This window comes from Myotis lucifugus, unplaced genomic scaffold (genome assembly GCF_000147115.1).
Source record: "Myotis lucifugus unplaced genomic scaffold, Myoluc2.0 scaffold_58, whole genome shotgun sequence".
NCBI lineage: Eukaryota > Metazoa > Chordata > Mammalia > Chiroptera > Vespertilionidae > Myotis > Myotis lucifugus.
The window spans coordinates 1,866,515-1,989,970 of NW_005871106.1; the positions used below are offsets into that span (position 1 = coordinate 1,866,515).

The window sequence follows — 123,456 nt, forward strand, 5'->3', positions numbered from 1 at the left end:
GACTACAAGTTTGAAGGCACAGGCTATGGCTGCTAAGGGGCAGTTCTGTTTCAGAAAGATGATTAGGGAGAGTCTTAGGGATTGGTAAATGTTAATATCTTCTTTCAAATATTTTGCACAGTAATAGAACATATCCATTTCCTTATTTTTTAAAGGTCTGCAATGAATATACATTTTATTTATTATTAAAAAGGTATCATATATATATATATATATGTGTGTGTGTGTGTGTGTGTGTATGAATATACATATACATACACTTATTAGAGTATTTTAAGAATCATCTTCTTGGTAGTGACTTGGTGCTAGTATCATAACCATATAGCAGGCAGAGTAAAAGACAGGGAGAAGGGGTGGGGGACTCATGAAATTATTTTCTTAGACATATGAGATCTGCAGTCCCCAGGAGACAGTCTTGAATAATCCAATTGTTGTGGGCGGCAGGAAAGGTGCTGGGTGTCTGACAGGTGGGGTCAGACCAAACCTGGGTTCAACCACTTCGGTTCTTAAGTTCTGGCTGGGAAAGGATCCAGAGTCAAGACTCCATGAAATCACAGAGGTGGAAGGCAAAGGAAGGGCCCTAGGAGCTTGGGAGTGAGGAAGGGGGAGGGAAGGGGAGGGAAATAGAGAAAGGGAAGGTGCAGGCATGCTCCAGGGAGGGAGAGTACACTGGGTCCTCCGTCCTAAGGGTTTTAAAGGTGGAGATTTTAGTGGCGGCCCCAGGGGAAGATCTCCATTCAGTAGTTTTCCATGTGTGTCCTTTCAGGGTCTAGGTCCCCACTGATTGATTGGTCGGCGCCAGGGCAGGGGTCATTATCCAATGCAGCTGGTCTTTGCTGGGCCTGGAGCTGAAATACAACTGGGGCCTAGATATTCTCTCTAGGGAGGCAAGGTCAGGGGTCCAAACTGCCTGAGAAGAAACATGCTAGGGGAGGAAGTCACTTCATCCCACCCACCATTGTCCTCTGCTAGGCACCTGGGGCTTTCCACCCTGGTCACCTTCTGTCCCTGGCCCATCATCCTTGCTCCGCTCATGGCTGTCTAACTGCCTACCACAAAATGACCTCAGGGTGTTATTTAAGATGGGATAGGGGGAAAATCAGGGCTCCAGTAGAAAGCCACTGTTCCCCATACCCCACTCCCAGTCCCATGGATTCTACCCACAAACATTAAAGTTTGAGGAAAACACCACTAGCTTCATTCTGCTACCGGATAACTTACTTTACAACATCCTGACCAACCCCTACCCACCAACCTCCACTTGCAAGAAAAAAAAAAAGAAAGAAAACACACAGAGTTTAAAGGTATTTGCTTCCACTCCAGAAATGTGAAACATAGACGGAGGCGGGTGGGAGAGGCTAGGAACTATCCTTAATGCACATGTGTTCATACTCGTCAGGAATACATTTAGATTAAAGCGCTGTGTGCTGACTGGAAGGAGAATGTTCGTCCAAGGAGTATTAAAAGGCTATTATACTTTGGTGAAATCGTAACAGTCCGGGGTTTTGTAGAGGACAAGTAGCACTCTGAGGGCCTAGAGCTTTTTCCTTCAGAACTGTCTCCGCTTCCCACGCTACAGCTTCCCAGCCACTCTCCACAGGTCCTTACTCTGTGGAAAGTGTCGCACCCACTCCCTTCCACCCGTGTAGCAGACACGGGCCCACGGATAATCCCATATGAGCTCTGAGACATGGGGACAGGGACGGGGAGGTCCTTGAGACATGTGTGCTGAGAATCCACGATGTTTTTACACCATGTAGAGTTACTCGGATCCTGAAGAGGGTTGCCAGGATGAAATACAGGACAGCCCTGTGAATTTGAATTTCCAAAAACAATGCATAGATTTGTATGTAAAGTGTGCATTCTCATACTAGAAATCATTCATGGTTTATCTGAAATTCAAATTTAACTGAGCATCCTGCATTTTTATTTGCTGAACTTGGTCACTAATTCTGAGTAAGGTGATGATGTCCAACAAAATAAAATGTTATTTCAATTTAAGCATTTAAGCACTGTTGTAAGTCCAATTCTTATTGTCAATTTCTTATTTTGGAGGTCTGTATTTTATAGTACTCCCAATTCATATTATTTAGGGATCTGTAACAGCAATGATAGCTTTTATTTGTTGGGATGGAGATGATGACTTTATACATGAGCTGAGATCATTTATGTGATTGTAATTAAGTTTAAGTAAAGTACTTGAAATATGTATTCTCTATATTTAAGAATAATTCTAATTGGTAGCAGGTCCTTTTCCTTTTCAGATTAGCCTGCTCACCATTGAGAGCGATTGTGACTACATCCAATTTGGAAAATGACAGAGTCAGAGATACAATGATACATTTTCAGTGTGTCATCTATTGAGAAGATGGTGATTGAAATCTCTGTGACAGCCAGGAGTCAGTCCCTTGCTTTTTCATAAAGGCCATAATCCCAATGATAACTATTTCTTCTTATAACAAAGATGACAATAAAATCAAAGGGGAAATATTCAAAGTAGGATGAAAGGAATTGGCAGTAGAAAAGACTAGAGAAAAACTGGAAATGATTTTAAAAGTTTTCCATCATGGGGCACACTATAACCACTTGCTTTGACTCTTAAAAAGTTTTCTTTTCTATTGTACTAACCCTGTGTTTCCCAGATGTCTGCTGAAAACCAGCAGAAAGAGACAGGTTTCCAAATGCAGAAAGGTTACCATGACTGCATGCAGCAACCAGTTACTTAATAAGGCTCAAAAGCAAGGTCAGAGGCAAAGCAAACTTGCCTTCTTCCAAATGCTTGATGACTCTGTGCTGATAATTTACCAAGGAAGTTAGTGCCTACGGGCAAGTATAGAGCAAAACCAGCCGGGACAGAAACACCTCAGTCAGTGCAGTGGGAAAGACATAGGATCCGAAGTTTTGAATTTTGGACACGACTCAGCCAGCAACTAGCTGTGACTTGGGATGAGTTCTTCAGTCACTCCCTTTATAGAATGAAGAAGTTGAACAAGACCAAGCTTGTAAGCACCCTGTCTGATGAAACTCAAAAGAAGCTTAATTCAATTATGTGTTCCCCTAAACCAGGGGTGGGGAACCTATTTTCTGCCAAGGGCCATTTGGATATTTATAACATCATTTGCGGGCCATACAAGATTATCAACTTAAAAGTTAGCTGCTATATTTGGTCAAACATTTAATTAACTCACCCCGAATGCTTTGGTCGGGCCAGACCAAATGATTTCTCAGGCCTATATGGCCTGAGGGCCAGATGTTCCCTACCCCTACCCTAAACCCTTACTTCCTTTGCCCATCTTTCCCCCATAGCTATTCTAATCTGTATGTCACCACCCCCCATGCAGTTGAGAAGCACGGAGAAAGTGGCACAACTGAGAAGGTTCCTGCCACCCCAGACCCAGAGCCAGCAGCCGTCACCCGCACCGAACAAAGGTCCTCCCTCGGTTTAGAGAAAATAGAAAACTCTCCCAAAAGCCTGCCTCCTGTCTGCTGTACAGACTCACTGCCATCACACCCATTGCTTTCCTCTTCCTGTCTCAGTGGCAGAAGGATCTTGTCCTAGATGATGCTCCACTGATGATCATTTCTCTGGGGTATACCTTTCTTCTATTTTACCGGAGGATTTTCTCAGCATAAAATGTTTCTATAATCTATTAAAAAACAAAACCCACCCTTGTCTGTCCAGATTGTTGTTTCCATTCTTAAGAATTAAGCTCTTCAAGCAGCTGATCTGTAATTATCGCGGCCACTTTCTTATTCCAATCCCTTCCTTCACTCACTTCTCCCTGACTTCTGCTCCTGCCATTGAACAACACCTCAACATTATCACCTTCCTCATTGCTAAAGCCAGAGGACACCTTCCAGCCCTCAGGCCTGAGTGCATTTACACTGAATGTCCTTTCCCTTGCTCCGCTCTTATTCCCTCCCTCCCTTTCTTTCCCCCTCTTCCTGTCCCTCTCTCTCTTCCTCTCACTCTTCCTCTCATTCTCTTCCCCAGTCCCTTCTCTCCACTCTTCTTTTTTTTAAAAAAATATTTTTATTGATTTCAGAGAGGATAGGAGAGAGAGAGAGAAACATCAATAATAAGAGAATCATTGATTGGCTGCCTCCTGAAGGCCCCCCTATTGGGGATCGAGCCTGCAACCCAGGCATGTGCCCTGACCAGGAATTAAACTGACCTCCTATTTCATAGGTTGATGCTCAACCACTGAGATACACTTGCCGGGCTCCACTCTTCCTTCTTAATCTATCCCTTGGGTGTGGCTATCCCCAAGGTAGTATCTCAGGCTCTTCTTCCTTGCTTGGATTCACTTACTAATTTACTAACGTCTTCAATTTCCAAAACTGAACTAGTGATCCTGCCCTGTAAACCCTCTACGTCCCTTTCAATTTGGGGGACCAGCAGTCACCTAATCACCGATATCAAAAACCTTAGACCTATCCTTACATTCATCATTTCTCTCACCTTCATTATAATTGGTCACCGAATCCTATCAAGTCCATCTCTGCAGTGTTATACAGCATTCATTATCAGGCAGGTCTGGTCTTGTCCTCACCGCCAGCCACCTCTGCGACACCACATTGAAAGTCCTTTGAGGTTCTAGAGCACCATTGACGGGAAACAGCACAGCTCTTCTTTCAAAAGCCATTCCTTCCAGGCCTCCCCACTCTCATCTCCAGCCATTCTCTTCTGCTGTACTCTATACTCTAGTCAAAACAGATGCCTGTGGTTTCTAAAATGCCTCGTGCTGGTACTGTTCCAGGGCCTTTGCACATGCTGTTCTGCTGCTGCAATGCGCTCACTACTCTTCTGCTGCCATGTCGGCGGACTTATTTCTACACTTGCTTCAAGGCTCAGTTTGGGTGTCTTCTCCACCAACAGTCTTTCTTGGTACCGTAGTTTAGGTTGGTCTAGTTCTGAGTATCTGGAATATAGCAAAAATTTTAAATGTTTTTGAAAGTTTATTGATTTGCTAAGATCAATTTCTCTTTTAATAATTAAATTGATCCTAATTTGAAATTCCTGATTCTTTCCACATATGGAAAAAGGTATGGAAAAGATGTACAAAGCTATTAATTCTGGGTCCCCAGAAATTTCACTTCTGGATATTTATCCCAATAAAATAAAAACACTAATTCAAAAAGACATATGCACCCCTAGGTCCATTGTGGCATTTTTTATAATAACTAAGATATGGAAACAACTTAGGTGCCCATCAATAGATGAATGGATAAAGAAGATGTGGTACATATATACAATGGAATATTACTCAGCAATAAAAAAGAATGAAATCTTGTCATTTGTGACAACCTGGATGGACCTAGAGGGTGTTATGCTACATGAAATGTCACACAGAGAAAGACAAGTGCCATATGGTTTCACTTACATGTGGAATCTAAAAGAAACAAATAAAACAAAAACAGAAACAGAGACTAAAGGGATGGTTTCCCAAGTGAGGGGTCTGGTGAAAAAGGTGAAGAAGAATATAGTCAGGAATATTGTGATAAGTTTGCATAGTGACAGATGAGCACTAGAATTAGTGGGTGATCACACTGTAAGGTATAAAAATACAGAATCACTAGGTTGTACACCTGACACTAATATAACCAATATAATATTGTGTATCAATTATACTTAAATAAAAAAATACAGGTCCCCCAGGGCAGGTGGGTGGAAAAAATGGGGGGCAGGACTTACCAGGGTTTCCTTGTTTTTGCATTGTTTCACTGCATACTTTTGTATTTTTTTGAAGCAGAATTTACCAGGAAGATTAAAACTAAGTCATCAATCTAGTAAATTAGAAACTAAGACATCAGGAATGGGGAAATTTCATAAAGCAGAGTGAGGATGAGAATAAGTAGACAAAAATTTCTCTTCTGCTCTTGCTTTCTCACTAGGAGAAGCACTACTTTAGCTGGTTGCCCCTGTATAAGGTGCAGAGACAGACGGTATGGCTCTAAGTGCTTTGGTTCCTCAGGACCAGTTCTAAAGTAAAGTTTGAAGACCGTTAGGGCATAGCATCTTGGGAAGTAGAATGCTCAGCAGGATTCAATTTCTTTCTGTGACTTCAGTATTAAAATTGGTGGAGAAGGGGAAAGTGGGGAAAAGTCCATTTTGCCTGGCCACACCCACCTGCCAGAGACTGCTGTTGAGTGGTGGAGGAAAGGCACCAGCATTCTGAACAAAACGAGTGTCATTCTGAACAGTCACCTGATCCTTCACAATGAAGACTTTCCATTAGCTATTTGTCATTAGCACTTCATCTAATAAATCTGAATTAACATTGACACTGCAGTGTCAAGTTCACCTGTGGGACTTTTCCTCTCTTATTGAGGTAGCCTTAACTTTTTCTCAGGTATGAAACAAATAGCAGTAAAAAAGATAAATTGTATCATTTATTTAATACCAAAGTACTCATTTTTGCATTCTTTCTTGACTATGAATTTTATATTAGCAATTCAGAAAACAGCTATCAAAATCAAATTAAGGCATCATTTTGAATGGTTCATATTTCCTAAGTATTTTTTAAAAGAAATGTTACCAGAAATATTGGCTTTTGGTTTCTCAAATTAGAGTTAAACTCTTTTTTAAGTGGGTAGGTAATACTGGTATGAACCCAATTAAGTTTAGGCTTCTGTTTAACTCTGAGGATCAAAAATAGATTCTATATGTATTGTATATTGGTACAAAATAACCAAAAGAAGAAGGACAACAACAAAAATAAGAGCACTAATAAGATGTGGTAGATGGAGGAGAGACTTAGAGTTCATGAAAAATGAGCCATCCATTTATTACCTAGCTGTCAGTCATCTGGATGCATTTATTTAACCTCTCTCCTCATATTGGCATTTAGGTTGTCCCCAACGCTTTTTTCTTTTAAACGATAGGGCAATAAAAATATCATACATATGTTATTTTGAATATATGTAACCATACCCGTAGAGTTACCAAAAGTGAATGTTTTTACTTTTTATTTTGGTATAATAGTTTTTTCTATATTAAGAAAGTATATACTTAACTATTTTTTTTAAAAGTAAGATGAGAAGAAGCAGAAAATCATTCAGCACACAGATGGCAAGCACTGTTTCACTCTATTTCTTTCTAATTTTTTTCCTTCTGTGGGCTTTGGAGTCAATAGTCCAAACTTTTGTTCTACTGATAATTAGCTGTGTGACCTTAGGCAAATTACTTATTATCTCCGAGCCTTAGTTTCTTCACTGTAAGATATGGAGCATCTACTTATATTTGTTATAAGTGGACTAGAACATAGTAAAGAATAGATAGTAATCTCTTTTATAAACTCAAGCTTATTACATATAATTTACATTCTATAAAATTCACAATTTTTGGTACTGTGTTTTATACGTTTTGACAAACATATAAGTGACAGAACCACTAATGTAGCCAAGATATAGAGAAATTCTGGCACTAGGCAATAACTAATCTAATTTCTATCTCCAGGAATTTCTCTAATATGGACTTTTCATATAAATAGCACTGTACAATATGTGGTCTTTTGTGATACTTCTTTCACTTAGCATAATGTTTTCAAGGTTCATCCATGTTGTAACATGTACCAACACTTCATTCTTTTTTTGCCTAATAATAAACTTCATTTATAAATATCATATTTCATCTGTCCATCAGTTGATGGACATTTGGGTTGTTTCCACATTTTGGCTATTATGAAGAATGCTCCTATGTTTTCTGTGGGGATATATGATTTCAGTACTCTTGAGTATAGCTAGGAATAAAATTGCTGGGCCAAATGGTAATTCTATGTTTATCATTTTAAGGAACTGACAAATTGTTTTCCAAGGCTCGTGGAACCATTTACATTCCCACCAGCAATATGTTCTTTGTCCTCAGCAAACACCTCAGCTGCTTTTGGCTTTTTGCCTGATTGGGTGAACCAAGTCCTTATTCTGGAAGGGTCTGTGCCATTAGTAGTCCTGATTGTGTTGGGTTGATGTATGCAGAGAGGCGTCTATGCCAGTAGGAACATAATGCTGCCCTTTCCATGATGGAAATGGTCCAGTGTAATCAACCTGCCATCAGGTAGCTGGCTGGTCATCCCTCGGAATGGTGCCACATGAGGGGCTCGGTCTTGGTTTCTGCTGCTGGCCGACGGGGCACTCAGCAGTGGCTGGAGCTAAGTTGGCATTGGGAATGGAAGTCCATGTTGCTGTCCCTGTGTCTACACTCATACCTGCTGCCATGGCCACTTTGTGCATGAGCCCATCAGTGGGTAACAGGAGTATCTGGGGAAAGAAACCGATGGTATCCACAGAATGTGTCTTCCTATCTGCTTGATGTTGAAAATCCTCTTCTGCTGAAGTCACCCTTTGATAAACAGTCACATGGGAAGCAAGTATCTTCACGTTTTTCACTCATTCAGAGAGGTGTACCTCCATACATCTCTCTTAAATCTCCTTGCCACCAATTTTTCTATTATGATTTTTCCATCTCTGATCATTCAGCCTAACAATTGGCCACAGTCCATGAATACATAATATTCAGTACAGAATATTCAGTTGTACATCTGGTCATGTCTCCTTTTAAGCAAAATGAACAACCTGGTACACCATTCAAAGTTCTGCCTATTGGGAGGATTTCGCTTCACCACTGTTCTTTCGGGATGTCCTAAAAGGGGGTTGCAGTATGCAGCTGTCCTCTTTTGGGTGGTTTCTGCACATTGTGTAGAACCATCTGTAAACCAGGCTCAAGTTTGCTCTTCCTCTTCCAACTGATTGTAGGGAGCTCCTCATGAGGCCATAGGTACAGGCTGGGAGGAAGAAAGCAGTGTAACGGGAGTGGAGACCATTTAGGCCACTGCTTCAGGTAACTTACTTCTGCTGTCAGGGCCTGCATGAGACCAATCTCGTATCTACCACCTCTGCTTGATGAGGGGGTGCTGCTGTTCACACTCAGCCTCATGGCTGGGTGGGTCAGACAACACCCAGTTCACGATGGGTAGCACAGGTTGCACAATAACTTGGTGGCCCCTGGTTAAACTGTTCAGCCTTTACTAAGGCCCAGCCGCAAGTCAAAAGGTGTTTCTCAAAATGACAGTAGTTATCTGCAGAAGATGCCAGAGCTTTGCTACAAAATCCAAAGAGTCTGCACTGAGACTCATCTCCTGGGGACTGCTGAAGGCTCTAAACAGCATCTCTATCTGCCAGGGTCACTACAAACACCATTGGATCTGCTGGATCACATGGACCAAGTGGCAGAGCAGCTTGCACAGCAGCCTGGACCTGTTGCAGTGCCGTCTCTTGTTTTGGGTCTCACTCAAAACTAGCACTTTCAAGCTACTTGGTAAATGAGCCAGAGTATCACACTTAAATGAGAACTATGTTGCCTCCAAAATCCAAAGAAGCCCACTAGGCATTGTGTCTCCTTTTTGTTGTAGGAGGAGCCAGATGCAACAACTTCTCCTTTACTTTAGGAGGGATATCTTGACATGTCCCTCATCACTGGACCCTTAGGAATTTCACTGAGGTAGAAAGCTCCTGACTTTTTCTTAGATTTACTTCCCAACCTCTAACAAACAACTGTCTTTTCAATAAATCTAGAGTAGTTGGCTACTTATTGCTCACTAAGTCCAACAGTATAATGTCATCAAAGAAATAGAGCAGTGCGATATCTTTTAAAGAAGGCAATTAAGATCCCTGCAAAGTAAATTATGACCTAGGGCTGGAGAATTGATTTACCCCCGAGGTAAGACAATTAAGGTGCATATCTGGCCTTGCCAGCTGAAAGCAAGTTTCTGTGATGGTATTTATGAAAGGTATGGAGAAAAAAACATTTTTCAGATAAATAGCTGAATACCAGGTACTAGGGAATGCATTAATTTACTCAAACAATGAAACCACGACTGGTATAGCAGCTGTAATTGGAGTCACCACCTGGTTAAGGTTATAATAATCCATTGTTCTTCTCCCAGATCCATCTGTTTTTTGCACAAGGCAGATAATACGTTCAGTGGGAATGTAGTGGAACTACTATCCCTGCATCCTTCAAGGCCTTGATGGTGACTAGAGTCTGCAATCTTTCCAGGAATTCTGCTTTGGGTTTACTATTTTCCTAGGTAGACGCAGTTCTACAGGCTTCCATTTTGCCTTTCCCACCATAATAGCCCATATTTCACAGTTCAAGGAACCAATATGGGGATTGTGCAAGCTGCTGAGAATATCTACTGCAATTATGCATTCTGGAACCAGGGAGATTACCACAGGATGGTGCACTTGGTGTGGCTCACATGTTATTTATCCATTCATTTGTTAAGCTGGCTATTGTCAATAGTGCAGCAGTGAACATGGTTTATATCTCTTCAAGATAGTGATTTGATTTCCTTCCGATATGTAATCAGAAGCCACTGTCGTATCTGACCTACAGAGAAGGGCAATTACAGAGCTCTTCAAAGATGCTGGGGCTCCTCTCACAAATTTATGTCTCACAGTTAGAATAAAAGGTGTGTCTTCTGGACCCTTCCTGGTAGGAGAGCAGGTACCAAATGATAAATCCACTTTAGCATTCCAATCATTCAAAGCCTTTGGATTTTTTCCAAGTTAGTTCTGGCATTTCAACTTCATTTAGAGCAGACCAATTTTCAGTTCTTGTTTCAGTAAACCAACCAGAGTCCTTTGTAACCCCCCAAGCTGCAACATTAAATACAGGATTTCTGCTTGGTGGATCCTATTAATAAATTTGGCCTGATCCAATGTTTCTGCCTCAATTATCCCACACTCTTAGCGTTCATTACCACACATATTCCCTGGTTTTCTGTCTGTATAGATTAGAAAAATCATGGAGTTTTTTTAGAGTGCAGTGCACCTCCTCATGGGTCATACTCTGCACCTCACCTTTTGGGGTCTGCTGGGACTTGTCTCTATTTACAGGTCTAGAATTTGTAATTCATAATCCCTTCAACTTTTTCACCCAACAACCTAACCTCCCTTCCACCTGGAAACCATCAATTTATTCTCTGTATTTATGAGTTTGTTTCTGTTTTGATGGTACATTTATTTTGCTTTTTAGATTCTATACATATAAGTAAAGTCATATGGTATTTGTCTTTTTTGTGTCTAACTTATTTAATTTAGCATATTATCCTCTAGGTCCATTCATGTTGTTCAAATGGTAAGATTTTATTTATTTATTTTTTTATGGCTGAGATATATTCCATTGTATATATGTACCACCTCTTTTTTATCCAATTGTTTAGTGATGGACACATAGGTTGTTTCTATACTATACCTTGGCTATTATATACAAAATGTCCTTTTTTTGTCTCTTGTTACAGCCTTTTTTTTAAAAAGTCTATTTTGTCTGGTATAAATAATGCTATCCCAGCTATTTTTTTCATTTCCATTTCCATGAAATATTTTTTTCCCATTCTTATATTTTCAGTTTGTATGTGTTTTTCAATTTGAAGTGGGTCTTGTTTTCTTATCCATTAAGCCAATCTATGTCTTTTGATTGAAGCATTTACATTTAGAGTAATTATTATTACTGTTATTTTAAATCCTCACTTGAGGATATGTTTTTATTGATTTTTTTAGAGAGGTGAAGAGAGAGAGGGAGAGAGAGAAACATCTATGTAAAAGAGAAGCGTTGATTGGTTGCCTATTGTACATGCTTCTGGGAAATATTGAAAGCTGAAAGTAACAAAAACTGCTGTAGCACTGAGGCCAATTTAAGTAAAACCAAAATACAAGAATTATTTCAAAGTCACTTATATTTAACTCTTGTTCCATTTAATTATATTTTTCTGCTTTTCTCTTACATCTGCTTTAGAAAAACTCTCAATTGGTACAAACCTACTTTTTTTATTGGTTACTTTAAGTAAATCACATTTTTAGTTGGTCTGGGTTGCTTTAAAAGTTCCCCTATTACTTATTGTTATAGTTTAGTTATTGACATCTGAAAGCACAGAAGAAAAGAACTCTACACGAATGTTCTCCTTTGGATGGTTAAATTCCTGTTGACTAAATCAGTTCTAATATGAGTCACTAAAGACAGTTCTTAATAGACCAGCTTGTAGTAATTGTTCTTGCTAAAAAGTGATTTTCACTTAATTTGTATAGTACTGAACTTTTAAATGTGTTTTGAGGAATAATCTGTCAGAGTCTAATTTGATAATTTCTATAGAACAATTACTTTGAAGACAGTAACTTGCCTTATAACATGATTGAAGTTATTACCTCCATGTGGGTTTCTTAAAATTGCACTTTTTGAATGAACCAGGGACATTTTTATGTACATGATTCACATACTCCATATTTTTGTGCTTTTCTTCCCTGAGGGCAGATGAGGCTTGGGAAGAAGAGGGTAGGAAAACCACAAGCAACCACCACGGAGGGTCCAGGGCCAGTTACCTGAGACCAGACCCCTTCTCACCTAGCAGCCAAACTGGAGTAAATGTCACTGGCCCACTGTGTCTAGCAACTGGGGTTCTCCCCACCACTGTGCGTGAGGATTAAATATGTGGGGGTAGGGTCAAACTCTGATGATGTAAACAGGTGGCAATCAGCTTATTTACCTGGCCAAATTCCCCCCTTGTGTGGTGTAGGGCTCAGATGAGCTGTTATTTACCTGTCTGCAAGTTCACCTTGTCATCCCCTGGTTTCCTACATTCCAGTCTGATTCTGGCAAAGTCATGCTTCAACGTCAAAGTTGTTATTTACTGAATTGCTTAGTAGCTCCCAAATGACTTTTGTTAGTCATACTCCTTTCCTGAGCAGTAATAATAAAATTTGACATAAAAGATGTTACCTCCTAAGCCATGTGCTAGTCAGGAGCTCAAGAGCCCCTTTACCGTGGCCATGGGACACAAAAGGTCTTGGGGACTGTGATACCTACACAGACCCAGGCCATCTGCAGACGTGGACAAATCATCTCTCAGAGAAATATTGCTCTAGGACCTTGGAGTTTTCAAGTTTACTTTAGAAAATTCTCATTCAAGCTCTCAGAACTAATGACGTGTGAGATTTGAGAAAACAAAGATAATGTAATGGAGATTTGCAAATCTATCTAAAGCAAGTTAAGCAAGTGTTTTATTACTTCAGAAAAAGGTATGACCATGTTCTTGGGAAATCTAATTTGTTCAATAACAAATCATATCAGAAAAATGACAACTCATGCTCAAATGTCACAAGACTAGTTGTGCAATATTTCTGTATTGAATTATTTATTCAATAACATCGACAACTACCAGGGGATTATATCCAAAGGAAAATATTAAATTACACATTTTATCTATAGTACATATGTCAAGCTCCAAAGGAAATCATATTAAAGAAAAAAAAAGAGTGTCTTTCTGGACCTTTGAAAATAGCAGACTGCTTCCTATATTCAGGTTAGCAGCCCCAGATGTCTTTGAGCTTAATATCAGAAAGGATGCCACAACGACTTCATTCAAAGACTTGTGTAGTTTTTGGAAAAACAATTGGTACTTTCCAATGACAGGTGAAATGAAAAATGTCATGTCATGTTAAAGTTTCCAGTTAAGTGGAAACTATACTCAGCTTGACCTTTGGCTTCCACCCAAAGAATAAGAACATTATTGATAGGTAAAGGGTCTAGCACAGAGAATGAAAATGATTTAGTAGAGCCCAAACCTATTTAAGAAATACTGTTGAATAGTCATTTTTATGTAGTCTAAGTATTAGGTAAAGAAGGCATACAGATGTATTTTTATGTCTTTGTCTTTCTTTCTTTCTTTCTTTCTTTCTTTCTTTCTTTCTTTCTTTCTTTCTTTCTTTCTTTCATTAAATGTTTTTATTTATTTTGGAGAGAAAGGGAGAGGGAGAGAGAAATGGAAACATCAATGATGAGAGAGAATCTTTGATCAGTTGCCTCCTGCACACCTCCACTGGGGATCAAGCCCACAACCCAGGCATGTGTCCTGACTGGGAATCAAACTGTTATCTCCTGGTTCATAGGTTGACACTCAACCACAGAGCCATGCCAGCTGGGCTGTCCTCATTTCTTTCAATAGCATAAAAGAAAAACATGACTTGAAGTGGGGGTTGGTAAAAGGAAATAGTCTGTAAAATATGACATGATTACATTAGAAACCACTTTATCTTAAGGGCCTTTGCTGGTGGTCTTGATCCAGCATCTAGAAGGGTTCAGAAACCAGGAGAAGGCACTGTGCATAAATTAAATAAGAGTTCAGAGATGAAACATAATTTTGAAAGGCATATTGGGGAGTCAGAGAAGACTTAGCTAAAGAAACTAAGTTCTCCTCATCTCAGGACCCCTTGTTTTTTATTAACACAATTTGTCCTAAAGAGAGGTAGATATACACATCAAAGGGTAGTGTTTCATATACACAATCCATTGTCAGATTGGAAGAATTTGCCTATTGGCTGTTCAGGTGTTTGTCCAGTAGGAGGCAATAACATGTAGATTAAGATGCCCTGAGCTGTCTGGAAGCAAGCAATGATTTAATACATCCTTTTCAGGTTTGGGGAAATGCCCTCAGCCATCTCCAGGTGATTCAGCCCTGCTGACATGCTGGAAGTGGCTTCCGGCAGGCCTTTTCAACTATATGCTTTCTTTAGGGCATACCATGTCAGGAGGCATGGAAGGGAAAAAAGGAGAGGGTGAATTAACCTACTGAAGAGAATTCCTTTAAAAATCATGGGCAAATTGGTTGCATCTCTATACACTAAAATGAACAATCCCAAAAGAAAAGTAAAAACAAAAATTTTTTTTGATGCTATTTGCAATAGCATAAGAAATAATAAAATACTTAGGAATAAACTTAACCAAGGAGGCAGAAGACTTTACTTAACCTAGTATTTTAGCTATAAATCAAGAAACTGATGCCCTTACAGTTTGTGATTAGCCCAGCATCATATAGCTAGTGGTAGAGCCAGGACAAGTATTACTGAGAACCGCTATATGCTACGCACAGACCAATGCTTTTCCTGCACTATCTCCCGGAGCCCTCACCTCAGGTATCCTTCTATAAAAAAGGAATCTTAAGGTCCAGAGAGGTGAAGTGATTTTCCCAAGTAAAGTGAATTGTTTGTTCAATGGCAGAGCCCAGGTCAGAGCTGGGTCTGGCTTCAAAGCCTTAGGTCCCTGCATTATACAACATTCCACAGGTTTTAAAACTCTCCCACATGCCTTACAACAATTTATAAAATATCAAATTAAAACCAGGTCATTCCCTGCAATATGAATTGAAACTCATAGAATGAAATTAGAATTAAAAAAATGTAATTGTGCCTTTAGGCCTCATATCCTTTTAGCCTCAACAGAAAGTACTATTCATAAATCATGTGAGTGATACAGGAATATTCATGTATTCATATAAATATTGAAATTAACTTACCATTTCTATTGTCATTGCAATCATCACAGATATGGATAAGATTTATTTCTCTTTCAAATTTTAGGGGAAGAAAAAGCTAATAAAAATTACTATTGCACATTGATATGCAGAGTAGTTCTGATACTATTTATTCCCATGAATATACCGAAACAAATTTATTTCAAATACAATTTGATGGCCTTAGAATTCATATATATGTACAATTTATATAGATCAAGAAGAACTCTAAATTATTCACCAAATATTGCGATCCAAGGGTGGGGTCATCTCTTGAAGTTTAAAGAAGCAAACTGAGGACAAATGAAAGCAATTCTACTTTACACAAGAACAGCAAATTTATAGATTCACTGTCTCAGGAAGTAAAAATAGTTGACACTAAAATTTATATGCTGTCACCACATTCTGGGACTATTTATCCTGTGGTCCTTCATTAGAAACAGGGCTGGATGTTTACCAAGGTCTTGTGAAAGCCATTGGGGAGCTATAGAGAAATCTGACACTGAAACGTCTGTCTTAGTAAATCTTAGTAGATCCAGATTATGCATCTTTAGTTGGTGGCTTCCTTCAGACCTTCTTGAGTCTATTAACTGAGCCCACCTTAGTTTCTCCCAAACATGGCTCACTTCAAAGACATCTACACAATTGGAATCTATTGCCAAGGGTAGAAAACCTCAAAAAAAAAATAAATAAAGAGTTTCTTTTCTGATTTCCCTGAGGTCTACTACCTTTCTGAACTTCAGTCTCTGAAGAGTAACCTCTTTCCTGTCCTTGACTCTAGGGAAGAATCATACTTTCCGGGGTGAATTAAAACTTTCCCACAGGGCTAAGATTTTCTTCCAGGAGGCATCCATGGGCATTCATTATATTCTACAGGGATACAATGCAAAAATCCCACATTTACATAAAAAAACCACACAGCAACTATGCCTGCGGCGGAGGGAGTGACACTGCAATGAGGGTCAGATTTTCACAACTTTTAATTGTTCAACAGAATCAAGAACTGAGGAAAGTCAATGTGGCTCTTCTTAGGTGGCACTTAAGAGTTTCAGGTCATACAATTGCCCATAAATGTGTATTAACTCTCATGGAAAATGTAAATAGTAGGTATATTATTTGACTACAAAAAACATAATAGAAAACAACTTCTTTACTTTAAGTTGTACCACATAAAGTGCAACTAGTTCTCTTATAGAAGGATTTTCCTAATCTACCATTCATCTAATGACTTTATGCTATCTCTTCTCAACAAAGGTTTTAAATTTTCTAAAGTCTTTCTTTTATTTTTATTTATTATTATTATTTTTTGTCTTTTTAAAAAAAAATAGCTTCTGGGTTCCCAGCCTTGAATAATGTCTTCCTTGCTGCTAGATAGTATAGATCAAGTTTCATAGAATTTCTTGTGATATTTTAATTATTTATTAATTATAGTTAAGTCTTTTGTATATCTGTAGTAAATTTTCACCCATGCTTAAGTTGGAGGCTGAGTTTTATTTTTTTGCCAGAAAAATAGCCATTTATGCCAGCATCATTCATTAAATAAATCATTTCTCCCATTGAATTAAACATTTTTCATGTACTAATTCTCACTTATTGATGTCATTTTTTGCTCCTTAATCTATCTCACTGACCTCTTTTCCATTCTTACACCAACACCATCTTGTTCTGATGGCAGTGGCTTAGGTGCTGATACCTGGTCTGCTGCAGCCACAGGTGTACTCTCCAAGCGCTGGCAGGAAGACCTTGCCAGTTGACTGAGGAGCACAGCCCGCTGACAGCAGTGGGGTTAGACCAGGCAGCCCCCAGCTAATGACCGGCTCAGCAGAAGCACGAGGGCCTGGCCCTTTGGGCCTGTGAGCTACACCTCCAACGTCCAAGCTTTCGTTCCAAGCTCTCCACCGCGTTGGCTGAAACTCAGTCCCATCTGCATGGCAATCAGAGGGTCTTCCTGCCTCTGTCCTTAAACAGGTGTCAGATCTCATCAGGGGCTGAAGGTTTCCCAGCCCAACCTTGCTTCCTCCCCTTTCCTGGCTTCCTCACTCCCCCTTCCCCGTCCCAAATTAATGTCATGTGCTCCTAATTCTGTCTCAGTGTTGGCTCTCCAAGAACTCACACGGACACCTAAGGTAACTTTCCTCTCCCCCGCTGCCACTCATTTACCTCCTTCTTCTCTTGGCCAGCCTTGGTCTTTCATTCTTTCATGTAAATATTGCCAGTACATCAGAGAATTATCTCCCTCACCAAAAAGAGTTGGGATTATAAATTGAATTGCTTTACATTTATGCATTAATGTTGAGGAAATGGATATAACTTGTAATATGTACTGTATTTATTTACGTAAAAACTGTATTTGCTCAAGATGTTTATATCTCCCGTTAAACTAAGCTTCATAAGGACAGGTATTTTATTCTGTTCACCCCTCTGTACCAATGCATATCATAGTGCCTGGTATATAACAGATACCCCATTGGTATTTGCTGAACAAATGAAATAACCAACATCCAAGACTGTCACTTTAAAAGCTAAGTAATGATATTTTAAGGCAGACAGGACATGGTCAGTACAGTTGCTGTTACTAATAACATTCTTTGTTAGTCAAGTAGCATACAATGCAATTCTACTTTCCATAACCAATTATCCAATACAAATGATTTTTTTTAATTTTAAAAAGTAATTATTTACTAGTATACTAATTATTCAAACTTGAAATACATTTACTTATTTAAACAATACTTATAAACAGAAGTTAGATTCCTAGCCTTTTCCATAGCCTGTGCAACTGTCAGAACTATATTTTGGGTGAACGGGCTTCTGTGAAACTGATTGCTCTTTGCAAAAGTACTATAATAAGGATAAAATATCAACACATTTAATGTGGAAGCCAGGGTATATCTCTCCCACCATCCCTGCCACTTTTAACAAGAGGAAAAAGAAGCATAGCATTAGGAGAGAGTAAGTTCAAATTACGTCTCCTCACTTAGTAGTCAAGTGACTTTGCAAAATTTACCTTTATATTTCTAAGTCTCACTTCTGTAGTATCTGTAGTAACAACAATGTTACTTTCAGCGTTGATTCTTAACCAGGTGAGCATGCATGCATGTCATCTGGAGAGGTTTTTTATTTTGTTCTGCCTTGTTTTAAGCCACAGATACAAGTGCCCAGATCCCAAGCTGGGATGGGACCCAGGTATGTGAATTTAAAACTTTGCTCAGGTGATTCTCTTATCAGTCAGAACAGTCTAGGTTATGCTGCAGTGACAAAGGAATCCTAAGTTCTCTGTGGCATAACACGCCCACTGTGGCTTGTAATGGAAAGAGGAGCTCTGCTCCACAGTCAGAATCACCAGGACTCCACTGTGAAATATTCCCATCATCACATCAGGGCAAGAGGAATATTGTGGCCAAAACTAGTCACATGACCCTGCCCATCTGCAAGAGAGCTAGGACCTGTGCTCCTGTGTGCACAGGAAATAGAGAAGAACCCTGTACTGTTGAACAATAGTAATGCCTATGCACAACATTGTTAAAAACGAGCTCATTGCCCTAGCTGGTTTGGCTCAGTGGATAGAGCATCGGCCTGCGGACTGAAGGGTCCTGGGTTCCATTCCGGTCAAGGGCACATGCCTGGGTTGCAGGCTCAAACCCCAGGGTGGGGCGTGCAGGAGGCAGCAGATCAATGATTCTCTCTCATCATTGATGTTTCTATCTCTCCCTCTTCCTTCCTCTCTGAAATCAATAAAAATATTTTTTAAAAAATGAGCTCATTAAATTCTCTAATTAAATGATATACTATAAGTAAGGTGTATTACTTTGATGTCCATCCAGTATGATAACCACTGCACATATATGGCTATTTCGATCACTCTATCCCTCTCCAGTCTTATCTCTGAAATCAATAAAAAATATTTAAAGCTGTGATTCTATATGGGGGTCCCTTGCATATTCAGTGACCTATGACTAATTGCTTAGGATACTTCTTAAAGTGTAGCCCACAGACTCCAAGAGGTCCCCAAGAACTTTAAGGTCATACAACTTTTACTAATAATACTGAGATGTTATTTACCCTTTTCAAAGTGTTGATATTTGCACTAAAGGTGCAAAAGCAATAGTAGGTAAAACTGTTGACCCTTTAGAACTAATCCAGGTAGTGGGACAAAACTCTTCTAGTAGTCTTTGTGTTCTTCAACAACACAATGCATTTACAGTAAAAAAAAGAAATGTCAGTTTCACCAAGAATACCCTTATTGAAGCAGTAAAAATTACTAATTTTATTTTATCGTGACCCTTGACATGTCTTTACAAATTCTGATGATGTAACTGGAAATAAATATGTAAATAATAATTCCACTGCATGCTAGTGTACGATGGTTGTCTTGAGGAAAAGCACCTGTGTAGTTGGTGATTTTCAGTTGCCAAATACTGAACTAGCTGGTTTATTTTATGGGAAATGGTTGAGAAACAAACCAGTTACTCAGACCTAAGTGTTTGGCAGAAATTTCTCAAAAATAAATGAAAAGAGCTTGCCTTTTTAAGGAAAGATACTTCAACTAAAATTATTTTTGACAATGATGAAATTCAACTTTCAAGTGAAAATAGAATAATGAAAAATTTGTCTTTGCCACTGTAAGCTTTTTAGCTTTCTAACCATTAAGGATGTTAAGTATTATAATATTAATTATACTAATGAATGACATTTTTGTACTGTATAATGAAATATGTCAATCCTTACAAGATCTGTGTAACCCAGTAAAACAATATTTTTCAAATGACCAATGCATAATGTTACAAAATGTAAGTAGACGATACAAGCCAGTGTACTATAATGTAATCGAGCATGAGAAGTATGTTCATCTGGTTTCAGATTCCACATCACTTGTGGAGTTTATCAAAGAAGAATGTCCAAAATTCTGTAAAAAGGCTATTAAAATACGCCTTCCTTTTCTAACCACCTATCTGTGTGGGATTTGATTTTCTTGATATATTTCAACCAAAATAACATATTGCAGCAGATATAAAAATTCAGCTTTTTAAAAATTAAAGAAAATTAAAGAAAATTAAAAAAATAAAACAATGCCATTGTTCTCACTAAAACTTTTGGTTTTGGAAAGCAGAATTACTTTTAATTAAAATATGCTCTTTGTGCTAACATAATCCTATCTAATAATAGACAAACATGGTAATTGACCATACCTCTGCTATGCTTCCCATTGGCTAATCAGCAGGATATGCAAATTAACTGCCAACAAAGATGGCAGCTACGCAGCTGAAGCGAACATGAGGCTTGCTTGCTCCAGTGATGGAGGAAGCCAAGGTTCCCCACCTGCCGTGGCCCGGCTCTGAGCTCTGGAAGCAACAATGTTTCAATTATAGAAGCTAAACAAACCCCAGATACCTGCTTTCAGCCAGCCGTGGCCTCAGAGCTGGAGCGAGCAGGACAGTAACAATGTTTCAATTATAGAAGCTAAACAAACCCGAGGTACCTGTTTTCAGCCAGCCTCGGCCTCAGAGCTGGAGCCGGCTCTCAGCTCCAGTGACAGCTATAGAAGGTAAATAAATCCCAGAACTAAAAAAAAAAAAAAAAGAAAAAAAGGAGAGGCTGGTAGCTTCAGTCGCCCGCCAGCCCGAAAACGGCCCTCAGCCCCTCACCCAGACTGGCCAGGCACCCCATTGGGGACCCCCCACCCTGAAGGGGGTGTGACCAGCTGCAAACAGCCATCAGCCCCTCACCCAGGCTGGCCAGGCACCCAAGCAGGACCCCCACCCTGATCCGGGACACCCTTCAGGGCAAACCAGCCGGCCCCCACCCATGCACCAGGCCTCTATCCTATATAGTAAAAGGGTAATATGCAAACTGACCCTAACAGCAGAAAGACTGGGAATGACTGGTCACTATGACACACACTGACCACCAGGGGGCAGACGCTCAATGCAGGAGCTGCCCTCTGGTGGTCAGTGCACTCCCACATGGGGGAGCTCTGCTCAGCCACAAGCCAGGCTGATGGCTGCCAGCACAGCAGTGGTGGTAGGAGCTTCTCCTGCCTCCTCAGCAGCACTAAAGATGTCTGACTGCAGCTTAGGTCTGCTTTCCGCTGGTAAGTGGACATCCCCCGAGGGCTGCCGGGCTGCCAGAGGGATGTCTGATTGCCATCTTAGGCCCAATCCCCCGGGGAGAGGGCCTAAGCCAGCAAGTGGTCATCCCCGAGGGGTCCCAGACTGTGAGAGAGCACAGGCCGGGCTGAGGGACCCCCTCCCCCCGAGTGCACAAATTTTTGTGAACCAGGCCTCTAGTTGATTTATAATTTCTAAATGAATAAATATTTTTTAAAAATATATTTTTATTGATTTCAGATAGGAAGGGAGAGGGAGAGATAAAAACATCAATGATGAGAGAGAATCATTGATCGGCTGCCTCCTGCATGCCCCCTACTGGGGATCGAGCCTACAACCAGGCATGTGCCCTTGACCAGAATCAAACCTGGGATCCTTTAATCCTCAGGCCGACACTCTATTCCAGTGATTCCCAAAGTGGGCGCTACCGCCCCCCGGTGGGCGCTGCAGCGATCCAGGGGGGCGGTGATGGCCACAGGTGCATTTGGGGGCGATGAGTAACTGCTATTAACATTTAAAAAAATTAATTTCCAGGGGCTGAGTAATATTTTTTCTGGAAAGGGGGCGGTAGGCCAAATAAGTTTGGGAACCACTGCTCTATTCAATGAGCCAAACCGGCTAGGGCATGAATATTTTTAACATTTCTCCACTTAAATTTCTAATAACATAAATATTGGTAGGTATAATTAATATAAAACACCTCTCTTTGGATGCAAATCAAAACAACAATGAGGTACCATCTCACACCTGTCAGAATGGCTATCATCAACAAATCAACAAATGACAAGTGCTGGTGAGGATGTGGAGAAAAAGGAACCCTCGTGCACTGCTGGTGGGAATGCAGACTGGTGCAGTCATTGTGGAAAACAGTATGGAGTTTCCTCAAAAAGTTAAAAATGGAATTCCCATTTGACCCAATAATCCCACTCCTAGGAATATATCCCAAGAAATCAGAAACACCAATCAGAAAGGACATATGCACCCCTACATTCATAGCAGCACGGTTTACCATAGCTAAGATTTGGAAGCAACCTAAGTGCCCATCAGCAAATGAGTGGATTAAAAAACTGTGGTACATCTACACAATGGAATACTATACTGCTGTAAAAAAGAAAAAACTCTTACTATTTGCAACAGCATGGATAGACATGGACAGCATTATGCTAAGTGAAATAAGCCAGTTAGAGAAAGATAAATATCACATGATCTCACTCATTTGTGGAATATAATGAACAACATAAACTGATGAACAAAAAAAGATCCAGAGACAGAAACAATGAACAGACCATCAAACCTCAGAGGGAAGGCAGGGGAGGGTGGGAAGGGGAGATAAGATATCAACCAAAGGACTTGTATACATGCACATTAGCATAACCAAAGGACAAAGACACTGGGGTGGTGGGGGCTTGTCCTGGGGGGTGGGAGTGGCTGGGGAGTGGTCAATGGGGGAAAAGGAGACATGTGTAATGTTTTAAACAACAAAAAATAAAAATATAAAAATAAACAAAACACCTCTCTTTGGGTCCCCAGTTATTTATTTTTTGTTAATCCTCACCTGAGGATATTTTTCCCATTTGACTTTTTAGAGAGAGAGGAAGGGAGAGGGAGAGACAGAGAGAGAAACATCGGTGTGAGAGAGACACATCAACGGGGTGGAGCCTGCAACTGAGGTACATGCCCTTGACCTGAATCGAACCTGTGAGCCTTCAGTCCACGGGCCAATGCTGTACCCACTGAGCCAAACTGGCTAGGCAGGTCCTCAATTATTTTTAAGAGTGAGGAGTACCTGAAACCAAAACATTTGAGAGCCTCTTAGGATGACTCTCAACTTCGTAAAGCAGAACAGCACTAACAGCAGCTTCAACAGCATTCGAAATACCTACGATCTGGTACAGCATATAGAATTGTAGAATTCCATGTGTTCACTCGACAGATTTTAAACCTTTGTAGGTCATGAAAAAAAAATTTCCAAAGCATTTCAGAAAAATATTTCAGAACTGAACTTAAGGAAATATTTATTGCTATTGATCTGTTCCCTAAGAGTATTATAAAAAATTGTTCTTTAAAATATCTCATTAAAATATTCTAAAATAAATGTTCAGAATGACACATACTATGTGATAACATACTATGTTGCTCATAAATATGAATAAACATAAGAACATCTTGTTCTAAAGGCATAGTCATTTGGAAGAACAGTTTTACAAAAAAATGTACCAGAATGATATGCGATCACTAATTGCTCCTTAGCGGCTATAAAAGTGTTTCCAAGGTAAGTTTTCTTGTTATATGAACTCTTCTATTCTACTACCTGTAGTAGGTGCTTATTCTGAAAAGTCTAAAGTCCCTGCCACTTTGTAAGCATGTGCATGAAATGAAACAACACACACAGTGATTTGACAGGACATTTGTTAAATAGAAAGTCAGGCACAACAATTAAGCCTCTAAAAATAACTGCCTAAGGGAGCTTTGTTCCAAACTCTTCAGGCTGCTGAGCGTTCGCAGTTACATCTAGATTAAAAAATGGCTGGTGATCATTCTGTTTTTTTAAAAAGCAACACTATCCCATTTCAATAAAGTTACTGTATAATATTTTAAGCATTCACCTCCATAGTATTAAATAAGATGTATATGGCAAATTTCCAAGTGTTGATACATAATTTTATCCAAAAAATTGTATCTACTTCTCTTCTTTGAATTTCTAATCAACCTTATCCATTATGGCCCAAATAAACATGATAAAAAAATGAAATATGAATAATATTAAGCAATTGTATTGTGTATGAATTTTTCATATGTTGATATCTTTGTTAACTTTTTGGGATTGTAATAGCCATCAACTTATATTTGCATGTGAGTGAATAGAATGATGTTAATGTGGAACATGTAAATATCTAAATTTTGGCTTTTATGATAATTCTAGTATTGAAGCTTGAAAGCTACACAGTCTTTGGTAAAGAATGACCAAATATACTGCTGTCATTTCCTTTTGGATTTACTCTATATATCTTTAAGGATTTCTCTTTAGTCATTGGAAAGAACATGAACATAAAATGTTACCTAAAGGTTTTCACAATGAGATTTTGTAATCACATTTCTTTCAAAGAATCAAATCTAATATTAAATGTTTGCTAAACAATTTTTATAATCATTCTCTGAAGCAGAGAAGCTAGTCAACTATTCTCATTTAGTAGAGTGAAAACTGGAGTTCATAAAAACAATCTGTAAGTATTTCACATTTATAATAGGTACTTATTAATGTGCTAGGTATCATGGTGAATACATGATCCCAATGTGCATGAAACTTAGATCTAGCTGAGTTGTAGATGAAAAACATAGAATTAAAGAATAGAGGCAACTTACATTTTAAGTCATTTGGTTCTGATTAGAATTCAGACAAGGAAGAAATCAATTTGGACTATTTGAAATTATTAAATAAGCTTTGCAGAGAAGCAATCCTGAGTTCTATAGATGTTTATTAAGTGTAGCAGGACATGGGAATTTAGAGGTAGACAGGATATCATTTTTGACCACTAAAACCTTAGAGTCTGGTAGGAAAGGAAGACACAAAGCAATACCTTCAATATAATGTATGTTCAACAGCAGAGGACTGCAAAGGGGCACTTTGCCTGGAGTGTTTGCCATGGACAGTTGGTCATGATGCCTGGGTTGAGCCTAAAGAATGAGTAAAAGTAATGTTAATTGCGTATAAATGGCTAGTTATGTTGTATCTACAATCTGGTAATAGATTTATATATTGTAAAAAAAAAAGAATGAGTACAAGTTAACCCATCAAAAAAAAAAAAAATGGGACTGAGGCTCCAGGCAAAGGGAACAGCATGAATGAAGTCACAAATATATAAGATTATAATCAGTATGTAGAGAACAATACATTATTTCTTACAGAATAAATGCAGGCAAACTGTGGGGTTAGGTTTAAAACTTAATGTACAGATAGTTGGCCAGGGGCAATGGGTCAATGAAGAGCTGGGGTCAAGCTGAAGGTGAATCTGAGTCAGAGTTGGCCAACCAAACCTTTGGAGGCTGGGGGACTCTTGGTGTCCTGATGGCACACACTGTGCTCACATGCACACAACATTCTATTTCTTTCAGGATCCGGGTTGAGAAAAGCCCAGACTAAAGGATCTGTTGGTATGAGCAGGGAGGACCACACAGAGGAGGATCTAGGAGCAATTTCTCTAGGTGGGACATGTGCAAATGCAGGGAGTGCAGATCAAACTGCCTAAGTCTAGATTTCCCCAGGGATGAGGACATAGCTGTGCCTCTGTCATTTGCACTTGAGAATAAGCAGATGAAATTAAGGCTATGACACAAGAAAAGAACTGGATTTCAATAATGTTGAGGCTCAAGAATTCTGGTTTGGGATACATATACATTAAAATCTAGAACTGAAACATTTATACGTCCATGTACCTACTCTTGGCTCAGTCTCTGGGGGCTGCAGAGCAGAACTTCCCAGCTGATGCATTTTGGCACCAGTGTGTGACAAATGGGCCAAAGGGTGTGTTGTGAAATGTTCATTCTCCTAGTCTATCGCTTCAGCACTGAATTATTGCAAAGGCCTCCTAATTGTCCTCTCTATTTCAGTCCTTGTCCTTTTTGTACGCAAAGTCTGGAATGGTTATTGTTATGTGTCAACTTGGGATGCCCAGTTAGCTGGTAAATCATTATTTCTGGGTGTGTTTTGGGGCCTGATCTGGGAAGAGATTACCATTTGATTCACTAAACTGAATAAGGAGCATTTGATTCAGTAAACTGAGTAAGGAGATCCGCCCTAATCAATGTGGGTGGACATCACCCAATCCATTGGTGACCCGATTGGAACAAAAGGCACATTATCTCTCTTCTTGAGCTGGGGCAGCTATCTTCTCCTGCCCTTAGACATTGGAGCTCCTGGTTCCCAGGTCTTTAGACTCTGGAACTTATACCATCAGCTCTCCCAGTTCTCAGACCTTTGGACTTTGACTTAGAGCATCGGTTCTCAGGTCTTTGGACTCAGACTGGGACTACACCACCGGCTTTCTTGAGTCTCCATCTTACAGATGGCAGATTGTGTGACTTCTTGGCCTCCATAGCTGCATGAGCCAATTCCTATAATAAATCTCCTGTTAGTTAGATCTCTATATATTTCATTGTTTCTGTATCCCTGGGGAACCCTGACAAATATGTAGTGTATTCTCAATATAGCAGAGAATGTCATCTTTTAAAATAAATGTTTTATCCTCCTCTGCTATCAACCCTGCATCGGCTTCCCATCTCACTTAGAAAGTCTTCACAGAGGTCTATGGAATTCTCCACCATCTGATCGCTATTATTTCTCTGGTTTCATACCATACTATTGCCTGCCATAGTAGTTCTGCTCAATTTACAACAGCTGTCATCATTGTTACTTTAACTAGTTGGACACACTCTTGTCTAGGGCTTTGCATATGCTTCTTACGTGTGCCTGCAATGCTCTCCCGTAGAGCCACTTGGTTCATTCCCTCATCTTTTCTAGGTCTTTGTCAAATATCACATTCTTGGTGAGGTCTTCCCTGACCACTGTATTCAAAATTGGCCATCACTGCCACTGCTAAATATCCCCCATTTTTCACTTTCATTTTCTCCATATCACCACATAAACATACTAAATATTTCATTTATTTATTTTGTTTATTATTCGCCTCACCTGAGTAGGTTGTAATCTCCATAAGGGCAGAGATTTGTCATTGTTGTTGTTCACTGCTGAATCACACTAGTAACTAGACTAGAACTTGACAATAATAAAATAAAATGTTAATAACTTTTTTTTTTTTACAAATGAATAAGTAAATTTAAGTTTTGGCATGAATTATATAAAAAGTTCAATTGGACTTAAAAACAAATTAGCATTATTATAAGAATTTAAAAAATGCATTTGTCAATAAGAGAGCTGTTGTGGTATTTAAATATATCAATTGCCTTATAAATTTTGAATTATTTAAAATCAATAGTTTATAAAGTTTTATTACCTATTGTGTAAGGAAAGTTTCTTATCAATGGAGACTTAGGATTTGAAAAAAATCATCATTACATTTTTTTTTAAATTAAATCTTTATTGTTCAGATTATTACATTTGTTCCTCTTTTTTCCCCCCATAACTCCCCTCCTTCCAGCTCCCACTCCACCCTCCGCCCTCACTCCCCACCCACTGTCCTCATCCATAGGTGCACGATTTTTGTCCAGTCTCTTCCCGCATCTCCCACTCCCCTTTCCCCCCCAAGAATAGTCAGTCCATTCCCTTTCTATGTCCCTGATTCATTATAATCACCAGTTCATTCTGTACATCAGATTATTTATTCACTTGATTCTTAGATTCACTTGTTGATAGATGCATGTTTGTTGTTCACAATTTGTATCTTTACCTTTTTCTTCTTCCTCTTCTTAAAGGATACCGTTCAGCATTTCGTATAATACTGGTTTAGTGGTGATGAACTCCTTTAGCTTTTCCTTATCTGTGAAGCTCTTTATCTGACCTTCAATTCTGAATGATAGCTTTGCTGGATAAAGTAATCTTGGTTGTAGGTTCTTGGTATTCAGCACTTTGAATATTTCTTGCCATTCCCTTCTGGCCTGCAAAGTTTCTGTTGAGAAATCAGCTGACAGTCGTATGGGTATTCCCTTGTAGGTAATTGAGTCTCTTTCTCTTGCTGCTTTTAAGATTCTCTCTTTGACTTTTGCTCTTGGCATTTTAATTATGATGTGTCTTGGTGTGGTCCTCTTTGGATTCCTTTTGTTTGGGGTTCTCTGCGCTTGTTGGACCTGTAAGTCCATTTCTTTCACCAGGTGGGGGAAGTTTTCTGTCATTATTTCTTCAAATAGGTTTTCAATATCTTGCTGTCTCTCATCTTCTGGTACCCCTATAATTCTGATGTTGGTGCATTTGAAACTGTCCCAGAGGCTCCTTACACTATCTTCGTATTTTCGGATTCTTTTTTAATTTTGCTTTTCCGCTTGGGTGTTTTTTGCTTCTTCACATTTCAAATCTTTGACTTGATTCTTGCGCTCCTCTGGTCTGCTGTTGGGTGTCTGTATAATATTCTTTATTTCAGTCAGTGAATGCTTAATTTCTAGTTGGTTCTTTATCACAACATCGAGGGTCTCATTAGATTTCTTGAGGCTCTCATCAAGTTTATTGGCAGTTTCTAGCAAATTATTGAAAGCCCTCAAAAGTGCGTTTTTTAGCTCTATATCCTTCATTTCTGTCATGTTTTTTTGTCTCCGCATTTTTTTATGCTTTCTTGGTGCACCCCCTTGTGGTCTTTGTGCGCAGTCTTGTTGTAGTTAAGCCTTAATTGTTGTCGGCAATACTAGGGGTGAATTGACTTCCAGGCTAACTGGCTATGAGAGTCAGCTGTGTCTGCAGTGGGAGAACTTCTGTGCTGAATCTCTAGGGTGGTGCTAATCTAGCCTTTGCCTGAGGCTATCCGGCAAATGCTTCTGTGCAGGGCTTGGGCGGGGCGGGTCCCTGGGGATCTACAGGACGGGCGGAGGGAGCAGTTATGGCTGCTCTCAGTTCCGTCCCCAGCGGCTCTGCAACCGCTGCAAACCTCGGAGAGAAAGCTGCCCTCCCGCTTCTCCGGTCTGAGTCTGGGTCCCTAGAGACTCGCCCGGATCTGGAGTTCAGAGTCTGAAACTCCCTCCCAATTGAAACCAACAACCACGCCCTCCGCCGCCGGGCCCGCTCCACGCGCACCTCCGCACCTTAGTATTTCACTTCAGCACTGCGCCTCCTCTGAGTCTGGGTATGGATTTCTCTTTACTTCTAGTTGTAGAATCTCTCCTCAGCCAGCCTTCCTGTGGTTCTGGGTGATGTCCGTTCCGTCTTTTAGTTGTATTTTTGAATTGGTTGTTCGAGGTGGCAAACTCTGGCGTTAACCTGTGCCGCCATCTTGGTTCCTCCCCCATCATTACATTTTTTTTTTGCTCAGGGGTAACATGGGAACATTTTAAGCATTACAAACAGATATTTAAGAAATACATTAATAGAAAGACTATGTAAAGTTTATCATTAACATTAAAGTATTTTATTTAAAAATATTTAAAATTCAGAATTATTTTCCCTAATATACACTTTATATTTGATAATTACATAAAGAAAAAGTAAATTTTTAACAAAACCCCACAGATATCACCAAATCCTTCTATTTTACGTATTTGCCATGCAAAATTATTATATTCTATGTGTGCTATTAGGTAAATAAGGTTGGGAAGCACAAATAAAGAGGGCTTACCATCAGAAATTTCCCAAAGTGTGAACATGGGCTTGAGGGGTGGTGACTCAATGTGTCTACACACTCCAGGGGTGGGGAACCATTTTTCTGCTAAGGGCCATTTGGATATTTATCACATCATTCGCAGGCTATATAAAATTATCAACTTAAAAATTAGCCTGCTATATTTGGTCAAACATTTAACTCACCCCTAATGCCTTGGCAGGGCCAGACCAAGTGATTTCTCGGGCCTCGTATGGACTATGGGCCAGACGTTCCTCACTCCTGCCTAGGCTAGGGGTGAGCGGGGAGGTCTCCAGGGATGAAGTTGATAAGATGGGTAGGTTCTGACTGTGAATGGCCTCCAATGCCACAATGAAGAGTTTGGATTTTATTTTGTGGGGATAGAGCCAATTTTAGCAAATGCTGTTCATAAAATATTAGACCACATCTATAGCATTTCAAAGGCCAAATGATATATCAACATATTTATAGTGGTCATTATTTACATAGAGTATAATTTTCTCCTCTGTCATCTCACCTTTTCAGATGCAGTTTCAAAGCCACTCCCTGCCCCATCAATGTGATAGAGATGGTTGTCTTAGAATTTTTCCAGTGGGCCTTGATCACAACCTGTTTAATTTGGAGGGCCAGAAATACAGAAAGCCAGAACTACTTTTTCTTTTTGATAACTGTGCAAAGATTCTATTTGCGGGGGAAAGGTGCTCATATAAGTTCTGCTGTGATTATCAAATTTTCTAGGATTTTGTTTCTGACAGGGTTCAAATGACCACTTTATAGACTCACCCACTTTATAGATGTATGTAAGAAAGACATACATAATTTGCCCAAATGTCACAAAGCTAATGAGTGGCTATACAGGTCAAATGTTTTTGCAAGAACAAATGGTACTCAAAAGGGGATGATTTAAGACACTTAATGGAAGATGAGGTTAAGGAAAACCAACAAGGACAGAGAAGCTCCCTGAAAAGCCACCTTAGAGAGTGGTGGTGGGCATCTGGAGATGTTGGAGCTGTAAGCAAAGGGTTGAGTTGAGCAAAATAGCCAAAGTGTGTGTATGTGTGTGTACACATGGTAGTAGTAGGGCTAAAAGTTGAGCATGGCCTTATAAATGGTGTTAACATTTTTCTTTTTCATATCTAAAAGGGCTGAAGTCAGGTGTTCATTCTTTCTAATATATAGTGCTAGTCAAAAACCTCTGAAAGAGTCATTCTGGGCATAGTAGGGGCACTTCATGGACCATTGCAATGGAATGACAGCTAGATATTTATCATGAGTTCTTAAATCACATGCATTTTTTAAAAATAGATTTTTTAAAATATATTTTAATTGATTTTAGAGGGGAAGGGAGAGGGAGCGATAGAAACATCAATGATGAGAGAGAATCATTGACCGGCTGCCTCCTGTACACTGCCCCCCCCCCCGCCTCCACTGGGGATTGAGCCTGCAACCCGGGCATGTGCCCTGACCAGGAATCAAACCATGACCTCCTGGTTCATAGCTCAACGCTCAACCACTGAGCCACACCAACCGGGCTTAAATCACATGCATTTATTGTCAACACTTAATTAATGGAAATCCAACTGACCGACACACAACTAGACTTCTGTTTCCCCTTCATTTCCTGCTCTCTGCCAGCTCATGTTTAGGAGGAAAGGGGAATGAACAAGCAAATATGTCATAACAGAGTTCTCAAAAGCCTTCTGTTCCCCAGAGAAGCAAGTTCTTGGTAAGTCTGTGGACTTTGCCAGTCAAGCCCGACTTCTCTCTCAATCCTGTCCTCATTTCTGTTTGTTGCCTACCCTTTGTGCTGTTCTGACCTGCAGTGTTTGTGTGCGACTGTCATCTGGCCCTGGGCTCTTTGCAGACTCTGTGGTTCCTGCCAGGTAACTCCAGGCGCAGACCCAGGCTGTGCTGAATTGTCCTTCCTGTTCCGGTTGCTCCTGGATCCCAATGTGCCCAACTTCCTCCACCCACTCCCACTCCTGATGGTGAGAGGTGGAAAACTGCCTTTCCCAGAAATGTCTAGAACAGTGGCTCTCAACCTTCCTAATGCCGCGACCCTTTAATACAGTTCCTCATGTTGTGGTGACCCCCAACCATAAAATTATTTTTGTTGCTACTTCATAACTGTAATGTTGCTACTGTTATGAATAGGAATGTAAATATCTGATATGCAGGATGTATTTTGGCGACCCCTGTGAAAGGGTCATTCGACCTCCAAAGGGGTCGCGACCCACAGGTTGAGAACCACTGGTCTAGAAGAAACCTGAGAAATGATTCGTACAGAGGGAAGCAAGGCTACCCTGAATATCCAAGGATGTCTTCAATCTTAAGGATAATTTCAATTTTAAAACCCAAGAGCATCGTAATCAATACGGTGATACCCAAGGCCAGCCAGATTTCCCCAGATGCTCCTAATAACCTAGTACTCTCCCAACTTGCAATATGAGCGGTGAGGTCATGCTTCATGCTTAAAATGAATCATTTCTTTCTTTTTGTAGGAAACCCCTCTTCACCTTAAACCCATGTTTTCAAAACTTTCAAAGTACCTAATGCTTGCACATAAAGTCATTTTATATTACATTTCATGTTCCTGTGAACCACTCCACTTTATCTCATGGGCTCTCAAGACGTGGGGAGATAACAGTATTGCCTTGGGCTTGTATAGCATTATTAACATTCTGTACACGACTTTCAAAATATTGTCTCTATCCATGTCTACAATAAGATGTATGTGAATGAGTTAATTTCCTTTTGTAGAAGATGATTCACAGGTCAAGAATCTCATCAGTTCTTCTCAAACCTAAATTACTGGTCTTTCCACTAGGCCAGTAGTTCTGACCAGCAGTGACAGAAGCACCTGAGAACTTGATGGAAGTGCTAACCTTGGGTCTCGCCCCAGACCTGCGGAATCAGAAACCCTGAGGGCAAGGCCCAGGGTTTCAACAAGCTCTCCGTGTATTCTGATGCATTTCACCAGGCCAGGGACTGTTCACACTGGCTGTATATTGGTCTAATCTGCAAAATTTTAAAAAAATAGTAATGCCTGGCCCCCAGCCCCAGACCAATTAGTTTAGAATCTCTGAAGGCTCAGACTTCAGTATCTTTAAAAAAACATCCCCAGCCCAGGCGGTGTGGTTTAGTGGTTGAGCATTGACCCATGAACCAATTCGATTCCTGGTCAGGGCACATGCCTGGATTGCAGGCTCTATCCCCAGTAGGAGGCGGACAGGAGGCAGCCTATCAATGATGTTTCTCAAGGATGCTTCTATCTCTCTATCCCTCTCCCTTCCTCTATCTCTAAAATCAATAAAAACGTATTTAAAAAACAACAAAAAAGATCCCCAGGTAATTCTAATAGTGCCTAGGCTTAAAAGACTGACTGCTCTGGAAGATGAAGAACCTGTGTAGCCTGTGAATTCCTTCTGATTTAGTCTTCAATAGGCATTCCCATAAAAGGTAACTTATATGAACCTGACTAAGCACTCATATGTTCTATGGACTCTTGGCATGCTATTTATTAATCAATTTTCTACATGTATCCATATAAAAAGTGTCCATGCAAATCTAAAACCCCTATGAGAAAATCATTATAGCTAACCCCAAAATATGTGCATGACACACCTTACCCAGAAAGCAATGCAACAATCACAGGAGCTTGCACATGAACTGCATTACTGCTAGGCATTGTGCTAGCTAGCTGCTTCGTAGTCAATAGTCCTTGACAATATTAGCCATAGAAAGGCATGGAACACATACATAAGGGTAATCATGCTTATGCATTACTTCTTTGCCCCTCTGAAGGTGAAAGTTGACCCTTGAGCAGAAAAAGATCCTAGTTATCTATGGACACTCGCATCACTTGAATCATACCATGAAAACGATTTTGCAGCTTCTGAACACTTCCCCCAAGCCTGGGGGTGATTTTTCTCAAACAGGGACAATTAGCTGTGCCTGAGATTAAACCAGTTTGGGTTCTCATATACAGAACAAGTGATGCACAGTGCTGAGGAGAGAAGGAAGGGGGAATATTAGTCCTTACATTAAGCTGCCATTTCATAGTTTACAAAGAACTTTCTCCTACGTTCCTATTTGGTCATATGCTTTCTCATAGAAGCAAAGGATTTCCACCAGCACCACCTGCAGCAGCTGGCTATCATTCTTTCTTTTCACTATGAGTAAACGGAGGCCCCAAGTGTCTAAGTTACTGGCACCAGGTGACTAAACTTTACGTGGCGTGGCCCAGGATGGCCGAGTTCACAATCTATGTTTTTATTTATTTATTTTTAGGCTACGCTTGCTTTAAAAAACAGGGCTAGTGACATAGTGACAGCTTCATGCAGAGGGAAGTGAGAGTTAAGCAAACCCAGAGAAACACTACCTTTCAGATCTACAGTGGTAAAGCTAACGCTTTGCAGCCCACTAACCACCCCGACCAAGCAAATGCACTGCCTGAGGTGCTGATGCTCATCCAAGACACCGCTTATTCCTCTGGAAGGTCTAGCATCAGGGTTCCTATAAATACCTTCACTGTCTGTAATAGAAACTCATCGATCACCATTCTAATTGGAATATGACTACACAAGTCAGTCTTTAACAAGGCGTTTGTAATATTTGTGGTTATCATAATGGCTTTGAAAAGTCAATTTTTCAAATTTCTTCTCATTTACTTATCTCTTACTCTCCATTATTCTCAGTTGCCAGATAAAATTACTGGTATTATTTCCTATTGTTTTTTTAAAAAATATAATGATGGCGATAAACATGGAAAGAAACGTTTTAAGACAGAACAGCAGCAAGAAGAAAGAAGTCATATGCTCTTCTGCCAGAGAGAAGATCACTGCTCCCACGTGGGTATACATCCTCCCAGGCATTTTCCCTGCAGATAAGCATTTTCACTAGTTCGTATCACAGTGGACATTTTCTCCAGTTTTGCACCTAAAATATTAGGATTTCCTCCATTTTTAACTTTCAGTGATTGCATAGTATTCTATCTTATATACGTACCATAAGTGATTTAAAAATTTCCCACTTTGCTGAATAATTACCATTTAAACCTTTTGTTTTCATGAGTAACACAGAGCAAAACATCCTTGTATATTAATTCCTATAGATTTATGTGTCTTTTTAAGGAACAATTCCCACAAGTGGATTTGTTGAGTCAAAAGGATTATAGAAAGTTTAAGAATATGTCTTTATCAATCTACTTATCTATTTATCAATTACCAATTTACACTCCCATCAGAAGTGTGTTTGAGTGGCTTCTACTTTGTACCCTCACCAAAGCTTTCAATTCAAATGATGTTCTTGCCAATTGATTGTTGGTAACTACTGCTGCCTCAAAATGTGCATTTCTTTATCATCACTTGTCTTCAGGGACTGGATGTCAGTATTATTTAAGGAGAATGAGTAAGCCTGAAATTCAGCCAAAAAATATCTGGTGCCTCCGCATTGCATGGGGTACCCTAAAATGCATATATTATCTTGGCTGATAAGCTTTTTCTTAAGCTTGCAATACAAGAACCTGGCCAATCTCTAAACATTACATTTATCTGAAAGAATCGCGAGAGGCATGTGTGTGTGTGTTTGTGTGTGTGTGTGTGTGTGTCTACATGTGTTAGTAACCACACTCAAGGGGGTCCTTACTGCCTTCTGTCAACTTTCCTAGGAGTTAAACAGCTCTGATAAGAAACTGTCAAAATGAAATGTCATTTCTGAGAACACAATGGCCTGCCACAAAAATATACTTTTAATAAAATGGAATAATCCAATTTTACTTAGTAAAATGCCTATTAAAACACAAGGCCACCTCTATGGCGATTGAAGGCTGACACTTCTTATATGGTAGCGAGAGAGGTAAAAAAGCATTTAATTATTTATTTTTAAAATATATTTTATTGATTTTTTACAGAGAGGAAGGGAGAAGGATAGTTAGAAACACCGATAAGCGAGAAACATCGATCAGCTGCCTCCCGCACGCCCCTACTGGGGAATTGCCCACAGCCAAGGTACATGCCCTTCACCAGAATCGAACCTGGGACCCTTGAGTCCACAGGCCAATGCTCTATCCACTGAGCCAAACTGGTTAGGGCTAAAAAAGCATTTAAAAGGGAAGACATAACCATGCTTTATAAGCAATTTTGGATCCATGTTCTAGACTCCATGTTATTTTTTAAAATATATTTTTATTGATTTCAGAGAGGGAGAGGTAGAAACATAATGATGAATCATTAATTGGCTGCCTCCTGAACGTCCCACACTGGGGATCGAGCCTGCAACCTGGGCCTGTGCCCTGACTGGGAATCAAATCATGATCTCCTGGTACATAGGATGAGACACACTGGCCAGACTCCATGTTGATTTTTTAGGGTTGACAAATTGTGCAATAAATGTGCTAGAAAGTTGACATAATGAAGTAAATGGATTATAGCAGTTTTTAAAGAAAAATGGGCTGAGCAGTCCCCAAGGTGCACGCTCTCACTCACTGTACCCAAGAAGGCTGTGACATTTCAAAGAAATAGAGTAGGCGGGGGTGGAAGATTGTTCCAGGCAAGTCAAACTGTATGAAATTCCCACATTCTGTGTCCTCATTTCTCTCTCTGGGTGATGGGTGTCTCAGCCTCACTGCGATTCTGCCCATTAATCCCAATGCTGCAGAAGGAGCAGGATGTGACCACCCGGGCTGAGCTCTCGGCGCCTTCGAGCAGGCAGCATTTACCTGGAGGAAGGCTAGATTTTTTAAGGCTTGACAACTCCACAGCTAATGTTTTTCAGATCCCTCTGTGATTAGTAGGAACTGCAGGTTAGCAATAGGCTGGACCATATGCCTTTAGATCTGCAATTTGCTTTTCTGCTCATTGAGAGAAGCCTAAATTCTTGTTTTCTTATGGCCCTGGGCCTGAATCTCAGAGCCAATCAAGAAGCATTGAGGCAAATAGCTAAGTGAAGTGGAATCCTTCAGTTTCTTAAAGTGTAACATCCAGGCTCTTTTTTCCACACCGAACACAATGTTACATTTTTCTGTATTAGTAAAAGCTAAAAAACGTTCAGTAGTATCGGCTAAAAAATGTTCTGAGATGACCTGAGTTTAGCAATAAGCATAAGCCAGTTTTATTTACGAGTGGAATTCATCTTTAAAACTGTTGAACTAGGGAATGCTAGATAGGGCTTGACTACCCTCCAAATGTAACATTTGAATTTGTCGATGCTGTGAGCAGAACCCATGACTTGCTTCTGAGCAGTAGAATATGGCAAAGGTGGTAGGAAGCCGCTCCCCTGATTATGTTGTCTGAGACTGTCTGGCTGGGAGATCCCCCTGTCTCCCTCTGTTGTTGGCTTTCAAGAAGCAAGCTGTCCAGGGTCTTATGACCATGAGGACACGCCTTTTCGAAGGGCTGGAAAAAGCTCTGACGCAAGATCTTCCCCAGTTGCAACCCCAACCTCAGCCTGACAGAGGACCCAGAAAAACCATGTGGACACTGACCTGCAGGAACCTAGACAATAAATGTGTTGTTTTAAGCTGCTACTTCTGTAGTAATTGGTTACACAGGAACAGAAAGCAGCTGCAGGTTTTGGTATTAGACGCGGGGCTCTGCTGTCACAAATGCACAAACACCTGGGAGAGGCTTTCACAGCAGCGAGTGGAGGCTGGGAAATTCTGAAGAGCAGTAACAGAGAAGGAAAGAAAGCTGAAAATGTACAACTTCCTTGATAATGTGTAAGTTTATAAAAAGGAACACTTACCACCGAGGACAGAAAAACATGCACACACTAGTATTGTTTTAAAATAGTGAACATGGTACAACCTGAAGGACACAAACTAAGCAGATTGGGTGCAGGGTCCTTGGGATACCATTTCATATCAATAAAGTGTTAGTTTTTCTCAACACATTTTTTGATTGGCTTCAAACACAATGGAAATGATGCTTTGGTTCCTAAAATGAACACTCAGTGTTGACAGTAAGGACAAGCTGATAACACCTTCAGAGATAAATGATAAGAATTTGGTAACTTCAATAGGACCAAAGTATGTGATCAAACCTAACAATTTCATGGGAAATTTTTTTTTGTTGAAGTTTAGAGTTAAAAAAAATCAGAAAGTTAGGTAAAGCAAGACATGGTAGGAAATGCCAGCAAGTACTAGGTTGGCAGTTGGTAACCAAAAGTCTTATTCTTAGTCCCTGACATGCGAGGAGTTTGATGCGGATGAGCTTCGGGAACACACTGCATGGGCCTTCGTAGAATGCACGCGGGTAACCTGTTCAGCCATGGAGCCGACATCAGCAAGAGGTGGCTCTCTGGTAGGTTAAAGGCAGTCAGAAACCTGGTTATGTAACAGAGCTTCTTTTCTTATAAAAAAGTCAAAACTTTGAAATTGAGATTCTGTACTTTTTAAAAAGGCCTTTGTAGGCAACCATTTATATATGTAGTAGGGGCCCGGTGCACGATATTCATGCACGTGGTGGGGGGAGGGGTCCCTCAGCCCGGCCTGTGACCTCTCACAGTCCAGGAGCCCCATGATTGATCGCCCCAAAAGGTAGGCCCTGTCCACCCAGCTGGGGCATTGCCCCTGCAGAGGCAGGCCCAGGCTATTCACTGCAGCCTGCCAGTCAGTGGTCTGGGCCTCCCTCTTTGGGGCAATTGTGGAAGCCTCCGATTGATCGATCACCCCACTGGCCGGTGGCCTGGGCCTCCCTCTGCAGGGCGATCATGGGGTGATGGCTGGGCCCCCAACCAATCGCATCACACCCGCTTTGGCTGGCCTGGCACCAGTGCGTGTCATAGCGTGGTCATCTGGAAGGTCATTCTGCTGTTTGATTGATTTGCATATTATGCTTTTATTATTATAGATTTTGTTCCCCATCTCCAATACCTGAAATAGTCCACACACTATGTCATCATATGTACACTTTTTTATCATACAAAGACAGGCTAGCTCTACAATGCAGATGAATAAAGCCTCTGATGTTGTGCAAATGTTACCTCTGGGCTAAACACATACAATACTGAAACTGGTACAGAGAATGCATTTACCATTTTTATTTCACTATGCAGAAACATACATTCACCATGGGCTGAGTGATGCAATAGACAGTGTAATGGAGAATATATCTTTTTGAAGTCTATTTATAACTGAACAGTAAATAGCTTAATTACAGTGGAAATTCTGTACAGTTTAAGGCTTGGCTCTGAACTAGGTTGTAAATATGGACCAGATTTGGAAATAAAACAGTTTTTTAAATAAAAGAAGAAAAATCAATTAAAAAATATAAGAAAGCAGAAATGAAGATAGAAAAAAAAACAACAAACCACTCCAACAGTGAAATTTCAGAATATTGTGAACTAACAAAAATACATATTTTTCCCCAAATAATGACAATTTACATATTTAGGATCTGATAGGGAACTCTGGAAATCTTTTAAGATTGAACGCAGAGCAAAGTGGACGACAAGGAAGAAATCACATTAATATGCTAAAATCAGTACTACCTTATAATGAATTAAATTAGATACACAAAGCAGGACTGGAAGCATTAACTATCTCCAGAGGATCAGAGAGTCGTCACTGTTTATGGGTTAAGAGTAATAAAACCAGGTGAAACAAGTACAAGATTCAAGTGTTTACTGAGTGGACTCGGTTATTGGCACATCTAATCTGGGATAAACCTGACACAACGGACCTAGACAGCTTCTAGCGTTTTAGGGTAATCTTCATTTATCTGTAAACAAAAGATCTGTCACCTAGGAAACTGCAATTGTGTTTAGACTTTAATGATAATAAACTATAAAAGGCATGGATTGGTTATGTGTTACATGAGATCACGGTTTATATTGTTGGTTATGAACGTGCAGGTATAGCTGAAAACTTAGACACTTTGTGAAAATTAAAAATGCTGCTCTTTTGTAATTTTATCGTTGCTTCATGCAATTATCAGTTTAGTGCTGCTGATTCGGATTGCTTTATTATGGGGAGATCTCTCTGCCAGTGTCTTTAATTAACGGTCAAGGTTTGTTCTTCTGGATTGAAAGTTTCCACGGGCAGATACAAGTCAGTGGGGTTAGAAGAAAGAACTCCATATAGGCTCTGGTTTTCCTAATGGTTTGCATGACTGGATTCCTGTGCAGGCTAAGTTATTCCTGTAGAAAAGAGAGTTGGTCAGTTATGCATTTGAAAACACCTGAGATCAAGGTCAGAAGAAAAGTATCTTACAGGTTATTCAATGCTCTTTTTTTTAAAAGTATATTTTTATTGATCTTTAGAGAGAGAGGAAGAGAGATAGAAATATTGATGAGAGAGAAACATCATTGATTGGTTGCCTCCTGCATGCCCCACACTGGGGGTTGAGCTCGAAACACGGGCATGTGCCCTGACCATGAATTGAACCAGTGACCGCTTGGTTCCTGGGTTGATGCTCAACCATTGAGCCACACTAGCCAGGCTATTCAATGCTCTTTTTGATAAGATGTTGTAAAATACCAGTGTAAGTCACTGATATGCTTTGTCTTGAATAACTACAGCATCATCCAAGTGGCTAAAGCTCTGCGGAGAATCATTTTTTGCTTTCTATCTTCCAAATTACTATCTTTCAAGTTACTTAGTAACTTGAATCTGCGTGGTTTTTATGTTTTTCTTTAAGAGAGGCCTCTTGTCAATCTATGTTTCTTAAACCAAAGTCAGAGAACTAACTTCTTTCATTTATACATGTAAAACATTTAAGAGACTTTTATCACATAGCCAAGTGTGCAAGTAGCTCATCAGTTGCATTCAGCATTCAAAGCCCCCTAGGGTGCTGAGAGCCCCACAAATGCTTGCATGGCAGGTTAGTATGCATGACAAGTCTGCGCACACACAGAGGATGCTGTCTGCTTGTGAGGCCGGCCCGACAGCAGCTGGGAAGGCATGCGCTTCCTGGAGGAAAGCGGGACCACAGGACTGAATTTTCCTCCTCCTGAGACGCAATGCTCCACCAGGGGGCAAATCAACACAGAATACAGGAGACAGAAGACATCCAAAATGAAAGTCAGTGCTCAGGCTTCCAATGAAAAATAAACCAAAGCAAACAAAAGCATACACAGGCTATAACCAAACACAGTTGAAGAAAAAGCTTACAATGGGATAATGTTGCCATCAAAAGGACTAGGGAGTATATTTTATTTCCCTAGTATTTGGAACACACATATTGCACCTTTCAGAACAAAACTACCTTAGTTCTGAGCAGGTCACATGGCAAGTAAAATCAAACTTGGCCTTGCAGATTGGCTAATGAAACGAGTATAGGACAAGGACTAAAAGCAAACGCCAGCGAGATCTCGCAAGCAAGGACCCTGCTTTTCCTTTGTCCTCTAGCTGGCACTGTCTGCAAAGTCCTCTGGATGGAACCTCCAAATCTGAAACAAGCAGGCACCTGCCAAGCAGGTCTCCATCCTTTGGGTAACCAGCCAGCCCTGCAAATGCCAGTGAGAGAAAAAAGGAAAGGGTGGAGTCAGGCGAAGGATGAGGGGAAAGTGCCTCATGCCACATGCCAGCCGAGGCCAAGCCAAGTGAATCAGTGTCACCTCTTACCTGGGGTCAATCCTCTCCATCTTCCGGTGTGATCTCTGTCTCTTTATGGACCACTACTTTGGTTACTGACATGTCAGGGTGCTGCTCTTTGGCCTCTTTAATTGCCTGAGCCAGCGCCTATCCCCAAGAAATCACAGAAGGGCAAAGACAAAAAGGAGGTGGAACATGCATGATCAGTAGCAAGGTGGAGACTCATGAGCTAGATCTTTATACACAATTTACAAATGAGGTACAATGATTGCAAAAAGAATCGTACATTGTATATTGGAAAGTTAATTGAGAAAATTGTTTAGATTACATGCTGGACTGGAAGAATAGCACTGGGAAGAACAGGGCCAACCAGTGTTTTTCTGCCCTGCTGACAGGTATTGACCATCTTACACACACTACCTGGTCATGGTCGATGTCCGCATCGCCCGTGATGACTATTCGCTTCTCAATTCTCGTCTCTGAAATGCCTCCTTTCACAGTCTGGAAGGAAGAGACAACTGTTATGAATTTTCCTGCTTGGAGGAATAATCATTGTTCAATGGAGGAAATGGCAGAAGATGCTGACCCAGTTTTAAGTAACATCATCCTTTTTCCCCCTAATTTTCAATTACAGTTGACACAGGATGCTATGTCAGTTCCAGGTGTACAACATAGTGATTAGACATTTATATAGCTTATGAAGTTATGACCCCGATATGTCTAGTACCCATGTGGCACCATGCATAGTTATTACAGTATCGTCCGTTAAGAATTGAAAACAGAATTCTATGGCAGTTATTGTAAATTGTTAATTTCAGAAACAAGGATGGAATGGAATCCTTTGGATGTGGCTGGCCAGTGTTTCTGGAGCACCTATCATGTGCCAAGCATTAGTGTCAGGTAAGCAAAGATTACCAGACTGTATATTCCTGAACAGAACTAGCCCAGGAGGACAGATATACCATAAATATAGTAGTTGAGAAAGCTCCAATGCAGCTTTCCTGGCATACTGAGAGTCACATAACTATTTGCATATGCAGCCAAACCTAGAAAAAGTTCTGAGGGAAGGTCTTACTTTGGTGATGTGGGTGGTGGTCGTGGAACAGGTGGTTTCAGATGTGATCGTCTGTGCACTCATTAGCACGCCGGGCTCCAAATCAGCACTAGGATCAACCTAAGCAAGCAGAGAATAAGATATCACACTCAAATATTTACATTACCTCTCCAGATGTTTGCTTAGTTTAGAGCATTATGGTGACTTAGTCGTCTCCCATAATCACTGTGCACCTCAATCAGCAACTGGCAGCTGCCACTATGGGTAAAGACTGACCCAGACATGGCCAGAGTTCACCATCCTATATAATAAAAGCATAGTATGCAAACTGTCCCCTCGACTGGGAGTTGTACGGGAGTTCGACCAGGGTGCAGGGCCGGCAGGGGGAAGGGAGGGAGGCCCCGGCTGGCAGCTGCTAGGGACCCTACCAGTGTATAGTGCATTGGGCCTCTAGTCATTAATAAAACTGGGGCTTTAGAAATGAGAGCAGTGGCTGGTTGGGTTAATATTTTTCCTTATCGGTGGCTATAGAAATAGATGTCTGGGCCTTTTTCTACTATTTGAGATGTAGGAAGACTTATTTAAGGCGCCTGCTACCCCACAATCAGTACTAAAACAACATTATTGCATCACTCTTGACAGAGACAGTCTGGCTGCTGGTCCTCTGAGTCTCACAAATGGACAATCATGCAGTTGCACTTAAACACACTCAGCCATGAAAGGGATAAAACAGTGCCAGGGCTCCGATCTTCCCAGACTCTTACCTCTGAGGATTCGTATGTTATGGTTTTGGTTTCTGTGTGAACGACTGGCAGTTCCTTGGTAGAAATTTCGAGCGTTGCTCCTCCTGGCGACACACTGCCAAAACTGATGGTTTCTGTCTTCACGGTGGATGACTGCGCCAACAGGAAGTAGGGGAGTGGCCATTAGTTTGTACAAACACAGTTTTGGTTTTTTCCCTCCCCGCTTGGTGGATATATACAAGCACAGGTTATTGTGAAATAAATGTTTTCATAGTCCACCAGGTTAGGGAAGTTGGGAAGTGAGGCACACCACAGACACATGTCCAACAGTCTCCCAGAATTCCATGGCATCTTTATGTGGAATGTTCCAGGTAAAGGAAAACATTTTGAAGGAAATAAACTATTTTTCGTCCCCCTTCCTTGATCTCATAAACTAATCTTAATAAAAAAATCATAAAGTAGCCTTTTAAAAAATATGATCTTCTTAGAAAGAAGGAACAAGTAATAAGACATAACTCCCCTACTCCCAATACTTTAAGAATTACAAGGAAACAGGATAAAGAACCAAGTTCTGGTATTTGGCACCTGGACAAGCATGGTTTGTGGTCCTTCAGGATTACATTGATCAGAAATCAATTTATCAAATTTTCTAATATCCTGGCTGGACAGGCACTTCCCAGGTTTACTGCCAATTATAATAATTGCAGTGAGAGCAGAAACCACTTCCTGGAACTATATATTATTAAGAATCGTTACATATGTTTGCACGAGACCCATAATTGCCATGCATGACAGAAATAAGAGGAGAAAGAAAATGCACTTGAAAAAGAAAATTAAACTTAGCTTCATCTTTATGCTTAACTAAATTTCAAGGACTCAAATCAGTTTACTTTAGTGTTAAAAGTAAATGAACTACTAGTTACCTCAAAATGAGGTTTTTGTTCCAAAGTTTCAGAAACGTGGATTGTTGCACTCTGCTCCTCCTCTGGCTCATGGGAAGCAGTGGCCATTTCTTCCTGTTCCAGGACAGCTTTATCGGCAACCTCCCCTTTCTCCTCTTTAGCCCCCTCCGTCAGAGCAGAGCCCTCCTTCCCTTTAACGCTAGAAGCACCAGCAGATGCTGCCTGTGCTGCAGCATCTGCGTCATCTCCAGCCGCGTAAGAAGCATCCCCACTTGCATGCACATTCATCACACGTCTTTCCTCCACCACCACCGTTTCCTGAACAACCTTCTCCATGCTAAGTGGCTGTGGGGGCTGGGTTGTTTCTGTCTCGGTTTCGCTGGACTCTGTCTTGGTTTCTGTTTTCTGTATGGGGAAAGATTGTGTCAGTGCGACTTTCCATAAACCAAAGGTAAAACAACAACAACAAAAACCGACGCCACTCACCAAGATGCCTAAAGCCAGTGTGAAGTGCTTATAACCATAAACACTTTAGGAAATATAAATTAGCTTCATTCCTCCCACCAGAATCTTTGATGCCTGCCCTCTGCCCTGTCATACACATTAGAATCTGTGCTGCTACTTTGGGATACCCGCAAAAGAAAGAAAATGCAGTGCAAAACAAATTTAAATAATAAACCACCACCACCACCACCAAAACCCAAACAGAATAAAAAAGCTTTGCAGCAGCACATTCACATTGTTTTGGGTTGCTTTCTTGGACCTCATAGGAGACATAAAATGTTTTAAAAAAATGAATGCCATTAAAATTTCTCATCACCATTGCCTTTTGAGTATCTGAAGTATGTTCTTGTAATGGAACTAAATGCATATGACAGGCACGCCATGCAGGCACGACGGAGAAGAACTGAGGGCACCTCTGAGGTGTTTGAGGCAAAGCCCACTTGGATGCAACACACACACACACACACACACACAGCAAACAGGCATAAAGAAAGCAAGCAAGGCAAACAGGCAGAGTCAGAACACCAAGGAAGGAAGCAAAAGGCCACCTGAACCCAGCTCTGAGAAGAGGAGGTAACCCCTCCTATGAATTCTGTCGGCTTTCTCGCAGACTCTAATAAACTGAAGATTTCAGAGCCATCCATGAGCTTTTCACCAGAAGACTGCTTAGTCTGAGTGAACAAAGAAATGGAGAGTCAAGCACAGAGACAGGAACCTATACAGGCACACAGCGCATTCACAGCTGGTGAGACACAACTGGAGGCAGAGGAGAGAGGGAGGAGGGAGGAAGGAATCTACCAGAGACTCGGGGAACGGAAAAGAATGGGAAATAAAATAGCCAATCGAGGTGACCATGAGCTCTTGTTGGGTAAAGCAGAGAGAGTTATTAGGATTAGGGAGGCGCTGGTTTAAGCGGATCATTTTTTTCCCTTCATTGCAAGCCACAGCAGCACTATCGCATCTCGGGCACGGGGAGCTGGAAGTAAAACGAAAAGTGTTTTAATGCTCGCTGGACTGCGGTACTGACTGAACCATGAACAAAAGTAAAAAGCTTGGGTTGGCTGCTCTAAACGTAAAGCCAAACAGCAAGATAAACGGAAAGGTTCAGGGTGGAAGGGCGCTGCCTCAGAAAGGTCATGCTGGCATCGGGGGCGGTGGCCGAACGAAAGGCACTGGTTACCACGACTCGGGAGGCAGCCGACTCGGTAAGGTAATGGGCAGTGGTGACGCTGAAGGCCGGCTCCTGGGAGTACCTCCACTCGGACAGGCTCTTCCTTCGGGGTCCAAAGAGCCCCACTTTCAAGGCCTCCCCCTCCTGGGCGTGCTCAGCTTGGCTCCACCGCACGCTCTCCAGGCCCACGTGCAGAGCATCCCCGCCCAGCACCTGAGCCTTCCTGGGTTCTTCTTCCTCGGGACTCTGCCGCCGGGACTCGGCCTCCTTGATGGGAGCCAGGGACTCCGACAACCTCCGCTTCGGAGTGTGGCCCTCGGGTCCTCGCTTGGACTTCTCATCAGCGATGGCTTCCAGGACCTCGTACTCTGTCATGACGGGGGTGACCTTCCTGGGCTCCATTTTCTGAAACACTTCAAGACCCGAGGGCTGCACTCCCTTCTCTCCCTCCTTAGCTTTCTCTGTCATAGTCACGATTTTTCCGGATACGGTATCATAGGACTTTCCTAGAGCGTATATCTTCTGTTTGCTTTCTTCTTTCAATTGTATTTCCTGGGCCAAGTCGTCGAAGCTCTGCATTTCAATGGTACTAGAGCGTAACATGTCAGCGGGGATGTCACCAGTTCTACTGCTCATGGTCACCACCTTGTAAGTCACAATCTTTTTCAAATCGCCATCAACTACCTCAGTAGGTATTTTGTCTACAAAAACCCAATCCTCTGTGCCCTATATTTGAAATATAAAAGCTAAATTAGAAACGCTGATGGCATCTCATTTCTAAAACAAGAATCCTTTACGAAAATCAGGACAAGAGCTACACTCATGTGACTGCACCGGCTGGTGCCATCTAATAATTATCGCTGCAATCGCTTCTCATCTGAAATTTATAAGCTCTAACCCTCAATTCAGAAGACAGTCTGCATGTGGAGCTGCAGTGTCAGATTTCTTTAAATAGAAACATACTTTGGTGGTGAGATATATCTGATCGTATGTTAAACATCTATAGTATTCTATATTTTAACCTTAAATACTATAATCTTAAGGTGGTTGTACAAGTTATTTAGCTTTACTTGTGTTGACACAAAAAGCCAGTTTTCCAAATGAAACATAACAGTGTATTCAGACCTGTTCTCAAAACGAACTTGCCAGCATTCCACAAGTTTCTGGGGATATGCTTGCATGTTTGTAAGTTATACTTCCTTATTTAGGAGATCAAATCCATTATACCACTTATTATCCAATAACTATTGCATGTGCCCGTGTTCAAGGCATTAGAAGGAACGATTTCCCACTGTTGGGACATGGTAGGAGCCTCTTACAAACAGGTGACAGTGGCCTGTACAGTGTTCCAATCTTATTTGCAACTGATGTTCATCGTCTCAGTACTTCCTTTGCCACCTTCCTACTGCCAGTGCCAGTAAGGCAGAAGAAATGAAAGTTAAGACATGTTTGCATTTGGGAAGCCTCACAGGATGGGACCAGGCAGCTGACTAGTCTAACAGGTTCCAGAAAGAAGACAAATCAAGGAGCATATAAGCACCTTGGTTTACATTTTAAATTGGAATGTTTTCTACTTGCATACTTATCACTGCCTGCAAACTTGAATCCAGAAATATGTGTGCCTTAGGAAAAAAGAAGTGCAGAGTCATCAACTTGTTGGTGCTGGATTAAAGGAAATGAAGTGAAAAATAACCTCTAGGGTCGATGGGACCGTTTTCTGGAAAATGATTTGCTGAGAGGTAACCACAGAGTCTCCTTCCCGCATTCTCTGTATCACACTTGGCTAGTGGGAAAACCAATAGAAATTCAGAACTTTCAAAGCCATCCAGATTAGTATCACACGAAGGGTAAAACAAATGGTGAAGAGTTCCAATAATTAGAAAAGCCCACACACAGACATAACCACTTAGGAGCAAAAGCCATAAAGAAATGATGGCTAACTGGTAACTACAAGGGTGAGAAAATTCATTTTCCCCTCCCCAGAAGCGAAGCAAAAATGATATATACCTACCTTAGTTTTCAGCAAGGTAAATTTTAAAAAGAAAACAAAACTAAAGACATTTTAATAACACTGCAGTCTGAAGAGCAATACCCTTTCGGAAAATTCTTTTATGTTTGTTTTTTACCTGAGACTCAAGGAATGAAGAGCTTCCCTGCTGCAAAAATATAACCTTTTCAGAAATCTCTCTTTCTTCTTTGGTCTGTTTGAATAAAGGGGGTTGGGTTGGAGAAGAGGAAGCAGACAGTTCCCAAAAAGGCAAGTTAGGAGAGAGTTCTTTTATTGTGCTATACATATAACAGTCATTCTTTTATTTATTTATTTTTCTGTAAAAAGCAAATTATTGTCTATTAATTTGAAAAATGGTCTGAAACTATCTCAAAGTTGAATAGTTATTTCCAAAAAGTAAGAGATAATTTTCCTAAATTCTGGTGTTTGTATGACTCAAACACTCTTATTTCTACAAACACAGGACATGCAAGAGCAATAAAAAGAGTGCCCAGCCTCGAACAGTGTCTCTATGTCAGTCATCGGCACACCGCCAGTGAGTGAGTATGAAAAGAAAATGTTAAGACTTAAAAACATTAAGGTGAGAGTAATCTCGATTCTATTTCTAATACTTGATTGTATTCCCATGTAAGTGCTGCTACATAAAGAGTCAAGAAACACACATGGGTCACTGCATTAGCTACTGATGCGAATAAACCCGGGTCTATCTAGATCGACTTGTTTATTGTTCCACAAATAAACATAAAATATACTCAAGGTAGTAGCTTTATTTGAATTTTCATAACATGGTGAAGACTTCTAAAGAGTCAATTTGAAAATATTTTGGTGAATAATTTATTTCAAATCGTGCTTATCTTTATCATATCAAATTAAGAAACGTTCAAGTAAATAAGTCATGTTAGAACTAGCTTTTATCTTCTTGTTATTCCTTTCTCTAGTATTAAAAAGGAATAATTTAAGTGGCTATACATTGACTACTGACCCTATCTGTGCACAGCATGCAACTCCATACAACAGTGACAGAAAGGAAGGCAAATTTAAAAATAACAAAGTTCAAAGTTTCTAGAAGAATGGAGCTTTCAAAATAAATTCTATTGTTGTAAACAATATAATTTTATGAGAGCTATTTAGTGAGAAACAAGTAAGACATTTTTGAAGGAAAAATAAAATCCCTGTCCTGCCCCATTTTGGAGAAAGGTATTGGAAGAGACAAAACGTACCATGTGCAATCATTAAATGTGGATTTTTGTTTGGTTTACTTTCAATCATAGCCTCTTTTTCAAATAGGAATAAGAAACAGGAAATAAAGGTCAAAATTATAGGTATTTTTCAGAATACCACTGCTAGGCCTCTAATTATAATCACTGAACTATTTTTTTCCTAAAATGAAAGCTTAAAAAAACAAAATCAGCAGGAAAACAGTGGTAGTCAGCATATCCTGTTATCTGACATCAATTCATTTCCAAAAGGTCCGTGTTTATAACTGAAAATGTCCACACTGTCTGCACTCAGAACTGGGTATGTCCAGTTGCAGAAAAGGGTAACAAAGGGGACAGATATTAAAATTAAACCCTATAATGGTCAACCCCAATCCAGTTAGTTCAGCTAACAGAGAAGAGGTACTGACAAAGAAAAGTTGATAATAAGGACACTTACTAATGTAACGGTTTAGAACAGAATTAGATGTATCCATTTTGTTGAGTGACCTAAAAGTTCATCTCTGAAACATGACTGGGAACCAAGGCCCGATGCTGGCATGCAAAATTCAGAGGTGCACTCGCTCTTGGGGGAATCAAGGGTGTCCTACAGAGCTGGGCCAGGGGTTTTCAAACTGAGCTGTGCATTAGAATTATGTGGCCAGCTTTTAAATAAGAGTTGATGTGTGGGGTGCACATCAGTATTTAAAAATTTCCCATAGTTAATTGTAATATGTACCAAGGCCTGGATGAAAAAATCAAAGAAGTCGGATTCAGAAGATGGAGATAATTATTCTTCTTCTTTTTTTAAAATATATTTTATTGATTTTTTACAGAGAGGAAGGGAGAGGGATAGAGAGCTAGAAACATCGATGAGAGAGAAACATCGATCAGCTGCCTCCTGCACACTCCCCACTGGGGATGTGCCTGCAACCAAGGTACATGCCCTTGACCGGAATTGAACCCGGGACCCTTGAGTCCGCAGGCCGACACTCTATCCACTGAGCCAAACCGGTTTGGGCGGAGATAATTCTTCTTAATCATAAATAGATGATCCCTGGTGAATGGTTTTTTTTTGGTCCAATTTGAGGTCCATCTAAGACCCGAATAGCAAAAGGAGAGCTGGACTAGAAAGCAGACAAATGAACAAATAGAATCGATTCCAATTATTCATGGTAGTTAGGTTCTACAAAGTCGCTATGAACAATAAACTGGTGAATGCTGAAACACTGCCCCATTGGGGATATACAGGATTAGGTTCCTGTGAGCCTCTGGTCATTATCAATACATAATCTGTTTTGTATGTATTTCTGTTTAAAGTCCCTTATATTTAACATAAATTGTTGATCCACATCAACATGGAACTCAGAGTCAACAACACTCTTATTCCTGAATGAGGCTCATCTAACACATGTAGCTTCCCATAAGGCACACTGCTGAATGTTAGACAGCACTTTAGTCCTATGCCTGGGGGCCATTTTAAACAGAAAAATCACCAGCAAAAACACAAAAAAGCAATAATGTGGCACTAAACAGGCCATGAAAAGGACACTTGTTTACAGTGTGAGAGCTGAACCAAGAAAGCAGAACCCTGCCTTTCAGCCTCAGCTGGGAACGTATACATTGAGCCACTCAAGGTTTTCACCACTCAGCCTGTCTGCCAAGGACCATGGAACCACTGCTAATACTGACATTGGGGTTACAATAAATTTTAGTGAAGAAGCAAATGTGCAAATATGGAGTGTGAATGAGGAGGATTCACTGTACTAAGCTCACATACTTGCAAAACCAGCCACATTAAAAAAGAGAATATTGGCGCTGTGTAAGTGCTAATGGGTACTGCCTATTGGGTGGAATTTGGAAACTTTTAAAATTCAAGTAACCATAAGGGAACATACCTCTAATGTGGACAAAGCCAAGGTGCATCATAGAAGACTGTCATGGAAAATATGTGTGAACAGAAGACATACCTGGAATTCTTCACATACCACACACCTACCTTTCCTATGTTCTATGAACCCTGTATGTGGTTTGTCAATTTTCCAAACTTAATAAGGACTGATATTATCTGCTGTTTTGGGGCATATCCTTGCTAATAATGCAAATGTTTTAAACTTGAAACTACTGACAATAAAATTCTCATTTTATAGTAAACATATGTAATATGCTTAGAATATCATCACTATTACTAGCTTATTACTTGTATTTTTAACTCTGAATTTTCTTTTAATCATAAATTGGTAGCATCTTATAAAAATATATTTACTGCTCTGGCAAGGTAGCTCAGTTGTTGGAGCGTCGCCCCATACACCAAAAAGGTTGTGGGTTCAATTCCCGGTCAGGGCACATACCTACGTTGTGGGTTGGATCCCTGGTCAGGGCACGTATGGGAGGCAACCGATCCATGTTTCTCTCTCTCTCTTTTTTTCTTCCTTTCTTTAAAAAGAATCAATGAAAACATCCTCAAAAAAAAAATACTTAGGCGTCAAACACACCATAGATAAACAAAAAAGATGGTCACATTAAAAACCAGCCCTAATTAGATTCCACAACATTTTATTACCTAGATTACAAAAAAAATAACTAAGCTTGGGGTCATTGAATCAGGGTTTCTTCAACCTTTCACACAAACAGTATTTGGCCCTTGTTTAAAATTAAATTATTTTAGGACTTCTTTCTAAACTGGTCCATTACTGTTTACTTAGATTTAAAAAGGGACACATGAGTCCTAGCTGGTTTGGCTCAGCAGATAGAGTGTCGGCCTGTGGACCTAAGGGTCCCGGGTTCGATTCCAGTCAAGGGCACATGCCTGGGTTGTGGGCTCAATCTCCAGTAGGAGGCATGCAGGAGGCAGCTGATCAATGATTCTCTCATCACTGATGTTTCTTTCTCCTCCTTCCTCTCTGAAATCAATATATATATATACATATTTTTTTAAAATAAAAAGGGATACATGAAATAATAGGATGATATAAAACTAGTAATTTACTTAGAAAAATACCTCCCTTCTAAAATGAAAATCTTTTGGGTATGTGTTTGTAAATGAATATGCTTTGCATGTAGCTTGCTGGGAGGAGAAAAGTTATCTTTTGCACTTTTCACAAACCATAACAAAAGCCAGGGCCATAATTTAGAAACTGTCAAGAATTTAGAGCATACAAACTTTTTGGATTGTCCTTACGGCCCTCAAATGGAATATAAACTTGGATGCCATGAAGGGGCCTGGACAGCGTTAGAAGGCAGCCCCTAGGCTACTCTGCCCAGCCCCAAGGTCAAGGAAAATACGCAGAGCTCTGACCCGCCCTGAAAGGACCTCTTCCTCTGGGACCTGAAGCTCCTTAGGGCTGCTCTTTGATAACCAGGGTTAATCAGCCTTGCTTTTAAGTTTTTTTTCAGGTCTAGCCAAGTCTTTCTATAATTTTCTTTTTGTGGTGGTGCTGGACCCTGGGGTAGAGCCTCTGCTTAACAGCTTAGGAGACCCTAAAAGCAGACCAGCCCATTGTCTTCTCCAGTCTAAATAACCAAACTGCTCACCCCTCTGCAGAGGCCATGTTTCCATCCTTTAATTATAAAGAAAAATCCTTTCTTGGGCTCACTGCAGCTTGTCTGTGCTAACACAGAAAAGGCAGCACTATCCAGGGAAAGTTCACTATGTTCAAAGTATCACCTTTTCAAGTTATTAATGATTTTTGGTTCATCAATGTCATTCTCTACGAATAAGATGATTTAGTAAGTGAAACACATTTTTTACTAGTCTGATGGCCTAGCTCTGTCAAGTCCCTTGTTTATTAGCACCAACCTTTAACTTCTCTACGCGTCCACCTAAGCTTCATTCAAAGTGGCTACCACCTACCATGTCCCTTACTAAGTGACCATAAGGAGGCATGGGTTTTTTGGTTTCAGTTTTGGTGGCTATTTATTTTTTGTGTTTGTAACTTAATGCAGTGTCTGCCATCCTCAGAGCCAAAATGATCTTCCTTATTCCCAACAGAGATAGTAGATATACAGTAAGTCAAATCTGACCAATTACAATGAAATTTTATGCAATGATAATTAACAAGCGATATTCTTACTAATGCAGGGTCTACAACATTTAAATCAATTGGAATGAGACATTTCATCTTTTGAAACTCAAATAATCTGATGGAAATTGGTGTTTAATGGCAAAGGAATACTTTGGTAATAGTACTTTCCATTTATTCTGCATAAAAGGGCCCTTTTCAAAGTAATTCAAATAGAGAAATGCCTCGTCAGTGTTTAGCTGGATTTGGAATTGTCATGAAGATAGTATAGTGATTGTGGTCACTTTTGATAAATAGCTCTTAAAGGAAGTCTTAAAAATGACCAAAATGAGTTTAATTACATTTTTTTTTTTCCACTGCAAAGACCTAAGCATTGACTACTGTTAAAGAAATTTTCTCCCATAAAGGCCTAAGTTTTAATTTTCTTCTGTTCTGTTTCAGCTTCCTGAACAAATGTCTCACAATAATGGAGTCTTGATAAGAAATTAATCAATATGATGCGAGAAAGACGCAGTTTTAAAAAACTACTTTTTTTGAAAGACAGATAAAGCAAGATGATGTCTAATAGTCGACAGATTAGCTATTCGAGGGCCCACAATGGGAGCACCAAGTCACTCGCACCAGCTGGATCCTCCCTACACTCTGGCTGTAATTTATACAGAGCTTTCCTATATGGAAGAGTCTCACTTGAAAACATATTCTGGCCTTACTTTCCTTATTGAAAATAAAAACTGGTTATAAATTTGTTAAAATAGCAGTCATATGTATAAAAATCAGTTATAAATAAAAATAAAATACTGCTCATACCTGTAAAAGGCTGGTACAGTATTCCCAGAATAAAGTATGTCCTGAAATTCTATCAACTTCAGGTTACCATTTAGTCAAACATTAGACAACCTCCATAGGCCTTATCTTGCAATTAATGAGAAGCATTCATGAGTTTTCAGGGCATTTCTTAATGCAGCAGAAGCAGCATATTCAGAAAAAGTGTCAGTTCTTTGATAGTAGCTAATTTTCTCCCAGATGTGAAATCTAGGTTTAATGGGATAGGCGGACATGCATTATAATTCCCCGTGGCTCCTTGTTTACTCTTAAGCACCATCTGATGTGACCAACTTGCTCCTTAGCCACCTCATCATTTTATTTTTCAGCTTTTCTTTGGAGCACTGAATATGGCAGCTCAGGTTACACACAGATAAGTGGTGAGATTCTCTACTCAGAAGCTTGCCAAATCCTTTCCCCAGGTGCAGACCCTGTGGAGAAGCGAGTCTAGTGAACAGAAGACAATTGCAACCAACAGCCTGAATACCGACCTCTTCAGGGACAAGTGGTTCTATCATGGGTGCATCTTCCTGCCTGGCGGCTAGTCGCACTGGGGAGGTAGAAAGCCTTTTTTCCCATTCATTCATGATGGCAGTGTCTGTGGAGGTTTCTAAAAAGGTTCTTTTCAGCTCACTAATATTGGTCTGATGTTTCATCAGGTCATCTTGAGTTTTATCTAGCTCCTATATTCAGAACATAAAGAATCCAACAGTCAACATTTTACATTTATTTTCCTCTTTCCTCTCTCTTTTTTTTAAAAAAAGTAATGTCCATTTCATTAGTAGTCAAAACAAAGGTTTTGATCACAGCTCATGACACTACCACAAACACTCTGGTGAAAATGTGATATTGCCAAGGAAAAGAGAGGAAAAAATAATCTAGGTCACACAAGCATAAAAATCAAGAGTTTAAAATGGTAAACTTTAAAGCATATAATTCACATGTAACCAGAGAGAATTAAAATAAATACACACACAGGAAAAGAGAGAGGAAGGAAATCAGAGAAAGGTGAGAAGTCATCCCCACTTGTTCACAGGTGAGAGCACACAGTTCATGCACCATGGTATGAGCCCACAGGTAGACCACGGAAAGAACTCAACACACATGAACATGCACTGGTATATACTCATACCAACCTCTAACATAAGATTACTATGTTTGACATACACATTTTCACCCTTTATTCGATTAATCAGACTATTCTGAAAAAAGTGGAGAAGAAAGGGAAAGGTAAGGGACATGGTAGTCACTGGAACAAATGTCACCCTCCCACTGCATCAACTACACGGCAACCGGCTACGGAGCATGCTGGGAGACTGGAACACCACAGATGGACAATGGCTTACACACACTGGGTTTTGCTATTGTTTTATTTTTCATTGTCTACCTGTGCCTTGAGCTCTGCATCTTCCTCCTGGTCCGACTGCCAGCATCAGGAAAGAGCGGGAAACAAAGTCTTACCATGCAAGTGACTCTGAGACTGAGGAACCACGGTCTATATAAACTTGCTTAAAAGGAGGCACTAGTTTGCTCTTGCTTACAAATGCTATTTCTTCTTTGCAAACCACAACATTCCCACACACAAATGACAAGCTTAAAAAGAAAAGAGGAGTAAAAGATTCCTTGCTCAGTGGGTTTTTGCCACTTTAACCTGCAGACTTGTAAGTGTAATGTGTGCACACCTACGCTTGGGAGGTGACAGCAAGGGCTCGGCGGGCTGTCCTTAATGGACATTAGAAATGGTTCAGGAAATGTAGGGAGCCCCCTTAAAATTCAAATTCATGAGAATGGCTATGATTTCCCAATAATGAGAGCTTTTTGTAGTGTATGAATCCTCATCATAATTCTAAGAGGTTAGCTATTATTATCCCCAATGTAGGCCAGAGAACTGAGGCTCAAAAAATTTAACACAGAGGTTCTCACATTTAAAAACTCCTTGAAACCTGTAATTTCTTGAACTCGTGTACTTAAAAAACCAATTTGGGAGGGAAGAAGAAAGATATGGGGTAAATAAAATTTTTATAAAAATCAACTACCATCAACAATTACCTTTAAAATCAACAATTACCTTTAAAAACACTATTTTTGAGTTTTTAAAAAAATACAAAAAAATTACCTAAATGCCACTCTGTTATCCTTTCTCCCTCAACCCTTCTCATTTCAAGGACGTGTCTAATCCTTGGGCAGGTATCTGAGTACGAAAAACTAGGTAAGTAGGCCAAGCCACAGTCACCCAGGCCTGTGCTACAGAGGAGGCCCAGAGTAAAGCCACACGCGAGAAGCCAATGCTTGAGCAGGTGGCCATAAGCAAGTCAGTCTATCTGGGTCCAGGTTTCCTTATCTGCCAAAGGGGTCAAGACTGCCTACCCAGCATGCCCCACCCTGCACTACTTTTATGCTGGTTTCTGAAAGAAAAGGAAAATGTTTAAAAAGTGTTAGAGAGTGCACAGGTAACCCTAACACAGTGTGAGTGATGTGCTAATTCTTAAGTATGTGGCAGGTTCACAGCTCTTCACTTATTTTTAAGCCTAACAAGCTACCTGTTACATGTATTGAGTTTTGTGCTTCAGATGTTATACAACAAAATGTTAACTGCTATATAAACTTTAAAGTAGTATTAAAATATTGTTCACTTGTAGCACTTAAGATTACAGTGAAATTTATTAAATATATTCATATGCAGCTATATGTAACTACTAATTCTTATAACATAACATGCACTGGTTATATTTTGCCATAGAAAATTATTAACTTTTAATAAATTTACATGATTGCTTAAAAGGATATGAAAAATACTTTTACAATATTATTTTTAACTTAAAAAAATTACGATTTCCAAGCTTTGAATTGAAGCCTGGCATTTCCGAAGGAAGACACTTAATAAAATTCCACTTTGAAATGTTTTTCTGAAGATATTTTCAATAAAATGATTTATAGATACTACTTACAATATTTAGTTCTTCCTAAATACCCAACTAGGTATTATAATATTAAATGCTGTAAAAAGGCAACCTAAAGAAAAAATTATTGCAAAGTAAAAAATAAATTCTGCTAGCACTTTAGAAAATGAACATCTTGACTCCCATTACTATAGATAAATACTGGTTTTACAGAAATTTTAATTATTAACTGGTAGAGAAGATTTGAAAAACAACATAAGCTACACACATACATACATACACACACACATATTTAATGTACCCTAAAAATTTAATAAAGGATACATAATAGCATAGTATTCCTTCTATCACTGTTCCATCTGACCACATTTTTTTCAATAAAGTATGAAGTTATTTAATTTCTCTTCCTAGACAATTCATTTATTTTGAGTGACCTGTGCTACCTCTAGTCTACAAAAATGAGTTAAAAGAAGTATTATTATTTGAACAAGTATACTTGACCATTTGGAACTTAAATATATTTCTGTAACCATCAACAAGCTAATTAAATTAATTGTGATGCTCCTCCCCATTCATCATAGCTGTGATACATAAACAGCCTTTCATTTGGGATAGGGCAGTGGTCGGCAAACTGCGGCTCGTGAGCCACATGTGGCTCTTCCACAAAATACCGACTTCTGCGCATGGGCCACGAAGTTTCAATCGCACTGTACGTGCGCGCCCGCTCGTGGTATTTTGTGGAAGAGCCACACTCAAGGGGCCAAAGAGCCACATGCGGCTCTCGAGCCACAGTTTGCCGGCCACTGGGATAGGGGACTATATGAAAAATAAGCATTATCAGTGTAGCCAAATGATTCTCAAAATGTGGTCCTAACTAAAATGGACAGAATCAACAACTTCCGGGGACTCCTTAGAAATACAAATTCTCCATCCAGGCCCCAGACCTTCTTAATGAGAAACATGAAATGGGATTCTACAGAGTTTGGAACCACTAGTCTAGGCCTTATAAAATATTTAACTCCTATTGCTATGGTTAGAATTTCTCTCCATTCTAAAAGCTAATATGCAAAGTTCCTAAAGGCAGAGCCACCACCCTCAGCGATTATACCAACCTCAGTGGCAGTGGTTTCCCCATCGGCCGCGGTGTCCGTGCGCTCACTGTCCGTCTATTGACCAGAGAAGTGATCGGGTTCCAGGAGGAAGGCAGGAAGAGAAAACAAACCCGTCTGGTTAAATGGGGCATGGCACAGGCCAAGCAGTCCACTCTCTTTCTCTGTGATCCGAATCAAACTACCTTCCCACGAGAATGCAGGGTCAAGCAAAAGCAAAAGCAAGGCCAGAGCTAGGTTTCACCAGCAGAGCCACTCAGAGGAAGACCAGAGGCACACAGCCTGCGGGAACCGCAGACACTACAGTAGCCAAGCTGACCTGTCTGGTTTTATGTTTTGGGAAAACCAATTTGTCATCCCCCCCCCCAGCTTTAACTAAAACCCAAGAAAGATCCCCTAAATATACTTAATGCAAAATACTTAATGCAAATTTGATGTTTATATAGTTTTTTTTTAAATTCTAGTAATATTTCAGACATTTGAAAGGTAAATTAAAATGGAAATTTAAATAAAAAGCTACTATAACAGTCACTGGACTTTCAGCCCCTCATTTATACCGTTTTGATCATTTACATCCATTTGTGACCACCAGGCCATCTGCATTACTTAGTAATTATAAAAAGCACATGCCAGTGACTCACAGGCACATGTTTTATATATATGAAAAAAATGTAACTTAATTTTCAATTAGCTTTGCTAACTAGGTATTTTTAAAGACTATATCCTGTGTTTATTTTGCCTCACCCTCCAACATAAAGAGGTATATCTACTGAAATATCGTGTTTCAAAAATTCCCATTCAAATGAAGCAATAATAATGTCTCTCTCATATCCATGTTTCTCTCTCTCTGCCCTCCCTCCCTTCCTTCCACTCGCTCTAAAGCAGGGTGGGGAACCTTTTTTCTGCCATGGGTCATCTGGATATTTATAACATCATTCGCTTAATATAATTCACTTAATATAAATTTATGTTGCTATAAAAAAAAGCTCCTAGATTTATTGAATTTCAAGTCCTGCCTGCAGTTGCCTTGGCAGGGCCACACCAAATGATTTGTTGGGCCTTATGCAGCCCACAGGCTGGACGGTCCCCACCCCAGCTCTAAAGAAATCAATGGAAAGAATATCCTCAGGTGAGAATTAACAACAGCATAATAATAATTTTTTAAAATTAGAGAAATATCTACTTGGAAACGAATAAAACAAAGCACAGCATTGTCAGGGCCCATGTTTTTAGGGAAGAATTATACTAGAAATTTCAGAACTGGTTTTTAATCTGTTTCAGAGGTTTATGATTTAAAACAAAAACTAGTTTCTCTGGCGGGGAATAGTATAGCCATCGAAACAGAAATATCTAAATGCCCTAATATTAACGGACTTTTCTTCCATAAATACCAGCTAAGCATTATTAAATTCCCTTGAGCAAAGATGTGTGATTAATATTTTGAAAACAAAAATCAAAGCTCTAAGGTTGTGAATCTGCCTCTTAAGACACTCCCAAGAGTGTTAGGAAGGGACAGTGGGAAAGTTGTTTATGCTCACATAACTCTTGCTAGGTTGATTTCTTGGCACTGACTCAAACTTTCATTTTACATATTCCTAAAAGAAAAGGAGTTGGTATTTGTGCAATGGTACACCCGAGGTCGCCATTCTGGCCACTTGCTAGCATGTTTAAGTGGAAAATAATTTTCAGTAGGTTGGTAAAGAAAGTGTGTTGATACCTTTTCATGACCTGACCAACTTGGCAACATGTGGGGTGGGTGGCTATTAATTTTCTTGGGTGATTATTGCTAAGATATTACAATGCTTCACCCACTGACAATCTAGAGAAAGGTCAGTCTGAATTAAAAAGAGAGACAGGGTTTGAAATAATTCAAAATCTTAAAACTTTCAAGAACAAATAAGAATGACTTGTGCTCAGTGTGCTAATTGTACCAAAGATTTTAAAAGTTCTTGAAAGTATTTCTCCTCCCACATATTATTTCCCTATGACTTTAAAATTTATATCAAGGACTTTGCAAGCATCTTGGCTTTAGGTTACAGTCCTGGTGAAGTGTGAGGGGCCTGATCAGACTGACATGAGCTAAAATCCTCGCTAGTCAAATCTGTGACACATTGGGCACATTTTATGTTTTAATCCCAATTTCCTTCTAGTAAAATGGTGGAAATAACCCTAACCAGATCAAGAAATGGATACTCAGTGCTTTATATGTCTGACACACACAGAACTAAGAAAACCTATAATAATTGTAATATATTGATGCTAATATAACATAATTATTACTGTTAATTTAAAATGTTAAAATTAAGTGGTCATTTTTTTCCTCCAGATTTGATTTTTATCTTTTTGTTTTTTGCATTATCAAAAAAATTCCTCAGAAATTCATATGTAACTACATTTTATGGTATGGTGAGCTAAATTCATCTTGTTTCTTAAAAGACAATTTGATATACCGCCCCTTCTTATTTGACCACTCTGAAAGTACAAAAGAAAGATAGTATTGGCCAACAGCTTTATGTTTGAAATGATTAAGCATTTCTACATTGGATTTCACTCTGGAGAAAGGCTGGAACTAATTAAGCCAGCACAACAGGTGAAACATGAAAGCAGTGATGATAAAATATTTAAAAAGAATTATGGCCATTAGTGATTTTGCAAAATCAAAGTCACAGAGCTGAACTGTATGTTACGAAGTCACCCAGTGTAGCTGCCAAAGTGCTTGAGGCCTGGAGAATGAAACAGGCCATGTAAACAAATGTCTATTTTTTTTTTAACTGAATGACCTACATATGAGTTCTCTAGCTTGGCTGGAACTAGAGAGCACAGCTCTGAACACTTGGTGTTAAGAGACGACACTGAACAGATGGCCAAATATGAAGTGTCAGGAGAGCTGCCACGGCTGACCGAGGCTGCAGAGGGGGGCTCGGGAGACGGCAGCGGCCAGGGCTGGTTCATGGTCCGAGAGATTTTCAATAACAAGGAGAGTCCCGTACTGGGAAGCTCCAGTCCCATGGTCACCAGCTTGCAGGGAGTACTGCTGTGATTTGTTTTGTCGACGTAATGCAGACATGCCCAAGTTTAACATGAGTTCTCATGCATTGATTACAACAAGATGTATACCCTGGATTAGGCACAAGATCTGTGTGGTTTGCTACACGTAAGTTCAGTTATTTAGAATTCAGAAAGCATAAAATGGCAATCTTTTTGCTTTATGCTAGCCTGATGACTAACTCCATTGCTAAAGGAAAAATGTATGTCCAGGTTGGAAACAAGCTATATAGTCTTTATAGATAAAACTGTGTTCTTGACTGCTGTAGGTTCTAGTCTTATATTATTTGATAATATGGCCACTGTGAGAAAGAGTGCTATTAAAGCCTAAGATTTAAACTAGTTTTCTCTGAAAAGTATTTTTCAAGTATGAAAATAGTTACATAGATCTAACCTAAGTCATATGTGACCCAGGATCCTTGAAAAGGGCTCTTAGGCAAGTATCAAACTGAAAAGCTTAAACTTTTATTTCAAACATCTGTGAAACCATTCCCATTTTTTCCCCTTCTGCTGAAAAGAAATGGTCATAATACCACTAAATATAGATACTTACACACCCTGGCAATACTATATACTCACAGGTGCAGCTCACGTGATTTCTAGCTGAGCAAAAACTGAAAAGACTTTTTCTTATTATAATGTGGCTTTGACTTTGTAAATTTTTTAAATGCTAAGAGTAATGGGCTTGTCTCCTGCCGCAAAACCCTTCTTTTGTGGGAATAGAAGAGCTGAGGGGCCCGGGGGAGCAGTGGGCAGGAGGGCAGGTGACAGCCAGGTGCCTCTGCGGGCAGCTTCTATTCCTTTTCCCTGCTCTCTATGTGAAGCCTGTAGAAAGGGAAACCGCTGGGCTGTTCATACCGCTATGGGGAAAGGAGAGCAATTAAGAGGAAAGGCTGTTGGTGACAACATCAGCTCACCCAATGGCTTGGATGAGGGACAGGAAACAGACAGGCAGCAGGGCTTCGTGGATGGAGGCTGAAGGCTCAAGTCCTTTCCCCACTGAACAACTGCCTGGCTGGAAGCCATAGAGGCCCATCCAACGTCCCTGGCCTTTCCAGACTGTCTGAATGCATGTGGGGTTTTTGACTCATGTTGGATTTTAAAGAAATCATCCAGTGTATACGTTGGCATTGCTAGTGCTGATGAAATTTCAGCCCATTTTTACAGTGTATAGAAGCCTCAAGCGAGTCTCTTCCTGACTGTGCTTGAAAACTGGTGTTTTCAATGCAGTCCTTTCTGCCAATGACTGATGTTATGTGGACATTTTAAACAGCTCAAACTTCCCTTCTAACCCAAAACACCCATGGAATGTGGCTCACGTCTGTGAGTAACAATGACAGCCTAGCAATGACAACAGAAGACAGGAGAGGGGACATTTCAGAATCCCCAGGATGAGAGGCATTTACAGTTTTGTAAAACTGCCCAGATGATGACAACACATCCCCTATGGTAGTGTTATCTCCCACCTCACCATGAGTAGCATTTATCTAGACCAGTGATTTTTCAACCAGTGTGCTGCAAGAATTTTTAAAACATGCAATACCTGACTATTTAGTCAGGGGTACTGATCCCTTTCCCCTTAGATGATCAGATTGGCAAAAAATACATTTTTGGTGTGCAGCAGAATTTTATTAATTATTTTATACTTAGAGGCCTGGTGCACGAATTTGTGCACGAGTGGGGTCCCTTGGCCTGGCCAGTGATTGAGGCTGATCAGGGCCGCAGGAGGTTGGTCGGGGGAGGGCCTGCGGGAGGTTGGCTGTGGGAGCACACTGACCACCAGGGGACAGCTCCTGCGTTGAGTGTCTGCCCCCTGGTGGTCAGTGCGCATCATAGTGACTAGTCGTTCGGTCATTCTGTCATTCGGTCGCTTAGGCTTTTATACATATAGATAATGCCACGAGATGAAAAAGGTTGAATATCACTGATCTAGACTATCTCACCACCATGTATCATGATATCAGGATACAGAAAGTCCTCACTTAACGTTGTCGACAGGGTCTGTGACTTTAAGCGAAGTGATGTATAATGAAACCAATTTTACCAGAGGCTAACTGACATAAACAAGAGTTAAATTCCTATGGCATCTCATCAATGTTATAATGAAAAGGTGTTGAATGAAGCAACGTTATTTGAGAAGTGGCTGTACTTTTAGTAACACTCCATAAATCTAGTTAAAAGTTATGTATTTATCTTGTGTGCAATTTACTTTATTAAATGGTAACTGAACAAAACCTTTAACTTAACCCTGATTGTTACACAGCCACAGGGTTATTTAGACTTGACTTCCGGCTGAGTCCTTCCCCAGCCATGTAACTCAGTGGGTAGCAGCATGATTCAGGGCTGGGCTCGGACTGCTACGTCCACATGGTGTTGTGCCTAACCCTGGGGCCGGATTGCTTCCCCCAACACACAAAAATCGCTTCACAGATTGGCACAGACAATAAATGAGGCTCTGAAAGTAGGACCACTATCGCAGCAGCCGTCTAACACTGTTTTGGACCAAAGCCCCGACCACGACAGGGAAGTGTGTTCTATGCCGAGGTACACACCTCTTCCTCTGAACTGTCACTCGGGTCATTGTCTAGTGAGGCACTCAAGGAGGCCGCCTTGGGCTCCAGGTAGCAGAGGCACAGAGCCAGAGGGAAGGAGAGAGTGAGGGCATATGGCACTGAGAAGGAGGCTGAGAGCAGGAAGAAAAAGATGAAGAGGAAACAGGGCACGAGGGAGGGTGAGCGAATCGGGAGGTAATGCTGCAAGCTCTGGGGGAGGAGGTTGGTTTCGGACAGGTTGGGAAAAGAGAGGTACCCGTCGTCATCTAGAAGAGAAGGGAATGACCCCGGGAGCTGCAAGGAGAAGGAGAACAGGGTGGCCCCTTTGCCAGTTTGCTGTTTGTAGCTAAAAGCCACATCCTGGTCCGCTAGGTACGGCTTCCCTTTGCCGTCAGAGTCGACGGAGGGCTCTCCGTGCACAGGCACAGTGTCTTTAGAAGGTTTGCAACCCGGAGGTTGGTGGTCATTCTCCTTACACCTCCTACGGAGCTCTGTGGGAGATGCAGGGGGACAGTGGGCTGATGGGGGGGACAGGGAACATGAGTCAGTGCCAAGCCCAGGTGACTGATGTGAAAGAGACAGAGAGAGAGACAGAAAGCAGCAAACAGAGGTGCAAAAGGACAAAAAGAAAACTGCAATTAGTTAATTTTCTTATGGGTATCAATATAAATTGTAAAACAAGAATTTCAGCACTAGCTTGTTCGTGAATTTTAAAGTACTCAAGCTGCATGCCAACACTGCCACCAAAGGCTACCGCTCTCCCATCCGCCCATCAAATCCAGGGCGGGCTTTTTAAAAAAGTCAGCACGAAGATATCTGTGGGCAATCTCAAAGTCGACATGTTTCACACGATCAAATATTTCTAGAAAGTTTAAGGGTTTTGCAAGTAAATATAACTCCGATAACTTAAAATCAAGACTTTCAATAGCATCGCCTGATCATCAGTTAACAGATCTGTTACTGTGGTTCAGTTGAATTAGAAAGAAAAATGGATCAAAATTTTGATTATGTCAAAAGAAATCTCTAGCATTACCTTTCCTTGGTTAATTAATTATATCCCTGACAGGTGGGTTTCCACATAAAAAAATTTCTGGCCCCACTCCTATGTGACAAGCAGTTCCAATCAGGGATTTCAGTAATTAGCCTTTAGGAAATCGGACTCTCCACAAAGAATTGAGGTTCCTTGGAAAATTCTTATTTTGGCTCCTTTATCAATGATGTAAATGGGACTTAAACTCCAATAAGTGATTTCAACAAGCTAACAAGCAAAAACAACATGTTTTCTGGTACTATGGCTTACAAGTATTTACTTTGTATTATTTGTGGCCCATGAATAATAGAAAGATACAATTTCCCAGCCTTCTGGAGTTTCTTAGTAGATAAATGGTAGGTTTAACTCGCCTGGTTTGAGCTCTTATGAGAATGACAGGGGCAGACATTGCCACAAAATGCACCCCAGTGAGCTCAGGCTCTGCGGGACAGGGAGGCCCTCCCCTTCCCTCTGGCCCTGCAGTGGGAGGACCACAGCCAGGCTCCTCGGAAGGGGGCAGAGGGCTGCTGAGCAAGGGCAGGCAGAGAAAGCAAGGCCCCAAAAGGACCCGGGCACAGCACTAAAGCCGCCACAGCCCAGGAGTTCAAGTCGAGGTCACACGGAGCCTGAAGATAATTAGACTTCTGCTGCTCTCTGTGGGTGTGGGTGTGTGTGTGTGTGTGTGTGTGTGTGTGTGAGAGAGAGAGAGAGAGAGAGAGAGAGAGAGAGTGTGTGTGTGTGTGTGTGTGTGTGTGTGTGTGTGTTTGCTTTGCCTAGTGACCTGATAGCATGGACATTACCCAACCTGTTTTTTGGTGGCTATCTATTCCTAACTTGATAACTACAGAGACAAAGAGTAAGAAAAGGCACAAATAAAATTATATCATGGACATATTAGAATTTAGAAGTGTCTTTTTTAACATTAGACAAGTGTCTTTTCCTAACACTCACATGTATGTTAAACATTGTGTTTTAAACAAGACCCTGCACAAATCTCACTCAACTGAGCGCGATGTATTAGTTACAGGCGGACTTCCGCATGCAGACCATTGTTCCTGCCGTGGCAGAAGGCCACCCAGTCTCCTGAGGCACTCAGAGCTGGGAGACAGGCCTCCTCTCAAAGGAATAGGGGACTAGTTGTTTAGTAACTATTTTTAGTAATATATTTTCATTTTCTTTAAAAAATGAGTACCCTCTACATTACTTTTTGAAGTTGGAGAATAATAAAGTTAAGATGCAATCATTCACATTGCTTATGAACGTGGCTTTTAAAAGACAGGTGCGCACTGTGGACGATGAGGACAGACATCCGCCTGCATCGGCACTGAGTCTCTGCCACAGCCCTTTGGGAGTGCTTTGGGAGAGTACTGGCTTCTCAGAGACTCAGACTCCGAGAGCCCTGCTTTTCTCTGTCATTTTACTTTCCCACAGCATAAATGCACAGAGTGATGACTGCTTCACGCTGCACTTTGTGTAAACAAATTGCTGATATTTAAAATCAAAGTGAGATTGCCTGGATCTATTTTTTTTTTTGATCAAACCAAGTAATTTACTTTTCTGTGCCACTTAATCCTGTTTACACATCCATGAGAAGCATATGTTACCTGGGTGCTTTCAACAAAGCATGCAACACATTTGCTGCTCAGGTATACTATCTTCTTTTCATGTCCTATTTAAAACCTGCCTCGACTTAAACAAAAAGTCTAAAAGCAAAACCCAGAACCAAGTACATTTGAACAGCACAAGTGATCCTAACATTTTTTGCTATCATTTCCTATCCTGCTTTTATTTTTTCTGTTTGGCAAATAATTTTATCCCACAGAAAGGATGGACTGGGTCTTTGAATTTCCTAACGCAACTAACTACAACAACGATAAGTTTTGATCAGTATACCCTTTTAGCTGTCACTGTTAAATTCTTGTCCAAAGGAGTTTTCTCTAGAGAGTCCCAGAGGGTGAGTCCCTGCAAATAAATCTATATTTAAAGAGCCCACGTGCAAAAGAAGATTTCCGCATGAAATTTACACAGGTTTTAACACAGCTGTAAGTTATACAGCATTTTTATTCTGCTATCTCGTTTCACTCTGTGCTGAGCACATGGCAGGAGCCACTCCTTCCCATGGCTGCTCTTATGTATAAGCCTCGCAATGTTTTCTGACTTTTAGGGAGTAGCTCTGCTACATACAAAACCCCTAAGCAGAAGTGGATGGTTTATATGGCTTTTGCCTTCTATTTTCCTAAAAAGTTGCTGTATAGAGCTGGATCACCAAAAACAAAGATAACATTAAAAAATAAATTGAATTTGGGTGAAATGAAGTTACGAAATTTAATGAAAAAATAAAAAACAAAAAACACCTTGGAGCAGTTGCTGCCAAATTCACTTTACAACTTCCCTTGCAACCTTCTGCCTTACTATCACTTTTTAAAACATGCCCACTCGCTACTCTGATGATTAGATTATAATCATAAGGCTAAGAGAGGAAACACTGTATAAGCACACAAGCTATGGTCACTCCATTACTTGCAGTCAGAAGAATGGCAATGTCATTACACTGCATATCTAGAAAAAATATGCACTCCTTGGGTAGGAGAATGGGGCCAGAAACAAACAGCTTTAGTAATAGCTCTGACCAATGAGCCCAAACAGAAAAGTGTAAATCACCAACCATTAAATGTATTTTTAAAAAAATACAGACAGGACAGCTATTGAAAGTCTTATGTAGCACATCAGTGGTTAGAATAAAAATGCTCAAAAAGTTGAAAGGGAATCCTTCCAGAGGAAAAATGTCGACCGAGGAAATCATTTAAATTTGATAATAAGAATGTGACTAAGGCTGAAAGATGAATTAGCCTAAGTCTCCACCATTCCTGGTTTATGCTCTAGCATTACTCGGCAGCTCTCAGAAGTCCGAGCGAGCTCTAGGAGGCAGCCTGGGAGAAGTACCTTTCCCTCGGGCCGTACTGCCGCGGCAGCAGTGGCTTCCTCGGCCTTTTTCCGTCTGTCCTCTTCCTCATCACGCTCCTCCTCGGCCTTTTTCTCCGGAGTCACAGTGGTGATCAAGTTGGTCTGAGAGATGCCCTTTGTTGTGGCGTACTGGCCAGTACCAACCTCTGCAGCAGACACAGAATCCTTCATGTATATTTCATGGTTTTCATTCACTGATGCTAAAAGCAAATACAATGGAAGAAATAAAGTCTGAAATAGTTAAGTCAGAAGACAGATGAATAGCACCAATTGTCCCATCACGCACAATATGCCCCTAGAAAAATCCAGCTTTATCTTCAAAAGACAAGTCAGCACAGCAGGTACCTTCGTCTAAGCGCTAGCACAGACTCAACTTTCTATATCCTCTACACTAGTGTTTCAAAATGATTTCAATGCTCATCTCTTGAAGCCACCAGAATCGTTTCATCCATTCTCAGGCTCCATGGTGAGGATGTGTGCCAGGTGGGCTGGGAGGCTGAGCTGCCACCGCGCTTGTTACCCCAGACACTTGGCAAGTTCCACAACTAATAATATTTTCAGTAGACCATTGATCTAGTACACTTGACTTTTAACATATTTTTGAAAGTGGCACTCACCAAGGAGCACTGAAATAAAAAAAAAAAAAACACCCACCCTGTTATTATTAATAATGCCTGAAAAGTTTCCTATAGTATAAAAGTCACAAGGGTAATAATCAAAATTAACCATCTTGGCAGAAATTATAAAGTTCCAATGGCAACTCCATAACTGAAGCGCAGAAATGTTTTAATTTCTACTGCACTTTAAAAAAACATATGCACACATATCTACCATGATATGCGTGCATTTATTCATCTCTAATATTTGGTGAAAATGACACAAACATTGTTAATGAAATTCATGCAAAGGCAAAGCATGCAGACATAAAAGATATGATACAGCCTTTCATCTCAGCTGAAATGTCTTAGTGAAAGAGATGCTTACAACAATTAAATTTTTAAAATTTGATACTCATTATTTTAGGTTTAAATGCCATATTTCAGAAAGTTATAAATGCTGTTTTTCAAACACATAGTAGCTAATCACAGGCAAAATATAATCTGGTTTCATATTTCTATAAAAGTAAGAAAATATTCTGAAATCCTTTTAATAGTAAATCATTTCACGACAATACCTTCACTAAGATATTTTATATCTTGTTGTACTGATGAAAAAGCTCATATGATATAGTTTCCAATGGGCCAGCTAGGCTCCATAGAAGTTGCAACTTTGCAAAAAGCAGTTTTTATGCCCACATGCAGCCATGGCCCCCAGCTCAGCAGCCAAGAAAACACACTAGAATTGACAGAACCCCAAAGAGTGAGAGACAACACATACTAACATCACTTTTGGGCAGGGAGGAAGAGACAGCATGATATTAGTATATTTATTGCACAATTGTCTTCTGTCTTCTCAGTAATCATTATCACACAAAAGGTCATGAGGCAAACAACATTCATAACACATGTGTTCCCTTGGGTACACATCACTGAACAAAGAGGATGGTATTTGGGGGAAAAGGGGTGATTCTACAAAAGCTCCTTTAACAATGACTTATAAAATACAGTTTACAGAGATTCTCTAAAGGAGAAAGAAGAGTAAGTGAGACAATGCCAAAGAAAAGCTTCAATGTTAACATGGATATATGAGTGTCTTAATCCAACCTGAAACAGTCCTAATCAACATTTTATTCTAAAAGTATGGCTCTAAGTTAGATATTCTGAAAAAAGCAAACTCTTAAAAGATACCAAATGGTAATAACTTTCTAGGCTGCCTCACAAAAGCCTGTAGGATAATTATCAATATAATTTTTGGGATAATTTTAATTACATCCATAGCAACAGTGCTCTGATGTATGTCTTATTCAGTCTTGCAACAACCCTGTCAGAGGTGGCCTGACTCCCATTTTATGGATGATGAGTAAAAACCAGACAGGGAGAGTTTGTCATTCACCAACTACTGTGCAGGTAGAGGAACTGGACTTCAGTCTGGATTTACCTACACCAGGTGAGTGTTTTTTCCACATATGTAACATAGCACTAACAACACAATTTTTGCTTCTTCTATAAACTGTATATAACGTCATCCATTAGGAAAATACAGTCTTTTTCATCAGGGGATTCAGGGGGTCTGTCACCCCACCAACCACACTGGGGTGTCATGAGCTGTGGTGAGCAGAGGCAGGATGGTAGGGAAGAAGGTGATCCCAGGCACTTGTAACGTTTACTTATTTTTTATTTATGCTTGTGCTTATTATTAAAATCGTACACAAATGCCAGAAACGTCTCATTCTTTATGCGCACAGGCTATGTCTTTCGTAAAACAACTAATCTCCAGGTGCTTGGAATGAGAAGAGGAGGCCTGGCCAGGGCTCAGTTCCTAGTTAAGTATTCCTCTAGCTGCCAAGTCTTGTAGCAGAGAGCACATCTGCGTGTAACTATAGATACAATACAAAACCATCCCATAAAACAAAACCTGCGGAAAACTCATGATTATGCCATTCCTTAAACATGTTATTTAGGCAATTTTCTCCCTGTTTTACTTACACATTTGACTTAACAGTAGACAACATCTATAGACAATGCTCTCCCAGTCCGTCAGGAGGATTTAATTTACAGCCCTTTGCTCTGTTATCTGACTGTCATCCTTTCTAGAAGCTATTATTTACCGACTGATGAGTCACATTTTATTCATAATTTCTTTTTTAGAAACAGGGATACATTTAACTTAGAGTTTTCTTTCTGAAACAAACCGTCTAAGACAAACTTGACAATCATTTAAGATCCGTTGGCAAGGAAACCAGATTCCTTACAGAGTATGTGACTACCATATTTAGAACGAGAGAACCTTTCTCCAAATTCAGGTTACCAGCTTAAGAAAGTTATGCTCTTCGTTATCCATGTAATCTTACATAAATCTAAAGTCACAGACATTACTCACAAAGGCACATGTTTTTGAGGATGTATGGTTAAAACTTGCCAGTCAGCCACAGACCAGGAAGAAAATGCTTTCCATTTCCTACTACCCAAGAGGATCTATGTTCACTGACAGCTCACGATGGCTTCACCATAGTGGGCAGCCACTAGAGAGTATTCAGGGTAGGGATGCCTACCTCCATCCAAGCTGCGAGACATGGTGTAACGTTTGCTGGAGGAGCGTTCAAAGTAAGGGGCTGGACGATCTATCAGTGCGCTGGCTCTTCTGGTTTGGGCTTGCGTTCTGCCGCTATAACGGAACTTGGAGCCCAAGGTAAGGAATTTCTTTGGAGGTGCTTCTGGTAACAACAATCTAAAGATAGTGAAGAAAAAACACACCAGAAAGAATAGTAAATCAAATATTGAGAATGCTACCCTTTTACTCTGTTCTGAAAGGTAAAGTGCTTTGTGTACTAAAGGATCAACGCCCAAATGCAATGAAATAAATCTGATTTTATAAGAAAAAAAATTGACACAGTACATATCAACTAGGGATATTATCGAGGCTATAATCAAAATGGGAGTTGGGTTGGACTAGCAGATTTTAACATCCCCTGTAACTGGAGAGTCTGTGGTTCTATAAGCCCCAAGAGTAATTAAGTAGGTGATGGTAGGGAAGGACAGTGATAATTTGTTATTGTACAGACACAAATCTAATGGCCCTAATTAGTCAGGTATTGAGAAATTACTGAAATAGTAAGAAACGGATTGAACACTTGAAGTAGACATCCTGCAAAAATAATGAAAAGGTACTAAAGATAATAAAGAGGAGATGGAGCAGATCAATATAGTACAAATGAAGGAAACCTATTCAAATTTAGTCAGAAGTTCTTTTAGGATTTCTTATTAAGAAATCTCGTGACAATGAGCTTGAAGGAACTTTAGAAAGGCTATGCTTCCACATTCTTCTTCCCAACAATCTTTTTCAGTATAAGTAATGCCAGGCACTCTATTTTTTTTCCTTAGGAAAAAAGCAAATTGATCTCTACCTACCTGAAAAATGTATGGTGCTCAACACACACTTTCCATAAACGCTTGGCAGCTCGATGGTTTGGCAGTTTAAACCCAATGGTACTTTCAAATTGTTCAAACTACATTTAGAAAACATTGAAGAGTAGAATCAAGTTTAAAATGACAAGTAACAGAAAAGCAAATAATTTTAAAAATCAAAATACCACTCACAACTCTTTACTTACTAAATCAATTGCTCTATGTGGAATTCATGCTATATACATGCATTCATTAAAAAGGAAAAAAAACCTCCTTATATCTACTATCTATCTCCTTAAAATGCTGCGGGGATAGACAACTACATTATGCATATGGTAGATGTTTTATGTATCAGTATGGATCTTACGAAAACTAAATGCAAACAAGGATATTTGGATTCCTTCCAGAGACCAACTTGTCCTGATCTCATATGTAAGCCTAATTTTCATTGTTTCTTCCATGACATCATGACTTCAAATGGAAGATACAGAAATGAACAAAAGGTTTAAAGTCTATAGCATTCTCAGAGTGACATTTTCTCCTAATATCTGGTCTGGAAATATGCACATATCCTAGGTATTTGATGACTTGGTATCAGGTATTGCTGATGTTATCTGTGCATTATAGTATGGATTATCATGCTAAATGGTAACATCTCTCGATATTATATATAAGATCAGGGATTTGGAGAACACATTTTCATATTACTTAGCATTTATAGTTCAGGTGATACTCTATCAGTCATATGATTTTCCAAGGTGGAATATCTGATTTCCCGAGTAATTATTTTAATATCATTGCAGCTACTCATTAATTTTTTATTCTCTGAGGACAGTATGCATCAGGCCACCAGAGGGCAATCATCTTAAACAATAAAGCCTTTTCCAAAGAGCACAGAACCTCCTGACTATTGACATAATCAATAGCAAAAGCCATTTACGTGGCAAAGAACCAAGGAGAGGGCTCCTCTGCATGGCGTGTGAGATACACTTATGCTTGACTTCTATTTCTTGTTTGTTGAGAGGGACTGGGCAGGGGAGAGACTGGGAAACACATCCAGGTTGCTTTAACTGCAGCTGCCTTTCCCAATTTCTTATTCCCTCTGGAAGTTCATGTGCAGTGGTGGTCATGAAAATCACCACTGTCCAATGGACCCAGTCGACTGACAAACCTAGTACTGTGGATTGTATCTCAACCATCCCCCATTTACTCATCCTGCCTCTAATGTGTGCCATGCATTATGCAAAGGTCAGGGGTTTAAAAAAAAAGCATCAACTTGCTCATGTAAGAAGCTGGGGAGATTCTCTCAAGATAATAGAGGCGCTAGACTTTTAAAATGTTTATCTAGCTCGAGGTGCTTTGTATTCTATTTATTGCAACCTCTTCAGAGTCTTCGGGCTACCAATAATTTCTTCTCACTCATTCTTCTCAGCCTATAAATATGATTATAAAAAAGGGAGGGAAACAACTTCCTTTGAGCCTGTTTCTGCTGAGCCAGAATCTTCTCACTCCTCACGCTACACGTCCTGATGGAGAAGCCTCAGCTCCTTCACTCCTTACCTCACTGCAACCTGCCAGGGGCTCCCAACTCCTTCCTGGACTCTTAAATGTCACAACAGGACCTGTCAACTGCGATGAAATTTTCTTAGTTCTTACCTGCACCTTCTCTGTAACATTTGGCACTGCCAGTTAACCACGTCCCCTGAATCTCGTCTCGCTGTCATCTGTGACTGTTTTTGTCCTTTGTTCCTTTCTCTGGCTGTTAATCTCCCGGTGTTCCTCTTTGGCCTACCTCTCTCAAAAAGTGGTCTTACCCAGATTTTTTGTTATAGGGTCTCTCTCTCTTTTTTCCTCTTTAAGTTCTCTTGTTCTTTGGGTAATTTATTCCATGTCTAAGGCCCTGATTAAAATGTATACAGCTGATGTCTCTGTTCAAGTCCTATATTTCTTACTAGGTAAGAATTACCCCCTGAAAATCTGTCGCAAAGGAATTTCAATCTTTTTCCTTAAATTCACCCCCCCCTTCCTCTCATCTATAATATCATCTCCATTGCCTTCTCTTGTGCAAACTGAGAGACTGATCATCCCGGACTCTCCTCTTTATCCTTCCCCCATCCTGTCTCCAAAATGTCCTGTTCTGCCTCTGAAATCTGTCTCAAATGTGCCCCTTCCATTCTATTCCCAGAGCCTCTGCTCCAGTTTAGGTCTTATCACATCACATTACGAAGCAGATTAATTCATTAAGAAACCCATCATTCTCAAGTGTTCATCTAGTTATGACACGCCCTAATTTAAAACCTTTCACGGCTCACTACTGTCTACTGATGCACTTCTCCACTATTCCCTGCTGGCCTCTCACAACTGTGTTCACTCCATGTCCATCGGATATCATCTCATCTGTATCATGACATAGTTCCAAGTGTGCGAGTCTGTTTCTGTGCCAAATATAAAGTCCCTTAAGGACAGGGACAAATTCATATTTATGTTTCTATTTCCAATGCCCAACATGTTACCTAGCAATAAACAGATGCTTGCTTATGTTTAATTAATCCAAATGAACATTTATCAGTTATAAGTATAACATGCAATCTTTAGGAAATATTTTTAATATTACTATAATTGCGGGTGTTTACGTGAAAAGCTTACAGATTATTTCAGTCTTCAGAAACAAGGATGACTTTATATACACTACACATTATTGCTTGCTTTGTAGTCTGATATTTTAATTGTATTTTCCACCAGTGGGTAGGCTGATTTTGAAGACAGGATATAATTCTAGATTATGCCAGAAAATGTTCCGAGACATAAATGAACTGCAATCTTAGAGCTTTGCTTCCATTATGTTAATCATACTGATCAGAAATGGATATATTTATTAATTATCTATTAACCAGATACAGCAGGTACTTACTACCTATTATGTACAAACCACTAAGGATAATACAAATATGTTGATCATAGATGCTGTTGTCCAAGGAATAAGGATTAGTTAACAATTTTGACTCATTACTTCTCTGATTTAAAAAAAAAGGTGAAAATATATTAGGTTGTGGAACATTTACATAATTTACACTCTGTGTCCCTCATTCTAATCTTTCTTGTACCTTGTTGCACATTATCTCTAAACTATCCACCTTAAGATGCTATCAGATTGCCTGGCAGTTGTGGTTCAGTGGTTGAGCATCGACTCATGCACCAAGAGGTCATTGGCTCGATTCCAGTCAGGGCACATGCCTGGGTTGCAGGCTCTATCCCTGGTGGGGGTGAGGGGTGCAGGAGGCAGCTGATCGATGATGCTTTTTTCTCATTGATATTTCTCTCTCTCTCTCCCAAATCAATAAAAATATAATTTAAAAAAAGATGCTGTCAGATTTGGAAGACAGAGAGAAAGGGAGCATAGAGACAACAATAGAACTGGTAGGGAGAAATCTTTCATTCATGAAGAGGTTTAATGACTTAGACTTTCATTTATACCACAGCTTGAAATATACAGAACATTATTCATGAATCTGGGTTTTACATTAAAATATGTAAAAACAGCCGAAACCGGTTTGGCTCAGTGGATAGAGCGTCGGCCTGCGGACTGAAGGGTCCCAGGTTCAATTCCGATCAAGGGCATGTACCTGGGTTGCGAGCACATCCCCAGTAGGAGATGTGCAGGAGGCAGCTGATCGATCTTTCTCTCTCATCGATGTTTCTAACTCTCTATCTCTCTCCCTTCCTCTCTGTAAAAATTCAATAAAATATATTTTTAAAAAAATAAAAAATAAAATAAAATATGTAAAAACAGTAATTTCAATTAATGTATGCTATGGGAAAAACTGGAAAAAAAAGGAACACTTGTTTCTACCTATTTGTTGGACGAACCTACAATAAATCCTCTTAGGCATTTAGACATAACTCACCAACCATGTCCTGAGATGCTGAGAACTTGTGAGCAGGTCATTTACATATTTGTTTGCTATCAGGTTCCTTTTTTCTCAATGTACATGCAAATTTGGGTCTACTTACCTCACCCGGGCGGATCTTAATGTAGAAGTTGTTCCGTTTGTATGAGATTTTTAGAACCTTGGGCCAGGCAAATCTATTTATCCGCAGCCGGTCACGATATATCAACAGACCACTCGCACAAACGCCTAACATAATTTCTACTCCTTCAGAATCCTGGAAAATAGAAGCAAGAGACAAAGGATCAGTATCTCATTTGTTTCCACTTACGGCTGGGTACAATATTTAAGCCTCCATAACAGAATCTATAATTGACTACCTGTAGGTCTAATTTAAGTAAGAAAAATACTGCAGCCATTTTTAAACATTGCCATTAAATAACAGCCTCCAAATGAAGATATTTATCACTGTGGAGATTTATTAGAGTAAAGCCTGCTCACCCAGGTATCCAGGATATCCAGAAATACTGCACATAGAACAGGCCAAACCGATGAAGGTGTGTTAGTCACACAAATAACGGCCGCAGTTCTCGGTTATTGAGTGCCAAGCACTGCCCTAATACTTTACATATATTAACCCTTTTAATATTCACTAGGATATTTTGAGATAGTTGCTATTATTCTTCCCACTTTACAGATGAGGAAACTGAGCCACAGAGCGGTTACGTATCTTTCCCAGTTGAATGTGAGCAGCCTGGTTACAGAGGCAGCACTCTTAACCAATATGTACACTAAGAGAGGGGCCCTATCCTTTCTTATGAGTGTTTTGGAGTTTGTTCCTTTAAAAAGAGCCTCAATCTTTTTTATATACCATTATTGCCAGAGTAAAATTTAAATATAAAATAGTGTTGTTTTTCTCTTAAGTATGTACTGCACTTCCCCAACAGGCCCCAACACACACACTGCCCAGTGGTAAGCACACTTAACAATATGATTCACATAAATATGGATAGATTTTTATATATGTGTATAGTCTTTTATAACAAAGGTGGGATCATGCTACATTTGCAATTTGCTTTGTTATTTGTACTTTTCACATTTAGGTCATTTCCTAGGGGTATGTGATGCCCAGAGGTCCCCGAGGTCATCAGAGATGTTATATAAAGTTTAAGAGACACACCACGCGTAGTCTATGCCCCCTCAGCATTGTATTCAGGGGGAAATCCATGTAAAATGAACATCTGTGGTGACCCGAGTGGAGTGAAAACGAAGGACAGAGGCAGGACTGCGTGTGAGGCGCAGTCTCCACCCTGCCTCGATGTTGTTGGGAGTAGGGGGTACATGGGGTGGGGGGAAGAAGCTGGGGTCTTTTGTCACCTTAATCAGCAGGGCTGCCCCCAACTTTGAGTCACTCTGCAGCCGCAGAGAGGAAAATGGCAGAACCCAAATAGGAGATTCTGACTCGTCCATATTGTGGGAATTTACTGCCTAAATCCTGTCAGTGCAAGGTCCAACATGAACATTTCCAGAAGCAAAAAGTAAGTATTTCAGTCCATCTCTGGTCATATATGTTTATAATTGGTTTAAAAGAAAACATTTTACCTTTGAAATCTATCGATCCATTAGGTGTGAAATTACAGGCGTGGAAACACTTGATGGCAGGACATAAAACCTGAGGCCTCCAAGTCCAGAAACTGTCCACCACCTACCATGGGCTTTAATGTGAAAGAGCAATTCAAAGAGCTATAACCTGATGCTGACGAGTCCCTGGCATTACTGAGCCTTCAGACCCAGCCCATCTGCTCACACGACAGCTCAGAGGTGACCACCTCACGCCATGACTACAAATGCAGGCCTGAGTAACTGCTCTTTGATTCTCTTTCTTTTTGGTAAAGAACATAAAAGTTTAGAAAAGATGCCTTTGAGCTAAAGAGGGAAAGGACATTTCAAACATTTTTCAGTATTTTATCTATTTTTAAATCTCTCATCAGTGTCTTTCCATCAAAGAAAACAGCATCCTTTCCTGGGGAAGATCGGGAAGGCTCCTTTGCCCCGCACTGTTCTCCTGTACCCTCCAGCATGAACTGCTCTGTGTCCCCATATCACTCTGTTGTATCAGCACGCCCCCAGCAAAGGTACTGCAGTCAACTCCCACCTACCTGCCTTCTCCTTAAGACCACAGCTGGTTGAGAGCAAGAGCTCAATTTAATCTCTGCAGCCACGTGGTCATAGCTAGTGCCTGCCTAGCATGGGTTAATTAAGCCATTACACGTTTGGCAAATGAAGAAAGACAATATCAGGTAAGTGGCGTTTTAAATTGCATGGTGGTCTTCATTATGTTAATCATAAAGCAAAAAAAAAAAAGATACCTTTTTTCTCAAGTTTTCGGCCACAGCCCTAACTGTGTATTGAAAGCTCGTTTGGCAGCCTATCTTGGGGACATGTGTGTTTCCCTACCAACGATCACATTTAATGCTCCTTTTAGCAGGGAGTACCGAAGGAAGACCTGGATAGGCTCAGTCTACTGTAATTAAAATAAATGTGCACGCTGTTCCCTTAATTTCAAATCACTGTTTAAACTTTGCCTTCCTTCATTATCACTTGGTCCATGGGATATCTGATGTGGATTTATACCTACATTTTAGAATCTTCTATGAAATAAATGACTCTCACAGAGCCTATTCAGACAGACATTAGCTGACAAACAAGCAGAGAGAGTCTTCCTAAGAAGAAAACAAAGCATTTAGAACAGGTTTTCCCAAACAAGGAACCTCCAGCTAATACGGGTATTTTATTCTTTATACAGAGCTTTGAGTTAGAGATCGCAATTCAGACTTTCTAAACAGATCCTACAGCTCAGGGTCTTTTATGCCATCCAGTGATGACTGGAAATGAGCTCTAATTTAATTCAGTAATTTTCCTTCTTAAAATGATAGAGTGTGGCTGCATGAGAAAATGGAGTCCATAACCAAATCATTTGTTATACTTAATATTCAGATGAAATCCTTCTACGGGCTGCATTTGCACTTCCTTAATTCTTTCTTTTTTTAATTGGCATAAATTCAAATCATATTATTGCAGCTATCCATTTTAATTCAGTAGCTAGAGCAACGTTAAGTGATTTTATTTTCACTGATGGGAACACGGATACATCCCGAGCTGCACTTCCCTAAAAGCATGCCCTAATCTCTCATTTATTTATTTTTCCTGGGCAGCAAGTGAATCATCATGTGCAATGTAATTCAAAAAATAGCTTTCGATCCACTCACATTTTCAGGCAACCTTCATTTCCTTCTTGTTTCCTTATCTTTTAGTCACCTAAGGAAAAACTCTTAAGATAACATCTTACTAGTGTGTGTGTCCTTATTTTCTTTTTAAATTCTCATCCTGCCTTATACCTGGCATAAACTATAAAACGCCTTTGTTCTCTGACTACAAAATAGGCGAGAAAACCTAATAAACTGGAAGGTAAATAGAGCCAGACCTGCTAATTACACACAAATGTCAAAGAGCCTGGCACGATGCACCAACCCAGCCCTGGGATAAGGCCGCCAACCCTCGGAGATCATGCTGCTTAGTGCTCAGGCCTTCAGCCCTTGGAAGTCCACATCCTGTCTGAGGGGCACAACGGTCACAGTCATAACCAGTCAAACCTGCGTTCACTCAGTGGCCACCATTTTCTGGTCCAAACGCCATCCAGGAAGCAGCCCACCTGTAGCATCAACAGAACCTACAGACCATAGATTTCCCTCCCATGGGACTCAGGGTTGTTGAGCTGTTTGCCTGAACAGAGCCAGCTGAAATGCTCTTCATGCCTTGGCCCTGAACTTGACTGTGTAAGATACTCCCTTGACTAGAAGCCTGTTAACTTCCTGTGAGTCCCAGATCGTGAAATTGGTGGCTACTCTGTGTATTAGAAGTAAAGGCACATCCCATAACCGGAGCAATGTTACCTTGTCAGAGATCTTTCAACACTGCTGAAGTACCAGAATCCACCCCTAAGATCCTAACAAATTTCTCAAGTTTTGATGATAACAGTTTTCATGAAAGCTTGCCTTTACTGCTACAGTTCTTTATTCACAGCTGTTCAAGTAACAGACTAATAGTCCATGCACTCATTCTCTCACTGCTGAAAAATACAGATTCTAGAAAAAGGATGACATGGAGTAAAAGCTGCTTTAGGCATCCTTACAATCTCCCCCTCATACAGTCTAATCCAGGGGTGGGCAAACTTTTTGACTCGAGGGCCACAATGAGTTCTTAAACTGACCGGGGGGCCGGAACAAAAGCATGGATGGAGTGTTTGTGTGAACTAATATAAATTCAAAGTAAACATCATTACATAAAAGGGTACAGTCTTTTTTTTTTTTTAGTTTTATTCATTTCAAATGGGCCGGATCCGGCCCGAGGGCCGTAGTTTGCCCACGGCTGGTCCCAACTTCCTTCTTCCCAAGACTAAATAGCCAAGGCACAACTTTAACATTTCACAATTGCCAAGAACCAGGCGAGCCTTAGCCTGGGTGGTTAATTCTAGTTGAACTGCAAAAATAACAATCTTATTTCAAAGGACTGGCTATTTGTCAAAATACCTCAACTGCATGGTGTTATTTAAACTTCACATGAATTTACTGTGTCTGGTGGGAAATCAGAACAGAGCCACAGGCAGTACTTCACACAAAGTAGATGTGACAACTGGGTCTTGGACAATCAGCCAAGTTTAGACAGACAGACAGACAGACAGACAGACAGAAAGGAGCAGGACAGTGCAGGCAAAAATGAGCACATTCAGGCAAAGGCCAGAGACAGGGTTTGGCAGGAGCAAAGGGCATGTGTCAGCACAAAGTGGGAGATACAACTGAGACAGGAAAGGCAGGGCGAGCTCAGAGCGTGTTAGGTAAAGATAAAAAGTTCCAATTGAATCAACAGGCAATCAGAGGCTCAGACCGCGAGTCCTGTGAGTTTGAGCCAACCCCTCAGTGAAATATCGGCACGAAATGTGCTTTATCATTGGACAGGCCTTAAAGAGCAAACGCAGATTTGAATGCCCAAAGTTTTGGGTTACATGCACTGAAGTAAAAATCACGAGCTTATAGCAATAACAGCACTGAATTAAATAAAACTAAATAAAAAGTTTGGGGGTTAAGAAATGCATACCTTGGCATGATGTAAATCTACCCCATACATGGATAATTTTTTGGCATTTTCCAAGAAATGCATCTCGGCTTCTGCTGGCGTCATTCCTCTGATAAGAAAGAAAGAGTTACAATGCTGCTCTGCTTTTACCTGGCGAAGCTGAAATGTTTCCTACTTAGCCCCCCTGCTACCTAATAAGCAAGCCCCCACAGAGGCCCAGCAGATCTGTATCTGAGGGAAGAAAAAGAATAAGATGGCTTTTAAAGAAAACCTTACAAATAGACATTCTAAGCAAGAACCTAACTATCCCAGAACTGTACCAGCCAGTGCAGACCCCTACTCTACTAAAGTCCCACCCACAAAACACCAACGTCAGTTCTGGGAAAAGTGCGGAGAGAAAGGGACGCTCACTCATCAAGGCCCAACTTATTAAATGGACTGTTCTCAGGCTTCTGCCACTAACCTGTGACTCTTGTGCAGCTCGATCACTTTATCTTCCAGTTCTTTAGTGTGATTGGGTGCAAAGCGGAACTCACTAATGTAATCATTTCCACATTCATCAGGGTCATAGTCTCCAAGTTCTGACTGGACAGTGTAGGAGCCCAACAGGGCAAGGGTGACAAAGGAGCAGGGCAGCCTCCCAGACACGATGTCATCTCGCAGTTGTAAGCAGAGGTAGTACCTTCCGGTAACCAAGAGGACAAAGCAGAAAGCCAGCATTGGGACACCGGAAAAGGAGACCACTCAGCACATATTGCTGGATAGGCAATTTCTCCCGATCGGATAATCAATCACACAAGGACACATTTTCTAGCATCTATATTTTGATGAGGATATTAAGAGAAAATACTTGGCCACAAAAACATAATATTTAAGGGCATCTAAGGACAAGTCAATGTTCATAATAAAATAGGGTTTTATTAATAAAGCACATGGTAAAAAACCTAAAGACATACTCTTCTAACATCTTTTAAAGTAACATTTAAAATCAAATGAATAGTCCCTAGCACATTCCCTGAAACCTTTGGTTGTGTGTGTGTGTGTGTGTGGGGGGTATTATAATATAAAAATGGTGTTCTTAAATATAATTATTAAGTCCCAGCTAAACTTAAGGAAATCTTATTTTGATATTTTGCCATATGACTGAGACAAATTTCAGGTAACTCAACAGCTATGCCATTGTAAACTTTGCTCTCAATTTCCTACATTCCTGGTGAGGTAGTCTCTTGATATTAACGGTTTCAACTTCTTATTTTTTAAAGATAATTTCCTAGGACCCAACTAATATGAAGACTAACTGAAGAACTACTACCTTAAGAACTCAGAATCTCATCAGTATAAGTAAACAGTTTTAGATTTGGGGACTATAAAACATTTTCCAAATAATTCTGTCAAGATAACATAAAAATATTTCCATTAATAGCTGACCTATCTCCTTTGTTATTTTGCTTTTAAGGTTTACAGATATAAAACTAATTGTTGAAGATTCCCAGGGAAGTGTTGCCATTGATAAGTTTAATATCTTTCATGGCCCAGCATACAGGTATAATAATAAAATACACCTTGTAACTTTCATATGAGAAATAAATTGCTAATATGAAGCTGAGGACTAGGAAAAAGTCTTAAGGTCCCTCTAAATATGACTTTAAGCTAATGATATAAGCAAACTCCATGTAATTCAGATGTAAAAATGTCTAATTACTTTATGGGCTTTACACACATTATACCAGTAGATATAAGTCAACCATGCACTAAATTACAAACCCAGGTGTGTACAGGCTCCACAGACATAAATTAGCCACCACTGAATAGTTCTCAAGATTATTCAGGAGTATTTTAAAATAAGAAATTATAAATTTTCCAATTTAATGCAATCATAGAATAAATACTCTGGAGTAGTTTCTCTCCTTTACCTAAAATGTCTCTTAAGTTATTTTTAATCATAGCAAGAGAGTGAAGCTTTCTGAGTAATTTTCCTATTCTGAAAAGCCTCCCACAGAGGTGAGGTTTACACAGAAGATTCAGCACACACTGCACAAAACCGCTCTGGCTGGCTCTGAACTTACTACCAAACAGTGAGAGTCGGATCCGAAGTGGGACGCAGAGAAGCCGAGGATGCGCATCGCACCCGGGACCATTTCATAGAGGGACCTTCTCACACTCAGAGCCCAGTTACCACGCCAGGATAGCTTTACTGGATTCCTGTCCTAATGTCTTCTTTTGTGAAAAGGAATTAACCATTTCTCTTTTAGGTCATGGAAAATAAACTCTTAAGTGTACATGTGTTTATGTTTATCTGCATATGTACATGTGTGTAGGTATGCCTGATTTCTTTTTTTTAAGGGCTGTCAAGTACCAGATTGGTTATATAAAAAGCATAAGCATCCAAAGACACATTTTTTACTCTAAGTTTTGAAGCATGAGCACTAAGAATGGTTATATCATTTAAGGCTGAATCCCGTCCAATTTGGCTGTGGTGGGTGGATGACAGTATCTCAATTTTGCATGTCTTCCCACCAGGGTCAGGCAGAGGGAAGTATGGGCTTAGCACCAAAGATTCAACTACGAACAGTTATGATTTGGCAGATCTTTTCATCAGATGTTTGCTCTCATTCAGTTGCCTGTTGTTTGCCATTTGTGGATGATTATAAGGTCACCAAATGTAAGCATGCTCTTTTCTGGAGAATTTAAGAGAAGCACAACTTTCCCAAGAAGCCTGCCTTTTTACAGCCAAGTACCTGGTGATATCTTCAGATAGCTGGGCGGGGTCTGGTGGGTAAAATTTCACATTAAATGAAAACTGCCAAGCACCATCTGCAGAAATGAGAGAAACATTAGCATAAAGCCTTAGAAAATCCCCTTATACTTATGATAGAGCTACCTTAACTCCAGGTTCTAACACCCAGGCAAATTTTGATCATCCACGGAAAACAGGAAAGTCTCCCTTAAATGAAATCCACAGATAAGTCTGAAACTTCATCCAGTTTCTAATCTTCTCACCAATCAAATCCTTTACAGGCACTTCTAACTAGGGAGGAAATTGACTGTACTTCCTCCCTTTCTCAGGAACAAAGTTAAGCCTTCGGAAGAGGGGGAAAAAGTGAACACGGATAATCCTCAATCAGACAAGTCTGGAATTGAGTAGATCTACTGCTGTGAAGTTCTGGATAGCTCACATACCAACACTATAGATATAATCCCACTTCCTCTGTCCCTTCTGCTTTGTTATTACAGGTCAAATACCATTATAGCACATGTCAAGGGATTATTCAAGATATTTTTATTTTATGGGGAAGGTTTGTTGTAATGAATATTTAAGAAGAGAGCTGCTCTATGGGCCACGGGAAAATCTTTTCTTACCCAGGGAACTTTTTGATTAAAGAGATGCTTGAGTGTATTTACTATGCATCACCAATTTCCACACCTTCTTCTTAGCCCATGATTTGAACGGGCACTCTTTACACACTGCTGTTCTTTATCCTGCGGCATCTGTGGACCGCCTCCCCATACGTCCCCTCACAGGTGCCTACTCTTCTGTACAGCCCACATGTACATTCAGAACATTATTAAGCCTTCCTAAGCTCTCCATTTAGTAATAGTATCTCTAATCATGTATGGTTTATCATTATAAGGGTGAAAAACCAACCTTTTCTTCTTTCTTATATTTTATCTGTATGTGGTCGCTTCTTTAACTTATATTCATCCTGTCCTTTTATTCTGGCCTTTGAATGCAGTGATTCACTGAGGTCTGGGTGCTCCTTCGCTGGGACACTGCACCCATTTGTTCCCTCCACCCAGCAACCACACTAGAAGTGCCACGGTGCAGGGCCGCTTGTATTCTCAATGCCCTGCTGAAAAATTCCCTCCAGTCTCCTGGCTTCGGTACTGGAAGGCTTTCATCTATGCCTCATGTAGCCATAGTCTTCCTTTCACTGTCTGTGACCTCCCAATTCAACTCTTAAGTGTCAACACTCTCCTACCACTTCCAACTGCTCCCTCTGCCCATTAAGAAACTTCTGGAAACTCCATTTTTTTCTACGAGCCCTTCCCAAACATTCAGAAGGGACAGTATTGTACATCCTAGCTTCTTTCTTTGCATTAGTCTCTTGTGTATGTGACTAATACTTAGCTGCCTAGGTTACCTACATTGGGTTCACTTATTCTAGTTTATTCGTCACACTACCACTAATATTACACCTAAAGTTCCCCATGGCAGGGCACTACCATGAAGTGTCTTATAAAGGACTTGGCATAAGACCAATTATAATTAGGTGGTGAATATTATTTTTAAACCACTTAGAACATTCCTGAAACATGAGCTATAAGAATTCTAACCCATAACATACCCGTCAATCAAATATACTTCTAGTGATTATTTTCCCACTGTTCTCAAAAGAAGACCCTTTGTTATTCTAAAAAGAGTCTGACTTGGTTTTACCTTCCTATTGATTTCTATTCACTTCCTGCTCAAATGGGTCCCTTCCATGTCTGCTACTGGTGAGGTTCATAAAAAGAGCTGGCTACCCGCTACTCCTGCCACCACCCAAGCAAGTGAAATTAAAACTAATGAATTAGTTATGGGAAATGGATTTATTGCTCTTTTACAATTTTTAAAGTATGCCTAGAATTCAATGACTAGTTTATCAATGTATGTAATTAAATACTCTCATAATAAATTCAGGGTAAGCATTCTAAGTTGGAAACTAAAAAGAATAAAAGTGTAAGAAAAAAATATTTAAATGCAAAAATCCTCAATCCAGGAACGTTAGTTTCAGACTGTAGTGGGCCTAAGAAGCATTTGAGCTGCTTATTAAAAATAATTCCTGCCAAGGCCAGGTGGCTCAATAGGTTGGAGTGTCATCCTGTACACCAAAAGGTGGCAGGTTCAAGCCCCAGTCAGGGCGCATACGGGAAGGCAACCCATAGATGTTTCTTTCACATCAATGTCTGTCTGTCTGTCTGTCTGTCTCTCTCGCTCTCTCTCCCCCCACCCCCTTTCCCTATCTCCAAAATCAATAAAAAACATATTCTCGGGTGAGGGTTAAAAAAAAAAAAGAAGAAAAAAAAGTCAATTCCTAGGCTCCAGCCAGAGAATTTTATTCCAGAGATTTGGAATATGGCCTAGGAACTTGTGGTTTTAATAAACCTCCTTGTGGTTCTAATACAGTGGTCATGGGGACCACACTGAAAATCACCAATTCTAAGGAATCCACTCTCCTAAGGTATAACCCAAAATAACTACCAGGCTTTATAGGACATTATTTTGAATCAGTGAAAAAGTTTAAGAAAACTACCATCTACACTGGGAGGATATGACTGTGCAATGAACAGGCTTACTGCCTGTATCTGCTCAGATGATGGCCCTGTTAGAAACAGAAAAGGGAACAGCTTGAGCGCATTAAAATGATGCTCCTATATGCTGATATAGGATTTTAAATCACAAATTTATAATAAATAGAAAACTGTGAAACTGAAGAGCTCATCCTTATGAAAAAAATTTCATCCTTATGAAAAAAGTCTTCTATGCCTGCCAAATCTTAAAAATCTCTAAATATACCGCATTTATAGCATAAGTAACTATATATCGTATACTCTATATCATGACATTATTATATCATAATCATATCACAAAATGCAGTATATTTAAATATTTTGAGATAAGATATGAACAAACGATGACTAGAATTAGAATTTTTTCATATGAACTCTTTGTTTTCAGAATTTCCTATTTCTCATAAATTTGTAACTGAAAATCTGTACCAACTTGACTGCCATTCTCCTTTCTGGAGACATACTCTGGCCCACAGCATATAAAGGATGGAAACATATTTTATCATTTGTATTAGGAATAGGAGATGATGATTCAATAAGTATAATGGTTTGATAAAAACTTCTCTGCCTTGGGTGAATGCAAATTTTTTGGAAAGAGAGCATTTTAGTATATTAAAACAATAAGGAATATAGATAAAAATATAAAATTCTTTTTTAAAAAATTCCAACTTTTTCTTTCTCTTTCTTCCTTTATGTGCAAGACTCAGTTCATGCTGCAGTTGCACCCACTGCCTGATCTGCACGATGAAAATACCCTTTAAATCCCATGTTCCGACTGTCCCTTTAGCTTTCTCCCCTTAGAAAGGAAGTGTAGGAGACAGAGTTAAGGGGGAAAATTCTAATAACAAAGAAAAGAAAATTGACTGCGTATACAGCCTTTCTTATAACAGTATTATGACTTATTGTGGAACATTTAATGTATTTTCAAAGTGCTCTGAAACTATAAATCACCCAAATACAAAACAGCATTTCATTAGTTAGGGGAATACAGAGGACTCTAGGCCATAAAATGTTAGGAGCTATGTTCAGCATATCTGCTTTGAAAAACTCCACGAAAAGATTCTTAGAATACAGTCATCATCTTAAATTTTTTATTCAGACTCTCTGGAACAAAAAAAAGTATTTTCACCTACTTATCATACTCATAGCTGTCCCTGGTTTCAATCGCTACTTGTCAAACTACTCATTATCAAGTTTCTGGTTAATGAATACATTCAATTTCTCAAAAATGTGGTAAAGATGTTATCGTTGTAATAAATAATCAGCAGACTCTTTAATATCTAGAAGTATGGTGAGCTTTTTCTTCTTTTGTGATACTATTTAGTATTAAACCATTTCAAACTGCTCACTACTAATTACTTCTTATTAATAGTTGGTGTACTTTAATATTTCACACATTCAAAGGCATTAAAACATCTCTTTTCTCTTCTAATAGTAAGCGGTGGAAACTCAATGTGAATGTTCTTATTAATAAGCTGGTTTTAAATTTATAAACTAAAATTAGTTGTTCAGGAAAATTAATCTAGATTTGACTGATAAAAATAATTGCTTTAAAACACTAAGTAGTTATTTAAAATTATAAAGGTGATCCATGTTTATGGTAAAAGCAAGAGGGTTAAAAATAAAAAAAGGTTAAAAATAAACATTTTAAAATTCCTCTTTCTCTACCCTCCAACACTGCAATGCCATTTCTGGAGGTATTTACTGTTAATATCTTTTGTGCTCTTCCAAAAATTTTCCACACCCCTCTATATGCATAACTTTTTTTAAACAAATATGATTTGTCTCAAACAATGAAGAATAAAAAATAATAAAGAATAGTGTATTTCCCAAGAAGAATTAATTTAAATATATCAGTCAATGATTTCACACAAGATTATTAAACTTTTATATTATAATAATAAAAAATATGATTTGTTTCATTAATGTCTCACTAATGAAAGCTAAGACATATTTATTCTGCTTCATTCTATGTAATAGCTGCTTAGTATTTAGAGGTATGGGTATTCCCTGAGTGACTTACTAATTTCTTCATAAATGGATAAATTATGTTGGTTCTAGTTTTCTGCTATTACAAATTATATTCTACTAAGTAATATGCATTTCTCACCTTGTCTTTAAGGACCAAGAAAAGAGGTTGTCACCACACAGTAAACTTTAGTCTCATTTGTTATTCCATTTCTAAATTATTAAATGACTATTACTTTTGCTTCACTTTTAATAATAAAGTTTGGAACAGTAATAATTAAGTTGGGAACTTTTAAATGATTAAGTACCAATTGGAGCATCACTTGATTAAATCCCATTTCACATCTGTGTACAGGCAAGGGAATAAGTCAAAAGTCATAGTTATTTTATTTCTGAGTTGTGATAATTAAAAATAAGATCTGAGCTAGACTAACCTGCCAAAGATAAAATTTGAGATTTTATTCTGTTTTTCAAAACACTGTATTCACACCAGCCATGCGAGTATGCGCTACCAATTCAGACAACCCCACCCTTAGAAAATCTTCACATTTTCACATATAATAATCCAAAAGAACTTACTTCGAATCTGTTTTTTAATTTCCTTAGCAGGGTCCAACCAATTCTGAAAAGGAAACGATAGCTTGAATTTGAATCAGAGAAGAGTAAATATGACTTAATGTTGACCCGGCAGGGACACCCACTCAGCGTATTTGAGAGTGAGTGGCTGCTGGAAGGCCCTCCACGCTGGGCCCTTCCCCCACATCTGCTGCCCGTTTGCCAGGTCCTGCGAGGGTCCAGGCACTGGTCTAGTGAAAAAAAATGTGGTGTCCACAATTCACTCTAACAACATTCTTTTCTTTTACAATCAATGACTTCAGGGACTCAAGCTAGCAGAGAAACAGAGTAGATAAAAACCCAAAACAAAAACCAGTGGATTTTATGTTCAAACAAATTACTAGAATAAACTAAAGATACATGTAATTTGACACAATGTTATCCTAGCCATTCAGTCCCACACAGTGACTTCTGTGATTACAAATTCTCAGGCACCTACTTAGAAAACTTTCCTAACAAATGAATGCTTGCTTGAGATGTAAGAGTTTCCTCATCAGAACACTCAGATAGTGAAGTTAGACATTGTCCACTGAATCCAGGAGATATGATTCAGTGCACACCACCAAAACATGTAACATCTGTGAACAAAATTTCTGTGACTCAGTTTCTACACCAATACAATGGAAACAATTTCTTTTCCCTTGTTTTTCAGGTAGTTGTGGGGATTCATGAAGTAAATCTCTGAAGAGACTGCATTATCTATACTAATAAAAGGGTAATATGCTAATTAGACCAGGAGACCTTCCGGACAAAGCCATGGTGGCGGGGCTGAGGCAGAGGCGGTTGGGGCGATCAGGCCAGGAGGGGATGGCAGTTGGGGGAGAGCAGGCCGGCAGGCAGAGTGGTTAGGGGCAATCAGGCAGGCAGGCAGGTGAGCGATTAGGAGCCAGTGGTCCTGGATTGCAAGATCGGGTCTAAACTGGCAGTCGAACATTTCCCGAGGGGTTCCAGATTGCAGGCTGGACACCCCTCCCCCACCCCCGTGCACGAATTTCGGCAGTCGGACATCCCCCGAGGGGTCCCAGGGTGCAGACCGGGCTGAGGGACACCCTCCCTGCATGAATTTTGTGCACCGGGCCACTAGTTCAGGTATAAGAGAGTAGAGTCTACAGAGGTATTGCATTAAACATTAAATACCTACTAACTACATGAGACAAGTGTCAGGTCAGCCAACAACTCATCTCATATTCTGATTTGGCAAGAATAGGAAAGCATAATAAGATGAATTAAGAATAGGAGAGCAGCCTCGAGCATGGTTTCTATATAAGTATCAATGTATTTGATTTTCATTGGCTCATATATCAGATGATATATACTGAAATATATCATCACAAAAAAGCCACATATAAAATGCTTTCCTGGAACCATAAACAACTGAAGAGAAACATAGTCTTATGGTTTCCACAATATTCGAGATTAAAGGAAGCAATTAATAATTTCCTTTATGAAGAAATAAGGTGGTCAGTAGCATTTAGGGACTCACAGTAGTAAATGTGGGAGTTTGAGGAGAGGTGGGGTAGATTTACCAATTCAATTCTAGTTCACTTTCTGGCAGTAATGAGCAGCAGCTCAAGCCCTAGTATTTTGCACTGCTTTTAGTTACTCACCTTCTGGTTTTCAGTATCTCGATACGTAAGCCCAAAGTAGTCTTTTTCTAGCAAGTTCAGATGTTCACATACTTTATCAAACAGCACTTGGCCTCTGGAGCGTTTCTATGGAAAACAGAACATAAAGAGAAGTCAACACACTCAACAAAGTTCCCTCAACTGCCATGAATAAAAAGAGGCAAATTTTAAAATCCTGCTTGCTGTAACTATACAGTAAGTGATGGATGGAGGACCAAGTGTGATCACACTTCACCATCTCCTTTTTCACTAGGACAAAGGCTCAGTTAAGTGGATCTACACCTGCAACAGCCTGTCCCTACAATAAACAAGAAATCATCAAGGTCCCTGAGTAAGTACAGCTAACCTGCAGATAATTTCTAACAGAAGTAGCTGGGAATGATGTGGTGCTTGGAGGCCCCAAATATCGTGTGAAATATAAAAATCCCAACAGTAAAGGAGAGTATTCAAGGACCAACAAAAGCCATGTTTCAATAAACCCAAACTTAATTCCCATATTACCAGATTCTGAGCCTGAGAAGAATGAACCCTATTCCTTGTCTTAGATCTCCCCTTAAAACTTTCCCTATCAATCCTTACTTAAAAATTATAGCTATGAATCCAAAGCCTGTTAAACTAACTTAATTAGTTTATTTTTGTTTGTTTTTTTTTGCTACAAACCTCAGTTTTGTATTACAGTATTCAATATTCTCCTAATTTGAGAAACATTCTTCCTACTCAACATAACAAAATGTCCATTACATGTAAAGGTTTTAGTTATCATTTATAAGTAAAAAATATAAATGTATATGTTATATTTTTGGCCATTAAGCAGACATTTGGAGAAAGGAAAAAAGTAGTCATATGGGGGAGGAAATCCATCAGTTTAATTTACTGTGATACACAATTATCATATTCATCTAATCCTTCAAAGGTCTTTCAACATGGCCTTGGATTTTAAAATGAATTAACTGGCAACAATTAAGCTAAACTATTTTTTTTTGTGTGTAGTACCAAGATTTCTAATCTAATACATTAAGCATATTTGTCTTTAAGATTTAATGTACTGGCAATGACAAATATGAAAATTGATCAACAATGTACATGCCAAAATAATAAGTATTCAGAAGACCCCTAAGTGGTGTGTACTACTATGTAACCATAATTATATTGGAAATTAATTACTCAGTCCCCTCAAACATAACTATTTAGGAAAAAGGATACATTTATGACAGAAAAGTAAAGCTTTAATTGTAGCCTGCTAAATAATCAATGATGTATTTGAAGAAAGGTTACCCATGTATGAAAAAGGATACATTTATGACAGAAAAGTAAAGCTTTAATTGTAGCTTGCTAAATAATCAATGATGTATTTGAAGAAAGGTTAACCATGTATGAAAATAAATTATATGTTAGCAAAACTACATAACATTGTTCAACGGATAGAAATAAGTGGGATGATAATGAAATGCTGCTCACTGGTTTTAATCTTGTTTATAGATAACAGCATATTATTTCTGAATAATGCTCAGCAATTTATAAAGTTTTTACAAAAAAATTGGTTCTTCCAATGCTTCTATTGGTATTATCTCCAGTTACCAGATAAGAACACAGAGATTCAGAGAAGTTAGATGAGAGAGGCAGTTTTAAACAGGTAACTCTGGGTTTGAGTGTTCATTATGTCTCTTGCAGGTATGTGAACTTCTCTGTTTTACCTTCTGAAAAATGTGTATGATACTGCCTACTTTTTTGAAATGATTGACATTAAAATAAAATAATGTACTCAAATGTGGCCCAGTGATAGCACATATCAAGCACTCCACAAACATCAGCTATTATAGCCTAAGTGGCTGACAGATGGCAGAGCATGCAATGTAGAACTAGGCATTTTTGCTGTAGGAGCACATATATCACTTCTTATGGTGTCAATGCACCCTTTCTTTAGCTATCAATTTCCTGCTTACTACTTAATTTGCTTTAGCTAGACCACAATATTTACACATACACCGCACAAATACACATCAGTGTCTGGCCAAAGTACTTTCTCAATGAGTAAAAACAAACAAAACAAACACAAATAAATACACATTTCTCCCATCTTCTGACCCAGCAGACCACAGCCAGGCTCTCACTGGAGGACTTTTTTTTTTAATGTCATCAGCTGCCTTGGGCATTGTTTTCATTAGCTATCTTCTGGCTGCTGTGTTTTTCCTTTTGTCTAACAGGTGACATTGATTAGATCAAGCACAGACCACTATTCTATGTGGCTCTTAGTTTTCTGGCTTCTCACAATTTGATTTCTATTAATGACTCATAGTTACCTCCTGACTAGAATAGATTTTGTCTTACTGAATATTTTAAACACTTTTCCTGAATATGTACTTATTATTTTGGCATGCACAGTTTATCAATCTTCACATCTGTCATTGTTAATACATTAAATCTTAAGAACAATTCTTAAGACAATCTCTTAGTGGTGCATTCTTCATACCAAAGATGTTTTTTGATGGTAATATGTAAACAATGAAATTCCTATCTGCTAAATATCACCACCACAATCAAGCAGCTACCTGGATGACATTAGAAAAGCCTTTTAACACATTGTGGGCGGATCACGAGCATTCTCGTGTTTTCATATTACACAGTGTTTTACATAAATTTTAAAGGTATGCCTTAAAATTGAATACCCATTGCATTTTGAAGTTATTACATGTTCTTACAAGCTAATATCTTTTTAAAGTATGATACTTTGTAAAACGTTTTTTGTACTCGTTCAATAGAAACTTATCTGGTCACTGGGTCAAGTTAGCAATAAAACTGGTGCTCAATGTGTTAAGATATTTGGGCCTTTATTTTCTCATTCTTGAGTGAGGATATAAGACTCGATGGAGCAAGACGATCATGAGCTTGAGGCTATACTGGCCCCCTTTGCTCATGGCAAACATTACTATGGAGCCCAGAGGCAGCTTCAGCACCCTTCTGCACACTGTGATGAGAAAGATGCTGCCAGTGAATGGTAGACAGGGAACTGGGACTGTTTTCCAGCCCTGGACTGGATCCCTTCTGCAATCATTCCCTACTTCAAGTCACTCGTCTGTACTTGTTATCACCTGAAGATACACATGTACGTCAACATCTAACATATGACTAAAGCAAACATTCATACTGGTTCCCAAATAAATGATGTTCATTAAGTGATCAACTCTAGGAACCTATTGTCTTTATACAGCCGTAATGAGTAAAAAATTGAGTAGGTTTTAAAATTGACAGAGGTATTCTAAATCAATGAATAATTTACCTAACCTAGAGTAGACTAACATTTAAAAAATATACGTATTTTTATTGATTCCAGAGAGAGGAAGGGAGAGGGAGAGGAACATCAATGATGAGAGAGAATCATTGATCAGCTGGCTCCCGCATGCCACCCACTGGGGACTGGGCCTGCAACCCAGGCATGTGTCCTGACCAGGAATTGAACCTTGACCTCCTGGTTCATGGATCAGTGCTCAACCACTGGGCCACACCAGCCTGGCTAGACTAACATTTTTTAGGCTTGTTTACTGTTTCTTACAAGTTTTTAAGACATGCCTCTGACTCAAAGGCACTTGCAGTTCATGGAACTATATTCACTGTTAACACTCAAACCTGAAAGGTTGTTTTTCCCTTTCCAAGATAACCAAACAATGGTGGACTGTCTTCTTTGCACCCTCTTTATTGAAAAATTGCATTTATGTTTCTGATAGAGTAAATGAGGTTATTGCAGCCCAGCAATCTGAAAGGCCTTATATATCCTAAGAATAATAAACTCAGCAAATTTAAACAACTTTCATTTTTATTATTTTAATTTGCTCTTTATTTTAAATGAAAAAAATTCCAAGTTGACTTACAAAGTTATTGGGTGTTAAAAGAAGTACATCAAAAGAGAAAAAGTTTAAGGTTATAAAAAGACAAGCCACAGACTAGGAGGAAATATTTGCAAATACATGTATGATAAAGGACTGGTATCCAAAATACACAAAAAACTCTTAAAATTCAATAATAAGAAAACAACAAAATTTAAAAATGGGCAAAAGATCTGAATATACACCTCACCAAAGGAGATGTCAAATAAGCACATGAAAAGTTATGTTCCACATCAGCCCTAGCCAAATAGTTCAATTGGTTAGCAGTGGTTCTCAACCTTCTGGCCCTTTAAATACAGTTCCTCATGTTGTGACCCACCATAAAATTATTTTTGTTGCTACTTCATAACTGTCATGTTGCTACTGTTATGAATTGTAATGTAAATATCTGATATGCAGGATGGTCTTAGGTGACCCCTGTGAAAGGGTTGTTCGACCGCCAAAGGGGTCGCGACTCACAGGTTGAGAACCACTGTTTTAGAGCATCATCCTGATACATCAAGGCTGCTGGTTCCGTCTCCAGTGAGGGCACATACAAGAAGCAACCAGGAAATGCATAAATAAATGGAACAACAAATCAATGTTTCTCTCTCCGTGTCTCTCTCTTCCTTCCCTTCCTCTCTCTAAAATCAATAAATTAAACAATTAAAAAAAGATGTTCCAACATCATATGTTATTAGAAAAATTGTAATTAAAACAAGATACCCTATTAAATGGCTAAAATTCAAAATACAAACAACACCAAATACTGACAAAGATGTGGAGGAACAGAAACTTTTATTCCTTGCTGGTGGAAATAAAAGTGGCTGGTGGTGCAGCCACTTTGGAAGTCAGTTTAGGAGTTTCTTACAAAATTAAACACACTCTTAGTATATGATTTAACCATCAAGTTCTTTGATATTTACACAAAAGAGTTGAAAATTTATGTACATAGAAAAAACCTGTACACAAATGTTTATAGCAATTTTATTCAACCTGTCAAAACATGGAAGCAATTAAGATGTCCTTCATTAGGTGAATTGATAAATAAAATGAGGTACATCCAGACAATGGAATATTACCTAGCACAAAAATGAAATGACCTATCAAGCCATGAAAAGACATGGAGGGACCTCAAATGCAGATTACTAAATGAAAGATGCCAATCTGAAGAGGGTACAAACTGTACGATTCCAACTATATGACATTCTGGAAAAGGCAGAACTATGGAGACAATAGAAAGATCAGTGGTTGTTAGGATTACGTGGAGAAGGAGGGATAAATAGATGAAGCACGGAGAATTTTTAGGACAGTAAAACTACTTAGTATGATAGCATAATGGTGGATACATCTCATTATATATTTGTCAAAATCCCCATAGAATGTACCACACAAAGAGTGAACCCTAATGTAAACTATGGACTTCAGTTAATAACATGTGCCAATACTGGTTCATCAACTGTAACAAATACAGCACCCTAAAGCAAAACGTTAAAAATAGGGAAAGAGGGAAGAGGAAGAGGGCAGTGTAAGGGTTTTATGAGAATTTTCTGCTCAATTTTTCTGTAAGCCTAAAATTTCTCAAAAAGTCTATTAATTAAAAAGGTAAATGACAAAAATACTTAATGTCTTATTTTAAATTGTTAATAAAAATAACGTATCAAATACTTTAAAAGGTTAAATAAAATTAAACTCCAAATGATTTTACTTTGCTTAAAAATTTTGTTAGGAGCAAAGATTTAAAAAAATTAAATAACATAAGTCACAACACATACAACCTCTAGGATAGGCTACCATCCTCCTGCATTCCAGGTGTATACACACACACACACACACACACACAGGAACATCACGTCTAAAATGCCTTCGAGCTAAACCAAGAAGATTTGGTAAGGAACAGGAGCAGGGCAACAGATCAAAGCGATTCCTCATGAGCGGCACTGCCCAGCCCAGTAATCCAAACTACTAACCACTGAAATGATGCATTCATTAGCTAAGGTTCAGAGGCTTTCTCTGGACTAAATTCAAGAGGACATGTCTATCATCGCCACTCAAATACAGCAGTTGAAATAAGCTTTTCTGCAGCATTAATGAAACTTCCTACAAGTCAAAGGTCATTCAAGATTTTTACAAAAATGTTTGTAAAACACTGGTTCTTAAAACACTGTAAAAACACTGGGTCATTAACCAGCATCACGTGGAAAGTTTGTATTAACATGTTTATTTTTACTTGTCCACTTAGAGGAGCAATTTTTAAAAATTAATTTTAACATATTTTCATATGGGGAATTTCAAACATACTAAAATATAGTGTAATGAAACCCTGCATACTCACAACCCAGTTTCAACAAATGCCTTGAGGATTACAACCTTAGTTCATCTATAGTTCCACTCAACTCCCTTTCCCCCTTAATTGTGAAGCATCTCAGCCAATAATATTATCTTTACTAGAGGCCCAGTGCATGAATTCGTGCACAGTTGGGGGGGGGTCCCTCAACCTGGCCAGCAATTGGGGCCAATCGAGGCCGTCTTGCCCAGTCCCGATCAGGGCCAGCTGGCCGGGGGAAGGGACCAAGGGAGGTTGGCCATAGAGGGGGAGGGAACGCGGTTGGCTGGCCATGGGAGGTTAATTGTGGGTCAGTGTGCATCATAGCGACTGATCAGTCAACCAGTTGACTGGTCGTAACGGTTTCTTAGACTTTTATATGTATAGATATGTCTTAGTATGTAACTCTACTCTTTAAAAAATGTAATCTCAATACCTTTATCAAATCTAAACAAAATTAGCAATTAGTCCTTCATGTTATCAAATACCTAGCCCAGCGGTTCTCAACCTATGGGTCACAACCCCTTTGGTGGTCGAACGACCCTTTCACAGGGTTCACCTACGGCCATCCTGCATATCAGATATTTACATTACGATTCGTAATAGTAGCAACATTACAGTTATGAAGTAGCAACGAAAATAATTTTATGGTTGGGTCACAACATGAGGAACTGTATTTAAAGGGCCAGAAGGTTGAGAACCACTGACCTAACCAGTACTGTAACTTCCCCAATTATTTCCTTTCCTTTTTTTTTCAGTTTGTTTGATAAGTTCATACACTGCAAATTCCCCCTTTATATTGGTTTCCCCTTGAAATTAATTTTTCTAAGAGACCAAACCATTTGCTTATAGAGTTCCCTCAGTCTACACTTTGCTGTTTGCATCTCCATGGTGTAATTTAACTCATTCTTCTGTCTCCTATATTTCCTGTAAATGGTAGTTAAATCTAGAAGCTTGATCAGATTCTGATTTAACTGATTTTCATAAGTGATACTGTGTAATTTTATCAGCAGGCATAAAGCGAACCTTGCCTTTTTTGTGGTATCAGCAATCACTGATGAGGTTGCAAGATGGGAATATTCTAATACTAATCATTCCCCCTCTCTTTATTAGCTGGAGTATGTCTATAAAGAGATACTTTGCCAGAATTTTTTTTATCTAGTGACACAATTTGATGACAAAATTCAGGAAAAATGCTCACTCCTTTCCCTTTATGCAATTTCAAGATAGGTAATGAGTTGGCTCTTTAGCATCGTCCAATAGTCGCCAATTAGATATTTTTTGTACTATCACTATGAACTCATGGGTTGAAATAGGTTTGATGTGTTTCAATCCCTCACAAGTATTACCCATCCAGATGATGCTCTAAATGTGCCCAAATGCTCTGCCTTGCCTACTGCCTGTCAAGTCTCTCTCATCCTTCTTCACAAAGATTCTCAGAGCCACTTCTTTAGAGCATTTCCCCTCCTCCCAGCCAAACATGATTTCTCTCTACTTTGGACATTACAGCACTTTATAGCACCAAGAGGGCACTTTCCACAGTCGGCCTTACATCCCTTATATCACAGCTGTCTCTGCGCACTCACCTGATATCCCTACTGGCTATAAAGGCATTCCCAGTGGCACCATGCCTCCTGTAATTAATCTTTCACGGATACTCATTTTGGTCAAATACCATTAAGAGATTAAAAAGGTACCCTGATGAAACTTTACATAAGATTTTTCTTGCTAACATATCATAATCAATGTCATAGAAGAAATATTTTTAAACTATTCATTTTCGACTGTGGACCCTGGAAGCATTTAAAAAATGGTGCCCGGGAACCCACCTCAGTTCCAATAAATGAGAATATCTGAAGTCGGGCCCAAGGCATCTGCATGTTTTTAAGATCCCAGAAGACTTATGCGAGTATGGTTGTAAGTTGTCAGGTACATTTTAGGTTAAATTACATTTATGACAAACATTCTTAAATGTGAGGTCTCTAAAGCAATGTTTCTGAGAAAATGTGTAACTTTTTCAGATTTAGTTAGGCCCAACACACTCATAGCTGCATTATAAATTCACACACACACACACACACACACACACTCTTAAAATCTTAAGACACCCATATTTCAACAAATTTTTAAGTTCTCAAAAAATGATAATCAGCCAAATGCTGAAATAAAATGATACAAATGAGAGCAAACAACTGTAAAGGTACTTTTGCTCCACACTGTATATGAAATAGAAGTGTTTTTAATTGTAAATTTTGTGTTTTTAAGACGGGCATTTTCCCTTTATGGAGCTAAAATGTAAGCTTTTACTCAAGAACCTGCTACATGACTAAAGAATGATCCAGGCAGATTAATTAATGTCTGGATCCCCTCTTTTGTAACAGAGCAGAAGCATTAGCCACTCGCTAGCAGGGTAGAGAAGTGACTGGGAGGAGCTAAGGCAGGGCACTGAGCCCAGGCAGGGACCGAGGGAGGAGCTCTCGGGGTTACAGCTGACCTGGAGACAGCTACAGAGGTCAGGCATTCTCCCAGGTGAGCACTGCCTCGATGCTCAAGTCCCTGGAAATCACTTCTTCATCCCTGCTTCAGACAGTGAGTGCAAAAGCAGGAAGCACAAGTTGTACCAAGACTTCAACAGAATGTGTTTTCCTTCAGTGTCCCACAGCTGAATCAGCCTGTGAGGCTCTCCTCCAGCAAGGGCTAACCGCTGAAATCAGAGAAATGTGCAAAGGCAAGTATAACAACACGGCCTCAGAAGATGGGTAACGTCCTTATCTATCCAGAGCAGTGCAATCATGAAGAAAATGAGGCAGCCTCTGTGGCTGAGTACAGGCGCTAATCAGCAGTTCCTACTTCTTGGGGGTGGGAGGTGGAAGGCCGGGATGTGTGTACATCTTTCAGGCCCCTCAGAATGTATGTGTGCATTTCTTTAAACTATCACCCTGAAAAATGAAAGCACAAAAAGCCTCCTGTTATATGGCTTAGGCTTAGACCACTCATGTTAATACAAGGAAATACAGATGACACTGAGGACTTTCAGGAAAATTGACAGCACTTTCGTACCCTTACTTCAGCTACTTTGTCATGTGAGGGAGTGTTACCACTATAGGTCCTTATTCTTTCCATCACATTATCTTCCTCAAATAGACCATGGATTTTCTTTTGGAAATAATATTTTTCCATGTATTCTCTATTTTGTGAGCTCCTATTTCTGCTTCCTGAGGACAGTAACTATTCACCCTTTTTAATGTCCCTGATAGAGTGTCCCAAATACAGCAGGCATTCGGCATATGTGCTAATTAGATACTACTAGCATGAACGTAAAGAAAGAATTTCTCCTCACATCATCTTGGATGAATCTTGAAGTAAAAGGCCATCATTTTTCCCCATGCTTCCTTCCCTAATTGCATTTTCCACACTGAATGATTTTCCACTTTCCTCACTTTTAAAGGTCAAATGGAATTCTCTTTATTTCTAAATGATTGCACCACAATTTATGTGGAGTTTAGGAGCATCTGAGGAGCTCAGCAAACTATATTGAGGCCAGAGCTTGAGCCCAAATCAGACACCGGGCCTCTGTTTAAGTCATATTTTCCTGGGTTTTCCTTTTTCTTGGTCAGATTCTTGATAGAAAAACATTCTAACACCGTCCTCCCTAAAATTTAAGAGAGTGAATTTTTTTTTTTAAATTCACATTTGGAAAATACCAACAGTCTGTGGTCAACCCAGGAACAAAAGATGATGTTGCCTGATCCGTGACGACAGTGCATAAACCCTTTAAGGAGGTCTGAGGCCAGGAAGGTCTAAGACCGAACATGGCACCAGCTGCCTAACATGCATTTACTTCCTTTCTGCACTTTCTGGGTCAAGTGTACTTTCAATGTCAAGTTTAATAGGCACAGCAGAAAGTCCATTATCCACACCACTACTGCCAGGATCCATGTCTACAGGGGCAGGGGTCCATGGGATCTTCTAGCCTATGAACTAATCTCAAATGTGATCCAGGCAGCATATTCGTAGAGGACTGACATGAGAGGCTGAAATCAAATTTCTTCAGTCCAGATGTTACATATATTGTCAGGCCTTTCTTTAAATTCACGAGGAATCAGCTTTTCAGGAAACCATGATGATTTTTTTCACACATTCATAAGTAGATCAATAATTATTCTGCCACTTTTTAAAATTTTGTTTTGTTTTTCTTCTTCCTGGTCTAGATAAGTTTTAAAAGAAAACAGTGATTTCCATGTCTAAATTATCTAGAGATAATTCACCTAGCATTATTTAAACATCTTTAAAGTAGACTTCCCTACCGATTATAAATGTGTTTTCCCGCCATTCTGTTTTAAGTGAGATATACATATATCAGAAGCCCCGAAGATGGGCCCCAGTTGTACAACTAGCTGGCTCTGTGAGGCTGGACAAGTTATTTAACCTTTCTCAGCTTCACTGTCTTCATTATAAAATGGAAATGATATTAGTAGTCACTCATAATTGTTGCACTAAAGATAAAGCACAGGAGAGCGATATTGCCTAGTTCATGGGAAGCAATAACCACTAAATGTGATTATTAGTAGGCCTTTTTGAGAAGGAACCAAAGAAATTTAGGGTTTATAATGCTGAAATTTGGTATAGAAACTGACATGCTACTGAAAATTTATTTCTTCTCTGTAGTGAAATCATAGAAAACAAGTCATCCCATTTCTCTCATGAAAAACAAAATTCACTAAATTGAGAAAATTGTTGAAAATAGTATTCTCAGAAATCAGTGTATACTCAATTATCTTTTATACACACACACACACACACACACACATATGGTTTTTAATAGGTATTGGGTATATCGGCACATTTTGGTACATCCTACACCAAAATATAAGATAGTTATATATTATCCTATATATTGCATACAACACTGCCAAAACAAGAATGCATTGTTCAAATGCAATGGAGTCGACCTATGTTTTGAGTGAGATTCAGTGCACAAATAATTTTAGCACATACATGAGAAGAGTCCCTTTTTACACAGTAGGCCTTTCAAAAGAGGCCTTTTCCTTTCAGCCACAATCTGTTTCTGCCTTCATTTGTTGTAGCAATTTCAGCCTCTATTTGAAATTAGACTTCTGTGCTCATAGACATGCACTGTGGAAGATAATAGCTTCCCACTGAAGCATGCTTCTTCTTGGCCAACAAAAACATTGGGCCTGGTTTTTACAAAGAGTTTCACATCACACATATGAGACGTTGGCAGCGAACTGTCAGACAACATTTCCTGCTGTTAATCTGCTAAGGATTCAGATCGCTAAGCCAATGTGTGCAAAATGAATGCAGAAAGGGAAGCCAAAGAAAGAGGAATGTTTGAAAGAGAGACAAACTTAAACTTCCATCGTGGAAAATAACCATAGTACCTAATTCTCAATGACGTAAAGCTCAGAGAAATTTTTTCCTGTGAGAGGAAGCACTTAATATGTTTTCTAAGGCAATTCGCAAAAAAAAACCCCAAAAGAAAACAAAAACCCAAACCACACACACACACACACACACACACACACACACACACACACAACCCCCACCAAATTGTGATTTATAATTTGTTCAAATAAAGAGCTGTAGACATTGCAAATATTGACAACAAAAACATGACTTTTAAAAAGTCAATTTACTAAGTATAGATTTGCAGCACTGTCACTATTCAAATCTATTTCATTGATGATCAAGAGAATGTAAGAATATATTGTCATTGCTTAAAAAGAGATGTATGAAGTGAACCTGTGTCCTTTCCACCAACCCCTGTATTCTCTTCTCAGGGCAAGGCTGTGAGTGATCCTTGTCCCAAGAAGGGAAAGAACGTCAGGGTTATTATATAAGCTACTCACTTAATATAAAAACGTAATTACAGTTGAGCCTTGAACACAGGGGTTAGAGCAGGGGTGGGCAAACTTTTTGACTCGAGGGCCACAATAGGTTCTTAAATTGGACCGGAGGGCCGGAACAAAAGCATGGATGGAGTGTTTGTGTGAACTAATATAAATTCAAAGTAAACATCATTACATAAAAGGGTAAGGTCTTTTTTTTTTTTTTAGTTTTATTCATTTCAAACGGGCCACAGCTGGGTTAGAGGATACCAATCCCCTCCCCTCCCCCTGCCCCCCCTCTCGCAGTCCATAGTTCACATATAATTTTTGACACACCCAAACTTAACTACTAATAGCCCACTGTTGACGGAAGCCTTACCAATAACTTAAACCGTTGATGAACACATATTTTGTATGTTATATTATTATATAATGCATTATTACAATAAAGTAAGCTATAGAAAGGTATTCTATAATCATAAGGATAATACATTTATAGTGTTGATTGAAAAAATTGAGAAAAAATGGATATGTATGGTTTAAACTGGTATTGTTCTAAGGTCAACTATGTATCATTTCACCGATTAAATATAAGCTTTTAACTTAAAATGTTAGAATCTATGAAAGACATATAATGAAATATAAATAAATGCCTGATAAAAAGTAGAATAGGTGATCACACTTTAAATGATACAATAGACTTGTCTTTGTCTGAGCATATCATAATTTGGATTAGAATTTAAAATCCAGTAGACAGGGGAAAAGGCCTTTTTAATTATTAAATATTTTGATTCCATATACATTTTCTTCAACTTTTTCTTGCACATTTAATACCCCAAAGAACCGTTCTGGGCTACAGCTGGATCTACACGTCAATGATTGATACTGTTTTCTGACACCACTTTATCAGGGGATCCCGATTTAATGCTGCCTGAGCTCACAGTCCTGACAAGCCAGCACTAATCCTCTTTGCCTGTCGGTCCCCACATCTAGGGGCGGGTGTGCGGACGAGGCTGCTCACCCTGCTAAGAAGGGAGGCCTGGTCCTAATTCTAAAACCTGGTCATTCAGCCCGCTCTCCTCAGGTCAGCGGAATTAAAAGAACCTGGAGCAACACAAAGGCAGCCTCCCTCCAGCCTCCCCAGAACTCGTTTAGCTGAGTGGGAGGTGGCTGTTTAAGTTTTTTTTAAGGCATGAATGAATAGCATTTAGAAATGGCAAGTAAATTACATGAAAAATTGAAACGATAAGGCAAACTGGATTAAGAAGACAAATTGCTTTTAAAGTAGGTACAGCCATTTGACCTAATATACAACGATTCTTTGATTTACAGGAAAACTTAAAACATTCTCTTCAAGCAAAAAGAAAAATACCACACATTTTTTCAGGTTATTCTGCTTTTTCTTATGCTCGCAAGAGAGCCACTATCTTCCCTGGAGCTTATCTGTGCTCAGGGTTGAACCAGGAGATTCGGGACCCGGGACTTTCCAGCGTTCCTAGGGACTCAGGTGATGCTGATCCCCCTTCTTTTGATGTTGGTCCCATAAACCAGTCCTGCCTGCTCTCACCTGGTTTAGCGAGGACTGTGGAGCGGAAGCAAAATTCCTAGATCTAGGATGCCTGGTAGGATGTGAAGTGAAATTCCAAGACGGTCACCCTCAAAAGTGTATCAAATTTAATTTAACTTTTGTTTTCATGTTTAAAAAAATTCTCAGAGAGAGTAAGTCCATGGGAAGACGAGTATGTGGCCATCAGATTTAGTAATGAGAGCCGCTCTGGGACAGAGATGGCCAGTGTGCATGTGGTAGGATCCCCTCATGGCCGGGGAGGCCCTGCTTGCTTCTTCTTTAGTCTCCCCCACCACAGTAGCCACCCTTGCTCTCTGCACTCCATCATCCAGCCTTCCTGCTCCCTTCAGCCCCTCTCCCCCCAGGCTTCCTCCTGCACCTGCGATTTTCACATCCTGGAATAGTCCTCCTGCCAACCCTTTATTTTTAAAAAATATTTTAGAGAAAGGGAGAGGGAGAAAGAGAAGCATTGTTGTGAGAATGGAATATTGATCGGTTGCTTCCTGCCAGCCCCCTTACCGGGAAGGAGCCTGCAACCTTTTGGTGCACAGGAAAATGCCCGACCAACTGAGCCACACTGGCCAGGGCACCTGTCCATCCTTTAGATCTCTACTCCGGTACCCCTTCCTCAGGATTCCCCCTGTGACCTCCGGGACTAGGTCAAACCCCAGAGAACGTTTTTACAGCTCCTGCTCTGCACCTGTCATGGTGGCAATTTTATATGGGTTGGTATTATGATTTAAGTAATGTTAGTGTTAGCCTCTCAGGTAAGCAGTTTAAACTCTCTTATGATTCCCAGTACGTCCCACGGTGCCTGGCATAGAGTAGGATTATTATTTTTTAAATAGGAAAGAAAATCAAGCTAAGTAAATGCATCTGAGGTTGATTTCCTGTTTCAAAACTCTTCAAAAACTGCCCTGACCTTTGAAATGTGTTCATAACAAGTTTATTTATATTTTTCTACCACATGAGTATAATCTGCTCTGGCCTGATCTAGAGTGTTGGACTCCCCCCACACCCAATTTTTTGCAAAAAAACAATATTTTATTTCCACAAATAAAAGATCTATTAGTTTTTAAAATTCTAGCTCTAATGTTGCAGATTAACTTGCTGAAAAATTGCCCAGGTTGTCCTCAAGGGTCAAGTGGTCTTGAACCATGGATGTACTCCATTACTTTCACTGATACTCACGGATACACCGTCATATTGAAATGGCACACATAAATCGGATCATGGTGTTTAAGGACCTCCCTCTGCTCAACTGCATTAGAGCAGCCTGATCTCCAAGGTGTCACCAGACTTGCATCTTCACACTACCTGCTTAGTAGGTCTTTTTAAAATTGATTTTTAGAGAGAGAGAGAAAGGGTGAGGGAGGGACAAAGAGAAACGTTGATGTGAGAGCCCAACATGATCGGCTGCCTCTTGCACATCCCCTACTGGGGATGAGCCCAAAACCCACTCATGTGCCCTGACCGGAAATCGAACCAGCAACCTCCTGGAGCACGGGATGACACCCAACCAACTGAGCCACACTGGCCAGGGGGAGGTCTGTCTCTGATGAATGTCACCTGGATTCTCTTTTTAAGTTTTTATTTAAAATTCCTGGATAAGCAAGAAAAATATTCCCTCTTCCTTAACTATAGCAAAATAGAAAGATAAACATGTGGATAGCAGATTGGAGAATTAATTATCAAGTGTGCAACTGGTTCTGCTACTTAAAAGCCTTTCTAAAACTGAATTCGTATTTCTGTAGTAGTCACAATATTTAATGGGCTTACTTATAGTTAATAATCTCATAAAGAAAATGAACTCATTTACATATCTAGGCATATTTTTATTATTATTATAATTTTTAATCCTCACCCAAGGACATGCTTTTATTGATTGAGAGAGAGTGAGAGAGAGAGAGAGAGAGAGAGAGAGAGAGAGAAACAGATGTGAGAGAGAAACATTGTTCAGTTGTGTCCTGTATAAGCCCCAACCGGGAATTTAACCCACAACCTAGGTACATGCCCTGACTGGGAATACCTTTTGGTGTATAGGACAACCCAGCCGGAGCTAGGCATATATTTTGCTTTGAGGTTATCTTGAAGAGTACAGGAGGTGCATCTTTACACCACCCTCAGGCACCTCGTGATGATGTTCTCTTTTCGAACATGTTCTTGTCAAATCCTCACTTCTCCTGAGATGTCAATATCATCACTACCTCTACTACTAAAAAACATAGCTCCCCATTAGAATGACAACATAAAAAGCTGTGCATCTAGAATACTTAACGAGGAACATAATCTCAATCTGACAAATCATTACTTAATGCTTATTAAGGTCTGACGGAGAGAAATCAGTCACTGCGACTTTCCTGGTGGCTCTTCATGATGTGCTCCTGGAATAAGCCAGAAGAAAGCTACAGTAGACAGTTTCTCTCAAACGACTAGACCCAGGATAAACGTGCTTCTTTTGAACAAGTGGGAGTTTTTATTGTGTGGACACTGAGTGAGGTTTCCTCCTCAGTGCCTGCTACAGTGCTCGGAACACGAGCTTTGTCGTCTCAAATCATTCCCTCTTCTTTCTTTGTTTTTCTTGGTCTACTTATTTTCTTCTCATTATATTAAATACATTTATGTAAAACACCTTCTATCCCTGTTAGAACATGGTGGGGTATTAATAATAGAAGCTCCAAGATAAAATAAAATGTATTTTTGAAACAAATTACATTTATAATTTTGGTGTTTTGCGTTTTTTTTTTCTTACGATGATGAATTCTTGACCCTTGTACTATCTGCAAGTCATGACGTTCTACATAGTATTTTTTCCTAAAGGAACAACTGAGACATAACTGAAGCATTTTGCTCGGGGTAATCATCTAAAGCCATTCATGTGCTTTATAGGCTCAGGCTAATGGCATTTCCCTAAAGAATGCGGTGGCTCTTTAGTGACTTTATGTGCTGTCATCATGGCATTCCATAAGAAATAACAAGTCTCTTTATTCCTTCTATTTTTCCAAACACCATCATAAGAACCACTTCCTTGTGCCGGCTGTACATCTGCACACCATCACGCATTCCTATAGGGGCATTCCTCAGTGTAAACAGGACTTAGAGATAGGACTTTCTTCCGCCCTTATTAGAAAATGGACTCCAAGTGCACATACCAGTTAAACACAGCTGTCGGTCACATGGAACAAATACATTCCCATGCAGCAAAGATATTTTATCTGTTGACGAAAAGAAATCTCCACTGATCCCAGCATTTCATGAATTAATATCTCATCTGGCCACTTTAATTTGCCATTTGCAGAGATATCCTGGACCTTGATTGCAGGAAACAGTCACTAAGCAACTAACAAAATAGGGCCGTCTTGGCAGGAGAAGCACTAGGAAGAACTAAATTCCATTTATCTAGGAACAAGATGCCCTCAATAGTTGTCTGACCAGGAAAACCCCCCACAAGTTATAAGAAGTTAATGTTATTGATGGGAATGGTATGTGTTCCAACAAAAAGCTTGCACAACTTGAAATCCGTGACCTCTTCTAGAAGAAGCAAATAAAAGCTTCAAGTGCATCAGCTGTCAACACAACCCACACATTGAGGAGGGAAGGAATCCTTTGCTTCTCCGCTGTAGAGAAGGAACCCAGTCAAGCGCTGAGTAGCAGATGCCCTTCTATCCTGAACCAGGAGGAAGGGGTACTACCTGAGTGAAGAGCAGGGCATTACCACAGCCCCAAACTGGAAAACTGCTGAAGACTATGCATAAGGGGTTTATTGTTTTCAAATTCAAGATACAAATTTTAAGAACATTTTCTAAATAACACCAGTCCTTCACTGTTTAGAGTATAATCATAGTACCTTTAAAATCACAATTATACAGTATGCTAATGTATCACTACTCCTAACATTCTTAAGTTGTTCAAAGAAGTCAGGGATTAATCATTCTTTAATTGGTGCAGCTACTATGGAAAACAGTATGGAGGTTACTTAAAAATTAGGAACAGAACTACCATATGATCCAGCAATCCTTCTTCTGGGTATTTATCTGAAGAACGTAAATCACATTTGAAAGGTATAGGTACCCCTATGTTCACTGCAGCATCTATCTATATATATAAAAGCCTAAGCGACCGAACGACTGTTTGACCGGTCGCTATGACGCGCACTGACCACCAGGGGGCAGCACTCAATGCAGGAGCTGCTCCCTGGTGGTTAGTGCGCTCCCACAGTGGGAGCACTGCTCAGCTGACTGACAAGCGTCAGACACTGGGCTCATGGCTGGCAAGTGCAGCTGTGGCAGGGTGAACCGAACCAAGGCGGCAGTCCAACATCCCCTGAGGCGTCCCAGATTGCGAGAGGGTGCAGGCCAGGCTGAGGAACCCCACAGATTTGTGCACCGGGCCTCTAGTTATTTATAATAGCCCAAGACATGGAAATAACATAAGTGTCCATCGACAGATGATTGGATAGAGATGTGATACATATAGAATGGAGCATTACTCAACCATAAAAAGATGAAATATTGCCATTTGTGACAACATGGTTGGATCTTGAGGGTATTATGCTAATAAGTCAGTTGGAAAAGGAAAAAAATTATTTCACTTATATGTGGAACATAAAACAAAAAGTAACAAACTCACAAAACACAAAACAAACTTATAACACAGACCACAAAACGGCGGCTACCAGAGGGGAAGGTGGTAGGAGGGTGAAGGAGGTCCAATATATGGTAATGAAAAGGAAACTAGACTTTTGGTGGTGAGCACACAATAGAGTACACAGATATCACATTATGATGTTGTACACCTGAAATTTACATAGTGTTACTAATCAGTTATCTCAATTAAAAAATGTAATATAATGTATGGTTCTTATCACTTTGTGTAACTGAAATTCTAATGGACAAAAAGACAGCAAAAAGCCTGATTAAAAAAAATAAAAGGAGAATTGGCAATGAACTGGAGCACAAGAATCAATCACAATTAATGATAACATTTAATTATTTCTCAATGGATGGTACCTTATACAATCTCCAGCTCCCTATACCACATAGTGTAATGTCTTAATGGCATTTGAAAATGATGCTGGGTCCTGACTGGGTGGCTCAGTTGGTTGGAGCATTGTCCCGCATACCAAAAGAGTGCAGGTTCGATTCCTGGTCAGGGCACATACCTAGGCTTCCGGTTCCATTCCCCGTCTGGGCGTGTACAGGAGGCAACCAATTGATGTTTCTCACTCACATCAATGTTTCTCTCTCTCTTCCTCCTTTAAAATCAATAAAATTATATCCTCGGGTGAAAATTAAAAAAAACAAAACAAAAAGAAAAGAAAATGATGCTGGGAATGTTTTTCTATGTAGACTCTCTCTTTGAATTGTTTGAAGAAGACTTAACCACAATTACTACTGTAATTCCCCTAAGGGGGCAGGCAAACCCAGTTCTTAAGCTGGGGTACTGTCAAAAAGGGTCAGGGATTGGGTGTATGGAAAAAACCTGCAGATGGGGTGGGGGAGTTTGACAAAGCACTCCACACTCCCAACTTTAAATGTTAGTATTACCCTGAACTCTACTATTAGTGTTCTTTTCTTCTTACTCATTCATTAACTATCTACACAATCTCATTATTCCCACAGTTGAATTCCTATAAAAGAGAATGGCTCCCACAAAGTCACCAGCCTGACCTTCCAAACACTGAGCAACTTATCCAATTGCATGGTGATTGCTACTTTAATATTCCAGGCACTTCAATTTCAATTGGTTTGAATTAATTCATTATCTTTCCCCATAAAGTTTTCTTCTTGTATTCTACATCTATCCATGCAGTCACTCAATCCAGACATTTGGAAGTTATTATCACTTACTGTCTCTTATCACAACCTATATATATCCTCCCCACACATCCAATTAATCAAGTCCATTCAGCATCTCTTGCCTGGTTCATCACTATAGAGCCAATTAGTGTCCCAGTTTCGAGTCTCTCCCTCTTCGATTGCATAGAAGCATGTTTTAAAAACACAAATGGCCAACTTCCCCACGTAGAGCCCCTCGGCAGCCCGCCTCACCTATTGTGACAGGCAGAATTCTAAGATGCCCCAAGGTTTCCTGCCTCCCTGATGTACACACACAGCCTGCACAATCCCTGAAACTGCGGACAGAGGCTCTTACTCCTGTGACTAGGTTACTAGCTGGCACCGCTGACCTTCTATAGGGACATTATCAGGGCCTGACCCAATCAATCACGAGGGCACCTTTAAAAAGCAGCTGGTAGCAGAAGTCAGAGAGATGAGAAGGAAGGCAGAGGGATCCAAGGGGAGGGAGGGTCTTCGTTACTGAAACAGAGGATGCCTCACCACAAGGACCCAACAGTGGTCCCCAGCCAGCAGCCAGCAAGACAATGAGGACCTCAGTCCTGCTACCAGGAAGAAATGAAATCTGCCTTCTGCCCAAAGGAGTATGAAGGTGGCTCTTTCCCTAATTTAGCCTCCAGAGGAGATACAGCTGGGGAACTACTTGATTTCTGCTTTGAGACCCAGAGCAGAGGACCAGCTGAAAAAATGTGAGATGACAAATGTGTTTTAAGTCGCTAAGTTTATGGTAATTTGTTAAACAGCAACAGAAGATCAGTATATCCAAACAATATCCAACCTTGCTAGCACGTCTAACCCATCCTTCCTAAGTCTTCCTTGCCTTCCTTTCCAGTTTCATCTGCTCCTCTGCCCCAGATGTTTCAACTCGCCATGCTCGATTTTCACTGCTCCTTATCTGCCCAATATTTAAACAGAATTATGTAAATATCCTGAGTAGGATTAGAATTGTTCCATAATTTTAAAAATAAATAAAATATGTGAGTACCATTTGATTTTAGTTTCCCTTAAATACCACCACAGGAATAGTCAGCCAACATTTCCAATAATTAAAATCTACCTGCTAAACAGTGACATGTGCTCACCATTTCTAACAACATGAACTATTGTTGAGGAATTTTTCCTCCTAAAGGAGGTTTTTACAACCACCTAAAGATCTGCTTTTTAGATATCAGCCCTGTTTCAAAGCCTAGATCCTCAAAGAGAAAAGAAGAATGCAGAACTGTGCTTCCAATGGCCACTCCCAATTTCTCCAGGCGAGAGAAATTCTTTACAATAGTAGAGGATCAGTCCCAACATGAAAAGGAAGTGGGCTGGGTAGGTTTCCACCTCTTTCCTTCTTCCTAGCTGCTTTTGTTGTGTCCCTAGTTATGTTATTAAAACTTAGCATGCCACAGAGCCCCTAATATGATAAGAGGCAAAAGATTCCCATATCCTACAGTGCAAGTAAGTGACCTGCATTTTTAGACGCTGAAAGTAAAGCTGAACAGTACAGAAGCCTCTTCAAATAAACTACTTAGCCGTGGCTGGTTTGGCTCAGTGGATAGAGCATTGGAATGTGGACTGATCCCATTCAGGTCAAGGGCACATGCCCGGGTTGCAGGCTTGATCCCCAGTGGGGGGCGTGCAGAGGGCAGCCAAACGATGATTCTCTCTTATCATTGATGTTTCTTATCTCTCTCCCTCTCCCTTCCTCTCTGAAATCAATAACATATAATAAAAAAAATAAACTAGAGTTACTAGGTAAGAATTCACAAAATACAGAAAGTTGAGGCTAAGTGGAACTAGAAACATTATGCTTTGTGCTGACTTCCAAAGAGACTAAAGAAGGGAAAAGCAGGGTGACTTCATCAGCCCCCTCCTCTAACAGACTTCCCTACAGAACTTGAGGGAGCTCACTACTGAAGCCAAGGAACACCAACTCCTTATTTGCCATAAAAGGTGAATCCGTTCAGGATAACAGACTAGTACTAAAGGCCAGAAATGGAGTGTGTATAATTTTTTTCAGAACATAGTCAGGCTTGTTAAACACCTACTGGTTTCTGACATAAAAGCAATAGAACATTAGCTGCATCTTCTGTCTAATCTCAGCCGGCTGAAGCCGGGCAGTGAGAGATAAAAAGCAAATTTCCTATTTTCCAAGTCAGTTCTCAATCCTAAAAGGCTTCTAGGTAAAAATGGGGCTTAAATCTTAAATACAAGCACAGTCACTTCCTGTTTGTATTTTTAAAAAATCATTCAGCATTTTCCAAACTGCCAAATTAATGATTACCTGATGTGAAAACATGGATAGTATTCTTAGCAGTACACACACACACACACACACACACACACCCTAAAATGAAGAGTTAAGATGAAATTCATTTTCTCAGAATTAAGAAATACTTTCCAGTGTCTAATTTATCATTCAGTGATAAGAGCAAATCTTTAAATAGTGTAGAGTCTATGATCCCATGGTTTTGTTATTATTTAAACAGTATTTTTAGAGCAGTTTTAGGTTTGCAGTAAATTTGAGGGGAAGGTACAGAAATATCCCATATGCCCCCCACCCTCACACACACACACACACACACACATACACACACACACACACACAGCTTCCCCATTATAAACAGGCCCCATCAGAGTGGTACACTTGTTATACCTGATGGACCTACACACACTGTCACATCATAATCACCCAAAGTGTACAGTTTACATTAGGGCTCACCCTTGGTGGTGTACATCCTATGGGATTGGAGAAATGTATGATATACATCTACCATTATGGTATCCCATAGAGTAGTTTCTCTGCCCTAAAAATCCTCTGTGCTCCACTTATTCATCCTTCCCTCTCCCCAAGCCTGGCAACCACGGATCTTTTTCCTGTCTCTATAGTTTTGCCATTTCCAAAATATCATATAGTTGGAATCATAAAGTAGGTAGCCCTTCAGAGTGGCTTCTTTCACTAGTGACGTGCATTTAAGATTCACCCATGTCTTTATAATACTGAATAATAATCCACTGTCTAGACCAGGGATGGGCAAACTTTTTGACTCGAGGGCCACAATGGGTTCTTAAACTGGACCAGAGGGCCGGAACAAAAGCATGGATGGAGTGTTTGTGTGAACTAATATAAATTCAAAGTAAACATCATTACATAAAAGGGTACGGTCTTCTTTTTTTAGTTTTATTCATTTCAAATGGGCTGGATCCGGCCCGCGGGCCGTAGTTTGCCCACGGCTGCTCTAGACTGTTTACACAGTTTATTTATACATTTACCTACTGAAGGATAAAAGCAAATCTCTAAGCAATATGAAGGTTATGACTTTTTTTATGTTAAAAAAACAAACCACTCTATAAAATATTTTATATTTATATTCTTCCAGACAAGGCCTAGAAAGCTATACTTCAGGCTTTATGGGATGGAAGTTCCGCAAAGTTAGGGAACCTTTCAAATTTGCTAGCTGTCAGCCAACAGGGTCCTGGCACAAGTAAACATTTATATTCACTCTGTACCACTGTCAACAACCAGGGAATGGCAAAGCCAAGATGCCACCCAGGCTAATGCGAGTGTGACACACTACCTCCCAAAATTCAAGATTCTTAAGCTCAAAATTCAATTCTGTACAGACACAACTGGGAAAACCTACTTCCTATACAACAATCCTCCATTCTGACTGGATTAGTGATATTTCCATAGATGTTCAGATATTCAACTGTTAGGGTAGCTATACATTATAAGTTTCATAAACACATTTTTAAAAGCCTCAATGTGAGTGATCCTTTTTAAAAAAATCCTCACCCGAGGATATGTTTTTATTGATTTTTTTTAGGGGGGGGGCAGAGAGAGAAAGAGAGAGGGAGAGAAATTTATGTGAGAGAGAAACATCCATCTGTTGCCTCCAGCATGCGCCCCAACCAGGGATCGAACCTGCCACCTTTGTGTACAGGATGATGCTCTAGCCAACTGACCCACCTGGCCAGGGTGTGAGTTATCCTTTTAATGGAAAACTTTAATGCTGATTCCACTACTGGTGAATGGATTCTGGTAAAATTGAGTTCAACAGTTCCATTATTTTCTCCTAAGGAACCTTAATATTGTGAGTAGCACAGTACAAGAGCTGACAGGACAAATTACTTAGCAGAAGTGCCCAGCTATTTAAGAAAGTTAAAATTTGTCAGAGCTGAATCTAATTTTTAAATTAATTTAGTTTTAAAATTGCCCTCTGTTTACTGGAGTGACTTGTTTATTAGACACTCTGAGAATGTCTGTCTGATATTAAAACTTGAAGAGAAAATATTTAAAAAAATAAAACCTTGGCAAGAATGATTAATAATACCCTTTTCATGTAGCGATAGCCTTAGATGAAGCTTGCATTGAAAGCTAACTACATTAGCCTTGAAGTAAGTGCCCGAACTGGCTGCTGTAATTTATTAATTTATTGCCATTTCATGTTAGCCATGGCATACGTGTTACCAACAAAAAGAAGGCAGCTATTCAATTTCACTGTGTAACCTTTTAGCAGAGCTTTCCCTTCTCTATACTTCATCATCAATTTTTCCAACTCCTACTGAATTATTTAATTGCCGTAATCCAAACAGCAGAGAAGACTGGACTGAAATACCACTATGACAGATTTCCCCTTCTTCCTCTGCTATAAAAGTTATGATCACAGGAATAGTAAAACCACCAAAGGTATTCCTAAATGCAGTTTTACATCTCCTTTTACCTTAAAAATGTTTTTCAAATTAAGAGCACATATTCACCTCTCTTCACGTGCCAGTTGGACCCTGGGCCATGAGGCAGATGTGCCAGCCAAATCCTAAAACTAATCACTGCCTGTCTATGTGCACTTCCTCTCTAGACAGATCAGCCGATGTGTGCTTGCCAGTAGTCGTATGAAAGCGAGTTTCTGTAAATATTTTACCATGTCCCTATAATAGGGCCTTCAATTTCATACTGTACCCCAGTCTTCCCTGAGCCTACTACTGTATTTTTCTAGAGGCATATGCCCACACACACACACACCACACACATTTTGGGGGAACTAAACTAGAGCTCATGTTCTCTAACTCTAAGAACATGTCATTTACCAGACTTCACCTCTAGTAAGAAAGAGGTCACAGGCGCTCTCATAGGCCTCGGAATTTGGAGCCAAGGTAAAAAACAACAAAAACCTCCAGCCTCTGAAATCGAAGGTCACAAAAAAAATTTATATGAAATTCAAGAGACTATCCACCATTTGGAAATCTTCCCAGCTTATTGCCTATCTATGAGAAGATTTTCTAATCTTGTGGCTCATACCAGTAGAATGTTTCCCAAACTTCCTGAAGGGACAAGAGTACTTCCATGAAAAGAAAGGCATGAATTTAAAAGCTAACTAAGGGGAGATGAACTATAATCTTGAAAATTATAACCTGTCTTTCCTGGGGGGAAATGCTGTAATTACGAAATGAACTTGCAATTGATCAGGAAAATTGAGAGGGGGGGGCGGTAAAGGGGATCAGTGTACATGGAAACTGTTTCTCTCCAGAAGGGATGGCTAGGATCTCCAGTTTATATTATTAGCCTTTCTGCATTGAGCTGGACTAGGTTATAACTGTAGAACTTGCTTAAAATCATTCCATAGTAAGGTAAGAGCTAAGCCAAGCTTTGAACACTGTTACATACACTACTTGGAAGAGCTTCTGTGTTATCTCTCCAGCTATTTTCCTCTTTCTACTCAAAACAAAAAGTACTGTTTCCAAGTTCTACTCTTAGTGCTAACTAAGTAAGGTAAATGAGAAGGTGCATGTTAACAGTCCTTGGATGTAACTGTTCCTATGGTTGCACCAGTCATTACACAAGGAAACCAAGTTAATTAAAACTGTTCCATCCTTGGGAGGCCGCAGAGGCTTCGGTGTTTAAGCAGGAAAGCTGCTGCTGCTGCTGTTGCTGTTAGATGCGGCCACTCGGCTATAGCACGACAGACAGTATGATGTAATACTTTAAACTTGAAAACTGATTTCAGCTAAGCAGAGACCCACTGAGAGATTAAACCGGAATTTACATTATGACAGAACCAAAAACTCTGACACTTATGTAGTTGTTGAGTGAACAATACTTGTACTGGTTTGGGAAAAAATCCTTATTTTTTACAATTAATTATTATTAATTAATTAATTTTAATCTTCTCCTGAGGACATACTTAGAGAGGGGAAGGAAGAGAAACAGAGAGAAACAACGATGTGGGAGAGAAAGATTGATCGGTTGACTTCCCTACCCACTCCAACTGGGATCGAACCCCAAACCAGGTATGTGCCCTGACTGGGAATTTAACAGGCAACCTTTTGGTGCACAGGATGATGCTCAACCAACTAAGCCACTCCGCCCAGGCAATTATTATTTCTTATAATCTATGAAAGGCAACAAGTGCTCTAATCAACTTTATGGATTATGGCCATTCTCTTTGCTGTCCATTCAAGAACTTGCAAATGGATTATAAGGCATTTTAATTATGTAACATCTATAGAAGTAGGAAAATGCAGACACTGAATTTGTTTTCCCAACTGAATCCCAGTAAGTGGAGTATCTACAATGGTACAATAGATTTAGACATTTAATTGAATTATGGGCAAGATAAAGCATTTGGAAATGTTTTTAATAACCCCTTCCTGGCCAGTAGTTAGAAGGTGACCATAGATAGCACATTCAGGACCTAATGCCATAAATTCCTTACCCTCTCTGATTCCTCAGAAGCTTCTCTGGATGGTTATCAAGACATGCTTCTTGGAGTGACCTCCACAGTTTCTGGGCTAACTCCAGATTCTGGGATATTCTGGAGGACCCTGAATGGTCTCAGGCATGGAGCCCATTCATCCAGCCAGCCTCTGCACAGGGCCAAACCTGGAGGCAGGCTTTTATGACAGGAATGCTTCAAATCCATCAGACTCTGGACTTAAGTAGCTCTTTCTGAATTGCCCCAATCTCAATATAAATCTCTCTGCAATGTGGCTGATTCATTGGCGTCTTCCCTTGGGTGCTACTCTGTGTGGATTTACCTGGGTCTCAAACACTAAGTCTCCCTCACTAGTGAATCATGCATAACAAGAGTAAACTGAGGTCCCACATGCATGGAGACACCAGGCTGGGAGAACCCTTGTGGGGAACACCTGCACGATGAGCCATCTGCCACTCTTCCAATCATTCTCTGGACTCCTCCACCAATCTGGTTCTTTGTGGAGGACAAACCAAACTACACCAAAAATGGCTTGAACATTTTCTATATGCAGTAGCAAACCTATATTATAAAACATGGACTCAAATTTCAGATCATATTTGACTTATTTTCCTAAAACCAAATCAGACTAGATTAGAGTGGTACCCAAATAATTTTTAATTGGATGGTCATTAGCAAATATGATGTTTGCTAATTAGTTAGACTCAAATTAGTCTGTTGAACACAGAAGCAATGAGACTAAAATAAATGTGACGAGCACTATTTCCTCTACTGTGTGTGACTGGGATATTTTTTCTTTATTTTCTCTTTTAAAATTTATGTCCAAGAAATATATAGCAACAATGACAACAAACTGGCTATAGAAAGTTGCTTGTGTTCTTTAATGGCCAATAAAAATAATAAGGGTGGGGGTAAGTGGGGAGAGATTAACTGAGGAACTTATATGCATACTAGAGGCCCGGTGCATGAAATTCATGCACTGAGGGAGGGGGGGGTCCCCTAAGCCCAACCTGCAACGATGCCAGCATCCTGCACCCCGTGCCCTGGCCAGCCTCTGGCCAGAGGCCCGCCCGCCCGCCCTCCCTCCCTCTGGCGAGGCTGAGGGGACTGGGTGCCGCCATCTTGTGGCTATGGGTGCCGCCATCTTTGTGACAGAGTGTTGGTTAATTTGCATATTACCCTCTTATTAGATAGGATATGCATAGTCCATGGACACAGACAATAGTGTGGTGAAGGCCTGGGAGGGGTGGGTGTGGAGTGGAGGGGGTCAATGGGGGAAAAAGGGGGGGATATCTGTAGTACTTTTAACAATAAAGAAATTAAAAATGGTGATAATAATAATAAGGGAATGACAGTATTAGTGATTTTGTTGGCATACATGAAAATCTGGTAGCATGCAAATACTTCCCAAATGTATGTATCAAATTACTTATACATCTTTCCTTATATTTTACTCATAATAAGATCTTTTATATTTTAGATAATCAAGACTAAGAATTTGAAAAATTATTTGGAAAAAGGTCTCTCAAATGGACAAATATTGAATACTTCAATGATCTCAGCCTACTGCTAGAAGGAAATTTGACAAAGTTCCTTAGTAGCATCTTTGGATGGTATAAAGAAACGCTTGTTGGAATGAACTCCACCTTTTCTCTTTACTCCATAATCTGGGCCATCTGGAAATCCCTCACCATCCTATAATTCTCTGCTGAATACACTCAAATCAGAATTCACTGTTTTTATTATTGTGAATTAAAGGCTACCATTCATCAAGAATATGCTACATCCCAGATAGTGTTCAAATAAAGTACCAGCTTTAACCTTCTCAATAATGCCTTTTTGAGGCAAATACTTTCACCCCTCTTTTTCTTTAAAAAGAAAAAAATATATATATATATATAAAATATATTTAATTTTATAAATAAAAATTATTTAATATATTTACATATTAAAAAATATATTTCTTTCTTTTTAGAGAGAGAGAGAAAGGGAGAAGGAGAGACAGAAACATCCATGAGAGACAAACATCAACATGGATTGGCTGCCTCCTCCATGCCCCCTGCTGAGGACAGAGTCTGAATCTGGGCACGTGCCCTGACTGGGAATGGAACCAGCGACCTCTTGGTACATGGCTCAAAGCTCAAGCACTGAGCCACATGGGCTGGGCTCGCTCCCACTTCTCTGGTGAGGAAACTTAGGTTCAGAAAGTTTAAGGAATTGTGGGTTACCAGTGAACGATTCCATTTTCGCACCCCAATGTGGTGGGTTTGGAGCATCCCTAACACGTGTGAACAAAACAAGACACCATGATAGGGCCCCTGCAGCATAGGGAGCCAGGGACCCACCGCCGTCAGTAAACCGAACACTATGCTTCCAGAGCAGCCTGGGGTCGCACGGTCACATCTGACAGCTGGTTTGTGTTGCATGTGTAATTGACTTGAGCTCAAAGATGAGTTTCACCTCAACTGTCATTAAGAGTGACCACTCCTTCCCAAAGACATCTCTATTTTGTACTTAATCCTTAAAAACAGAGTAGTTTTACCTCCTACTAAGTCTCATCTTGCTACTTTGCTTCAGGGTTCTTCCACTGTCTACTCCACACATAAATTCCGACACATGCGCCCTTAGTCACCTTTAAAGCTCTGTATCACTTAAAAAGGTTTTCTTTTGTGCCTTCATCCAAGACTTTGATTAAAAAAAACAACTTATTTTAATGGAGACCAAAGACTGAAGGACATCTTTCCCAGGGTAAAGTTTTTTAACATCTGTGTACCTATCACACCCTGTGCACCTTCCCAGCCAAGGTTTTACATTCCCAGTTTGTAGAAAGACAAGAGGTATTTGAATATGTTTTTTCAACTGGTGCCTTATTCCCACCTTGAGACCCAGGCCACTGATTCACAGCCATTTTTCTTATTCAACTGGTTAGCTACAAATAAATCTGTTTCGTTTTACCATGTCCAAAGTTCTCCATCTCCAGCAGTGAGCACGTTTTTTTTTTCCTACTACTGAAGTCTGTTGTAAAACTGAAAACATTCTGCTGGCAAAGGTTTTTGTGACAGAAAAATGTTACTTTTAAGAATATCAAATTCATAAAAATACTTTATTATAAAGGAAAGTAACTGATCAACATTGCCCTGCCACTCCAAACACTCACAGTGACAGTAAAAGCAATACTGAATGGTGTCCCAAGTTAATTACAAAATGAAAATTCTGTCCTCGAAAACACAAATGACCTATAATGAATTTGGATATAAATTAAATTTAGCAGAATGGTCAACATTACATATACCTTGGTCAGTCCTGAGGCATTTATTCTTCCCACACAAAACACTACAAACTCTTCTTTAGAAAACTCTTGTAGCTATGACTAGAGGGTTGCCAAGTAACCCTATTCATTCCATTATACTGTATAATGGAATCAATAGAAAGACTCTCCTTGAAATTAACAAAAAAAAGCTTCTCTTGACTTGGATCAATTTTTCCAGAAAGTGAATCCACAATGGAAAACTACAACCTCTTTCAAGGTGACCAAAGTCCTTTAAGCTTCATAGCAAAACACAGGTAGAAGTATATCATAGTATCTCCCCATTTCCAGAATAAACATCCAAATCAATAAATGAACATGTTGGACTAAGATTTTAGCCAAAATCAAAGCCAGGAAAATGCAAGAAATGAATCTGAGCATGGCAATCTTAGGTAGGGTACTTGAAACATATATTTTACTCCCCACAGCAACCCGCCAATATTTGTCAAGTTATACAATGACAAAAATTCTATAAATATATGATAGACTAAATAACTTTAGATCCAATAACTGATTTTCAAAATATACATTTTCTATGTTCCTGCAATTTGTAATAATTTAGTAACTCAACTCCATTCGTAGCCTTATTGACATTATCAACATGAAATGGATTTGAATTTTCTGTTCCAAGAAAACCACTGAGTGCATGAGTGTCTTATGCAAAATATAACAGGAATGATATGGGGGCTATAGACAGAGAAAGCAGAGATAAGTGAATGTGGGACATGGGAAGTCAAGTGAGCTCGGTGCTGTTTGTGTCACGAGGAGAGAGGAATAGAAATGTGGAACCCACAGGGTACACTGCCCATGAGCCTGGGAGCAACTCTCGCACACCCAGCTGAAGAGATGAATTGTGTGAGCATGTGGTGGGAGGGGCTGGTGTAGAGAGGTGGGTAATATCCCTGTGTGACCAAGGGCAGGGGCCTGGAGGCAGGAGGAATGAGCTCTTTGAATGAAAATATTAACTTTGAAATGGAATCACTTGCTAAAAGAGCAAACTGCTCCCTCCTGGCAGAAGATGCCACAGAGACTTGCTCTTACACCTTGAATTCATGCCCTGCATGTACGCTCCATGCTATTTGGGGAATTGAGCGATCATCCGTCTCCACAGCTATGAACAGGCTTTCTTGTTGCCTGTTAACGTGGGTTTGCTAAACATCTCAGACAAATGTCATTCAACTGTCTATTCTCTGAGAGGAATCTGTTTTCTTGGCCAAAAGAACACTCAAGCTGCAATGCCCACCACAATGTGCGTTTTACAGATTACTCGTTCTCTCAGCAAGAAAAAGACACCCACAGTTCAAATCACCCCACAGCTCCTCGGTACAGACATCTCCAAGTATTAACTGATTTGGCCATAAAATATTCAAATAAAAAATGCCAAATTCATTTAAATGATAGCTCATAGCTAGGATATAAAAGAAAACTTGATTTTAAAAAATACCACTTTTTTCTTTTGATTGTAACATTTGGGGGAAATTACAAAAGTATTTTTAGTAATCTGATCCCTGTTAGAAACTTTGGAAACAATTTTGTATTTAGAAACTAGGTCTGAGTGTTTTTCCAGAGTTTTGAAAAAATAGAGGCATCATGTATGTATTATGCCAACATTCCCCAGCTCTCAGTATCTGGGACAAGAAAGTTTAAAAATAGACTCTTACCTCCACATCACAGGTGTACTCTGAGCCGTCTAGAAGGATCACTTTGCACTGCATGCTTTTTGGCTTTTTGACAATCTTTAGTGGAGATCGAGAGAGTTTACTGCTATATGATTTCTGAGAGAGTTTATCGTCTTCCAGTTGCTGATATTCGAGCTGTTTTGCAGCCCCAGCAGCAAATTCCCGTTCCCTGTCAGTGACCTGTGAAGAACAATGAATAGTTTTCACTGCAAGACAGGGAATAAGTACTGCATTTCTCAGGCAGTACCAGAACCCTTTAGAATCAGGCATTCCTATTTCCTAACGGATGAGAGGCACCCGAATTAGGAAACCAGAAAAGGATAGAAATATAGACATTTATGATGCTAACAATTTTACCTAAATAACTTTTGCCGTTGAGATGCACCAGTAGGGCCTTATTTCAGCTCGACTCAAGGCTGTACTTTGAAGACTGAGCAAATGCCATTGAGACTTCACTGAGCAAAGAAGGAAAGCAAGCAGAATCCTGGGTTTTTAAAAGGCATTGGATAGTAATGGTCTTTAAAATAAATCATCTAGATTTTACCTATTGTATTTAGTTTTCTTCATTCACTGGACCCTTCTATATTCTAAGACCCATAACTACCAAATATACATACAAGCTATCTTATAACTGTAAGACCTACAGAACTTCAAGTATTCATCGTCTCAGTAAGTATACAACTGTTAAAATATTTGATTTAGCTCTAAATCAATTCAATGGAGCCAGTAGCACTGAGATTCATCACAAAGTAATCCTCTAAATCCACTTCCCTTCATTGTAATGAGCCAGCATAAGAACAGAGAAAATCTGTCCAAAAGCATTAATCTGCTTTCAAATCACAACAGTCTAGTCCAGGCCAGACTCAGAACGGCAGAGGACATCTTACGTTAACAATAAAATTCTCCCTTGAATCTCCCTCCTTGGAATCTCTCTGCGCACTGCTCTCTAACTACTCCTTTTACACCCCTTATCTATCAATTAAATAACCACCAATGGTATCAGTGCAAATTCAACTCATGGGCTAGACTACTGCTCCACTGGCCTCCAAATATACACTGACAGTCCAAAGAAAAGTTCCTTCCAAAATTCAGTTTAGGCTCCTTGAATAAGCATGAAATTTCCTCTCTCATGAACATACCATTGTCCTAGTAGCTAAGGGTACATGGGCTGAGAGCGAAGACAGTACTGACAGTCTATAATTTCAATGTTTCTTCTTTATTAGCCTCTACAATTTTACAACACTCTAATATAATCACAAAGTTATTTTTACCTATCTTTACTTTGGATTTTAGGTATAGATTCCTGCTTTTATGATGGCATCTTATGTTACATTCAGAAGATTACAAATACAGCCCTTTCCTCCACTACCTTGCCCAGGAATTCAAGGCAAAGTCTTGAGAAGTTCTGAAGAATAAACAAACAAACAAACACCATTTGCTGAGCAAAGGAACTGCAACAGGCTAGTAAGCCAGGACAAGCGGAATAGGGAAACTGAGACAGACAGTTAAACAAGCAGTTTGCAGCCATCTAGTAAATCCTATCTTCCTTAAGCTAAGGACACTTAAGAGTAAATGGTTTGCCTTTCTCCTCCCCAACCAGAGGGTAGATAGCTTAAATCACCCTCTTCAGGGAGAGAGATGGCAGAAATCCAATTAGTGCCATTTGTGTCAATCATACCCAAGGACAGAAGAAGTTAAAGGAATCTAATTTTGGCACATCAGCATAAAACTGATGAATATTCTATTGAGATCCTCCCATAAGACCTCCTCTAAACTCCTAGCCTTTAAAACCCCTCAACACAAAGGTCCCAGGGGCACTCTAGCTCCCAGGAGCACACCTGAGCCTTTCCCTTCCACCTCCCTCTCTTCTTTCCCCCTAGGCTCCTGGACTGTGAGAGGGGGCAGGCTGGGCTAAGGGACCCCCCGCTCCCCCTTAGTGCACAAATTTTCATGCACCGGGCCTCTAGTATATATATATATAAAAGGCTAATATGCAAAGTGTCCCCTTGGGAGTTCGACAGGGAGACCGGGATTTCGATCACTCGCTAAGATGTGCACTGACCACCAGGGAGCAGCGTGGAATGAAGGAAGGCCCTGGCCGGCAGTCGGGGTAGGGAGGCCCCAGCCGGTAGCCGGAAGGAACGCCCCGGCCAGCAGCCGGAAAGCCCCGATTGGCCCTGATCACCTGCCAGACCTAGGGCCCCCACCTGTGCATGAATTTTGTGCACTGGGCCTCTAGTATGCTATAAAAAAGAAAGAACTCTTAACATTCGAACAGTATGGATGGACCTGGAGAGGATTATGCTAAGCAAAATAAGCCAGTCAGAGAAAGATAAATATCACATGATCTCACTCATTTGTAGAATATAATGAAACATAAGCTGGCAAACAAAAATAGATCCAGAGACAGAGAAGCACTGAACAGATCATCAAACTTCAGAGGGAAGAGGGGGGGGGGGTAAGAAATCAA

The 123,456-nt window shown here is 39.8% G+C and overlaps 1 protein-coding gene across 5 annotated transcripts; it reads right to left on the bottom strand.

Moving 5' to 3' along the window:
- Positions 1–38,751: 38,751 nt before the first annotated feature.
- Positions 38,752–121,162, bottom strand: EPB41L3 (erythrocyte membrane protein band 4.1 like 3). Of its 5 annotated transcripts, XM_023754234.1 has the most exons (21): positions 120,969–121,162; positions 89,828–89,932; positions 88,185–88,227; positions 83,045–83,120; positions 80,770–80,988; positions 80,328–80,415; positions 75,298–75,450; positions 71,290–71,387; positions 70,434–70,609; positions 67,262–67,482; positions 57,695–57,748; positions 54,174–54,365; positions 47,761–47,835; positions 47,328–47,417; positions 45,848–46,360; positions 43,981–44,364; positions 43,079–43,210; positions 42,336–42,434; positions 41,681–41,761; positions 41,291–41,407; positions 38,752–39,864 (listed from the first exon to the last, which is right to left on the bottom strand). In XM_023754234.1, exons 1-20 carry the CDS (start codon positions 121,020–121,022, stop codon positions 41,297–41,299), a joined length of 2,964 nt encoding a protein of 987 aa, XP_023610002.1. In that variant the 5' UTR covers positions 121,023–121,162; the 3' UTR covers positions 38,752–39,864; positions 41,291–41,296. The 5 variants fall into 5 exon arrangements, with proteins under 5 accessions (XP_023610002.1, XP_023610003.1, XP_023610004.1 ...); XM_023754235.1 differs by lacking the exons at positions 45,848–46,360; positions 47,328–47,417; positions 47,761–47,835 and having other exon boundaries at positions 43,981–44,073; positions 44,287–44,364; XM_023754236.1 differs by lacking the exons at positions 45,848–46,360; positions 47,328–47,417; positions 47,761–47,835; positions 54,174–54,365 and having other exon boundaries at positions 43,981–44,073; positions 44,287–44,364.
- Positions 121,163–123,456: the final 2,294 nt, after the last annotated feature.

Excerpts from the sequence above, each read along its gene's own strand:
- EPB41L3 (XM_023754234.1), bottom strand. The coding sequence starts at position 121,022 with ATGCAGTGCAAAGTGATCCTTCTAGACGGCTCAGAGTACACCTGTGAT. Across the intron at positions 75,451-80,327 it reads TAGATTTACATCATGCCAAG|GATTCTGAAGGAGTAGAAAT; the intron begins GTATGCATTTCT and ends TCTATTTTCCAG. Across the intron at positions 54,366-57,694 it reads GGGAAACCACTGCCACTGAG|GAGCTAGATAAAACTCAAGA; the intron begins GTTGGTATAATC and ends TTCTGAATATAG.